The sequence below is a fragment of the Mesoplodon densirostris genome, chromosome X (genome assembly GCF_025265405.1).
Source record: "Mesoplodon densirostris isolate mMesDen1 chromosome X, mMesDen1 primary haplotype, whole genome shotgun sequence".
Taxonomy (NCBI): Eukaryota; Metazoa; Chordata; class Mammalia; order Artiodactyla; family Ziphiidae; genus Mesoplodon; species Mesoplodon densirostris.
Genome location: NC_082681.1, coordinates 84,296,890 through 84,441,068, shown reverse-complemented (window position 1 = coordinate 84,441,068; position 144,179 = coordinate 84,296,890). Strand labels below are relative to the sequence as shown.

At 43.6% G+C, this 144,179-nt stretch overlaps 1 protein-coding gene across 1 annotated transcript; it reads left to right on the top strand.

Moving 5' to 3' along the window:
* Positions 1 to 29,435: 29,435 nt before the first annotated feature.
* Positions 29,436 to 97,046, top strand: MSN (moesin). Its single transcript, XM_060088107.1, has 13 exons — positions 29,436 to 29,642; positions 71,970 to 72,053; positions 81,085 to 81,180; positions 82,326 to 82,600; positions 83,948 to 84,031; positions 84,711 to 84,857; positions 86,194 to 86,290; positions 88,041 to 88,204; positions 90,664 to 90,794; positions 91,055 to 91,215; positions 92,451 to 92,543; positions 93,820 to 94,044; positions 94,873 to 97,046. The coding sequence occupies exons 1-13, from the start codon at positions 29,631 to 29,633 to the stop codon at positions 95,035 to 95,037; spliced, it is 1,734 nt and encodes a 577-aa protein (XP_059944090.1). The 5' UTR covers positions 29,436 to 29,630; the 3' UTR covers positions 95,038 to 97,046.
* Positions 97,047 to 144,179: the final 47,133 nt, after the last annotated feature.

Genomic DNA, 144,179 nt, shown 5'->3' with positions numbered 1-144,179 from the left:
CAATTTATGTCAAAGAATTTTCTGTCTATGTTTTCTTCTAGGAGTTTTATGGCTTCTGGTCTTACACTTAAGTCTTTAATCTATTTTGAGTTTCATTGATTTTTTTCTATTGTTTTTATAGTCTCTAATTAATTTATTTATACTCTGACCTTTATGATTTCTTTCCTTCTAAAACTTTAGGTTTTGTTTGTTCTTCTAGTTCCTTTAGATATAAGGTTATGTTGTTTATTTGAGATTTTTCTTTTCTCCTGAGGTAAGCTTGTATCACTGTAATCTTCCCTCTTAGAATTGCTTTTCCTGCATCCCATAGACTTTTGGATCATTGTGTTTTTCTTTTTCATTTGTCCCCAGGTATTTTTTTAAAATTTCTTTAGTGATCCACTGGTTGTTTAAAGCAATATCTTGTTTAGCATCCATGTGTTTGTTTTTTGTGTTTTTTTTCTTGTAGTTGATTTCCAGTCTCATAGTGTTGCAATCAGAAAAGATGCTTCATATGTATTCAATTTTCTTAAATTTACTGAGGCTTGTTTTGTTGCCTAGCATGTGATCTATAGTGGAGAATGTTCCATGTATGCTTGAAAAGAATATGTATTCTGCTGCTTTTGGATAGAATGTTCTATATATACCTATTAAGTGCACCTGGTCTAATGTGTCATTTAAGGCCAGTTTTTCCTTATTGATTTTCTGTTTGGATGATCCATCCATTGATTTAAGTGGGGTGTTAAAGTTCCCTACTATTATTGTGTTAATGTCAATTTCCTCTTCATGTCTCTTAATACATGCTTTATATATTTAGGTGGTCCTATGTTGGGTGTGTGTGTGTGTGTGTGTGTGTGTGTGTGTATATATATATATATATATATATATATATGTAATTATTATATTTTCTTGGATTGATCCCTTGATCTTTATGTAATGTCCTTTGTCTCTATTCAAATCTTTTGCTCATTTTTAAAATTGGACTTTTTGTATTTTTGTTGTTGACTTGTATGAGTTTTTGATATATTCTGGATATTAAGCCCTTAACACATATATGATTTGCAAATGTTTTCTCTTATTATGTAGGTTGTCTTTTCAGTTTATAGATAATGTCTTTTGATACACAAAAGTTTTTAATTTTCATTAAGTCCAAATTATCTATTTTTTTTCTTTTTTGGTTTTGGTGTCATATCTAAGAATGCCAATGGTGGTAATTCTTATTTAACTATTTGGTAGAATTCATCAATGACGCTACCTGGTCCTGGATTTTCCTTTGGGAGGTTTTTGACTACTGATTTAATCTCTTTATTTGTTATAAGTCTGTTAAGGTTTTCTATTTCTTCTTGAGTCAGGTAATTTGTATGTTTCTAGGAATTTTTCCAATTCATCTAAGTTATCTAATTTGTTGTTATATAATTTTTCATAATATTCTCTTATAATCCTTTTTATTTCTGTAAAGTCAGTAGCAATGTCCCCACTGTCATTTCTGCCTCTGGTTTCATGTGCATTCTCTCTCTTTTTCTTTGTCATTCTAGTTAAGGCTTGTTAGTTTTGTTGATCTTTTCAAAGAACCAACTTCTTGTTTCAGTAATTCTCTCTATTGGTTTTCTTTATTTTTTTTAAATAAATTTTATTTATTTATTTATTAAAAAAATTTGTTTTGCATTACACGGGCCTCTCACTGTTGTGGCCTCTCCCGTTGTGGAGCACAGGCTCTGGATGTGCAGGCTCAGTGGCCATGGCTTACAGGCCCAGCTGCTCCGCAGCACGTCAGATCCTCCCAGACCGGGGTACAAACCTGCGTCCCCTGCATCAGCAGGCGGACTCTCAACCACTGCACCACCAGGAAGTCCTATTTATTTATTTTTGGCTGCATTGGGTCTTCATTGCTACACGTGGGCTTCTCTCTAATTGTGGAGAGTGGAGGCTTCTCATTGTCGTGGCTTCTCTTGTTGTGGAGCACAGGCTCTAGGTATGCAGACTCAGTAGTTGTGGCGCACGGGCTTAGTTGCTCCGTGGCATGTGGAATCTTCCTGGACCAGGGCTCGAACCTGTGTCCCCTGCATTGGCAGGTGGATTCTTAACCACTGTGCCACCAGGGAAGCCCTCTATTGGTTTTCTTTTCTCTATTTTTCTTGTCTCAATTCTAATCTTTCTTGTTCTTTCCTTCTGCTACCTTTGGGTTTTTTTATAGTTCCTCAAGGTGTAAAGTTAGGGTATTGATTATAGATTTCTCTTCTTTTTAATGTAGGTATTGACAGCTATAAATTTCCTTCTGATAATTGTCTTCACTTCATCTCAATAATTTTGGTATGTTGTGCTTTTATTTTAATTTATATTTAAATAGGTTCTAATTTTCCCTGTGATTTATTCTTTGATCCATTTGTCATTTAAGAGTATGATGTTTAATTTCCATATATTTACATCATTTCCATTTTCCTTTTGTTATTGTCTTCTAGCTTCATTCCATTGTGGTTGGAGAAGACACTTTGCATGATTTCAGGTTTTTTTTTTTAATTTATTGGGGCTTGTTTTGTGACTTAACATATGGTTTATCCTGGAGAATGCATCACCATGCACTTGAAAAGAATGCATTCAGCCATTGTTGTGTAGTGTTCTATATATGTCTGTTAGGTCTAGTTGGTTTACAGTGCTACTTAAGTCTTCTGTTTTCTTGTTTATCTTCTGTCTAGATGTGCTATTTATTATTGAAAGTGGGTTATTGAGTTTTCCACTATTTTTGTACAATTATCTATTTCTCCTTCAATTTTGTCAATATTTGTTTTATGTTTTGGGCACTCAATTGTTTGGTGCATATACGTTTCTAATTATTATATATTCTGGTTGCATTGACACTTTACCAATATATAATTTCCTTTTTTGTGTCTTGTAATATTGTGACTTAAATTTTATTTTATCTGGTATTTATATAGCTACCCAGTTACTTTTGGTTACTATTTGCAATGGATAATATTTTTCCATCCTTTCACTTTCAATCTATTTGTATTTTTTGGATACAAAGTGAGTCTCTTGTAGACAGTATATAGTTGGGTCATGTTTTTTAACCACTTCATCAATCTCTGCCTCTTGATTAGTTAGTTTAATCCATTTACATTTAAGGAAATTACTGATAAGTAAGGGCTTACTTACCCTTTTGCTATTTGTATTCTTTTTTTGTCCCTCATTTTCTCCATTACTGCCTACTTTTGTGTTTATTTTTTTTTCATGGGGAACCATTTTGAGTCCCTTCTCTTTTCCTTATGTGTACATACTTTAGATTTTTTTTGTGGTTACCATAGGGATTATGTTTAACATATTTATATGTTAATAACATATTATGTGTTTATAACAATCTAAATTGAATTATTAACAGCTTAACTTCAATAGCATACAAAAACTCTGCTACTATACAGCTCAGTCCTTTTGTGTTACTGTTTCACAAATTACAACTTTATATGTTTTGTGCCCAATAACATATTATAATTATTTTTATAATTATTTTTATATGTCTTTTAAATAATGTAGGAAATAAAAATTGGAGTTAAAAGTATTAGCCTTGATGTTTACCTATCTATGGACCTTTATCAGAGATCTTTATTTCTTCATATGACTTCTAGTTACTGTCTAGTGTCCCTTCATTTCAACCTAAGAGACTTGCTTTAGCATTTATCTTTCAGGGCAGGTCCTGTGTTAACAAATTTCCTCAGCTATTGTTTATCTAGAAATGCCTCAATTTTGCCCTTGTTTTTGAAGAAGAGTTTTGCCAGGTACAGAATTCTTGGTTGAGAGGGCTTTTTTCCTTTCAGCATTCTAAATATATCATCACTATATCTTCTATCCTCAATGGTTTTTGATGACAAATCAGCTGTTAATCTTCTTCAGAATCCCTTGTATTTATTTACATGATGAATCACTTTTCTCTCTTACTGCTTTCAAGATACTGTCTTTTGACAGTTTGATCATGTGTCTCTGTGTGGATATCTTTGAATTTACTCTAGTTGGAATTTGTTAAGGTTCTTGATTTGTAAATTCATGTCTTGCATTAGATTTGGGAAGTTTTTGAATATTATTTCTTCCAGGATTCTTTCTTCCCCTTTGTCTCTCATTTCTCCCTCTGAGATTTCCATAATATGTATGTTACTCCACTTGATTTACTTCAGGTCCCTTAGGTTCTATTCACTTTTCATTATTCTTTTTTCTTTCTACTTGATAAATTTCACACTTCATAAATTTCAATTGTCCTACCTTCAAGTTCACTGATTCTTATTTCTCCCTGATTAAATATGCTGTTAAATTCCTCTGTTGAATTTTTTCAGTTACTATACTTTTTAGCTCCAGAATTTCCATTTGGTTCTTTTTTATAATTTCTATCTCTTTATTGATGTTCAAAACTTTTTGATACATCTTCCTTCTGATTTTCTTTATTTTTTTCTTCATGTTTTCCTCTAGCACTTTGAACATATTTAATACAGTTGTTTTGAAGTCTTTGTCTAGTAAGTCTTATGTCTGAACTTCATTAGGGATAGTTTCTGTCCATTAATTTTATTCCTTTTGAATGGGCCATACTTTCCAATTTCTTTGCATATTTTGTGATTTTTTTTTGTTGAAAACTGAACATTTGAATATTATAATGTTATAACTCTGGAAATCAGATTCTCCTCCTTTCCCAGGGTTTGCTGTTTTGTTGATTGTTGAAAGGCTGGAGTAGTCTGTATGTTTAGTGAGTACTCCAAACTATTTTTGAAAAGATTGTATTCCTTGTCATGAATGGTCTCTGAAGTCTCTATTCCTTTAGCTCACGTTTGGCTAGTGTTTTGATAGAGATTTCCCTGAATGCCAGGAGCTAAAAACAAAATCAAATAACAACAATAAAAGAAAAGCACCCTCCCTCAGAAAAACCTGAAACACCTCTCCCAGTCTTTACAGACTGGTTCTGTGCTGGGGCAATCTAACACTTAGTCAGGTTTGCACTGAGCTGGGGTGAAAGTTAGTGTGGTCTGAATTCTAAGTTAGGCAAAGTAGAGACAAGTTCCTTGCATTAGTCCTTCAAGTAGACCTCATGAAACTTAGAACAAACATATACAATACTTTGCAAATAAGGTCTTCTCTGCTCCCTCTGGAACCAGGGACCAGGGTCCCACACTGGAAGCATGGGCTTTTACCACATTAAGACTGCTACCATACTGAGGAAGGGGTGGAGCAAGGGCATGCAAATGCACCACAAATCTCTCCTACCATTTCCGGTTGCCTTTTTCTTGATTTAGTGTTCACTTGATTGCTAGAAACATTTGACTGCTTTTCAGAGTTCTAACAAAGTTGGTTCTAACAGTTTCTACTTATTTGTTGATGTCTCTGTGGAGAAATGAGAGCTTGGAATTTCCTACTTTGCTATTTTGCTACATGATCTATAATTTTTTAAATAATAGCTTTATTGAGATATAATTCATATATCATAAACTTTACCTTTTAAAGTGTACAATTCAGTGGGCTTTAGTAATCACAGAGTTTTGCAAACACCACCATTATCTTAATTTTGAACATTCTCATCACCATAAAAAGTGACTTTATCAGTCACTTCCCATTTTCCACCTCCTCCAGCTCTAGGCAACCACTAGTCCAATTTCTGTCTCTAGGGATTTGTCTTTTCTTAATATTTCATATAAATAGAACAATGCATTATGTGGTCTCTTGTTACTGACTTCTTTCACTTAGTATAATTTTTACATAGTTCATCCATGTCATGACATGTATCAGTACTCTATTCCTTTTTTAAAAATTAACTCTTAATTTTGAGATAGTAGTAGATTCACATGCAGTTGTAGGAACTAAGACAGGGAGATCCTCTGCAGTTTTTTTTTTTTTCAGTTACCGACAACTATAGTACAATATCACAACCAGGATGTTGACATTGAAACAGTCAAAATACAGAACATTTCCATTACTACAAGGATCCCTCATGTTTTCCTATTATAGCCACATTCACCACTCTCCTACCTCCACCCTCTTCTTTATCCCTGGCAGTCTCTTATCTGTTTTCCATATATATAATTTTTGTCATTTCAGGAATGTTAAGTGACTATAATTTTACAATATGTAGCTTTGGGAATTGACTTTTTTCACTCAGCATAATCTTTTGAGGTCCGTACATATTGTATGTTTTAATTGTTTATTCCCTTTTTACTGCTGAGTGTTATTCCATGTTATGGATGTACCATGTTATGAATGTTTGTTCAAACATTCACCCACTGAAGGACATTTAGGTAGTTTCCGATTTGGGGCTATTATGAATAAAGCTGTTACGAACTCTCATGTGCAGGTTTTTGTGTGAACAGAAATTCCCACTTATCTGGGATAAATGCCCAAGAGTGCAATTGCTGGGTCATATGGTAGTTACATTTTTAGTTTTATAAGAAATTGCCAGAAATTGGGTCATCTGTAGAGACGTGGATGGACCTAGAGACTGTCATACGGAGTGAAGTAAGTCAGAAAGAGAAAAACAAATATCATGTATTAATGCATATATGTGGAATCTAGAAAAATGGTACAGATGAACTGGTTTGCAAGGCAGAAATAGAGACACAGATGTAGAGAATAAATATATGGACACCAATGGGGGAAAGTAGTGGTGGGATGAATTGGGAGATTGGGATTGACATATATATACTAATATGTAGGAAATAGATAACTAATAAGAACCTGCTGTATAAAAAATAAATAAAATAAAATTCAAAAAAAAAAAGAAAAAGAAACTGCCAGGACTCCCCTGGTGGTGTAGTGGTTAAGAATCTGCCTGCCAATGCAGGGGACATGGGTTCGATCCCTGGTCCAGGAAGATCCCACATGCCGTGGAGGAACTAAGCCTGTGTGCCACAACTACTGACCCTGAGCTCTAGAGCCCACAAGCCACAACTACTGAGCCCACGTGCCACAACTACTGAAGCCCACATGCCTAGAGCCCATGCTCCACAACAAAGAGAAGCCACCACAATGAGAAACCCGTGCACCACAATGAAGAATAGCCCCCATTCACCACAACTACAGAAAGCCCACGTGCAGCAATGAAGACCCAATGCAGCCAAAAATAAATAAATAAATAAATAAATAAATAAATAAAAGAAAAGAAACTGCCAAACTGTATTTCAGAGCTACACCATTTTGCATTCCCAGCAGCAAGTGTATGAGTGAATCAGTTTCTTCATATCATTATCAGCATTTGGTGTTGTCACTGTATTTTTTTATTTTAGACATTTTGATGGGTTTATAGTGATATCTCATTGTATGACCTGAGCTATTTTATAGTGTCCACCTCAATGGGGTTCATGTGAGAGTTCTTGTGTGTTAAGTGTCTGGCATAGCTAGGTAAATGCTAGCTATAATTATTATTACAAAAATGTCAATGATATAGTCCCCACCTTCAAAATAGTCATTATATTATGGAAGAAAATGACATGGACACAAATAATGTCAACCCAGATTGCTAAATGGAGGAAGCATGAACCAGAAATTAAGAGATCCCAGACTGGGGATGGAAGATGGTTGGGCAAGATTTCCTAGGAAAGGTGATTGTTAGCTAAGCTTTGAAGAACAAGTTAGTTTAGCTAAGCAAAGGGAGGAGTGACATGGATGCATTTCAGGCAGAGAGTACATATAGGGGATGGTGGCCAGAAGTTTAAAATGGCTGTGTGACAGGGAGATTGGGGTGGAGAAAAGCCTCCCCAACCAAAAGGTTGGAGAGGAGACAGTGAGGGATCGAGCAGGGACTTACTACAAAATGGAGTTTAGAATTAACCTCATAGGTACTGGGGAGCCATGGAATCTCCAGGAGTGACATTTGGCCAGGTTGGAGACTTTTATGGTGCCCCTTATCTCCTGAGGCTTCTTTCTCAGACTCCTGATGTCAAGGAGCTGGCTACTTTCTGGGTCTCCGATGGGCTGGCCATGCTCCTTTTTCAATGGTTTGTTATAAAAAGCTCTCTACATATTAGACATATTTATAATTCCTCCCTAACCCATCACCAAACAAAGCCCAAACATGGCCATAGACATGTAATTAATCACATCTCAGTTCTTATTAAGACAATAAACTCCGATTTCCATTTTTTAACCCCCTGCTCCTGTTTCCCCTGTTTTCCCCCAGGCCTCTTTCAGGCTTTCTTGCTTTCTCTTCCTGTTCCTGCCCTAGTGAAATTCAGAGAGCCTGGGTTGCCTCATTTTTACCAGGAAGTGTGTTTGCTTTAATGGTCTGACATTCCTTAAAGCTATTTGTAATAATAGGAACTCTTCTCACACTTGTAGTTTCTAATAGCTTATTCTCTTGTTAACCTCATGAGAACTCTGGCAAGATAGGTATTCTGTTTTATTAAAAAGGAGGCTGAATTTCAGAAGGATGAAGTCACATGCCCAAGTTTACAGTGTTTCTGAGGCAGAGTTGGGCCTTAAACCTATGTGGTCCAATGCCTTAATAGATTAGACACCGCTTCTTCACCTTCTTGGCCAAATCTCTTTGCTTTCTCCCCACTGGTCCTTACAACCCCCAAAGGACAGGTTTTGGCTTGAAAGTTTCTACTTCTTATCCAAGGACTCTGACAAAATGACTGAGAAGGGGCAGTCAGAGAGGTATCCAAACAGGTCCAGAAGGGAAGCACATCCTTTCATCACTGTACACTAACACCCAGAGCCATGGTGGCACATCAGGTGAAAACCTTTAAAGGTCCCAGATGATGAACAGATTGTGGTGGCCCTGCCAATATGTAATTCAAAATAAAAAAAATAAGCCATTGAAATCAGTGTAAAGAAGTTCATTAATATTCTGATATCTCATGATAACTAATTTGAAGTGTTTTTAAATATCAAATAGGAAAATGTTCTCACTTTAGAGGTCATTTTTTTTGTGCACTGGCTTTGAGGGTGACTATTTATTGGCCCATCTGCAGTACATGGTGGGTGTGAGTGCCTGATGAGGGCTGCTTGTGCTGACGGCCATGCTTGCCTTGGTCTCTCTGTCTGTCATGGTCTCTGGGGGGCCCTCTCAGCTCCCACCCCTGAGGAACTGGGTTTTGTAGGGACTGCCTCAAGGGCTCAGTTCAGGCCTCTAGCTACAAGTTGTTGGCTTGATGAAGGAGTTTAGGACAGGACAAGGAACTGAGGCTCCCTCTTTTCTCTGGCTCCCACTCTCCCTTTTTCTCTGCCTGTCTCTGACTATGTATATCTTTTTCCCTCTTTCTCTTTGCTTTTTTCTTGCCCTCTCTATTCAGTTATATCTCTGAGTCTTTCTCTTTCTTTGCCCTAGTCTCTCAGACTCAGTTTCTCCTTTATTTTATCCTTTCTATTTCTCTCCTTGTCATTCTGTCTTTCCTTCCCTATTTTCCTCATATTCCAGTGTTTCTTCCTTTGCTTCTTGACCTCTGTGGATGTGTGTCTTGGTCTCATCATCTCCCTATCTTTGTCTTATTTTCTTTCCCATCACAGAGCCCACAGGGACTTTTAAAGAGGTTAAGTTGCTATACCCTGGGCTTTTTCTCCAGAGGAGTTAGGGATGGAGACTTAAGGCTAAATTTGAACTTTTCAGGCTTGGGTGGGGCCCTCCAAGGAGAAAACTAAAGCAGGAGGGAAAACTGGTTTACTCAGTAATAGGATGGAGGCTGGGGTGGGAACTTGGCAAAAACTGTGAGTTCCAGTGTTCAGTCAGTGTCCTGGCCCTGTGCTCTCTAACTGAGGCCTTGAGGCTATTTTTGGAAGCTTTCAAAATATCCCAGAAGACTCCTACCCCCTCCATTCAGCCTGGGTTGTCAGAGGATTCATTGATGATAGAAGAACTAAGGCCTGCCTTCTATCCTTCCTGAGCTCTCACCGGGCCTGAGAAAACAATAGTAACACTGCCCCAGAGTGGAGTGTCATGGAGAGAGAGGGGAGTAGTCGCAACACATGATGAGACACTCAGGGAGCACAATGGAGGTGAATAAAGCACCTCAAACCCCAAGATGCCAAAGTATCCTATCTGGAAGGTATCCTAGAAGTCAGCTGGTCTTGCTCCCTCAATATGTATATATGGGGAAGACTGGAGAGGGCACTATTGATATTTCTCAAAAAGGAAGGGAGAAAAAATCTCTTAGATCCATTTCCATCACCTGTGCCCTAGTTTACTATATCTGTCATGGATTGTTGCAATAGCTTGTTTTTGTGGCTTCTAGACTCTCTCTGGGCAATCTAGCCTCCATACTGGCCAGAGAAACCTATCGTAATTTGGGGTTGGGGTGGGATTGCAGGAGTGTGTCACACCTGCTTAAAGCCTTCACTAGCTCCCCAGTACCTATTGGATAAAATCCAAAATCCATTAGTTTGACATGTAAGCCTAAGCCTGTTTGTTAGTCCCCACTTACCTTTCTAAATTATTCTCTTACTTGCCATGTTTCCCTTTGGAATGTTTAAACTCCCTGCCACTCTCCATATTCTCACAACCTGACATTCTCTCTTTCCCCTCTCCCAACATCTGTATCCCCCTCAAAAAAAAAAAACATTAACACATGCCTACAGGTAGAAATTAAAACAGCTTATTGAGCATCTACTATCTGTCAGGTACTGTGCTGGGTGCTGGGAGTGTACAGTGAATGAGACCAGAGGGGGAGGACACAGAGGGCAAACAGGCGATAAACATAAAGAACACATGGTAGTCTTCTCATTTTATGGATGCGGAAACTGGGTCTCAGAGAGAGAATATGATTTGGCCACAACATACAGCTAGTGCTGAGATCCCAAATGCAGATTTGTCTAACTTTAAACTTGGTATTATTTCCACTATTTCCACTACATACCTCCCTGAACCTGCTGCCTTCAAATCATTTCCTTCACCTACCTGTCTTAGTTCTCAAAATTACTCCATTAGCATGGTATTTTTGTGGGGTAGCACTTGCTTCCAAGAATTCCCTATCAACATGTTAGGACAGTATATCTGGGAGCCTGAGAACACATAGGCGGCTATTAGCATTTCTCAGTTTACTAGGTTTAATCTCCAGCAGGAAGCAAAGGAAAGCAGGTGCCAGATGCTGAGTTCTGATGGAAGGCAGAAGAACGGTATAGTAGCCAGAATGAGGGCTTAAATGTATTGGAAGTAAATATGGATTAATATTTTTATAAACTTGGCAGGACAAGACAGAAATAACAAAACAAATATTGATAAGGTTGACAACAGAAAAAAAAATTGCGTTGTGAAAAATTAAAGTCAAAAGACAAAGGAAAAACTGATGACATATTTGAAAGATATTTGACATATAAGGGGGTGATATCCTTAATTATAAGGAAATTTTCTAAATCAATGATAAAAAGAGAACACCTCAGGAAAAATTGAACAAAGGATATGAGTCAATTCACAAAATAAGAAATATATGACTAGCTTAACATGAAAAGATGCTCAACCTCACTAGTAATTATATAAATGAAGATAAAGATGAAGGAATTTTCTTTTTGCCTAGCATATTGGCAAAGATTAAAATGATTGATACCCAGTGTTGGTGGGCATGTGGGGATAAAAGTACTTGCATGCACTGCTCATGGAAATGAAAGTTAGAACAATCTCTCTGAAGATTATTTGGCAACATGTATCAAAATTTAAAATTTGCTTACCCTTTGACTCACTGAGAAATAAATGTGGACCAGTGTGTAGAGATATATGCATAAGTTTATCCATTACAATGTTGTTTGATAATACAAAATTTAAAATAACCCAAGTGTCCTTAGATAGCAGAATGCTTAAATAAACTATGGTACATCCATGCAATGAAACACTATACAGCCACTTAAAATAGTGAAATAGATTTATATTAGTTGACATAAAAGGATGCCCATGAAATACTTTTGAGTGAAAAAAAGCAAATTATAAATCATCATGTAGAGAGTGTAAATTATAGTTGGGGTGTGTGTGTGTGTGTGTGTGTACACACACACACACACACACACACATATATTAGCTTTAAAAGTAGTTTATTTCCTTCTTCAGAAACACATGAGCCTTCTGACCATTGTGCAAGACAACACAAATATATATATATCCTGGACTATATTAAGAGAAATATCGTTTCTAGAAGAAGTTCAGCTACACCTTGGGCAGAGTCCTCCTGGCTCCAGCTTTGGGCATGGTTTGTTAACAGGCACACAGACAAATGACAAATGACAAATTGAGGTCTATCCAGAGGGAAGTAAGTAGGTTAGAAGGGACCCAACTCAGGGAAATAAGTGAAGGTGCTGGAGCCAGAGAGGATAAAAATTCCAGGGAAACTGATTCTGGCTTAAATAAAAGAAACTTTTTAAATGCTCTAATTCTCTTGTGATTGAGTAGGCTGTCCAGCTAGGTATGGGAAGTGAGCTTCTCACCACTGGAGGTAAGTAAGAAGAGGGTCAGGAAGTCAGTTAGATGGTTTCCAAGTCAGTTCCCCTCTAGCTTTTGAGTCTCACACTTGACAAATGTGGACCTGCATTGCCTGCCTGAGACGGATGGGTAAGGCAAGGGCAGGAGCCCCTGGGAATAAAGACTGGTGGGACCTGCGTTGAGTTAGAGCAAAGACCACAGTCAGCCTGGCTTCCCACCCCCAGTCCCTTGGAGAGATCTCCCCTTACCTCTCCTGGTCTCTCTTCCCCATTAGCCCTTTCCTTCTCCTACAGCATCTGACCTGTGGAGACTACAGGGCTTCCAGCAAGGAGATTGGAACTCCTACAGCCCTTCCCTCCTTCTGGGTCAGAGAGTTTAAATTGGTTCCATTGTTAGGCTGAATAGGTAGGCGGTTACCTAGGTGGTGTGATTCCAAGGGCACTAGGCGGATCCCCTTGTTTTAAGAGACCTCCCCAATGTCTGATTTTTCACCATAGTGCTTTGTCCTTTGAATCTTGAATGCTTTCCAAAGTTCCTTTGCAGAAATGCCAATAATTCCGGGAAGGGGATCACCTTAAGCTGCCAGGAAAAGGGGAGGGGTAGGGAAGGGCTTCTGCATTCTGCAGAAAGCCTCTTCTGAGAGTATCTAGAGAAGTTTTGTATGCTGGGAAGCTAAGGCAGAAGAGGGGAGGAGGCCTTTGGGGAGGAATTTTTCTATCCAGGGGCCCAATCTACAGTGCAGTTAAAGCTTAGAACAGCTAGACTCAGTAGCTTCTAGGCCTGGCTGCACATTGGAATCACCCAGAGAGTTTTTAAAAATACTGATGCCCAGATTTCACTCAAGCCAGAAGATTCTGATTTAATTGGTCTAGGGTGGGGTTCAAACATAGTTATTTTTGCAAGTCTTCCCAAGTGATTCTAATGTGCAGCCAGGGCTGTGAACCAAGTTAAGAGAAGCCCAGTCAGATATAATCTAGTTTGGGGGAGAACAGACAGGGCTAGATCAGCCTTCTGGTTCTCAGTAGTGCAGATTCATGTGGAAGGGACAGTACTACCCCTCTGCCCCCCAGCTACAGCCCCTTGCCTCAAGGGTGATTAAAGGCAGGAGGGCTAGTTACTTGTGTAGATGACCAAACTTTCTGGTTTTCCTGGGACTTTTCTGATTTTAAAACTTTTCTGATTTCCCACATCCCCAGCAAATCAGAAAGGGTGGCCACCACAGTGTGACTGCAAGTATTTAAACCTTCAGTCATTTATTTGAGCACAGATTGGGACAACCACTTCTTTTTCTCCCTCAGTTTTCTCTTCTGTGAATCAGGAATAGTCTTTGAATGTTTATGCTGACTCTCTCACTGGCTACTATAAAATGGAATAACATTAGTGAAAGGGCTCAGTGATCTGTAAAGCACTGCATACAGTACTGGATGGAATGTTCTAAATAATAAGCACTACCTGCCAGGCCGTAAAGGTCATAAGATTCTTGCCAGTCAAATCTGTAATGTCCATTGTGGTGATTGGCTGGCTCTCATTTATCCTTTTCTTCTCTCCCATGGTTTTCTTAACCTCTTCTTTCAACATTTAAAAAATTCTAGGATATCAGAGGTGGAAAGGACCACTGACACCTTTCAGTCCTATCCCACCATTAAACAGATGGAGAGACAGAGGCCTAGGGGGTAAAGTAACTGTTGATCAAGATCATACAGCTTATTAATGCCAGAGCTGGGATTCAAACTCAGCACATCTTGATGCCCAGCCCCTTCATTCCAGAGTTACATAACATTGTCCAACCACCTCCCTGACTCTCATAAGCCCATATGTCCTTTATGAGGGCACTGTATTTAATTTTTCCCATAAACATTGTCTGAGTACAAAGAGAAAAGGAAGCTCAAGGGACTATAGGAGTTCAAGGCAGGGGAACCAAATTCAGCTTGGGGAAGTGGCTATGGTCAGGAAGGGCCTCTCAGATGAGATGAGATGAGAATCGAAGAAAAGTAATAGTTCTTCAGGTAAACAGGGGTGTGTGTGTGTGTGTGGGAAGCCATCAGGGAAAGGGCATTTTAGGCAGTGGGAAAAGCAGACCCAATGGCCCAGAAGATTCAGAAAACATGGTTCTTCAGTCCAGTCCAATGGTGGGTGTGACTAGAAAGCAAGGTGATTGGTAGCTGGACAGATGAGGCTGGTCATATAAATTCCTACTAAGAAGTTTGAACTTTAGCCTGTAGATGTCAGAACACCATTGAAGGGTTTTACCCTTGTGTCAGATATTTAACTCTCTTTAACCACTTTTAACTCCAGGGCAAATAGAGAGGGATTAACAAAAACAATGTGATAGTTAGTGTTATCCTCAATCTCAGAACAAGACACTCACTTTCCTGGCCCAAGTTGCTGAGTAATGGAATGACACCTAGCCCTGACTCATCCCTGGGATACTGGACTGGGAGGAGGCCCAGCTCCTTTGTGGAGGTTCAGCCTCACCCTCCCCTGTGTGGGCTGAGTCTAGGCTGAGCCAGATAGACTCTGGGCCCAAGCTGGCTGGCCTTCAGGCTGTCTCTCAAAGAGTGTGCTTCCTAGGTTGCTCCAGGACAAGGGGCCCAGGGGCCCTGGGCCTCTCTACCCCTGGCAATTCTGTTCCCTGGAAATGCATCCCCCAAGATCTCTGCTCTGGTTCTTGTTCCAATCTGCATTGGGGGAGTGTTCCCCATATGTATTCTGGGCTTCATGTAATGATCCCTTCAATTCCGTTCCCTATAGCACAAGGTTCTCTTTCTTTCTCCCCCATGGAGTTTTCCTGAAGCATGTTCATTCACTGACAGTCTAATGAGGAAGGCAGACAAAAGTAATTATAGGACAGTGGGAGAGCTGGGTGTCCAAAGCATAGTGGTAACACAGAGAAGGAAGGCAGTACCTGTGGTGGGGGTGGGCAGCTTCCCAGGGAAAATGACATATGGCTTGAGATGTAAAGGTTGATAGGGGTTGGTCAGGGGGAGAAAGATTATAAAACTGAGGGAACAATAGGCTCGAAGGAACAGAGCTTTGAACTGACCTAGGGATGATTAGGTGCGGCTCCAGCATAGAGGAAATGCATGGTGGGGTTATAGGGAGGACGGAGAATGCGGGAGGAAACATTGAGATAAGGCTGCTCAGCTTCCTCCTGGGCCTCTCCACTTGATGGTTCATGGATACCTCAAACTCACCGTGTCCAAAAACTTCATCTTCTTGCCCCACAAATTGGTCCTCTTCTAGAGCTTCTAATCACTGAGTCCTAGTAATTCTACCTCTTTAATTTCTCTGTAATGTATCCTCTTCTCTCTGTTCCTAAAACTACCATCCTAGTCCAGTACTGAAAAATGAATATGACTTTTCCCATTCCACAAAGAAAATTCTGTGACTGATCACGTCTCCCTTTTCATATGGAGTACAGGATGCTCAGAGCCAAATTCACAGCTCAACTGTGTCAGCCTTAGTGGCTTCCATATCTGTCCTCTATTCTTACTAATTTATCCTCTCTCACGATCAACAAGGTTCCTCAATTTTGTCTTCTGATTCTAATGTCTGTCATCCTGATTTAAAAATTGTATTTATTTATTTTATAATTCTATTGCATTTCTGTGGTGAGTTACCTCAGATCATTTATGGGACAAATTGAGAACTGGATGAGTTGACAGATGGTTGGCCCACAGGAGATAAAATATTTCAGATCCTCATTATTTTCACCTGAACTATTACAATAGCTTCCAAACTGAGTTCTATATCTCACACCCCTATCTCATCCCCTCCAATCTGTCTTCCTCTGGCCTGTAACATTATTCTTTCTAAAAGCAAATCCTGATCAAGTCATCCCCCTGCTTTAAAACCATCAGCAGTTCCTCATTGCCCTGAGGATAACATTAAAGACCCTTAGCGTGTGTTGCAAGCCCCTTTGGAAACTTACCACCTTTCATTTATTTGTACTTATTGAGTACCAATTATACTATGTGCTAAATACTGTTCTAGGCACTGGCATTCAATACTGATCAAAAATATATACTGTTCTTGCCCTCATGGAACTTACAGTCTATTTGCGGAGACAGACATTAATCAACTCAAGGCTCAAATGAATGTATACTTACAAACTGTGGTCAGTTCTCTGGACGAAGGGTGGCTAGTTCTCTGAGGACATATGGCAGGGGGCCTAAGTTTTAGAAAGTTCCACAAGAAGTGGTATTTGGTCTAAAAGAAGGAATAGGTTGGTGTTAACTAGGTAAATTGTGAGTGTGGGGAAGTATGTGACCCCTGCAGAACAAGTAGTATGCAAAGGTCTTTGTAGGGGATAGATTGGAGGAAGCATGATACATTTTAGAAACAGAAAGAGAACTCCACTGTAACTGGGATGCAAATAGCAAGAGGGAGAGTTGGTTGAGAGGCTGTAGAGGCAGGCAGGAACCAGACCATAAAGGGCTTTTAAAGGCCATGACAAAGATTCTGTTCTTCATCATAAGAGCTAAGGGAAGAAGCCACTGAAGGTTTTTAAACTAGAGAGTGACAGGATCCTATTTGCATATTGAAAAGTTTCCTCTGACTGCTTTGTGGAGAATAGATTGGAGCAGAGCCAGAAAGGATGTGGGGAGATCAGTTAGGAACCTGCTACAGTTGTCCATTTGACTCAGCTGGAACCAGGGTAGTAACAGTAGAGATGGGGAGAAGTGGACAGATTTGAGAGCTATTTATGAGGCCCATTGATAGGACTTGGCAATGGGCTGAAATGGTAGGGGTGAAGAAGAAAGAGATGTTAAGAATGACTCTTAGGTTTCTGAAGGAAGACAGGTTTGAGAGGGAAGATAAGAGGAATCCAACTTTTGGAAGTGTTGAGTTAGAGGAATCTGTAACGTGGAGCCTCTTGACACATGACCTAGTGCTCCAGCCTTATCAATCTGCTTGCAGGTTTCTAAATTTCTGCGATCTCTCTTGCTTTCTTCACTTTATAGATCTTGTTCCTTCTGTCTGATGCACTATCATTACTCCCCCACCCCATCCCCACTTTCCAGGAGGAAGGAGTAGCTAGAAGAATGTCTCTAAGGTGTGAATATACAGGGTGTGTATGTGTGTGTGAATATAGAATAACCAAGTGAGTGCAGTAGTTAAAAGTGTGTGTCCTGCGTCAGAGCATCTGGGCTTATATCCTCTCATCTTCAGGTGCCAATGACCTTGGGCAACTTACTTAAACCTCTCTCAGCTTCAGCTTCCTCATCTATAACACAAAGATAATAATATTAATGATTTGAGGTGGTTTTGAGGACTAAATGAGATAATAATGCATATCTAGTACTTAGCAAGGTATCTGATACATAATAAACACTCAATTTAGATTGTATTTACTGTTGTTGGGCATTTGTGTGTGTGTGTGTGTGTGTGTGTGTGTGTTTATGTGTGTGTGTGTAGTGGGGGTTGGGGTGGGCATGGGCAAAGAAGACACCAGCCTGATAGAGAAATCCAGCTGCATTTAAAGGGAGAGATGAGTCTGGAAATGAAAGGTATAGGGCCTGGCTGTGGACAGAGAGAAAGTGCCAAAAATCACACTGTTCATAAGTCACCAAAGGAGCACTCACACCTAGGCCAGGATGCCAAATCCTATGACATTTCTACTTAACTCTTTTCTTTCACTAGAGGGAAAATGAAGAAAAAGTGCTTGCTAAAAGGCAGGGTGTATCACTTCAGCAGGGAGATGGTGGAATGTTCAGGATGTAGTCTAAGGGAAGAAATAAGGTAGGTCCAGCATATGGGATATTGTGTACAAAGGAATGGTGGAGGTAGGCAGTAGTTAAAAAAATAAAATTATTACTGGGTCTAGTGTCTGGTGAGCTGGACTCTAGTTTCAGCTCTTATACTCTGGCTGTGTGGTTTTGGGCAGGGCTCATACCTTCTCTGAGCCTTTTCATAGTAGGGCTGGGAATCTCTACCTTGTCAAAACAAGGAATAAATGAGATAATAATATAATAATAATAAATGAGATAACATGTGGGAAAACAGACTATAACCACCACCATCCACAAATAACATATGAGCATCATTGCTAACATTGCACATGGCAGATAGCAGGAGCTCCAGAAAAGGTTCTTGGATGAAAATCAGCATCTGTGTATAAGAAAGTGTGAAAAAGAACATCTGTACATTCCTGTGTGGATAGACAGGTGGCTGATATAAAGTTCACAGGCTTCCTTTTCTGAGAAATAAAAGATATAAGTGTTTCCGGGCTTCTAGCTTCTTTCTCCTACCAAACACTGGCTGGGAAGTTATTGGCCTTTCTTTGGGCTCAGCCCCTTGAAGAGAAGGCCACCCCACACTGAGGGGCATTATGGAGGGAGGGTTTGTAGGGCATAAGGCATGCCCAGGCTCCATTCATTATCAAAACTAACCAATATTAATTGAGATCCTACTCTGTGCCAGACACTATACTGCATGCTGGGGCTACGATGGTAAGCAGAACCTAGTTCCTGCCCTCATCAAAATTATGGTCTAACGGGGAGTTTAATAGTTTTCTATGGCTACTATAACAAATTAGTACAAACTTAAAGACTTAAAGCAACACTAGCTTATTCTCTTACAGTCTGGAGGTCAGAAATCTAAAATGGGTCAGCAGGGTCACATTCCTTTCTGAGACTCTGGAGGAGAATCCGTTTTCTTGTCTTTTCCAGTTTCTTGAGACTGTCTGCATTCCTTGACTTGTGATCCCTTCCTCCATCTTCAAAGTCAGCAATGGCAGGTTGAATCCTCATCACATCACTCTGACATCTTTTCGTGCCTTCCTCTTCCACTCTTCCACTTATAAGGACCCTTGTGATGACATTGGGCTCACCTGGATAATCCAGGATAATCTCCCCATCTCAATGTCAGCTGATTAGCAGCCTTAATTCTATCTGCAACCTTAATTCATCTTTGTCATAAAATATAACATATTCACAGGTTCTGGTGATTAGGATGTGGACATCTTTGGGGGGGCATTATTCTGTTATTCTGCCTGCTGCAGAGAGGTAGACATTAAATAAGTAAATACATAGTTAAAGTACATTATTGCAAACTATAGTAAGTGCTGAGGAAACAAATCTCTGAGAATAAAGGGTTTTTTGGGGGGGGAGGTGGGGACAGAAGGCATTCTACTTTAGAAAGGATGGACAAAGAAAGGAATTATATTTAAGCTGAGACCTAAAGGAAAGGTAGGAGCCAGCTATGCAGATAGCTAGAGGAAGAGTGTTCCAGGAAGAGTGTTTCAGGCAGAAGGAAAGGCATCTGCAAAGACCCCAAAGTTGAAAAAGTATGACACTGAATGGTAAGTGGAAGTAGCCCAAGTCCAGCCTTTCCTAAAGAGTGGAAGAGCTCAAGTAGGAGAAGAATACCTCACAGAAGTAAATCAAATAAATGCGATCAGGTGAAGGGGTTTCATTACCTCCACCTCCACTCTCCATGTAGTCTATGAGGTCAGAGCCATAAGGATGAGAAGCAGCCCCCCTAGACCAGCAGGCAACCCCATGAGCCCTGCAGTGTACTGTGCTGATTCAACTCCCTAGAAGATGGGGACAATCAGAATGTGGAGCACCAAAGGGCTGGTGTACTTGCAGCTCAAGGACACATCCAGCCAGTGGGTAGATCCAGACAGAGGCTTTTGCCCAGGAAGCCAGGATGATCTCATCTCAATGGCAAGCATCATCAATCAGGCGGCCTGAAGTTGGACAAGTTCTGGGAGACGAGGAGAGAATGCAAGCCACAATCCTTGACGTCAGGAGCTTTGGCTGGAGATCTGGAATTTATGTCACAGGAGGAATAAGACCTACTCAGTTTCCAGATCAGCTGCTAGACAAGAGAGCCCACATTTTTCCTGGGTGTCAGATACTCCGCTGAGCCATGGTAGGTAATTTGTCCAGGTTTGTTCTTGGCAGAGAGACTCACCAGCATGCTTCTGTACCTTTATTCCCCTCCCCAAGAACCACTCAGCTTCTATTTCCAGGAGATATCCCAAAAGCAACAGTACTAACTTGCTTGATCCTTATTGCTCTTGAGTTCGGAGATCCAGCAGAAAGAGCACTGGCCTGGGACTCAGGAGAACTAAGATTTTCCCTGAGCAAGTTCATTTGCTTCTCTTTGTCTTTATGTCCTCACATATAAAATGGGGACATGTACCCTAGATGACGTTAAAGGTGTGATATTTCAGGATTCTGATTTCTGTTTTCATCCTTTCACAAGGATGTGAGAGAGGTGGGATTAGGAAGTGATGAAGGACCGGGCCAGTTCTAAGATTCAGTGTTTCTATGAGTTAAACACAGGGCTCTCTCTTTTCTCCCAAACATTCTGACACTCAGAATAATTGACCAGAGGTCTTGGGACATCTGGCAGTACATTTGAGGCTTTGTTGATCTGAGGAAAGTAGAGCCAGACTTCTCAAGCCCCCAATTTCAAAGCCTTGGAGAAGGGGAGGCTGAAAGGGTTGGGGAGTGGTATTTGTGTGAGGGGAAGTGGAGAACAGCTCCTCTTTTTCCCCTGAGGCATTACATCCACCAGCAGCACATCATCTAGAGCCACTGGGGAGGTTCAGGAGCACATGATGTGTCTGGTTCTGAAAGGCATGTCCAACCCAGGGGAAGGCCCTGCATTTTCCCCATTGAGAAACATCCACATATGAGCTCTCATCTGCATGTATACACATGGCTGGGTTGAACATACCCAGTGCATTGGGGGGCGGTGGGAAGAAGGGGAAGGGCTCTCAAAATATAGTTAGGGATGTTTGAGACCTACATTTCTCAGGTAAAAGAATGTTAGAATGTTTTCTGGTCTGCGACTAGGGATTAAGGAAAGTAAAAGTATTTCAGGAGGATGAACCTACATGTCACTGACTTGGAAATACACACACATACATGCAAACGCATAAACAGGCAAGTATGGGAGCATATAGACAATACACATATGACCAAACAGAGGCACATCTGGACCCAGGAAAACCCTGGAACATGCATTTCTACCCCAAATAAACACAGCTATGATCATCCTTTTTCCACTGCAAGTACCTTATGGTTTGCAAAATACTTCTCATGTTCAACCTTATATATCTTCTTGACAACAATCCTGGAAGGTATCAATTATTATTACCTCAATTTTTACAGATGAGGAAACTGAGGCTTGGGGTTAATCAATTGATTTGCCTAAATTTATCGAACTAGTAAATGGCAAAACTGAAGCTAAAACCTGGTCTTCTGGCTTCAAATTCAGTGCTCTTTTATACTATCTCAGGCTGCATTCTAAGTGGCACTTTCTTTCTCTCTCCCATACACATACAAAAATTCATGCTGCTATCTTGCTGCATATATGCCTATCTCTATATGCTACAAATATGCATTCACATTTTCTGAATGAATAAAATGGATGGATGAATAATAACGTCAAATGGCTTAATACATATATAGATGCATAAAGCCACCAGCAGAAGGTGCTGAGCAGCACTTTTATGGAGGCCTCAGTAATGAGGGGAAGAGTCTGTTCAAACCCACGAGTTATCCTTCCTTCTGTTCCTTTTCCACTCACCTATGGCCTCCTTTTACAGAGCATAGGAGCTTTCCATGACGGGCCAATGATTTCAATTGACCCTGATGAGATGAAACCTTTGATCCCCATACCTCAACACTTAGGATGTGGGGAGTAGTGGAAAGAACACATTATTTCTATGTTTCTTCTCTGTCTCTCCCACCGGGCAATGAGCTCTGTGAGAGTGGGGATTTCTTCCATCTTTTCATGTCTATATCCCTGGGGCTTAGTACAGTGCCTTGCGTATAGTAAGCACACACACACACACACACACACACACACACATTTTCTGAATGAATTTAAAAAATGGATGGATGAATAATAAAGTCAAATGGCTTAATTTCAAGTCCTTACTTGTAGTGTGATCATGGCCAAGTGCCCTAACTTTTTTGAATTTCAGTTACCTTACCTGTCAAATAAGGATTGATACCTACTCTGTCTACCTAAGTCTACCTAAGCTTTTCTTAGGAGTAAATGAAATAATGATTTGAAAATAGCCCTGTTTTCACTTGAAGGTTTTTAACATGCTGGTTTCATAGACTCTCAGAGTATAGCAATCTCCTCTTCAACCACCTACAGTGTGTAGTCATCCAACCTTTGCTCACACACTTCTAATTATCACTTCAGTATTCACTGAGTGGCCATTTCCAGTTTTAGACAGATATGACCATAAGGACCTTCTTCCTTGCATCCATCATAGCTTTCTCTGAGCTCTGCCCTTTGGGGTCATATGGAGCCCGTCTGTTCCTTCTTTCTTAAGGTGGACATTTAGCAGTCCAAAGACATAGACAACATCCCCTTGAATCTTCCCAAGGTCAAGCAACCTCAGATCCTCCAACTATTCATGTGTCCTGGGCCCAGCTCCCTCCCCAGCTAGCTCACATGGACATATACCCCAGTGTGTGTGTCTCCCCCTTAAAGAGGGGTGCACAGCAGGATACAGTCATCAGATGGGCTCAGACCAGGCAAGCAAAAGGCAGGACTGTCCCCTTCCCCCTAAAATTTAGCCTTCTGAGTTTGAATTAACTCTCCTGGCAGCCACAGCTCACTGCTAACATTCACATAGTTTATTAACAAGTAAAACCTCAGAGGTCTTTTTAGCCATACTGCTGCTAAGTCACATCTTTCCCATCTTTTCCTCACAAGGTTGATTATTTGGACCCAAGCACAACCTTTACATCTGTTATCCTTTTAAGCTTTAACCATCATTTGGGTTTGTCATAAACTTTTTGGATCCTGACTCTGTTGCCCAACCTATCCACATTCCCTCCCAGATTTTTTTCTTCCTTCTCTTCTTCCTCCTCCTACTCACCTTTCTTTCTTTCTTTCTTTCTTTCTTTCTTTCTTTCTTTCTTTCAGGCTCACTGAAAAAATCAAATAGTATAGAAATGTATATATTAAGAAGGAAAAATTCTCACTTTACTCTCCTCTAAAATCCCAGTCCCCGTTCCAGAGGTAACAACTAGTATCAATTTCATGTGCATCTTTCCCCTTTTCTGGGGACTTACAAACATATTTATAAAAACATAGATATTTTAATTCATAAATGGTATCATACTATTCACACTGTTCTGTGATTTCAGAATAGATTTTAAAAGAAGTCTTTTCATAGTAGTTCATACTTTTAAAAGGCTGAATAACATCCTGTTGTATGGCTATACCATGTATATAATCAGTCCCATAGTGATGAACATTTAGGTTGTTTCTTTTTATTATTATAGTATTGTAGTAAATGTCCATGTAGATGCCTCTTTGTGAAAAATAGAGTGTTTCCCTAAGATAGACTGGTAGTAGAGCTGGCACATGCACACACACACACCCCAACCCACCCACCCAAATAGAGCTGTGAATGGGGGGAGGAGTAATGAGATAGGAATAGAAGGCTCTATTCATTGGTCTTGTGTCCTAACAGGAGAATTTGAGGCAGTATAAGGGGGAACTTGGGCCTTCAGAGAATCTGGACATAATACCAGTTGATAGGCCTCTAGGGTTGGACATGAGAATAGTAGATCCCTCTCTTTAGTTGAGCAATCTATCCTGAGCTCTAAAGATATGCCTGGAAGTGTGCTGTGCTCCTTCTGCATGGAACACAAAGTGTGATCCCTTCTGGGGGACAACTACAGCCCAGCCTGGAATGGAGGAAAAGAAAAAAAAAAGCAGCAGCTGACAAGACAAAGCAGAATGTGGGCGGGAGGCCAGATGAGCACTGCAGACCTGGGCACTACAGGAGCTGGGGGGAGGCAGAGAGCACAAGGAGGGCAGGAGAGATCAAGGGAAGGCTTTGTGCAGAGACAAGAGCGAGCACACTGGGCTGTGTGCATGCGGTGAGAGTAGCCTGGCTCAAGCGGAAAGGCTGTGCTGAGGAGCTGTGGGAGCAAGAGAAGCCTGCAAAGGTTAAGTGTGTGTGTGTTGGGTGGAGGGGGTCATCTGACATGTTTGAGCACAGGTGAAGGCTGCATTTCTGAAGATCACCATGGTGACCATGTGGAGGATGGCCTGGGTGGGGCAGCCTGGAGTCAGGGAGACCAGGGAGAGCCGCTGAGGGCTGACCTAGGGCACTGGCAGCAGAGATGGGAGGGAGAGAAGCTGTGAAGGACAGACAGACAGAGAGCAGGGCCTGGTGATCCGATGGTAGGGGGGAAGGCAGAGGAGAGAAAGATGATGACATCATGCATACAAAGGACGGTGCTAACAGCAAAACCACCAACAAACACAGAGCGGTTGGGAAGGAGAGCTCCTGTGGAGGAAGAGGGTGAGTACCCCTTGCAGAGCCTCACATAGAACCGGGCACCCAGCAGGCATCTGGTCACTGCTGGAGGCATGGGTAGGATGGACAGATGGATAGTTTCCTTCTAAGTGTATCGAGTTTGAATTGTGGGTTGTTCACAGAAGGAAGGGCCGTGTGCTCAGCGGGCTGTTTTCTCTCTGGGCCCCATAGGCAGACAGGACACATAGTTGTGGTTGCTGGTCACTGGCTGCTGGGGGTAGGGCTGGGAGCTAGTGACTCCACTGGGAGACCCTCTCTGCAGGGCTAATTTCACATTCCAAGATGGCACTGGCTCAAACTGAATTGATAATGGCTGGCTGGGGGAAGCTCTCAAAAAGCTTCCAGCCTTACTACTAAGAGGAAAAGCCAGAGAGAAACTCTCTTCCCTCTCACTGTGGTCCATTTGTCTGATTAATAATAAATATTCCCAGGCACTTTATATTGGCAAGATGCCATATTACCACTGTTTATTATTACACACCCACTCTCTCAAGCTGTCTAGTCTGACCACTGAGGTGCAGGGGTGATATGAATCTTAAAATCCATCTCCTTCCTCGGGTTTGCCTGGTCACAGCTAGGGACTGAGAAGGTTACAGGTCAGGCTGGTGGAAAGAAGGTGGACCTTGGACTCACAGGACCGGGGCACAAATCCCAGTCCCACCATCAACAAATTGTGTGACTTTTAGATAACTCCTTAGACCCTAAATTTCCTCATTGCTACCCTTAAAAGTTCTTGTTAGGTATTGAAATGTCCTCCCCACTGCTCAGCACACGATAAGTGCCTCATTAATGTATCTTCTCTTCTTTAAACCAAACCCTAGCTTTTGTTTCCAAGAAGTAGGTAGAAGATTGAGGATGGTTAAAAGCAAGTCTTCTCTACTGCTGCAGTTTCTACTCTCAGCCATATTATACCAAGAGGACCTCTTCCCCTTGGGGAGACAAGAGTATATTCTTCTGTTTATTTTCTTGTTTGTGTAAAGAACACAGCTAGCCTAGTGCTTGGGCTGCTGATCCAGGGGAATTAAGAGAGAGAGAGAGAAGGACTCTGAGTGCATAGCCTTAAGCTTATGTTTGTCCTCACCTCTCTGTTACATTTCTCTTCTATGAATGAAGGAGAGGAGCAACTTAGAGGCTTAGTTAATTCCTTACCCAAGCATCAGCCAAGAGCAATTTTGTGGAGTGAAGCAGAAGAGATCTAATTTAGATGTAAAGGATTTTCTAACAATGACGAAAATGAAAAGCAGCCCTCAGAAAGTTCTGAGTGAAGGGGAACTTTTAACTGTTACCATCCAATGGATTGGGGAGGAATGCTTCTTTAGTCAAAGTAGTCTTGGGATTCAGGACTGCGCCCTACCCAGTTCCTCGCTGATATTGCCTCTCCTGCACTATTGTGTCCTCTGAAAGAGGAATACCATTTAGAATGCAGAAGCTTCTTTACTGCAGTGAGCTTATATCTTGAGTGGGAAGTGATTACAAGTCCAATCTCATTTCTCTTTTGAGCTTGGCATAAGCTTTCACATAAATCAGCCTTACTCAGTTCCTGCTTGCCATTTCCTTGACTCTGACATCCAGATGTGGGGCAGCTCTGGAACAGTCCCAGCCTCCGAGGAATCCTGAGCCTTTCCACTTGACCCCATGTATGGCCATAAAGCACAGGTCAGATTTCTCCTTTTGTATCTCCTACCCCCTGATTCAGATCCCTCCCTCCACCCCAGCTTCTTTGGACTCCAGCTTCAGAATGTCCTTGTACTGCCCCTCACCTAGCTCTACTGCTTGAAAAATAGTTGCCTGTTCCTCCTTGAACTTTGAATTCAGCTCTTCTAAAAACCCAAGTATCTGGGCTTCACTGGTGGCGCAGTGGTTGAGAATCTGCCTGCTAATGCAGGGGACATGGGTTCGAGCCCTGGTCTGGGAGGATCCCACATGCCGCGAAGCAACTAGGCCCGTGAGCCACAACCACTGAGCCTGCGTGTCTGGAGCCTGTGCTCCGCAACAAGAGAGGCCACGATAGTGAGAGGCCCGCGCACCGCGATGAAGAGTGGCCCCTGCTTGCCACAACTAGAGAAAGCCCTCGCACAGAAACGAAGACCCAACACAGCAAAAATAAATAAATAAAATTAATAAAAGGCAGAATAGGTGATAGTGTGCCCTGAGCACACTACTAAAAAAAAAAAAAAAAAAAAAAAACAAAAAAAAGCAAGTATCTTCATACCTCTTACTTCCCTCACCCGGCCAACATATGTGGGGATGTTTAGCCCTTACTCCCATGTCTTCTCTCTACAAACACTGGCATAAACCTCATCATATCTAAAGCTAACTATCGGGATTACTCTGGCCCCAAGAAGATTGAGCTAACTCAATTCACATGGGATCATGGTAGGGTGTGGGGTGGGTGGGGGAGATTAGTTCTGGCCATATAGGCATGAAGTGTTTTACAAAGAGGTGAAAACAAAGGTGTGTTTCCCTGGCCATCTTGAAGAACAAGAGAGCACCTCAGCTGCCTCTGCTCTGCTTTGGAGACATGGAGATATCAAATATGGGTCCCTCCTAGCCAGGAGGTTTCAAGTCTAAGCTTCAAGCAATGTCCAGCTGCTTGACTATAATCACCATAACAAACTTCTGTCTGGTGAAGTGGCGGCAGCACTACTCCTCTGATTCTAGCCTTCAAAAATTCTTGCTTGTATTATGGAAACAGCTTAACTGAGCTCTTTGTCTTCTTTATTACCCCTGAATCCATTCTCCACACTAGTTGCCTGATCTTGAGTAATTTCTTTCCTCTTTTGGATCCTCAGTTCCCTTGACCTGAATGGGGGCTAGACTAAACAGTCTCCTCCCATTTCCCCACCCTTCTCCCCAGGGGGCTAACCACCTCCTCTCTCAGCCTCTCTTTCCATCAACCTCCTTGCTTCCCTACCCTTTGACTTCCCTTCCCTCACTTGAACTCCTGTGTCTCTTTTCCCTTTTAATACTGTGTTCAGATGCTTGACACTCCCTAATCAGGTCTCTTATGTGTGTGTGTTTGGAGCAGGGGGTGTGTTGGCATGGGATGTGGGGAATGACACACAGGGGGTTTCCACTTTCCAGGATGGACAATGAAATTTGGAGTTTCCAATCAATTTCTCCTCCCGATTTAGGCACTTAGCCTAGTTCCAGGCCCCTGTGAGCTCTAGAATATGAATGAGGGAATCAGTGAGTTCCTTGAACTCCTGGGAGAAAAGGGCCATGACAATGTCAAGGAATGTGATTGATGCCATTGCTACCCATGCTGCTGAGGCTTTCTGGGGAGTGCTGCTCTTCCTTGGGTCAACTGCTCAGCTCCAGAAAATGGTTTGGGCAGGGGACTTTGTTTTCCCTAGCACATATCAATGGATTTTGACAGCAGTGAGAGAAGCTGAGGCACATTGATGCATGGACCCTGTTGAGCTGGGAAAGCAGAGTAGAGAATAGGACTGCTGATTCCTGAGAGCAAATGCAAGGCCAGTCTTTATGCAGCCCTGCTAGACTCATCTATTATCCTAGGAAGTCTACTTCCTTTGTTATCCTTTTATAATGTCAGAGTGGGAAAGGACCTTGGAAGCCCAGGAGTTCAGCCCTTTCTTGTTACAGAAAGGGAAACTCAAGCCCAGAGAGGGGAAGGGACTTACCCAAGGCTACACAGTGATCAGAGAGTGAGTTAATGGCAAAGCTATGACTAAAATCCAGGTGTCCCGACCATCCCTCTCAAATATCCTTTTCACTGCCCCAAGCTGGCTCATTATCCCTGAGGTATGTGTTACCCTACCTCACAAAGAATACTCAGACCATGCCTCCACACAATTACCAGTGGATAGTAGAAAAAAGAACTATGGACCGTCACTTTCAAACTAAAGCTCAGACTTAACTAGATGATCGTTACAGTCTAGAACACCTCTATCCTGGGATTCTGTGAACTTAACAAGAAGCAGAAAGGGTTCTGGCAGACATATCTCAAAGGAGTGGACTGGGGATGCATCTAACCTGGGGGAATTATCAGACAGTGAATCAGGTATCAGTGAATGTGTTGTGGGGGCTATAGAATCAGGATTTGAAGAAGTTGGAGACTGGGATTTGTAGGAAGGAAAGTGAATAGAGACAGATATGGGAAAAAGGAGCCCAATTCTGATAAAAATGAGGGTTGAGCAAGGATGGGGATGAAAAATGATGGGAAAAGCGCTATAGAATCCTACAGAAGAGAATCAATGAAGTGCTGGAGAAGCTGAGGCAGTTTAGCCAAGAGAAAAGAAGTTTCAGGGGGATATGGGATCTTCAGACTTCTGAGGAGTTAGGGACAGCAGGGGATTTGTGTTGTCTCAGGGGGCAGAGCTGAGATCCATAGGCGGAGCCACAGAGGAGTTCAAATACACATGGGAAGAACTTTCTGAGAGTCAGAGCCGTCTTGAGTAGGAACGGAGAGTTTTGACAGGTAGTGAGCTCCCCATTAGTGGAAAGTTGCAGTCAGGGCTGTAAGCCTCTTTCCAGGGTGCGGCCTAGGGCCCAGCCCGACTTGGGGGTGGGGCCGAATGGCCCGGATGCTGAGGGCCAGAGGCCGTGAAGGGGGTGGGAGAGGGGCAGGCAGGCCCAGATGAGGGGTGGGAGCCCCCACTGGGGCGCCCAGGCCCAGCCTGGCCGCCCCCGAGTAGCTGGTGTGGCCAGGCAGGGCAGGGCTGGGCTGGGCGGGGCGAGGCCAGCGGCCGGCTAGAAGGCGGGCGCGAGGGCGGGGAGCGGTGCGGAAGCCGGGCCACATAAAGGAGCGGGCGGTGCGACGGGGGCGGCTCTTTCCTGGGTGGGGTTTGTGAAGTCGTGGCCCGTTAGCAGGAAGCGGAGCAGTCGCCCCGACGCTGGCGAGAGACCCAGTCCGAACCCCCAGTCCCCGGAGTCCGAGCCTTGTGTACTGCGTTCTCAGCGCCGTCCGACAGCTCCCAGCCAAACTTCACCAACTCCGCCGCCTTTTCCGCCACCATGCCCAAGACGGTGAGTGCCGGGGATGGGCGCTTCCGACCCCGGGGGCTCTTGCGGACCCTCATAGCCCCTCGCCGATGGCCGGGGGCTTGGGCAGCCGCGCGTCCGCTCGCGATGCCGCGCCTTCCGCCGAGGCCAGGCGTGGGGAGGGGCGGCAGTGGAGTCCGGGTCTGGCGCGCCCTCGCGGGTAAAGGGGTCCAGGGATAGAAGTGTGGGCCGGGCGGGCCGTTTTCTTTCGCAGATTCTAGTTCCGTGTGTTTGGATTGCCACAGTAGGGAAGGCTTCCTTGGGGGCCCAAGGTCTCCTTTTACCCCTGACGGGCCCTGGGCGCAGGGGAGAGGACTCTGGTTCGGAGGAGGACACTTACCCCAGTCCAGGAATTGGCGCTTTTATGGGGCGAGGATGCCACTGACCAGGACGGGCCATGGGAACCAAGAAGCAAGGAGGAGGGTGGGAGCTGCTCAGGGCGGATCCCGTACCCCCACTCACCTTTCCCACAGTCTCCCCAGGCGGCTTCAGCTGTTTCCCACTAGGAGGGGAGGAGAGAGTTGTGGACAGACTCATCGAGGCCGCCTGCTCTTAACCGGGAGCGCTAACACTTCACTAGGCACCAGTCTGAAGGGAGGCAAGAAGACTTTGCGGGCGGGGCGGGCTGGACGCGCGCGGTGGGGGGGGGCGGGTCGGGGAGAAGAAGACTGGTGTCTTCCTCCTCTCCACTCGCCAAATCACTGCCTTTCCCATTACTTACTGGCTCTCTATTTCCTCCTATCCACTCCATACTATTCTGTGAGGTGTGGACTCTCCTGTGGGGCCACACCTTTCTAGGGTGGTGGTAGCTTCTAAGGATCTGGTCTCCACCCTACTGGCTGTTTTGAGAAGAGAAGAAGCCTCCTGGGAGTGGGGCCTAGGGGGGGCCGGATGCCCAGGAGGGAGGGGGGAGGGGTGTGCCTGAATAATGAGCCCTGCTTGCTTTTGTGCAAGTCATGCCAAATGGCTGCTGAGGCTCTTCCCTTGCTCAGGAAAGCTGGGTGACCACCCTGGCTTGAGTCCCTTAGGCCAGGCAACTTGTTGCACTGGCTTAGGCTATGCAGTTATCCCAGATTCCTCTCCCTAGGACTGCCTGAGCCTTGTAGAGCTGGGATGGTGACTAGTAGCCTTGAGAAGGACTGAGGGTCCCTGAAAGAGAGGAGTGGGGGGCCCAGTTCTTTTGGTGTGTGCTGAGCTTTAGTTGCCACGTTGCTGTGTTCCAGCCTTACTGCAAAGTCATTGTTGCCTTTCCAGAACCTGTCCTTCAAAAACACCAAGTTTTCAACAAGTGTGTACTTCTACCATCTCTTTCTTTTCAGTTGCTAATGGTTTTATGACATGGGGCTTTTCCACACACACCCCCCACCCCACATACACACAAAGTGAGACAGAATGGTTTTGAAAAGGGGGGAGGACAGTCTCTGCTATCACAGAGGATTATAAAAATCCTTCCAGGAGCCTCTCTGGTTTTATCTCTCTGTGGTTTACTCTTTGACTCCTCTTCAGATGTGGCTTTGCCTAAATAGGTGGGTGGATCTCTGGGAATAGACTGTGCCCCACAACCGCTTTTCTTTAGTGACATGTCTCATGTTCAATCCTGAGATATCTCTCATTTATGTGCAACTTAGTGGGCCTGGACATTATTTCAAAGTTATCTAAACCATCCTATCTCAGTCAAAGGTGACAAAGAAGACAGCATGGTGATCTTTTTCCTGCTGTGGAGAGATTGGAGTATGAGCTGTTTGAGGTCAGGCCTAGGGTACTGAAAGTACCTGAATACTGAAAGTAGTTTTATGCAGATTGACTGAAACTTGAATCATGTTGGAAGGAGAGGACTGAATTTTGATAGACTGGCAGATTTGGAGAATTTCCTATGCTGTTTGGCTCGAGGAATTGTGGTGCTCCAAGGACAATGGTGCTTCAAGGACAAAGGACGACCCTGCCTGAGAAAGTTTCAGCGTTACACCCCCTACCCGACTCTTAATCGCCCTCCCCACCATGTTGCGATGGTTACGAAATTCCTGAGCCCACCTGGGCGACGCCCACCTGGGCAATGGGACCTGTCCCAAGTAAGGAATGGTCAACTTTTAGGAGAAAAAACTATATCATGCCTGTTAAGACCATAGAATCTTAACCTGAAAGGGATCTCAGACACTATCTAGTATCTCTCTCTCTCTCTCAACTAATGAGCATATTTAGGCCTAACAGGAAAGAACTTACCACCTAAGGGCACATGGTGACAGAACCAAGATCGGGGTGCGTGCTTTTTTCTTTTTCTTTTTTTTTTTTCTTTTTGCGGTACGCGGACCTCTCACTGTTGTGGCCTCTCCCATTGTGGAGCACAGGCTCCGGACGTGCAGGCTCAGCGGCCATGGCTCACGGGCCCAGCCGCTCCACGGCATGTGGGATCTTCCCGGACCGGGGCACGAACCCGTGTCCCCTGCATCGGCAGGCGGACTCTCAACCACTGCGCCATCAGGGAAGCCCGGGGTCTGTGCTTTTTGATGCTCATCCCATTGACCCTCTATTCTCACTCTGTGAAGGATTTTTGAAGTTGAGCCCCCTCTCTTGCTCAAAGCAAATTGCCCCCTATTCTCAGGACTTTCTGGTCCTCAGATAAAAGGAAGTGGATGATTTGGACAAAGTAACCAAGGTTGGCATTTGTGTGGTCTCCTGGTGAGAGTTCGAGGTATCACAAAGTGCCTCATGTTACTTTTCTCATTCCTTATCCCAATGCTGAGGCATCCAGGGGCACACTAGTTCACTGCATACCAGCTAGTAACTTTAATGAAGAGAAAAAATTCCTTATTCTCTATTCCTTCTTCACTAGTGTGCTTTAGGCTATTTCTGGAGTATGACAGATAGGGAAGGTAGTGGAAAAATCAAATCCATTCATTCATGTGAACGATGTCTACAGACTGTCTAGGGTTAGTTTCACTTTTACAGCCAAATTTCTCCCTTAGTCACCCAGCTACCTTTAAATCTGTTAAAACATGCCCCTCTACACGCCTGTCCCCCCAACCAATTCTTGGATTCTGTGCTTCGTCTTGCCAGTTTCCTGAGTCTGCTTTAGTAGCCAGAATGAAGAAGTTTATTAACTACTGTCTATACTTTGTGGTGATGATAAGACAGTTGTAAAAAAAAAAAAAAGGGGGTTTTCCCCTCCCTACCCTCTTTAACTTTTTTAGATCACAAAGTCTTTGGGATTCTTGGATTCCCTAAAAAGTGATTGTTTTGAATTTTCAAGGTGTTCTTGAATTTTTGGTTTACTAGAGTCGAAAAGGCTCTTCACAATTGTCAAGTCCAATTGTTCTCATTGTATAGATGGCGAAACTGAGACCCACAGATAGGAGGGACTGACCTAGAATGATGCAGCAAGTCAGTAGTGAAGCTAGGATTTGAATCTGGGACTTAGTTAGAGGATCAGTCTTGGTAAAACCTCTTCAGTTTGCTGAGTTTTAGCTCTAGCTCAACAGGTCAGGGGAAAGGTGATCAAATGGTCATTGATGGGACCATCCATGTGAGCAGATGTAAGGAGTCCAGCTCCTTGAAGTATTTGAAGGCTTCTGGGTCTGCATTCAGCTAAACTTTAACAGGGGCTATGTGGACTGTTTATTCTCTCTGCCATTCCTAGCATTACTTGAGGCACTCGAGTGGCACTAAAGTGGTACTTGCTGAATAGGAGGCAGAATATCAGTCTCTTAACCCTTCCCTTCCTGTAGACTTCAGGGGTGGACAAAGGATCAGGAATGGAGGTTATGTGAGAGAGACTGACTCTTTGGATCCTGCATTTGTCCACTTCGTCGGTTCTCCAGTTCACTTGGCCCTCTGAAAGTTTAGATGATAGAGCAGGAACCATCTTGGGGATTTCCTTTAGGCTTCTTCTTGAATAGCTCTCTGGTCCGAGAGGGGCTAGTGTGGCAAGAGAGCCTTTATGGGACCCTCAAAGGTACCAACTAATCTATATTCTATCATGTTAGGCTTGGAGAAGGGAAGGTTGCTGTATGAGTGGGTGACAGAGATGGTATTGATCACAAGTCTGCTAACTCTTCATTATTATCTAGCTGCCTGTAATAATAGCTTGTTTTAAGGGTGTTCTTTTTTATTTTAAACTTTTTAAAAAATTTTATTTAGTTTTGGCTGCGTTGGGTCTTCGTTGCTGCATGCAGGCTTTCTCTAGTTGTGGCGAGCAGGGGCTATTCTTCGTTGCCGTGTGCAGGCTTCTCATTGTGGGGTCTTCTCCTGTTGCAGAGCACGGGCTCTAGGCTCACGGGCTTTAGTAGTTGTGGTGCGTGGGCCCAGTAGTTGTGGCTCACGGGCTCTAGAGCACAGGCTCCGTAGTTGTGGCCCATGGACTTAGTTGCTCCGCGGCATGTGGGATCTTCCCGGACCAGGGATGGAACCCGTGTCCCCAGCATTGGCAGGTGGACTACCAAGCACTGTGCCACCAGGCAAGCTCTTGAGGGTGTTCTTCTTTTCTCTTTTTTCCTTCTCTTAGGAGATTGCTTTACTGAATGGTGGAGCTGGAAGGGACATTTAGAGGTCATCTGGTATAGTTCCCTGACTCCAATTCCAATTCTGTCTAGAGGGATGAGATGAGTTGACAGCTAACTTTATTCTGAAATCTTTTCTAACAGTGTTACTTGGCAACAGGATATCTAGGTCCCTTTGTATCTTCCTGGGAATCCCCGTCACTGGAATTTCAAAACTCAAGGTCCCCAGAAGGGAGAATATCTGGCTACCAACACTACTAGGATTGGGTCTTTCATGGCTAGAGTTGCTGAAAATTGGCATCATTACAGGTTGGGAACAGTCTGTTTCTGATCTTTCAAAGATAGAACTGAGTTTATCATGTATATCTTTCCTAACTCATGATATTTTCTCCCTGCTACCTCACTCTACTCTTCTTCCCCCAAAGAAAAAAACAGTACAAAGGTGATCTCTTTGGGGGCAGTCTGTTGGTCAAGTGAAGGAGGTGGTCTTGTTATGATTGACTGGTTTTGCTGTTCATCCCTCCTCCTATTTAATGCTTGATAGAGCTGAAAAACTTTTCAATTCCAGGTTCTGATTTGTGGTGCAGGAGCAGTCACTTGGAGGGTTAGCTCAGGACTCCATTGATTTGGTAGGTGGGTGTTGGGAAATGGCAGGTAACACTGACCTGATAATTTTTCTTCTTCTCTTTCCATGTAAGAAGAACATCTTCCCTGTCCTCAGTAAAGTGATCCAAATGAAGTGGGCCTTTAGGCAAGGTCCTTCTTCAGGCCCTCAGTCTCTCCAGCTTGTCATGAGAGAACTGTACTAGTAATAGATACATTCTAGGGACCCTTCCAGTACTGATGTTCTTGAAAGCCTTGATGGTACAGCCTCAAGCCTCCCATTGGTACATCTATTCCTTCAGACATCCTTTCCTTAACATTTGAGTGCCTTCTTTGTACCAGGCAGTGTGCTAGGCTATGCTGAGAATACAAAGTTTAACAGCACTTGCTAAAATATATCTTCTTGTCCCCCTACACCTCTGGAGTGCTGTTTCTTCCTGGGTACTGGGTTCAGAATATAGAGAGTTTCTAGCCTGGGAATTGGTTTGTCTCATTAGTAGCTCTGACACGAACCCTGGCATGAGTGTTCTTGGCTGTTTCCTCTTGAGGCTATGGACTATGGCCTATGTCTATGGGCTATGTCTGAGGAACAAGAAAGAAACCAACTGAGACTATATTGTGAAGGCTGTGGGTTGACTGAAGAGCCTCAGACAAGCACTCAGAAAACCTTATGGGTTTCCCCCCATTTCTTCTCCTTGCCTGTCACTGAGAGGCCAAGAAGCTACTGAGTTATATTTCAAGTTTACTTTTAACCTGTTGAGTGTGGTAGTTAGATATACTGGTAGACAGTGAGGAGCTGGTGGGCATAAACCGACCTCCTAAGGTATCTATCACCAATGAGCTGAAGGCTGGCTGTTGTGGGGTGCAGCATTTCAATTGCATCTGTATTTACGATGACCAAGAGCTTCCTTAGCCTTAAGCTTCCCTTTTAGCTGATTGTTCTAAGTGGTCTGGGTTTCTCACAGGAGTGTTTTGAATCACAGAGCAAAGGAGCTGGCCTTAAACTTTGTAGTTTAAGTTTAGTTTATATTTTAGATGGGGTTACCAAAGCCTAAGAAACAGAAGTGATTTGAATGAACTGGTAATAAGGCTATGACTAAAATCCAACTTGCCTGGTCCCAGATTAGGGGAGGAATTTTGAATGTCTGCCTTTTAAATGGCACTTGATGCAGTGTGCTCAGTGTTTTCTCCCTTTGTGCTGTGGGTGACTTGACCATAGTGTTAAAATGGTCCTGGGAAGAGCAGTGGTTCTGAGTATGTAGAGCTCATCTCAAAGGTTACTTTGTATGGAGATAATTGAGATGGTTCAGGCTCTGACCTTGCTTTTGGGATTCTTTGTAGCACTTCCCAGGAAGGTAAGTGTTTTGCTTTGGCTGTAAAGTGTGGTGAAAAGTAGATATGTGCACTGAAGGGAGGTAAGGAGAGGAGACTAGCTATGTTTTCCTGCCTGAGGCTAGACTTCACAGTTTTAAGAATCTTTATTTTAAATATATATATATATATATATATATATATATATATTTATTTATTTATTTATTGGCTGCGTCGGCTCTTAGTTGCAGCATGCAGGATCTTTTGTTGCAGCGCATGAGCTCCTCGTTGCAGAGTGTGGGCTTCTCTCTAGTTTTGGCACACGGACTCCAGAGCGCTCAGGCTCAGTAGTTGTGGTGTGGGGGCTTAGTTGCCCTGCAACATGTGGCATCTTAATTCCCCGACCAGGGATCAAACACACGTTCCCTGCATTGGAAGGCGGATTCCTAACCACTGGACCACCAGGGAAGCCCCAGTAAGAGTCTTTACTGAGAAGAGTTATTTCTTTTCCATATTCATACCTGGAAAGGTTAGCCAGCTTGTTCAGGATCACATGAAGTTGGTAACAGTTTTTTTTTTTATGATAGCTATGATTATCCTTACCAATTAATTAATTAATTAATTAATTTATGGCTGTGTTGGGTTTTTATTGCTGCATGCGGGCTTTCTCTAGTTGTGGCGAGAGGGGACTACTCTTCATTGCGGTGCGCGGGCTTCTCATTGCCGTGGCTTCTCTTGTGGAGCACGGGCTCTAGGCACGTGGGCTTCGTTAGTTGTAGCACACGTGCTCAGTAGTTGTGGCTCGTGGGCTCTAGAGCGCAGGCTCAGTAGTTGTGGTGCACGGGCTTAGTTGCTCCATGGCATGTGGGATCTTCTAGGACCAGGGCTCGAAGCCGTGTGCCCTGCATTGGCAGGTGGATTCTTAACCACTGCGCCACAAGGGAAGTCCCTTGGTAACAGTTTTGAAAGGAGAACTTGGCTTTGCTGATTCCCAAGTTAGTGGTCTCTCACTGGACTTGCCTGACTTGGAAGGATGACTCTTTCACCCATGGGACACAGACGTCCAGAGAATTGGCTCTGTGGTGATTACATTAACAATATGGCCACAGTGGAGTTCCCCTAAATAGCTTCTGCTGTAGGAAGTTTCAGTCAGTGGGTGACTCACTTCTTCTGGGGCCTCAAAATGACTTTTTTCTCTTCCTGCCTGCCCCTCACCCAAGTTCCCCACTTTCTCTTTGCCATTTAAAATTTTGAGCTCTGACCTCTTTGTGTTCTGACTCAGTGCTCCAGCTTGTCTTGTTCCTTGAGTTAGGTGAATATTATGGTACTTTCTTCCACTTTGGCAACAGTATTTTCTGCTTTGAAACCATTTGAATACAGACTGGAGTGTCCTGGCCTCAACCCTCACTACTCACCTTTAGGTTTTGTAGGCCAAGGCTGATGAAGGTAGCTAGCCAAAGAAAGGACTTTTTAGGCCTTTATAGAAAGGGAACATAGAGTACTGGTGAAAAGCACAAACTCTAGAGCCAGACTGCTTGGATTCAAATACTAGCTCTGTGATCAGCTAGTTTTGTAGCCTTGGGCAAGTTACTTAACTTATGTGCTTCATTTTCCTCAACTGTAAAGTGAAGATAATGGTAGTAGTATCTCATAGGGTTGTTGTAAGGATTAAACAGGGCAGTTCCTATAAAGTGCTTAGAACTGTGCCTAGCATCTATCTAATCAGTGCTATGCAAAAGTTAGTTATTATTATTTATGGAACTACTATATGCCCAACCCTGTGCTAGGTAGGATGGTAAGAATGAAGGCAGGCAGCTGCATTCTCACTGTTATTTGAGTGGTTACTAGGTACTATTTACTATAAGGGATACAAATAAATGAATGGAGGATACAATTGCTGCCTTCATAGATCTCCTGTTTAACTGGAGATTTAGGGCTAACTCACTTAAAAACGGTTTGACAAAAGTGTGTACATGATATTTCCTATAGATTTTGAGAAGAAGGGAGTTTATTGGGACATGAACAGGGCCTTAGAGGATGTGTACACTTGGGGGCAGTGGCTTTTATGGGTGGGACAGTGATGTAGTTTTGGTATGTGGGTGTAAACCAAGTGGCCCTAGGCCAGTGTTCTCTTGAAAATGAGTTTGTCTGAAATGAAGGAAGGCTTGATGTGCTGATTGTTTGAAGGGATTGTGGATTGTACAAGCCACAGAGTACATGTCAGCATAGACCAAGTTTCTTTTTATAGGGTCAGTTGGAGCCAACAGTCCTGTCTCAACTGGCAAACCCCTTCTGAAGGGATTTGTTGGGGGAGACTCTACCTTGGGTTTTCCAGAATCTGGTGAATTAACTAAAACAAATTTTGTTGTCTTTGTTGCCCAAGTTGGTATGTGAGCAGCTCCTTCCTTCATGTTTCCATGTGAGCTAAACCAAGGAATAGGGCTTAGTGATTACTCTCTTTAGGTCAGCAGCCTAAAACCAGCTTTTAGTTCTCTCTCAGTGGCTTTGCTATGAGATGGGTATTTGAGAAAGGATGGACATGAGGGGAGGATTTCTTCGTGTGTGATTGTGATAGGTTGAAGAGTGTGGCATTTTCTGGCCAGGACCCAGCTGGAGCATCTGGGCCTTAAACTTGAAGAAAGAACTTTTGGGTAACTTTCAAAGCACAGCTCTTTGGCTGTGCCTGATGACAGAACCAGATTTGGTGCTCCTTTCAGTGGGCTCATTGTGGCATAAGGTAAGTGTTGAGTTAGCTCCTAGGCCACTGGTATGGTGACCTACCACTGTGTTTGCTTAGTAGTAATGCTTTGCCAGGTAGCTCCTGTGATAGGTGACTTCAAAGGTTGAAGTTTCTTCCTGCCCCTGGTGACCCTTCTGTGTGGGAATTTGGTAGATATTTTGTGTGGCCAGGGTATCAATCTGGGTCTAATGAGAGAAAAGTTGAGATGTGGGCATTTGGTCATACGTAACAAAGTATAATCCTGAGAAATCCTTTCCTGGATATTTATTTGGCAGATAAGAGGGGGAATAAGGCATACCTATCAGGCTTGGTCAGCATTTCCTTCCCTATCTTTAGTCCTGGCCTCCCTTAAATACCTGGGAAAGGTCAAGGCTCGTTTTTCTCCACTGAAGTATATTTGGTTCCTGATCTTACTGTCTTGGTCTAATCTGCCCCTCGCCCCTCCCACACCCCTGTCCTTTTTCAGAAATCTCAGCCTGAAGGTTAGATGAAGTATACCAAGAGTATATCTGTATACCTGTTGTATACCTGTTGTAATCTTTAACTGGGGTTGACTAATCTGTGGTATGCAGTTGGAGGGTGGGGGTCAAGGTAATAGCCAATTTGGTTGTCTTTAGTTAAGGTGTACAAATCTTTGCTATCTTCAGGGGTTTTAAGTGAGCGAAACCTCTCTCCAATTATCCTTGCAGATATTCCTGGGAGATTGACTAACCCATAGAAGTTCCCTTGTTGAGAGCAAAAGTCACTTAACATTTTATGTTTGAATTTTTCTTTTCTCTAACTTGAAAATATCAACAATATCAGAAATATATAACTGGAGTAGAGCCCTTTTCCTCAGGTTCCTTACTCTTCTTGGCACCTGGGCCTTGGCCGATCTAGCGTATGCTTGGTGAGGACATCTGCCACTTTGCTTCAGGGTTATACTATACCTCTCTGCTGGTACTTGGAGAGGTGCTCCAGCAGGACCTGAAGAGGGCCTGGGGAAAATTTAGCCTTAGTTGCCTTTCTTTCTACCATAGCCTGGGCATTTTCCTAAGGTTGGGAGTTTGCCGCCTGGCCTTAGGCCAGTTGCCAGAGGAAACCAATGACTAAAGGCTTCCTCCCTGCGACGTCAGCTTCTGGAACCTTTCCTGATGATTCCTTACCAGTCAAGTATGCCTTATTTGGCTACGTTTTCCCCCCTCAAATGCCTTTGCCACCTCAACTAGTGCCTTGTTCTTCTTTGGTACAGGGAACACCTTCCTCATGTTTATATAGTGCCATCTGCAAACTTTTATTTTCTCCTTTTTTAGGGCTTGTTTGGAGCAGGAGGTGAGGCTCTTTGTTGGGGCCAGGGTGGGGGCCAGTGAGAAAGGAGAGAGGAAGATGAGAGAGCTTTGGAATGACTGTGATTTCTCCACCCTGCTTTCTTATCTCTCCTTGCCCTCCTTGCCCTGCCTGGTCACCTCCCTCTAGCTTCTTACTTAGATCTCTGATAGCCTAAGAGTAGTTTTGCTCGGCCTGGAAAGGCTCAGAGAGTGGGGGTGGGGTGGGGCGCGGTTGGGCTCTCAGCATCTGAAACTACTCCTTTGGAGTAAGTAAAGCCTTCCAGTTGCTGAGTTCTTTACGTATGCCTAGGCTTCTCACTTGACTTTCCTGAGCGGGCTGCGTCCAGCATTCTTCTGCCTCTTATCTCCAGTCCTGAGCTGTCTAGCCCTAGCTTCGAAGAGCTCAGCTTTTGACACAGCTCAGCTTGGAACACTTGTCTGGAATTTTTTTTTTAAATGCTTTTGAGTAGAAATGGTACAACAAAAAGAATAACAGACCGAATCAGGATATTTGGTTTATAGTCTCTGCCTGTGTGACCTTGGGCAGGTCACTTTTATGGGCCTTAGTTTTCATATCTGTAAAATGAGAACATTGGCTTTTTCTGACATTCTGATTATTTGTGCCTAGTCTTTTTTTTTTTTTTTTTTTTTGCGGTATGCAGGCCTCTCACTGTTGTGGCCTCTCCCGTTGCGGAGCACAGGCTCCGGTTGTGCAGGCCCAGCGGCCATGGCTCACGGGCCCAGTCGCTCCGCGGCATTTGGGATCCTCCCGGACCGGGGCACGAACCCGTGTCCCCTGCATTGGCAGGCGGACTCCCAACCACTGCGCCACCAGGGAAGCCCTGTGCCTAGTCTTTAAGAAGATAGTAAGAGGTTCTTGGAAAGAGTGTAACAGAACAGAGAACAGTGACTATTTGGAGAAGTTGCTCTTTCCTCTTTAGAATGGTATTGGGAGTGTCATTTCCCCCCCAGCTATCAATGTGTAAGTAGCCCTCTCTATTTCAGTGAGTTCTCCTTAGGCGTATTAGATCCACCTACCACAGAGCTTGCCATGAGTATCCTGGCTTGGAGAGACAACTGTTAACTGAGTGCCTTGGGGGTGGGGCCTTGGAGTTCAGCCTGCAGAGTACAGTTGCTGGCTATTTTGGGTCATTGGTGACTCCAGGAAGAATAGAAGACCCTTGAATTGGTCATTGTTCCAGTAGGAAAGGAGAAGACCAAGAAACAAACCAAAACTGAAATGCAAATGAGATTTGACTTCCTCTACTCCCTTCCCCCACAACATCCCTCTCCTTAGGGTTATGAAATTGCTTTTGGCTGAGTCTTAAATTGCTAAGCTCCCCTTCCCCTTCTTCTGTTGGAGTCACCGGTGCCTTTGTTGCCCCTGGATCGGGAGAGCTAGGTGATGTGGTCTTGGGTGGAGTGGAGGGGAGAAATTTCTAGTGAGGGAGATTGACATAGGCCTAGTGTTCAGCCTTCAACTTATCCTGCATTTTGTGAATATGGCTTCCTGTGGTGATAGACCTGTAGATGAAAGGGGAGGGATTTCTGAATTTCCCATGAGGGAGTGATAGGTTGATGAGGCATAAGCTAGTTCCTGGAGATGGTGTGCCCTTGGCTGGATCTGTTTTCACCCTTCTTCTTCCTCCTCACTGACATTTTGTACAGTGCTTGCTTGTAAATCAAGAATCCCAGGCTGTATATCAACCACCTAGCAGTTGGCCATGAACATGATCTTCACCTGCCCTGAGCCTCCTGGAGTGAGGGCAAGGTAGAAGTCTTCTTGGCGTCTGTCTTCTTTCCTTTGGGAATAAGTTTCTAGGGCAGTTTAATCAGAGAAGACTTAGTTGGGTAAAGCTGGACAATGCTTTTGGGTGGAAGATTCTTCTCCAGCATTGAGCTGGAACGGCCTCTGGAGCATGCAGGAGCTTGCTGCTTGGAGTAGCCACCTTGCTGTTAGCCTTTCCTTCCTAGGGGCCTCACATGTGTTGTTAGGGATTCCAGTCACAGTTGGTAGATTAGAAATGCTGTTGGTGAGGGAGAGTAGGGAAACCGGTAGAGGAGAGAGAAGGGGAGAAGGAAAGAGGAGTCAAATAGAAGAAGAGGGGTTATTTTTATACTTCTCCTTTTTATAAAACCCAACATGGCATATGACAGAGTTTAGCAAATAGAGGGAGACATGTTCCATAAGTCCACCATTTTAACATAGCAGTTATTGTTTATGTGTATTTCTCATCACATCTCATATATATACCTTAGTTTTCCATGGTATAATCGTATTGTACATAAAAAAATCATACTTCTTTATCCCTATTTAACATATCACTAAAAACTTAGGTAAATGCTATTTAGTTTTTAAAAATGAACATTTTAATGCCTTTACAAAATTGCATCCAATGACTGTCATAATTTACTAACCATTCCCCTTTTGCCGGTCATTTAGATTACTCCCAGCATTTGCCAGTATTTATAACACTGTGGTGAACGTGAACAAGAGAAAATCTAAACCTCTTAGCATGCTATATATGGAGAGCCCTTTGATACCTGGCTCCATCCTAGCTCTCTCTCCGGACTCAGGTCCCACTTGGCCCCACATGTACACTATGCTGTAGCTTTGTGGGATTAAGTTTCCCCAAGTAAGCCATACCTCTTATATCTTTCACCTTTAGCATGTGTTTTTTCTTTCAACTTGAAATGTCAAGTGTCTCTTCCTCACCTCGTCCCACTCCATGACACCTCCACTGGATACTTTCTTTAATACTCCCAGGTAGTATTAGTTGTACTATCTTCCGTGTGCCCACTGTACCTTGTAAGAATTTCTGTTATGATACTTACCATGTGGTATTGAAGCCACCTGGGCTCCCATACTTTTTCCTTTAGTAAACTTGTGGATTTGAAAGTTTCAAACTCCTCCTGCCTCAAGAAGGGACTGTTGTTCAGGTGGAGATGGTTAGGGATGGGCAGGCCTTTGAAGAATGCATAGTCAGTGAGAGACATGGAGAAGGGGAAGCAGCAGTAATGTATGCAAGGGATCCAACAGTTTTGGATGAGCACCTGGTAGGACATACTAGGTACTGATAATAGAGAAAATACACGGTGGAGAAGGGAAGATGCATTAGCACCTATAGGGTGGAGAGCCCTGAGAGAGAGTCTTGCTGGCCTTGACACACCAGAGTAGACTTCTCAAACCATTCCAGATCTCGATTTCCCATCTGTAAAATGGAAAGAGTAATAGCACCCTACTTCTTAGGGTTATGATGAAGATTCGGGCACTAATACACCTGGAAGTGCTCTGTGAGGTGTGGGGCACAGGGGAGAGAGGGTAGGTCCATGACACCCCATAATTTTTGTTCCAGTTGGCCTTTTAAAGTTCTGTTCTATGTGTGTTGCTCATCAAGCTTCTGAGCCCATAACGTCAGATTATAGAGTTTCCCCGAGCAAGCATTCCCATAGGTGCCCCACAACCTGATGCTTTTAGTGGGAGGTATGCAGGGAAGTCCCTATCTCCCCACTTACCTGGGCAACATGGCTCCAACTGGCCCCAGCACAGCCCTACTAAAAAATGGCCACAAGTGGCCGGGGAGGGAGGTACCACCTTCTCTTCAGCTCTTTAGCAACAAATGAGTGGTACTAGAGTAGAGGGTTTCCTAACATCTCTTCAGCTGGAGGTGGAAGTATTTATAGAAGCTTCAGTGAAACTGGGCACCTTTCAGGCCTTCTGGCCTCAAACCAGCCATGTACTGTTAGAAGGACAGGACTCTGTATCTGTCACCGACTATATGCTCTTCAAAGGCCTGCCCATCCCACCTGTCTTGGGCAAATAGCTCATGGGGAACATTCAAGGTTTTGGATAGAGATTCTCCTCCATCTAGTGTGACTTTTATTTTCTCCACATACTACCCATGGCTTCTTGCTGCTGTCCTGGCCATTTGAAAACCCCAAATCCACCTCAGAATTTTATGTTTTATAAAGGAAGCAAATTACCTGAATCTATGGAAGATCTGTTTGTCAACTATAAAACACAACAAGGGGAAGAGACTTGCTCAAGGTCATGTAGAGAGTCAGGGGCAGAAGCAAGTCTTTAAGCCAAGACTCTCAGGAGTGTGTTGTTTTCATTCTATCAGCTTAGCCCACTGAGAATGTAAGCTTCTTGAGAACAGGGACAGTTTCCCATTTTATCCCCAGTACCTAGCACAGTGCTTGGCATAGAGGAGGTGCTTGACAAATATTTGTTGAATAAATACATTAATAGCTACTATTGTCAAGTTGGAATTGTCTTGCACAGACTCCTTTGGTTAGGTCTACTAGAAAGCCAAACAACAATTTCAGGGACCCACTGGAAATTACCTAATGTGGACCCAGCTGGGCCCTGGCAGAGTGGAGCTAAGTAGTGCCAAGAAATGGGGAGGAGTTTTCCCTCTTGTTCACCTTGAAGAACCTGTTTACCTGTGTGTGAGTGACCAGCTTGTTCATAGCTAATTTCCATTCCCGTTTCCCATGTCTTCACACAATGCAGTAGTGTTCACACCAAGGGAGAATATTCAAATCAAAGTTTTTAGTGGATTTTAACAGGTAGCCGTGCAAGCATTTCTATCTGCGTTTGTGAAGCAACCCAGAGTTTGGCCCTAGAGTACATATTTGAAGCATTACCCAGCTTTTAAATTTTTTTACTTTTTTGTATGTGTGCTGCTCATTGTGGCATGGCCAGCATTGCAGGACTGCATTGTGTAATCTAATCCTGAGAGGTTTGTACTCCCAAAGTTTAAGGATTGAGTTGGCTCCTCTGCTTAGAGATGGGTAGGGCCAGACACAGATCAGGAAGGACAGCAGGGAAATGCTGTAGATCATCATGTTGGGGGACCCAGCAGCCATGTTCTGCTGTTGCTGCTGTTGTCACCACCACTGTCACCACCATCACCCAGGCTGCCTTAGGTCCCAGACTGCATATCTTTGCAGATTTCAGCCTGTTTTAGTCAAGGTAGGCTAATTTGGGGAGCAATAGGAGGTATTCTTCCTCCCACACATTCCCTTGAGAGAGGGGTATGGCCAGCATTTGAGAGGTATAGGTTTAGGCTTACTAGATAGGGTTGGGTGGCCTAAAATAGCAAGCCTCTGAAGGTTATCTAGTCTTTAAAGGACTTTTTCCATCTGTTCTTATAGTGCTGAGCTAGACACCGTACGAAGAATAGAAACCGACATAGTCTGTGCTTTTTGGTAGGGCAGACTTAAATAAAACCAGACTTTATTTATTTTACAATTTTTGATTTGTGTTTTTTCATTGTGAAACTAATACGTATTTGCTGTGAGAAATAAAACAACACTGAAAAATACAAAATCCCCTGTTTTCTGCCCTGACTCTATTCTCCAGAGAGAACCAACATTTATGTGACCTAGTTAGTTATATGAACTTAGACTCCTTTTTAAATGCATTTATACACATATAACTTTAAATACACACATAATACAAATCCATACTCTTCTGCAACTTGTTTTTTTAAACTTACTATGTGGTGGCCATCTTTTCATATCAAATCAGATTTTAACATCTGTATGGGCTCATTAATAATCAAATTATCAAGTGGGTGGAACACTTAAAAGCACTTAAAAGCGTTTCACAAATGAAAAGGGCTCATATTCTTCATTGAATGGAAAATAAAGAGAACATTGTAAGGGCTGCCTGCCTGAGAGAGAAGGCTTTCTGGAGGAGGGAGTTGTGGACCCTTCTGTTGGGATGAAGGATAGGGTGATGAAAGCTGTTCCCCTTTTCAAGCTCAGTAGGCCCCACTTTTAGAGATTGCTGTGATTTCACCCATGCCTAAGTGATCTGAGTGGAGTGATTGGTGGTAGGGTAAACCACTTTTCTGTGCTTAACGTGGCCCTCTCCCTCTTCTGTGGTTTTGCCAGTTTGGGGTAGTTTGATTCCAAACAGTACCTGACTGAGAACCCTGTTCCTCAGAAGACCTCTGGCTGCTATAGCTATCTGAGGTTGAGGAAAGAAGCTGTGTGTGTATGTGTGTTTTGTTGGTGTGCACATGCCTTTCCAGTCTTCCCCAGAGAAGAGCAGTGAAGCTGGATTAGAATCCCCTCACCCTGTACTTACCAGGGATCTTGTCCAAGTGGCAGAAAAGTGGAATTTTTCAGAGTGCTCAGCTATAGCTGAGACATCCAGTTGAAGAGCTGAGATAGGTAGTGATTTTTGAAATGCAAATAAATACAGTTGACCCTTGAACAATAGGGAGGTCATAGGCTCCCCCCCCACCACCGTGTTCTGCCAGTCGAAATTGCATATAATTTTACAGTTGGCCTTCCATATCCCTGGTTCTACATCCGCATATTCAACCAACCAACCACAGATTCAGCCAACTGCAGATTGTGTGGTACTGTGGTACGTTTTTATTGAAAAATACTCGCTTATAAGTGGACCAGCACAGTTGAAAGCCATGTTGTTCAAGGGTCAGCTGTACACAGTATATTAAAAAAAATCTAGCCCAGTGGCCACTCCTACTCTTAGAAGCTTTCTAGCTTGAGGGTACTGATCGAAGCCAGGCCAGGCAAGGAGAAGCAGGATTACCAGAAATGCAGGCTCTCTTCTGCTCACTCATGGCATGCCCCACCCTTCTCTTGTCTTCTTAGTTCCCAGACTTTCACAGTGGGTGGAGCAGAGCTTATGCTGGCCCAGCCTTTAATCCTAGAGCCTCTGCCACCAGAGGTTGACCTTGATTAGGCCAGGCCTACTACAGGCCACTGCAGGCATTATTCCTTCCCCTTTAGACAAACAGGAAGCTGCCTGCAAATTGGGTGATTGGAGCTTTCTGAATCCTTGTGGGGCAGGGAGAGCAAGGCTCTGAGGTCAGACTCTAAAAAGGGAAAGGGAATGACATTTTAAAGAATTTCTTGCGCTACTTGAGAAGGCTTGGATCCAAAGTATCTTCAGGAATTTACTGTAGGTCAGGCTTGTAGGAAGATATGGGTTTCAACACTTATTAGCTGTGTGACCTTTTGGAAGTCCCTTAACCTCCCATTCTTCATCAGTAAAGTGGGGATGATAATCCTCAGTGTTGGTGGGAAACTTGGATAAGAATACATTAAAAAGCCCTCGAATGTTAGTTCTATAGAAAATCAAGCATATAGGATTCAGGTGCTCAGAGAAGCATAAGTCATATTTTCACACCCTCTGTTGACAAAAGCAGTAAAATGTGTTCAGTGGATGAAAGACTTTCACCTCACCATTAAGAATGGTTATGATCCTTAAAAGGGTAAGCCTCAGTTATCAGGAAAAGTTCACTTCTGTGGAACAGATCATTTATAGACCATTTGGGACGAATGATGCATTGAAATATAATCGGCTCTCAGCTATCCATAACAAAACGTTCTTCTCCTAGCTATGTGTGGACTGCCTGTCCTAAGCCATATGAGCCCAGGGAATGCAAACTCCCTTGGCTCTTCTGATAGTCCAAACAAGACATAGTTAGTTACATAAATATTTCCAAAAAAAACTCGAAGTAAAGTGGTTAGATTGCTACTGCTGAGTTATCCACAGGGTATTATTCTTACGTTGATGTGGATGACTGACCTTAACCAAAAGAATAATGGTGAACTTTGGCTTCTGGAGCAAGGAAAGTGATGGGCTTCTACTTCGCAGATCATTTATGCCCTCTGTGACCATCCCTCCAGCCTATGAACTCAGGTAGGTGTGACAAATTTATAAGACTGGGATTGGGAGAGAGGCAACCATTCAAAGGATGGAGCTAGGAAAGACCATGTGTGAGATTGCTCTATATGGACTGTTATTCCAGGGAGGATTGGAACAGTTCTCAACCCCGCCCCCCGCCCCCCCCCCCCCCCGCTGGGATCTAGCCTTTGTCAGAAAGAGGCAAGACTGAAAAAATCTTGAAAGAACTACTAGAGACCTCTCTGGGCAAGTTCCGCTGGAACCTCTAGCTGTTGAGCAGCCCAGAAAAGGGAAGTTTTTGGTTAGGAATCTGGGAGGGAGTTATAAGTTTAGGGGGTAGCTGCCTGTTGTCCAAGTAGTTCCCTGTTTAAAATGGCCCTGTCAGATGTGAATTGAAGGAATCCCTTTATAGGTTGGCTGGCATTGCCCTGCAATTATTTTCCAGTGTTCCTAGCTGTACTCACCCCATGTCTGGACCAAAAAGAAAGTCCCCAACACAAATGCTGATAATCTTTACATTTGCGATATGCATTGTAGTTGTCAAAACCCTTTTTACCACTATTATTATTATGTCATTTGATATTCATTAACTCTCTCCAGTTGGCAGGTTAGGAACTATTAACCCCGCTTTTTCATATGGGGAAACTGAGGCTCAGAGAGGTTAAGTGACTGCAGAAATCACTCAGCTAATGAATAAGGAACACAAGAGTTCAGTGGCAAACATTAGACTTTAGTTTTAGACTTTGCATGGGGTAGGGGGTGTAGAAAGGGGAGATGAGTGTTGCTTCATAAAGGCCTGGACTTAAGCTCTAGTCATGATTAGGCCAGAGTTTTGAGACTAGAAAAGAAGTTTCAGCTTTAAACATCAGGTCCTCCCCCTGTTCTAATAGTTGCTCAACCTCCCTTTAGTCTCTCCTAAAATATCATGAGTGAAGAATAAAGTTTAGAGAGAATTGTAGTAGTTGGGATCTGTGTGTGGATGTCCACCTGTCATGTTTGTGTTCTGCCTGCTTGGGGCCTGGCCTGACACTTGTTTTGTAGCTAGCTTCGTATGTTACCCTTCTTGCTAATGTCAGACCACTGCCTTCAAGGCTGGTTGAGCTTTCCACCTGGTTGGGCCAATAACTTACTTGGCTTTACCTTGCTCTTGGACACATAGATGCTGCTTGTTAAGAAGTGAGAATTGTTTGGGGATTGCTTCGGCCTAGCTAATGTAGAGTCTTGTTTGGACCTTGGCGGGAGCATTAGTGGAAGAGGTACTGGGGAATTGTGGAGAGAGCACTCTTCTGGAGTTGAAGAGCTGGAGGTTAGTCTGAGCTCTGCTGCCAGCTTCCCAGGGCAATCTTGACCAGGCCCTTGCCCCTTTTGGGACCACAGTCTGTTCTATGAGGAGTTGGTTTGGCTAATCTCTGAGCACCATTCCTGCTCCTCAAGTCTGTGATTTATTCAGAGATGTTACATTCCCTCAACAATGGAGGCTGGTCTGCCCCACCTTGGGTAGGGGGATTGTGGCACACATCTCAGAAATGTTCTCATTCTGTGGGATACTGGGCCAAATGGCAACTCTACCAGCTCTGAGAGGTTGGGAGTGATCAGCTACACCTGGCCTTAGAGGAGAACCCTTCATAGAAAGGCCTTGGGAATGTTATGGAGCATAATTGGGTAGACGGTTGGGCAGGCAAGGGTGGCAAGAGTCAGACCTGGCCTGATCTAGGTAAGGAAGGAAGAGGTGCTCTGGAAAGGTAGTACTTGGGCAGCCCCCCAGAAACAGGCAATAGGATGACATCATGAGGTGTAGACAGTTTAGTGTAGTCTCTGGCCAGATGGTTCCTGGTCACAAGTAGTTGGTAAGCCCTCAGGAATGTGACACTGTCACTAAGCAATGTGTCACTAGAGCAGTCAAAGGCTGTGGAAGCCGGAGGAACAGCTCTCCCTTGTCACCATTCCCGTTGTGTAGAGTGTGAGGTCCTTAAAGTTGGGCCATGGAGACCAGATGTGGCAATGGAGAAACCCAGTTTCTAATGGCAGATAGGCCTGGTCTTTTAGAAGAAGGAAAAATCATAATGCTTGCTTAATGTCAAAGCATGTGAGGTTGAATTTACTAGTGCTGATGCATTTGAATCCTTTTCTTGTGGATTTGAAGCAAGGTTGGGAGAAGGGGGAAATTTGAACTCATGACCCTAGTGGCCCTAAGGGCTAGAATGAAGGTGGAGTTTAACTGTTAGGGCTGCCCTTATAGTAGGGTGTTGAGTTCTGCATGGGAACAGCCTTCTGATCCATTGGGGAAGTCCAGCTTGCCTATACAGTTAGTTGGTCTTGGCCAGCTTGTGGAAGAATGTTGGAGACTCTGATTCATGTTTTGGCTTAGGGCTTTGGGCATCAGTATTTTTTAAGAGCTCCCGTAGGATATTCTAATTTTGGGCCAGGGTTGATAACTACATCCCTAACTGAAGCCTCTCCATGTTACATCTGAGAAAACTGAGCCTAAGAAATGGAGCCCATGTCCATGCCAGCACAGCATGAATATAGCTAAGCTGAGCTGAGACTTTGTCTAGGGCTGTTTCCACTCCATTCATAGCTGGAAGTAAAGGTGGCCCAGACAGCTCAATTGGGCATCCTCTAAACTTGGTTATTGGGCCTGGATGAGATGGGAGTTATGCACCACTCCCCACCTCAAGTACTAGAGGAAGGGGTGAGGTTCACAGAAACTAACTGGACCCCAGGGAGGTAAGCAGCTCTCTTTAGAGCTCGAGTTCACTGGCTAGGCATGTGCATACCAGTGGTGGTGGGAGAGAAAGGATAGGACAGGATGGAAAGTGAGTAATGCTGTGGACACCAAGGCATTCAGTTAGTGGGAACATTACAGGGAGTTGGTGAGTAAGAGCCCAAGGACCTGGTGACTTCATTCCTCAGTTCCATATAGAAGTGCTGGGCTGGGACCCTGCCTTGTGTCCAAGGCAAGGTGCTTTGGAACTGAAGACTGCTGATTCTCCACTTCCTGCTTCAGCTGATTGGCCTTTACATCTGACCAGGTCCCAGCCCTTGCTGCTCCTGTACTTTCAGAGTACACCAAGCTCTCTCATAAGCCCTGGCACCATATCACAGTGTGGTCTTTTATTATTTCCCACTGTTTTGTATGTGGCACCCCAATTAGAGAATAAATTCCTTTTATGATTGGAAAGGAGGCTTTGCTCCCAGTCTTCCCAGGAGCACAAGAAGGTGCTTAGTTTGGAGAACCAGACAGTGCTAAGAGGGTATCTTGGTTTCTTTTCTCCTACAAGCCTCCAAAGGAAATTTTTATTTGAAGAGAAAGGTGACTGGGAGCTTCAGGGTGGATATAGCACACACTGCATTCTTTGGGATCCAATAATTACATCTTTTCACTACTAGATGGGGAACCCTTTGAAGTAGGGGCTTGTCATAATCTCTGTATTCTCAGTGCCCAGCACCCTGCCCCACACTTTGCAGGTGCTCAATAGCTGCTGAATTGATTTGAAGGCATCTCTTCTCCTGTTCCCTCCCTTGAGTCAGGCTAGATTCCCTAGAAGCCTTCTGTCTCCTGGGGGAAGAATCTGGAAGCTAGGGAGGAGGAAAGGGCTGCATCTGAGCATTAGCTGTTGGTGTATCCCTTGTATCCAGAAGCCCACAGTTCTTAGCAATAGTTGACTTTTAGAATACACATACTTTCACACATATGTTTTTGTTTTTATTTTTTTTCTACAGGAGGGGCAAGTATGAGGAGCCAGGGCATGAAGTGGGAGGTTAGAAGGTGGGCACTCCTGAATGATTGTTTCTTTTCACCACTTCCTTGTGAGATAAGTGCTAACTGGACCCTGAAGATCCTAGACCTCGTCCAGAGGAGAAAGGCTTGTGTGCAGTGTTGGCCACTAATGGAGGTCTTTAGCCTTGGAGCTTTGTGGTTGGCATTAGTTTCATTCTTAGCTGTCCCTCCCGATGAGTTTGGCCGCTCCAACTTGATTTTCTTTTATTTTCCAAATGTTTTCTAAGGGGATAGGGAGGGAAACAAGCCACATATGTCCCTTTGTTTCTTTAGCCCTTAATAGGCCCGCTAGGAAGGTCCCCTTCAACTTCTTCATGCATGCCTCTTGCTCTTCAAGGCCAGGGGTTTGAGCCAGAGGCCTAGGGGCCCGGCAATCCTTGATTCAGCCTTTGGTCTGGGGCCTACTATTGAGGGGGGTCAGCTTGGCCCAGGGCCTTTCTGGTATCTGAATGAGCCTTTGGGGAATAGATGGTTAGTGGTCTAAGCTTATTACCCTTTTTTTCCCCCACTGCCTTTACTTAGGAAGGGAATAGACTACTGTGTATGATGGTCTGGTCCAGTTTTCTTTGGTTAACTTTCAGATAAGACTCTTGCTGCCCATCTTCTGTGGAAAGTAGAATGTGAAGAGTGCTATTGGTCCAGGTTTGAGACCTTGCAGATAGTGAATGGAGTTACTAGCCTAGTCTAGCAATTAGCAAACTTGCCCATGAGGCCTGATTTTGTATGTAATGTAAGAATAGGTTTCATATTTTAAAAGCATTGGTAAAAAGAAAAAAAAGAGGAATATGCAACAGAGACCATATGTGGCCCATAGAAACAGTTTGCCAACCCCTGGTAATCTATGCTTTACACTACCAAGTTATTATATACCAATTTCTATTTTTTTTTAAGATTCCAAAATCCTTTATTTATTTATTTATTTATTTATTTATTTATTTATTTATTTATTTGGCTGTGTTGGGTCTTAGTTTATGCATGCGGAATCTTTCATTGTAGCATGCGGGCTCTTCGTTGCGGCACGCGGGCTTCTCTAGTTGTGGCACATGGGCTCTTGAGCGCGCAGGCTTAGTTGCCCTGCGGCATGTGGGATCTTAGTTCCCTGACCAGGGATCAAACCCACGTCCCCTACATTGGAAGGTGGATTCTTAACCACTGGACCACCAGGAAAGTCCCTATTATATACCAATTTCTTATAAACTCATGGTTCCTCTTTCCTGAGCCAGGCACATGGTAGGCCTTTGACTCCTGATTTATGATTGGGATGTGTGTAGCTAGTCCCTTCTGTGTTGGTTACTAACTAACCAAACCACTTTGTCTCCTTCTGGTGTGTACTTGGTGTCATAGTCACTGGGGGTTAGAATTAGAATTGTATCCTTGGAGGGGAAAGAACCCGATAGATGATGCTCTCCTCCAGCTCACTGTTCCTGTGTAAGACTTAGCTTTTCATCTCAGATGGCCCCAAATCTGATAAGTAAGCAGCTCCTGGTGATGGTAATTAGGGAGATTTGAAAACAAAATCACAGAAGTCCAAAGCTGTGTTCAACAGGGGATTCTGGAGCAGGGGCTGACTCTTCCTGCTCCTCCCCGCACACTTCATCCCTGGCTTTGATGAGCCTCCTAAAATCAATCCTGGCTTTTTGAGAAGGTGCCTCCTTTGTGCTCTTTCCAGACTATGCTTGAACAGAAGGAATCCTGGGTACTTTTGGAGTAAGATACTGAGACCGTTTGTTGTAGGGGTGATATTAGAGCCTAGCTTTTACCCAGACAGGGAGGCATTCCCAGCTCTATCTGGAGCCCTTACATCCAGTGTTCTGGAGGTTTGCATTTTGTTAACTGTTGTGTGTTTATGTGGGTATATGCCTATTTGGTCACCCATGCCCATTCTTGCCGAGTTCCTGGGAATCCTGTAATGGAGAGAGTATGGTGCCAAGGCTGAGTCATTCTCCTGGAAAAGCCAGGATTATAAGAGGTGTTGTACCAGATCTGCTTTGGAATGCTTTCTCTTTTCTCCTCTGCTGTCCCCACCCTTCCCCAAACACACCTAGGATTGTAGATACCCACCCAACTCTAGGCTACTAGGCCTGGGAGACTCAACCACTGAGCTTCCTGAGGGGTGACCAGGGCTGCTCCTCCTCTCCCCTTCCTTTCTGTCCCCAAAGCCCTATACCTCTACGCCCAACAGTATAGAAGACTTGTGGAATGTGTAAAGATGTTCCTACCCTTAGGGACTGAAGCATGTTTGTGAATAGTCTGTGAGCGAGGCTAGCTTAAATGGTTTTAAGGCGACAATTAATGGTGAGCATTGCAAGTAGAGTTGCCTCAGGTTTTTCTCCTGACTTCTTTGGGCCAGTGTCTGGTCGGCATTGTTCAAGGTGACTTGAGAGAAAGGAAGATGGTAGCCATAAGATAAATTAAGTGGGCCAATTATGTAAAATTATTTTCTTTTTTTAAAAAAATATTTATTTTTGGCTGAGTTGGGTCTTCGTTGCTGCACGTGAGCTTTCTCTAGTTGTGGTGAGCAGGGGTTACTCTTTGTTGTGGTGCGTGGGCTTCTCATTGCAGTGACTTCTCTTGTTGCGGAGCACAGGCTCTAGGCACGTGGGCTTCAGTAGTTGTGGCACACGAGCTCAGTAGTTGTGGCATGCAGGCTCAGTAGTTGTGGCTCGTGGGCTCTAGAGTGCAGGCTCAGTAGTTGTGGCGCACAGGCTTAGTTGCTCCGCGGCATGTGGGATCTTCCTGGACCAGGGCTTGAACCTGTGTCCCCTGTGTTGGCAGGCAGATTCTTAACCACTGTGACACCAGGGAAGCCCCTGTAGAATTATTTTCAACCATTATTTATAGCTGCATGACCTTGGGTAAGGTATTTAACCTTCTGAATCTTAGTTTTCCATCTTTAAAATAGAGATAAAAAATGACACCCACTTCCTTGGAATTTATGAGAGAGAAAAGAGCACATGAACATGAAAGTATACCTAGAAGGGTGCCTGGCATATTGAAGATGCTTGATAAAAGCCCCTTTTCTCTTAATTTCTTTCATTGTATTTTGCCGTCTTTAAGTATTTGAGATCAAAGAATTTTAGGACCCTAGTTAGGCTTTTCCTCTAATTTGTAAATGGGCTCCCTGCACTGCACTACCTTCCACTGCAGCCCGTTGAGGGGAAACAGTCCAAGAATTTGTGTGGGTGAATCTGTTGCTCTGTGAAGGAGAACCCCAGCTCAGGAGAGCCTTGAAAGTCCCAAGATGAGGGAGTTGGGTATTATGAGACCCAGGTTAGACAGGATGGTTTTGGGATGGGAAGAAGAGAGAGTGTGCAGAGGAGACAATGGTTAGAGGAACCCTTACTCAAGAAAGCAAAACAGTTTGTGAAATCATTGGGTCCCCACCCCTTTGCAGAAGCTAGACAGCCATAGCTGAGGCCCACCCCAAGCCCTTGCTGTGCTGGTAGCTTTCACTTCCTCTGTGTGTGTGTGTGTGTGTGTGTGTGTGTGTGTGTGTGTGTGTGTGTGTGTGTGTGGTAGGATAGGGTGCAGGGGGATCTTAGTCTGGTCATCCTTCCAGGTCTATCTGTGGGTAGACAGGTTTTCCATATGGACTGAAAGTGGGTTGTAGTAGGATCTCTCAAGATCTGGAGAGTGGTTCCCCCAAGGTTTGTGGAAGCTAGGGTAGGGAGTGCTCTAAGCTAAGCTGGTACCTCAGTGAGGCTGTGCGGAATAGAACCAGCTTCCTACCTGTATCTTGTATACTAGGCCACCTTGTCTGGCTTTGTCTTCAGGGATTTCTGTCTCTGCCTGTGGCATGCCTCTCCCCCACATCTGATGAGCTGGTGTTTAATACTGTGGTGGTGGAAAGCTCTCTAATGTATTTTCTTCTGATAGTTTCTGGCAAGAGGATCAGAGAGCTGGGAAAGCAGGACTTGATACTTAACTTTGTACTTTTGGGAGGGATTTCACATATTGTATATTTTCCTGTGGCATTTGAAGGGCCTACACTCTGTGTCCTTGTACAGGCTATTTGTCTACCTGAAATACCATGAGCTTCCCTTTCCCTTTAACATCTTTTTCCTGTGAAAATATTATTTGTCATTCAGGACAGGTCTGCTCTTTCTCTAGAAACCTGGCCTCGTGCCTTCTCCATTATGGCCTGGGTGCCCCTTTATGTTTCCACAATTCCCTCTGATTATCTCTATCACTGCTCTTGCTGTACAGCACGGTAATTCCCCATGAACTTGCAACCCCTCCCCAACAAAACCACTCTCACACGCTTGCTCACTCACTTTCACAATGCACATTTGCAAGCATTAGAATCATCTCAAGGCCTGGTCCATAGTGGTGTGTGAAGCAAGCATGTGTATATATGTGACTGTGTCAGGGGTAGAGGTCCTTTCTGAAACACCTGAGGTAGGTAAGAGGTGGCCCTGTTTGCTTTTCTAGGTGTTATTAGAATTGTAGGTACAATTTTAGGACTCACTTTGGGTTGTGGAACAATATCTATTGCCTGGGCCATAAGAGAGGCTGCCGGGTAATTTCTATAGAGATTCTGGTGGGCCTCTTTCCTGCTGCTATGGAAAGAAACTAAACCAGAGTTAGGGTGTGGGTGCTTCTTACCCTACCCGAAGAACTCTGATGTGTGTATGTGTTGGGAGTGAGTGGTTTCATGCATGCTCAACCTTACCATTAGGGGATACAAAGATTGTAAGTTTCTGGTGGTAGGGGTGCTAAAAACCCTGGTATTGTTGGTTGGATAGGTTAAATAGTTTTTACCGGTCTCAGTAAATTAGTATCTGAGCTTGTGGTTTGGAGGGCAAGATGTGGCTTTATCAACTCAGAAAATACAGAGCCAGCATTTAAAGAAGTTATGTTAATCTACATAGGGACCAAAATTAATAAGCTGGATGTCATGTCCCTGTTCTCTTACTGACTGCCCCCCTCACCCTGCCCTAGGACTTTTCCAAAACAATCATAGATCCACAGAGCTCAAGGGCATTATTTGGGCTCTCTATACCTCTGCTTCCAGGAAGGTTACCATGACAAAAATGAAGACTGTGGCTACAAACAGAGATACCTAGGGCAGGTGTGATGCCAGACGCCACTCTTCAGCCTTCAGCACATCCACTGGAGGCAGGTGCTAAGAGTTGGTATTTTCTTGAGGCCTATATGACAAACCCTGTTCCTTGATGGGGGCAAGAGTTAGATTGGGCTGCAAGATTAGGTGTCGGAGAGCAGTAGACTGGTTGGGACTGGGGACGACTTGTTTAGGGGTAGTCAGTCAAGGTCTCCCATATAAATCTAGCCTGGGATTATGCTGCACTGAAGGTCTGCACTTAGTGAGGCAGTGCTGTGGAATGGCATCTGCCTTCTGGTTTCTCACCCTGGATGAATGAGGAGGCCCTCCCTGAATATTCAGAAGGAATGTTCAACCGAATTCTTTGCTACTTATAGTCTGGGAAGGGAAGACAAGGGGGGATCCAGGGCATCAGCTGGTCAGAGAGGAGTGAAGGGAAATTGAACAATGAGTGGGCTCAGACTGTGGTACCCCCTCATCATCCCTTCCTCTGATCTTGTTGGGGGAGCTGTTCCTATTGGTCTGAAGTCATTTTCTTTTATCCAGTGGCCAAAGCCACTCTAGGCCCACTAAGACCCTGTGCAAATCATGTTGCTTTAGCAGAAATGCTGATACTGGCATCTAAAACCCATGTGTAGTGAGACTTCAGTGATGTTTGGGAGCCTTTAAAAAAATATGTTTACTGTATTTTTGCATCTCATGGTTCATTAATCAAGGAAGAGCATTGGCATGTTTTCTTTCAGTTTCCAAATATAGAAGTTGCCAATTTGTGTTTTCTCAGAAAATTCATTTTTCCAGAAGTACTTTGGACCATCACCATCTTTCTCTAGGCATGGGTCCTCCAGTGTGGAAGGTGCTCCCGTGGTTAGCTGGTCACCCTTCCTGTCCCTGTCTGTGAAACTGGGAGATTACTGCAGATTTTTCAGCTTGATCAACCAGGTTACTCCAGCTCCCTCCCCAGTCAACGAAAGCCTCCTCCAGGGAGGGGAAGTGTGGTAATGACATTATCTTTCCCCAGGCAGCCACGTGTTCTCTGAGAACAGGATGTGGGGAGGGCTGGGGCCCAGTCACAAGGTATGGGGGAGGGCGCGGGAAAGTGGGCTGGTAGTGTGGCCATGCGGGTTGGTGCCTGCCTCCTTGGCTTTGAGAGGCGTGAAGAGCCCCTCTATTCTCGAGTGTTAACTCGTGTACACCCACCCACCCATGGCATGTCTGTGTTCTTACTCTAAGAAAGAACCGTAAACACCTGTGAATGAGACCCAACTCTTCAGGTTGGAGAAACTCCGTGGCAAGGAGTGGGTGGGCCCAGGCTGCCCGCTGTATCAGCCCATGCCTTGTGACTCCTGCAGCCATAGGCCATTTTGGCAAGGTTTTGTCCGGGGAGCTGTACCCCAGTAGAGAATGGGGTTGTTTTGTTGCTTTACCCCAGGCCCCAGTCACTCCCCTCTGAACAGATGGCTGCCTAGAACACTAAGGTGATTTGCATGTTCAGTTTCCTTTCAGGCCCCATCCTCTTCTTTTCCCCGCCCCCACTACTTCTAATGGGGACCTTTGGAGATGTGCTGCCTGGGGTGGGGAAAAGAGGATGTAGCTAGCTTCCTGTGCAAGGGAGGGTGGGGCGCCCGCCTTCCTGCCTGTCTGCCCACCCGCCCAGCTGCCAGCGCTTGAGGAACTGACTGTAGAGTTAAGTTCAGAGTCATCAGAGGCAGAGGGGCTTTCTGGGCGTAGGGATGAGGCTTTGCTCTTGTTGGTCTCTCATCACAGTTCTCCACCACGGGGATTGCTGGGCTCCCTTTTCCTAGAATCACAAGGCAAAAAAGGGCTTTTAGAGACTAACTGGTCCAATCACCTCATACCATAGATGGGTAAACTGAGCCCCAGGGAGTCTTTAAGTCCTCTAAAGAATCAGCAGAGTTAAGATGAGTAGAATTTTACAAGGTTAGAACTGGGGCTGCCTCCCTTCCCCCAAGCTGCTAGTCCAGTGGTTTGCAAACTGTATTTGGCCAAGCTGCCTGGGGAGCTGTAGCCATCCTTCTACCAGAACAATTCTACTTTTATGTACTTTATATCCTGAAATTTCATGAGATTTTCTGTTTGGGAGAATGAAGAGGCAGGAAGCTGCTAAAAAAAGTAATAAAACTGAAAACCACTGATCAAGACCTACCCAGTACAGTTAGGGACACTCCAACCTAGAGGGGGAAGGGACTATCTCAAGGTTACTGGTCCACTGTTTTTGGCTGGTTGCTTCCAACTAATGGTGTGGCTCCCTCCACTACAAGAAAGACTGTTCCCATCCTGTGCTACCTTGATCTTCTCCCATCCCAAGGAGAACCCCTCTTGTAGCACCCTGAGACAGAGCTAGAGGCCAGAGGCCACTAGATTTCTTGGATGAAATAAATGATAGCAAGTAAGCCTTTGGAAGGACTCTCTTGCAACCTTAAATAAGAGAAACTTGGAAGGGCAAAGAACAGTGTGCTTGCTAGTAGTTGAGGAGACCTGGGTTCTAGTCCTGTCTCCTTCACACTTGAGCAAATTGGCCGTTTACCTCACTGAGCTTCCATTTTTCCTGTCTATAAAATGGTGCTCATCTCTGCTCTGCCTTTCATACAGAGTTGAGTTCAGTGAGAGAATGCATGTGGACAGTGTCTTTTAAAGTGTAAAGCACTGTGCACATGGGGTTAGGATTTTTATTGTATAAGGGTGAGCCAGAGGTCCTGGATTGGATAATGAGGTTGCAGGAGAAAGGAACTAAAATGTATCAAACATCTAATACATGCTAGGTGCCAAGCCAGGTCCTTTCCTATGAGTAAAGGAGATAATGCTGTCCTCACAACAATCTGTGAGGTAGGCATTGTTACTCCCATTTTACTTTCAGGAAAACTGATGCTTCAAGAGATCTAGGGACTTGCAGCGCCCCCAGGGCTTCCTTCCAGGACCCACACTCTCTGTCATGTATTTGTAAAGAGACCTTAAGAAAGTGCTGTGGTTTCCTTTGGGGATTTCCAACCCATTCCCTGCTCCACTCCAGCCTCTCTCCTCTGGTGGGGATGAAACTGTCTCTTGTTGCCTTCATGTCTCAGTCCTGGGCTCTTTACCTCTTGGTAGTACACCAGGTGCACTTAGGTGCCCTTTGGCTGTTAGTTGATGGAGGAGCCCTTGGGTCAGCTCCCTTTTTTTTTTTTTTTTTTTTTTGCGGTACACGGGCCTCTCACTGTTGTGGCCTCTCCTGTTGCAGAGCACAGGCTTCAGACACGCAGGCCCAGTATCCATGGCTCACGGGCCCAGCCGCTCCGTGGCATGTGGGATCTTCCCAGACCGGGGCACGAACCCGTGTACCCTGCATCGGCAGGCAGACTCTCAACCACTGCGCCACCAGGGAAGCCCGGTCAGCTCCCTTTTTGTTGACAAGGGCTTCCTACTGCCCTGGGGTGCTGGTAGGAAGAGCCTGGGATTTGTTGCTAGTTGGACAGACCTGGCTCTTGGCCAAGATCATGCAACTAAAAGATGGCAGTTGCTTCCCTTCATTGAGATCAGTTTCCTCATTTGTAAAATGGGCCTAAAGGTGGCTTACTTCACGTGTGTTTCATGTGCTGGTAAATGTTTCACAACAAACTCTCTGGTGAAGCCATGATTTGAACTGTTTACTAATCCCTGTGGTGGAAATACTCTCACCATTGCCAATTTCAAACTACCAATACAAGGTCTTTGAAGGAGGAGTTGTACAGAGTGGCCCATGATCAGCTCTAGTACGAGCTGGTTCCAGTGCACTGTTATTCATCACACCTATCTTAGAGTCCCAGGCTCACTCCCACCCTCAGTCTATTCACATCTATATGCAAATGCAAGACCCTCTCACCATGTCTTTTCTGTTCCCCAAGTTCCCAGGGCATCCAGGAAAGAGAGAGTATCATTTAAGGTCTGCTCCTTGCCTGAAAGTTCTCCTAAGAGAAAATGCTTAAGGGGCAGAGAACTTGACAAGATTTTGATTGGGGCCCTAATTAGAGTTTTTTTTTTTTTTTGTGGTACGCGGGCCTCTCACTGTTTTGGCCTCTCCCGTTGCGGAGCACAGGCTCTGGACGCACAGGCTCAGCGGCCATGGCTCACGGGCCTAGCCGCTTTGTGGCATGTGGGATCTTCCCGGACCGGGGCACGAACCCGTATCCCCTGCATTGGCAGGTGGACTCTCAACCACTGCGCCACCAGGGAAGCCCCTAATTAGAGTTTTTGATCAATGTGTTTTGGCTGCTGAGGTATTTGCACCAGTTGTTTCCTCCCACTGGCTAATTCTTAACTAGATGGGAAGATAATGGAAGGCTCAGGACAGTGACCTGAGGGTATGGTCATTCCAGAAAGCACTTAGCTGTCTTCCTTTTTTTTTTTTTTTTTTTTTTTTTTGGCTGCGCTGGGTCTTCGAAGTGGGCTTTTCTGTAGTTGCAGCCTGCAGGTTTAGTTGCCCGGGGGCATGTGGGATGTTAGTTCCCCGACCAGGAATGGAATCCCACGTCCCCTGCATTGGAAGGCGGATTCTTAACCACTGGACCACCAGGGAAGTCCTGCACTTAGCTTTCTGATTGGAATTCCAAAGCTTTCTCCTCCCTCTTCTGCCTGCAGAGCATCCTCTGCTGAGTTCTAACCTAAAGGTTCCTGCTATGAGGATCTCTGGGCCAGGAAGCATTTTGGAGGACCCAAGCTCTGGTCTGACCTCTCATTTTATCTCAACAGCATCTGTGTCAGGTGATGTTTCTTTAAATTTCTCGGAGGGTAAGAATCACTTGGGACAAAGCTACTACTTCCCAAGCTCCTCCTCTGGAGAGTCTGTTTCAGTAAGCTTGGAGTGGAGTCCAGGAATCTGGGTTTTTAAACTAGTGCCCCAAATGATTCCCAACAGTTAAGTTTGGGAAACACCACATTACCACTGCACAACCGTCTGCCAGGTGGATGTCATTATGCCCATTTTACAGATAGGATGATTGAGAGATCATGGCTTGTTATTGGCAGAGCTGGATGCTGCCCTCAGGTTTTTAGAGTACAAAGCTATGTTCCTTCTACAAGAGAGAAATTGCTTTAGTACATAATAGTGTCTGTGGTGGTGGGAAGTGATGATACTAGGTAGGGAGGGGCAAGGATAATTCCTGCCCTACTTTACAAATAAAGAGACCAGGTTGCAGAGGGCTTTGGGGGCAGTAGCAGGACTGACTGCATTCCTGATCTTTTGTGGAGGTGAGCTGCATTCAACTCTGGAGAGCCACTCACTAGGCTCACTGGCCTAGATGTCCCTGTAGTTACTGCTCTCTACTTGGCTTTGTTTCCCTTCCATCAAGCATCCCTCTGGCCGTATTAATACCAGCACATGAGAGGCTGTATTCCATGCCAGAGGTTCCCAAACCTGGCTGGCCTTGGAATCACCTGAAGCCCTTAACTTCTAATGCCCAGGCCCTGCTTCTTACATAATAATAAATCATGATCTCTGTGGGTGAAGCCAGGGAATCTGTATTTTTAAAAGTTTGTGATTTTTCTGGATAACAGCTGAAGGACTTTGGACGTCTTAGTGTGTTATGTTGAAGGGTTGGGAACTTGTATATATTGATGGGACATGTTTGGAGAAAATGGCAAGGCAGAGCCTAGAACGAGGAAAGAAGATCAGGCAGCCTTTAAAAGGACAAGGTAGCATAGGCGCTCTGTTGTATTCTGACTCCCCTCAGGGCTTTGCTTCTTGGGGGAAATCCCCATCCCTCCCAAGAGAGAAGACATTTAAAATAATTGAAGGATGTGTGTGTGTCTACCTGATGTGCATGGCTTCAAACTGTCTAGCCAAGTAGAAATCTAATCACATTTTTAGAGTTTGACCCCACAGTCAAAGAGTCCTTTATGCTAGAAGGGCTCTCTGGAGGTCTCCTTGGGCAGTCCACAGCCCTTAGGTGCAGTCGAACAGGTTTTTGTTTTAAATGATTTCAGAGAGGTAGTAGAATATTTGTAATAATATGGCTAAAAAAGGAGGGGTTAGTAATCATCACATTCTACTTATGATATACCAAGTACTTTCATGTCTGTTATTTTAACTTAAATCTCCCAGTAACCCTGTTGTGAGGTTGATGTTATTAGACCCATTTTATAGATTAGAAAACTGAGTTTCAGAAAGAGGAAGGTCAGAGAGACTCCAAAGCCTCTTTCTGCTGTACCATGATTTGTTCCTCAAAGAACTGAGCCCATTATTTCTGGGACGAGGGCTGCAGTTTTGTGAGTTCCTCAGATACCAGGTTTGGCTGTTGGCTTACCAGCAACGTTGGCAGGAAGCTGACCTTAGCTTAGCTCTGGGGTTGAAAACAGAGCTGCTTTTTTTTTTTTTCAATTTTTATTGGAGTATAGTTGAGTTACAGTGTTATGTTAGTTTCAGGTGTACAGCAAAGTGAATCAGTCATACATATACATATATCCACTCTTTTTTAGATTCTTTTCCCATATAGGTCACTATAGAGTATTGAGTAGAGTTCCCTGTACTATACAGTAGGGCCTTATTCGTTATCTATTTTATATATAGTAGTGTATATATGCCAATCCCAATCTCCCAATTTATCCCTTCCTCCCTTTCCCCGCTGCTAACCATAAGTTTAGAAAACAGCTTTTTGATTTACCCTGGAAGCCTCCCCTTGGTCCTGCATAGTTGACTGATCCTGGCTTCAGCAATTTTAATACTGAGGAGCACAGGACAGGGCAGAAATCCCATGAGTAATGGATGGAACTCAAGCTGAGACTTAGATCAGCTCCAGTGCCTTTCAGAGCTGGGATGCTGGAGGTCGCTGTGATGTGTTCTTGAGCACAGAAAGTAGAGCCCTCTTCTGGTGCTCTGGGCAGAACTGGTGTCTCCAGGCAGCTGCAAACGGTCTGTGTTTCCAGTCTATAAATACTTCCTGTGAAACTTGTAGGCAGGAAGCTGGGTCAAGCAGGAAACTGAATCTAGAGACTGAAGCCCAGTTGGGTGGGGCCCCAGAGAGGGGCTTAACCCATTTGAGAGACTTATTTTATTAATGATGGGCCCTCTTTCCTTTTATTTCGGCAGCTTCAAAGTTTTATGAGAATTGAAGAATCTGTTGTTCTTGGCTATCTAGATATAAATCCGTTCCTCAAATTCCCTGCCTCTTTCCCTGCTGTGTCGTCTCCACCCTCTCTGTACCTCCCCACCCTGTCCCAACCTCCAGCTTGGGTCTTGGCTGTGACTGTTGCCAGGGACCTTCCCAATCAGTTGCTATCCAAGTTTTTGCAAAAAAAACTGTCCTAGAAACAAGGGATCTTTGAGTTTCCTTCCATGCTGTTATAAAAGGTTTAGTCTCCCTAGAATGGGTGATGGTGAATGTATCAGAGCCTGAAAGTTAGGCTTGCCCTCTGTCATAAACTAGACTTCCATTCGGTGTCAGCTTGGAGTTTTTCATGGAAGCAAGCTGGTCCTGCCTCCTCCACATAGGCTTTCCAGCTCAACAGCCTGACGTGTCTACTGTTTTCCAAGTGCTAGGATGTTTCTATTGCTTATTATGGCCAGTGGTTCAAGAGCCAGATTTTTTTTTTATTAGAGTATAATTGCTTTACAATGGTGTGTTAGTTTCTGCTTTATAACAAAGTGAATCAGTTATACATACACATATGTTCCCATATCTCTTCCCTCTTGCATCTCCCTCCCTCCCACCCTCCCTATCCCACCCCTCTAGGCAGTCACAAAGCACCGAGCTGATCTCCCTGTGCTATGCGGCTGCTTCCCACTATCTATCTACCTTACGTTTCATAGAGTATATATGTCCATGCCTCTCTCTCACTTTGTCACAGCTTACCCTTCCCCCTCCCCATATCCTCAAGTCCATTCTCTAGTAGGTCTGTGTCTTTATTCCTGTCTTACCCCTAGGTTCTTCATGACATTTTTTCCCTTAAATTCCATATATATGTGTTAGCATACGGTATTTGTCTTTCTCTTCCAGAGCCAGATTTTTAATCCTTGCTCCCACACTGTCCAGCAGCTGTGTGACCCTGGGCCAGTGCTTCCCCTTCCTTGGACCTCAGTTTCCCGAGCTGTATATTGCAGAGTTTGAATCAAGTGATCTCTAAGGTTCCTTTCAGGTCTGATAGTTGGGGATTCTGGATTATTTATTCTTTTGGAAAATAGGGATGAGAAGTTCAGAAGGGTTTATTCTGGAGGTGCCAGATGAGATTCTAGGATGAGTGGATTGAAATCTTGAGGAATTTAAAGAGGAGGAATGGCTATGCTAAGGAGCTTGTGGGGCAGCCCCCTGTGCCCTGGAAGGAGAGATGTGCTGGGGTGGGGGGTAGGGGAGTGGGTGGTGTTTGCTCCTGGGATATGGTTTGGCTGACCTGATTTTGAAAATAAGACCTGGAGTTAGGTATAAATGGTGAGAAGCTAGTTTCCTTCCTGACCTTCATGTGTTGAGAAGAAGAGGGGGACTCGACCTCAGTCTGAGTTTGAGCAAAAGGCTGTGCAATTAAGGCTGGATTAATGGGGAAGCTGTAGCTTACTAAGGTAACCTCACTGTTTCTGACCTTTGACCTTTTCAGCTTTGTTCTCTGTCCTGAGCTCTCCTCCTATAGTGACAATGTAGTTATATTCTCATTGCTATGAGGGGTTAGTTTTGTTTGGGGTTACTCCTCTAAGTATATGATAACTGGAGGAGTAACACCCAGTGTCCAGTATGCCCTTGTCTCCCAGTTGAAATGCTTCTCAGGGAGCTTTTGGAAGGCAGGACTGGGCCAAAGCAAGTGAAAGGGGACCCTTGTCTCCCGTGCCTTTTGCAGCAGTTGGAGTGATTAAAGAATTACTGCTGACCCATTAAAGGTATGGGTGTGCATGGGGTTGGGTGTGGTCTCCTTTCTAGAACCTACTGGAAAAAAGCACAGGCATAGGAAGGGTTAACCCTAGGCAGGTCTTGCCAGCTGTATTAAGGGTCTGGAAATGGGCAGGAAGAGGTCAAAACAGATAACTGTACCAGGTACCACTTCCAAGTCCACAGGGAAGAGACTGGGTTGCCGGGAAGTGAGTGAGTCAGTGGAGGAGGAGGAGGGGAAGGGGGAGGGGGAGAATGCCTCCTAGGCTAGAGATTCAAAGCAACCCTTGTTTTACCCCTTATGGAAAACAGCTGCTTGAGGCAGTGCTGTCATCCCAAGAGGCAAGACAGACCAGGCCCTGCCCTGCCCTGCCCTGCCCTGCCCTGGCCCCAGTTCTGGAAGCAGGAAGTGGTGGGCGCTAGAGCCTAAATAATGGGGATAGGCAGTTTGAGTGACACTGTGGTGACTGCTGTCTGTCCAGGGAAGATACTGAAGTTCTGGGGTTGCCCTGGTAGGGCTTGTCCTGCCTCTGGCCACCCTCCTACACTTACCTTTGCCTTCTCCATAGCAGCAGGGACACTGAAAGCCCAGAGGAGTTGGGCCTTTGAAGAGAATGGCGAGGTGGCAGGTGAGGGGTGATGTCATTGAGCTCAGCCCCAACTGGGCTGACTCATAAGCTCTGCCCTGGCAAGGGGGCCTTCCCAAGCAGTGCTTCCCAGATGTGCCCAGGCTTCCTATGCTAAAGTGTTTGGGCCTTAGCCAAAATAGTTGCCAAGGCGGTGTCTGAAGTCAGCAGTGAAATCAGTGTTACTGGAGAGGTAGGTGGAGTCAAGGATGGTGCTCTGGGAATGTCCAGAAAACTTGTCTTCACCACTTGCTGGCTGAGTAAATGTGGTTTCAGTGATGTTAAGTGAGACTGTGAGTGAAGGGGCTTGGCACATAGTTGCTATACAGTAAGTGTTCATTTCCATCCTTCTGTTACCTGCCGCTATGCTCGTCAGCTTCCTTATCCATGGCGTGGGGCTGGTAATGCCATTTGCCTTCTGTGTACAGGTCAATGCTTCAGGCAAGCCACTTGTGATTATTCGACTCTCTCTGCTTTGTCCTCTATCTCCCCCAAATTCCCTTCCAGGAAAAGAGCCATCTTATAGTTCAGTGACATGGGTGAGTAAGATGAAACTTTGCCCTGATCTCCTCACTGTGGCCCAGGTACTGTTCATCTGGGTGCTCCTGGCCCTAGGGAAAGAGAGGGTCCCTTATCTGAAGCTGGCCAGGTTCAGAGAGCAAAGTACCCCAGCTGTTGCAGCCAAGGCAGAGGTAGCATGTGGCCTGGTTATTTTGTTTCTTAGGCCAGCCAACTGGGGACACAGGAGAGATCCCAGTTTGTTGAGGGCTTTGGATGACAGTCCACTGACATGGGCTTGTTAGTGTCCAATGAAAGGCTTGGTGTGGGAAGTGTCTGTGTTCAATTGTTCAACAAATAACAGTGGATTTATTGTTCTTGGGCTAGGGGTGGGAGGGCTAGGGTGTATGAGAGGGTGTCACCCCCCCACCACCACACCCAGACTTTTTTTTGTTCCTTAAACTCTAAATGTTCTCCAGAGACACCGTTTTCAAGGACAGGCTTAGACAGGGCGTTAGTTCTCTGTTGGGGACCACATCTTGAAATGCTACTCCACCCAGGCCAGCTCCTCCACTCCTGCTGAGCTGAGGGGCTGCCTGGGAACTTTCTGCTGACTTTGGAGGCTTTATTTTCAAGTTCTTGCCTCTCAAACTAGACTGCCCTCTTCTCCTCATTGAGATTGAAGAGGCCAGACCCAAAAGGAAGGCAGTGGGTGCCCACTAGGATGAGCATCCAGTGGGCCCCATGTGGCAGCGTGGCAGTGGATCTGGGCCTGAAGCTCCTTGTACACATTTGGGTCTCAGATTCCTCTTAAGGAAAACAAGGGATATTCTTTGATCAACACTCCTGCCCTATACCTATCACCTTCAGCCCCAGTCATGCTATTACCCTTACTACCCGCTACCCCTGACACACAGAAGAAAAGGAGAACGCAGACCCATGACCCTGTCTTCATGACTCACATTTTCTTCTGAGTTAAGTGATGGCAAGAAGAGAAGTCTCTTTGTGTTTGCTTTTCTTTCTAATTTTTTTAAACCTAAGAATATTTGACTCCACAGTGAAGTTCAGGAAACCACAGGCTGCTTTCCCTCGAGAAGCAGCCACAGTGGAATGACAGAAACTCGCAGCGGAGATTCTAGAGAAGTAGGTTCCAGTTTGGTTTCAGCTGGACAGCTTCAGATTTGAGGAGAGCCCTTGTTCTGGGGCGATGCTCTATTAGGAGGGAGGAAGCTGTACAGTACTAGCCTCTCTGACATGCTTATTCCTAACCCAGGCTGAGTTCTTTTCTACCAGTTGATTTATTTAAGAAACATTTATTTACCAAATCTTTAAGTTAAATATTTGGACTTGTGGGCCAGCGCCTGAAGATGATAGATTGGTATGACCTGTGATTGACATGATCTGTAAGAGACACTGAATTTCCTTTGAAAATTCTTCCCAATAGTGTGAATTAAAGGGAACTCCTGGGACTTCCTTGGTGGTCCAGTGGTAAAGAATCCGCCTTCCAATGCAGGGGACACGGGTTCGATCCCTGCTCAAGGAACTAAGATCCCACGTGCCGCGGGGTAACTGAGCCCATGTGCCACAACTACTGAGCTCCCTCACCTCAACTAGAGAGACTGTGTGCCGCAAACTACAGAGCTCATGCACTCTGGAACCCACACGCCACAACTACAGAGCCCACATGCCCTGGAGCCCTGCGCACCACAACTAGGGATAGAAAATCCACATGCCACAACTAGAGAAAAGCCCGTGCACCACAATGAAAGACCCCGCATGCCCCAACGAAGATCCCGCGTGCCGCAACTAAGACCCAACACAGCCATAAATAAATAAATAAATAAATAAATAAATAAATAAATAAATAAATAATCTTATAAATAAAGGGAACTTCTAGCTGTGGAATGTTCCCTAGAGCCCCACCCCTTTCCTTGGTGTCCTCCCTGGGTGCTTTCTTCTAAAAAGCCCTATTCTGATTCTGCCCCACCCTGCTTAGAACCTTCAGGGTGGCTGGCCACTCTCAACAGGATTAAGGCCCAGCTTTCTAGCATATTCTTCAAGGCCTTCCACCTACCTTCCTGGTCTCTCTGCCCACTCTTCACCTTGCAGACCTCATTTACCCTGGAGGAGACCTGCATGCTTTTTTGTTTTTAAATTACAAATGTGTTTTTTTTAAATTCAAACAGAAAGTCACAAAAATTATAATCATCCTCATCAGTTCACTCAGTCCCATGTAATTAATTTTTTTTCATCTTGATCCTTTGTTAGCACTTTTATGAATTAATCAGTTTTCCATTAGAGTTCTGAAAATGCTTATTCATTCAGTTCAGCAGTATAGACCTGCAGGCTTTTATCTCTGTCTCCTTTTAGGCCGTTGCACATATTTCTTTCTCTACCTAGGGCATTTGTGTGCTCTTCCCCCCAATTCCCACACTCTCCCCTTTTCAAAATCCAGGTTATCCTTAGAGACCAGTGCAAATACCACTTTGAACTGTGGTTCCATATTTCCACAAAAGGTTTCTTCTGTTCTGGTATGGCACTTCTCAGGGTTTCCCTTGTATATTATAATTTTCCTGTTATTCAGTGAGAACCTTGGGGTCAGGGACAGGTCCTATAGCTCTACTGCAACCATAGTTCTTTAAACATACTATTCCATTAATATTGGGTAAACTGAAATAAATTTATAGGAAGCTCCTTAACCTGGAGTCCTTGAGCCTCCTTGAAGTCCATGGGTATAATTTGAAGTGGGAAGGATCTATGAAGTTGGATGGAGGAAAATTACATATTTGTTTTCACTAACCTCTCACTGAAATTTAGCCCCTCTTTCAATTATGAATGTAGGCCAAAAAAAAAAAAAAGTACCTATGACTTTGTCACCAGTGGAAATCTAAGATACTTTTGTATCACAATTTACTTATTATAGATTTCTCAAAATATCATTTCCCAAAGACAAAGTTGAAATTACAGTAGTAATAATTAATAAGACCCAGTGTTAGGTAAATATATAATATAATATAATAAAGAAGTACATATTAAACTTTGGTAACTATTTCAGTATAATTGGTCTCTTTGTATCTACTTTATTTCATGCATTTACAAATATTCTGAGAAGGAGGTCCATAGACTGCACTAAACTGCTTGGAAAGGTCCATGGCACAAAAATGTCAAGATGTAAAATGTTCCTACCTCTGATTCTGTATACTGTGTTATATCTACCTCTTATATCCCCTTGCTTAGTACTGTTCATTTAGCCAATATCTTGTGAGTACCCACTGAGTCTTGGATACTAGAGAGGTAACTCTAATTAAGACAGAAACCTTGAGGTGAGAATGAAATATTTCAGTGCACTAAAAGGGCCACTGTCCCTTTTCTACTCTTTCCTATCCCTATCAAGTCATTGGTGTTTTGAGGGCTCCCCTGACTCAGCTCAAGGGTGATTTAAGGCTAGATGTTGAGGCCAAATTCCAGCCCTTTGGGCCTCATTCTCCCTACCTTATGAGGGCCTATTCTATGGAGGTCACTGTATTGGCAGGAAGCCTAGGTAACACTGAGTCAAAGTGGCTAACCCTGCCCGTTGTCTCCCACTGGGGTACTTGCCTTAGTTGTTCCTGCCTTCATGGCCTTTCCTGTCCCATTGTCAATCCTGAAATAGATTTCCTCCTTGGCTCCCTGGTGAGATTTATTTACAAAATTGTTCCCCAGGCCTGGTCCTCATCAGAATTGTTTAGCTGGCAAAATTGCTGTCTGGCCCTCTCTTCCCTGCTAGCTGACCCCTGTGCTCAGGAAGGGCCCATAGGTGTCAAAGACTGATAAGGCCTAATGTCTTACCCACTCCGTGGGGATTTGCATCTTTGACAATTCTATTTTTAGTTCCCTCCCAATAGTATAAGTAATATGTGAGCATCTTAGAAAATGTAAATTAGTTTTTTTTTCATTTAAAGAATGGAGAATGCACTCATAAGATCACTACCCAGAAACCAGGACTGACTAGCACTTGGGTATGGTTCCAATAACCTCTGTATGCATACTTTTTACAAAGTTGAGCTCATGAAATCTTGTCGCTTAGTCTTCCTTACTTAATATTACTGAATTATTTGCCTTGGGCATGAAATAGTCTTTATGAATATTTTATATGACCATGTAACAAGCCATCTTGTAGCTATACCATATAGGTTACTTAAGCAAAATGTCCAACAACAAAAGAAAACACTTAATCTTTGATTTATTTTAATGGAGACATTTTACACTTCGGTGTAAGAAGAGTTTGGTGTATTGGTTTAAATTGTGAGGCTTGGACTTAGATCTGAATTCAAACCCTGTCTTCCCCACTTACTAGTGATGTGACTTTAGGCAAATATCTAAGTCTTCATCCCCACTGTGGAGATAATACTCTACTTCACAGGGTGATTGTTGATATTAAATGGGGTAGTGCATATAAAGTGCCTAGTGAGTAATAAGTCTGGATACATGAAAGCTGCTGCTTATTATTGCTATTAATACTATTACCACCACCACCAAGCTTTCAGCCAAAGGAACATATCTCTATTGATGAAATTTCAGCTATCATTGACTTTAGCTAGGGGATCTCTTCTTAAAGGTAGAGGGTACTTTTTCTAGTGCCTGTGAAATACTGTGTGTTTCCATCTGGGCCTGTCCCTGTTCCTTTTCTCTCTGCTGACTTGGCTTTGGGAAGTCAAGCACCTCTGTGCTGCCCACACCTATCTCTGTTGAGGCCCCTTTCCTCTCTTGAGCCTGGGGAGACCAGTGAGACATAACTACAGGAAGTGTTAACAATGTAAGTCAGTATATAGAACCATAGACGTCAGCACTGAAATGGTTGTTGGAGATTGCCTAGTGTAATTGACAACCTCCACCCCCTGCACTCCTGCCCTTGCACATATGAGGGTAACTAAGGCCCAGGAAGGGGATAAGACTTATCCAAGGTTGTAGAGTGAACAAGTTATGATGCTAGGCTTAGAATGCAGTGTTCTTTATCCTGCCCTTAACTTGCCTCTGCAAAGATCAGTGCTGTAGATAATCCAGGCTATAGATCAGAGGTGGGGAGAGAACGCTGTGGGCTTGGAGCTGGCTGGTGTAGGTGGAAGAAGTACAGTCAACACTTGTTTCCTCTTGATAGTAGGTTGATTTGCATTCATTTGTTTGCCCCTTGGTAAGCATTGCCCTGTATCTATGGGGTTTTTTGTCTTCAGTAAACTGGTTGGGAGCAGGGGCTAGGTTATTGTTTGTTTCAATAGTCTCCCTTCCTTCACACCAGTATCTAAATGTCTTAGGTTCTTGCATCTTAGTTCCCTCTCCTGTGGTTGAACAGAGACTTGTCCCAGGCTCTGCTGAGCATAGAGCCAGACAACTAACTTGCCTCCTTTGATCTCATCCTAGATCAATGTGCGTGTGACCACCATGGACGCAGAGCTGGAATTTGCCATTCAGCCCAACACCACTGGCAAGCAGCTGTTTGACCAGGTAAGGGAGGGACTTGTTGCTCCTTAGCCCCCCACTTCTCCCAATAGCTTCCACCATAATACCCACTTTTGGGGAATCTCTTCTAATCACTCCTCCAGGATAGGTCGAAACAAAGGCTGGCCTCAGCCTTAATAAGGAAGGAGGCAAAGTTTAACTTCGGCAGCCTACGCCTTGATGGCCCCGATTAATCCTATCCTTGGTGCTGAACATGGGAGAAAAGAGAAGCAAGTGGGATATGACTGTGTTAGATACTTTTAAAATGTCAGCATGCAGAGCCTTTCTCTCATCTGAAAGATGTAAGTGATCTCTATTTTGATGATGACTCTCAGAAATTAAATAACTTAATTGCACTCAGCTGGTATCTGGCTGGTATTTGAACCCCATGTTCTTGTCACTACAACATGGCCTCTGTCACGTTGTTTTTTCTTCCTAGTAGAAGGAAACCAACATATTCTCCCTGAAGTAGTGTGCTCTATGTACATTTCCCTCAAGGAATATTGGGACTTAGGATACCACTGGGGGTGATGAATGCAATAGGAGGATACCTCAGCTCCTGTAATCATGCCATGGAGATAATTCTGAAGTGGTCATTCCCATCTCCAATCCAAGGGTTGTTCCTTTGCTGTGAACCACCATTGTCAAAAGGGATGTGCTATATAATAGGCAGGTGGGGGCCACGCAATCTGTTAGCATTCAAAGACCCTCCAGGGGCCAAAGGAGTGTGCCATCTGTGACCAGACTTCTAGGAGTAAAAATGGGATTCCCATTTCCAGAGATTGGAATCCCTCCAGGTGGGCCATTATCCTATTTCTACACCCGCCTCTGGTGAGGTGGGAATCTAACATTGTCCTGGATGTTGGGACCGCATGTCCCCTTAATGGATTTTCCAGGCCCTCTTGCTTCCCTTTCTCCTTTGCTCTCTGAGTACCTCTGCTGTCTGAGAGCTTACTCAGAGTTGGGAAGGGAAAGAAAGAAGGAGATTATATTCAAATGAGATCATTCTGTTACTATGAATACTCCTGACTGGTGAGGGGAGAGGATGGAGATGGGGATGGTGCAAGGCTGTTTTCCATTCAGATCTCTACGTAAAAGGAAGGAAAATATGCCTAGAAATGTGAGGACAGTTTGGGCATGTCTCCTGAGTCCCTGATGTCATGTGATAGAGTGGAAAAATTGTTGTCTATGGCTATTACAGATGAAAGTTAACATTTGTCCAGGGCTTACAGTATGTCAGGTACTGTGACAGACATTTTGTGTACCATATCATTTGACTATCACAAGGCCCAATGAATGCAGGAATTAGTACTGGCCCCATTTTACAGATGGGGAAATAAAATCTTCATATTCGTAGCTAGGCCTTGGAAAAATTATTGAACCTTTCTGGGTTGGTAGTCTCATTCCTCTCCTGGCCCTGCCCCCCAAAAGTGGGTCTAATACCTACCTCACAGGCTTTTTGTGAGGTTATGAAAGAGTATGTCATTTGTATCTCACTTGCTACTCAGAAAACTTGTTACAGTGGTTTATAATTATACGAAAGGATAAATTAGAAATAGGAGAGAAAGGCAATAAGAAAATACAAATAGAGAAGTGAGTGTTATGTGAAGCATCTGGCATGTAGTAGAGATGTAATAAATGATAGCTTCCAAATGCTGCAACACTTCTTGTCTCATTAATCAGCTAGAGTTGGGAGATGGGCTTGAAGATCTTCAGCATAGTTAACTTTGGGTCTAGCTAGAACTTGCTTCTTCTCTGGAGTTTGTTTTGTATCGAATGGTGAAAGGTAGTAATTGATATTTAATTTAAAAAAGGCAAATTAGTCAGAGGAACATTTAAACACACATTTACTACAATTAATGTGCTGACATTCACATAGTTCACAAGTGATTACAATGCTCGTCTGGAATGACTGAATGCAGTTTGATTACATTAAGGTTTTGCATTCTCCCTTTGCATGCAGGTTTTATATTGGAAAGCTTTTCAAGGGACAGCCTGGTGAAGTCGAAAGGGCACTGGATAGAAAGTTGGAAATTTGGGGCCTTAGGCCTGGCTCTACCACTAACTCTCCTGATACCTTACACAAAACTTTCCCCTCTTTGGGCCTCAGTTTCCCCATCTGTACACTGTCTAACTGATATCTCAAATCTGGTTATCTCTCAGATTTTTATCTGTGGCATTTATTTCTGTATTCCATATCTTTTCTTTCCCATTTCTAACCCCACTATTTGTGTTTCAGATGACCCCTTTCCGTAAAAAGGAGGGAAATGCTTCACTTGAGTATGATCTGTAATTGGCATATGTCAGGGGGTGGGGAGGGGAAGGATACCTGGAGGGGGGACAACTCTTCCTAGATAGGCTTCTACTGTCTCTAGGACAAAAGGGAGAAGGTGTCCATATCATAGGTAGGCTGTTGGGCCCTTTGCTTCAGACAGCAGTATCATTCTGGGCAGCAGCTGTAGAGAGGAGAGTATCAGCCAATGTGGATTTTATAGTCCAGCTGGGTGCCAGAGACTCCCTTGGCCTCTACCCAGGCGCCTTCCCAGAGCCCTGTTTCTATACCCCACCTCTCTCAAACAAATGACACCGTTCCCTGCCTTCAACACTGGGGGCTTTGTCCATTTGCATTGGAGGGCGTTGCTGTGGAGGGTGAGGAAGGCATAATTTAGAGCCTAGAGCAGAAAAATACTTGAACAAAGGGGTTTATTAACTTTGAAAATCCACAGGGCCAGATAGTTCTTTGTTAGTGTTGGTTTGGTTTGCGTACTGTGGGTGTGGTTCTGAGGGAAGCCCAGTTGGTAGGGAGCCCTGGCCAGATTGGTGTGCTAGTTCTGAAAGCTACTGCTTCCCCAAAAAAGCCCTTGAGAGACTTGAATCTTTCATACTGGTTGGGGAGAGGAAAGGGAGGAAACCAGGAAATTCATGATTTCCCACCAGGAAGTTCAGTGTTGTTTTGAGAAGTATGATTTAGTGAGCACCTACTATGGACTAACCTTGTTTTAATCCTTGTAGTGACCCTGCCTATGAGAGGTGAAAAAACACACTCTAGATTATGTAGTTAGTAAATTGTGATACAGAGTTTCAAATATAGCTCTGACTGTAAAATGATACTTTTCCCTACTGTGCTACTCTGTTTGGGGTGAATGAGCCTGTTTGGCTTGGAGAAGACTCAAGAGAAGATGTATTCTCTGTCTTGAGATCACTGAGGGACTGTTGTAGGAAGGAGGGAGCAATCCTGTTCTGTGAGGTCAGAAGGAGCAGAGCTGGGATCCCATAGGTGAAAACTACAGGAAAAAAACATTTCAACTCTGACACAGAATTGAGCATCTGGCACTCTCGGGGCCAAGGCCGGTCTGGATGGAAATCCTCAGAGGTTCATGTTCACAGGCCATTGGGGGATTTGATCTCTTCCCTTCTTCCCTCTCTCTAAGTTGATGAGGCATAAGGAAGGAAGTCCACTCTGTCTGACCTCTGAGATCCATCATTCAGGGAGATCAGGGGCCTAGGAGGAAGGAGCTGGACTCCTTGGGAGGAATTGACAGAAGCTCTGGGGCCATCCTGGAATCCAGCAGTTGTCTGGCTGATGACCAGAGAGGAAGCTGACTGGAGAGGAAGCACCCTCCTTGGCACCAGCGATAAATAACAGGCAACAATGGGAAGCCATAGCTTGAGGAGTTACAAGGCCTGGTGGGAAAGGGAAGTGGGGCCCATAGTTCTTCCCGTTTGCCTTTGTTCCTTCTTGTGAGTGTGTTCACAGCTAGGGAGGAGAGAGAACACATTTTGTTACAGCGATTTTGTCACTTAGCCCCATTTCTAAAGCATGAGGTTCTTCCGAGGGCTCTTGATTACCTAGGTGCCACTAGGGGGCAGTGCTGCCATAATAAGTTCCACTTTAAGAACCCTCTGCCTGGCTCCTCCTCAGCCGTGGTCTCTATTCTAGCTCTATTCTAGCTCTACCTGCCCCCTCCACTTAAGGTTTTGAGCTCTAGAAGAGAGATGAAATCTCAGAGCATCCATCCATTCATTCATCTGTTCATTGACTGATTCAGTATTGACTGAAGGTCTACTGTGTCTCCAGGAGAATCTCTAGACCTATCAAACACCATCTCTGTCCTTAAGGAACTTGGAGTTACTCACCTATGGAAACAGAGAAAAGTACATGCAACTCTCCTCTCACATTGAATGAAACAAACACCCTTGAGGCTCAGGTTGTGTATAGAGGTGGTATATAGAGCATGGGATTTGGTGTCAGCCGTGGGTTCAAAGTCTGTCCTGCTATTCAGCCGTGTGACCTTGGATGGCTTGTTTAGCTTCTTAGGACTTTACTTTCCTCAGTAAAATAGTAATCACACTAATCTCAGAGATTTTATAGTCTTATTTAATCCTCGAGTAAGTAAAGTGCCTGGTGCATAGCAGGCATTCTAATGTTGCTTATTCTTATTAAGGGCTAAATAAGTGGGTGGAATTTCCCCTGGGAGTTCAGATAAGGGAGCCATGGAATCAGGATGCTTTTCTGGCTCAGTGAAGGCCTTAGGATTTGTCGACTCTGCATTGAAGGCAGTAATCCCTTCTTCTCTTTTTTTTTTACCATTTTTGTTTTATAAAATAACTAATATCTATTATTATAATAATAGTATCCCCATCTTATAGATGATGAACTGAGGCTTAGAGAGGGGAAAATACCTGTTTAAGGTCAGATAGCTAAGAAGTAGTATAGTGGCTTGAACCAAAGCTTATAGCATTTGCAATTTTCCCAGTGCCTTTTGTCAGCTGTGTCCTCTGTGACCTCCTCTTTATTTGCCTGTTTCCATTCTAAGAACAAAGTTTGGTCCCTAAACTTAGAACCCTAGCTGAATGGGTTCTGTGTTACTGAGCAGGTGGCCACTTGGGCACAGGCAGTGTGGGGTAGCAGAAGCAGTGATGGTGGCAGCCCTCCTGGAATTTTCCAGTTGTGCACTGATTTGCTTTCAGGTGGGTGGCTGATGCAGCTGCTGCCAAGCCTGTAATGGGATCTCAGTGGGGCTCAGGTGTTTGGGCATTGGTGCAGTTTTGCACATAATTTCTCATGCAGTTTTCCTCTGAGGCTCAAGCCTTGCTTCCCAGTCCTGCTCTGGGCTTCTGAAGTGACTGCTTATGTCACTAGTTTATTTACTCAGATAGATGCATAAGGGATATGAGGAGGGGGGCTTTGGTTTCCAGAATTGACCTAATCTCCCCTCCCCTCCCCAGACCTCAGACGTAAGTAGCCTTCACATGCAAAAGAGAGGCAAAAGGGAGTTCTTGCTTACATCCAGATGCTCCTGGTAATTAGTGAGGATTTTCTCAGAGGCAAATCTCTTTCCCTCACTGGACCCCAGTTTTCTAGTCTATGCTGCTTGGATCCTGCAATGCTCCAGTCTGTTTGGGGGGTTTCTATTGTGTGGCTGAATAGAATCCACAGCCAGTGTCTTACAAACTGAAGTCCTAGCCCCTCTAGGTGAATGTGGCAGGTTCCAGGAGGTACACAGAGCCGTGGGGTGGATGTGATTTAGTATCTTGGCGCATCAGTTTTACTTGTAGATAATATCTATTTCATTATTAAAGCATGGATATTTAAGGAGTAGAAAGTAAAATTTGCACAAATGATTAAGGTTAAACCTTCAGGCTTCAAAAAAATTGCGGCTTGCAGCCATCTTCTTGTATCTCACACTGCCACCCCCACCCCACCCCACTCCCGTCCCCTGGGTATATGCATTCATTATCTTCTGCTGCTTAAGGATTTCTTCCAAGGCAGCTTTGAGAAATACTAGCTCAGGCCAGATGAGCTGGCTCTCTGGAATCAAAGGGAGCAAAGAAAGACATTTTTTCTCAGGGATGCAGCCATTTCTCAGAGTGGAATGGTAAGGACCCGTCACTGGAGCCACAGATGTTGTTCCTGGAACCGGGACCTAGACACTCTTTCCCACTAGAAAACAAGGTTTCTGTTTCCTCTGGAGTAAGGTCTCAGCTGGAGGCAAAGCTGGAAGCAAGCTAAGCTTGGCCTCATTTCCATATTTCAGGACTTTGAAATGGGGCCAAGAGTTGCCTGATCAAATGATTCCCAGCGCCCTGTGGACCTTAATTGGAGTTTTCCTTATAGCCTGGGGTCCAGGGGTCATCTGTTTTATCCTTTGTTCTTTTTCAGTCTTGATTCTGACTTCAGACCATATTTCCTTCCCCCCACACCCTCACTTCCTCACTTTAGGACTTCAGTGGAGGCTAAGAGACATTGCTCATCTCTCCAAGCCCTACAGCCTAAGGAAGTGGAAAATTTATATGCATCTGATTTCTCTGTATTCATAAGGGAAGAGGCAGTGCTCAGAGAGACTAAAATGCCTTGCTGATCCTGAAATCTTTCTTTAGATATCGCTTTAGCTATTACTTTATCCTCAGAGATACTCTAGATCCTGGAACTGTTTTGGCTCCCATGATCCTCTTCTCATCACACCCCTAGCCATCCCACTAGTGAAACAGACAACATGGTGCAAGAAGAGGCTAAGGAACTTAGTCCTGGGACCTGTGGGACTGGCTGTGTCGTCCGTGCCTTCCTCACTCCCTTTTAGTTCTGGGGTCTCTGAGCCTCTACAGCTGTGCCGTTGGTACAGACAAAAACCAGTTGCTGCCCTACTAGTTTTGTTCCCAGTCTGCCCTGCCGTGACCTAGCATCCTGGCCCTAATGGCCCATTTTCAACATCTTCAGTGGGTCCCTTTCATTCTTGGGGCTGAATTGTTTCTTGGAACTTATTTCTTTCCACCAATTGTACCTTGGCACATTATTATTTTTCAGCCTGGTGAAAAACCATTAGAATTGTTAATTAAGCCCTATCTTAGATATAGGATAAGAGGTGCTTTAAAAAAATCTTTCCTGTCCACATCCTCTTCCTCTATCCTCTGCAAAAAAGCCAAAATCACATTTCAACATGACTACTTTGTTGTCATCTAAAACCTGGTCATTCCTACTGCCTATTGACTTACAGCCAAGGACTCACCTTGCCATTGAATCCTGGAAGTCTTTTGATCTTTCCTCATACCCTGCACCTTCCTTCATTTATTTTTTCTAAGCATGTTCCTAGTTACCCAAGTTGGCAAGAGGTAGGTGGGAAATTGGGTTGTATTTCTTGGTAATTTACAAATAACCTAATTAGTTGAACGGTAGAACTTGAAAGCAGAAAGAGGTCATTTAAGCCACACCGTTCGTAGTAGATGGGGAAGCTGGATAGATGAGGAAGCTGAGGCCCAGAGAGGGAAATATGCTACCTTAAGATCACACAGCAAGTTGGAGACAGAATTGAGACTTCCACTGAGGTTTTCTGATACCTGATTCAAGCTAGAAAGGGAAGGGTGATCACCATGCATACCCTGGTGAGCAATGAAGGTTAATGACCTCGGGATATGGCTTCTCTCCAAAGCTGTTGTTGACTGAGTCTAGTGGGAAAGCCAGGAACTATATCTAGATGCAGAGGTAGTCAAAGTTCATTGTCTGGCTGGGATATCTGGGCCAAAAGAGAGACAAGGGAGTTAGTCACTTGGGAACCCCAGAGCTTCTAAGATCCTTTGAGCCCTTGGCATTATGATATAGCATGCAAGAGAAAAGCGTATAGGTTTTGGAGTCATACAATTAGGATTCTAGTCTAGGCTCTACAGTTTTAGACAGGTTGCCTCTCTAAGCCTTATTTTCCTCATTTATAAAATGGAGATAATAGCTATCTCATGGTTGTTCAGTGTTTGGTACCTGGCACATAACAGGTACTTTAATAAGCATGATCCACTTTTTCCTTGGGACCTCTGAAGCTCTAGATTGTAAGCTCTGGGAGTGACTATGGGGCCTGGCCTTGGATGTGTAGTGCAGACTTTGGATACAGTGCAGTGTGTGTGTGTGTGTGTGTGTGTGTGTGAGCGTGCGTGTATGCGTTTTGAGGGGAGATACTGATTTATTCACAGGGAAGACATAAGCAACCCTGGGTCCTTGTTACCTGTTTCTAAGTCCAGGTAAATTTCTTCACCTCAACCACCCCCCCCAGCACCCCCCCACAATAGAAGAAAATATAAAGAAGACTCTGATGCCAGCATGACCTCATTAGGATGTGGCTCAGCTTTATTGCCTCTATCCCCAATGGTGGGCATGCTGGGTTTGAGCCACCAGCCAGAACTATTTACATGCTAATGTCGGGGACTAGAAAACAGACCCCATCTGTCTTCTCCTGGCTGGCCTCCCTTTCCTGCCCACTGCTCAGCCAAGATGCCCAGAACACCACGGGGCCCCTCAGCTACTACACTGAGGTACTCACCCTGTTTCCACCCTCATTCCCACTCTCAACCTGTGTGAGTGGTAAAGGGGAATCATGACTGAACTCTAATCAGGATTGGAAAGAAACATCTCAGCCCCTAGGCACAGCACAGCTTTGGGGTGTATAGATACCACAGTCCCTGCTCTGTCTCCTCAAACATTCTTTATTTGGACATTGTAAATAGGACTCAGTCTGAAGGGTGTGGGCGTTATTCCTAGTTGCTAAACATAAAAAAGTAATCCAGGAGAACAAGATTCAGGATTTAAACCAACAGTTTTTACCTTCAGCTTTTAATCCATCCTGGGTGTGTGAAGCTGCATGGCATAATTGAGGGGGCGTGGGGGGGGTGGCAGAAAGTACTGGATTTGAATGGGTTTGGAGTCAAACAGACCTGACTCTGCTACTTACTAACTGAACCTTCACTTCTGAACCTTACTTTTATTATCTATAAAATGGGCCCAATTGTAATTATATCATAGTGCTATTGTGAAAATTCAAGGAGATAATGGCTATCAAGTTATTGGTGTGTGGTCATGCTCATAAGTAATCGATCCAGTCCCTACCTCAGCGAAAGTACTTTGTTCAGAGAGATGTTGACATCGTTTCTTAGCTCCTGCCCAAGTATATTTTCTTGCCAGACCCTGGGACCATGTGAGCTCCACATTTCTGTCCTCTGTGCCTAGCACAAGGTAGGCACTCAACTAGTGGTTGTTTTGTGTTTTGTCTTTCAGGTGGTGAAAACTATCGGCCTGAGGGAAGTTTGGTTTTTTGGTCTGCAGTACCAGGACACTAAGGGTTTCTCTACTTGGCTAAAACTCAATAAGAAGGTAATTGCTTATCCCATTGTCAGGTTTGGAATTCACTCCTCTACCAGATCTTTCTCAGGGGTGTAAAATATGTTCGCTGGCAAATGCAGGGCATCTAGGGCTCAGTTTTTCATGAGTGAAAAATTCTGATCGACCAGTAGATCAGAATAAGGGCAGACCTCTTGCTGTCTCCACTTGGACTCCTAACAGTGAGAATGGCCAGTCTCCAAGGAGGATGGGACCCACTTATGGACCATAGCCATTAGTAGTTCTTCAGGAGGGGATTGGTATCCTTTTTTCCTTTCCAAACTGAAGGGCTTTAGGAAATTTGTTAAACAGAGAGTCATAGACTATTAAACTGGAAAGAATCTTGAAAGTCTCATAATCTTATCTTGTCCCCTTTCTTGCCTGTCAACTGATGCCTGAGCCCCATACAGATGTGTCCTTCTTTCTTGATTTTCTATCTCAGTTGAACTCCAAGTGGGATGGTTTAAGTATATGTCCATTCAAACTCTCCACCTCCAAGCAACATCTCTGCAGGGACATGGCAGTTCTCCATCTCATTATCCTCAGACTGGCTGACTTTGTCCTTGGAGGTCTCCATACTGTCCTATGGCTTATTTTCCTGACAGTGTCTAGGGGCTGGGTGCCCCACCTTCTGCTGGCAGAGTCTTCTTTTCACAAAGAGTGGAGACTTCTGTTGGAAAAATGTGGAGCCGCTAATAGCCAATTTCAGGCTTTAAAAGACAGTCTGATTTGTGCTTTTGCCTATAGCGAATTCCCAGACCTCAGTCATACATCCTAGTCTTTATTTTGCTGATTTATGGAGTTGGGGGAGCCTTAAAAGAGGAGTTTCTTAAGCCTACTTTCAGAACGTGGGGGCAGCTGGATATATTGTCAGATGATGATGGCTTAAGGGCTTATGACTATCAGTGGGTGTTAGGTTATTTCAGGAAGAAATTCCCAACAGGAAGCAATTATGGATATGGGATTGGGTCCCCAATGAAAGTAATGTGTCTCTTTTCTGAATTACCAGGAGAATTGCCACCCAACTCTTTGGGATTATCCAAATTGATGACTTTTCAGTGTCTTCTCCCCACCCTACAGCCACTCCCCCACCCCTAAAGTCTATTTTATGAGAGACCATAACCCCATGCTGCTCCCAGGTGACTGCCCAGGATGTGCGGAAGGAAAGCCCCCTGCTTTTCAAGTTCCGGGCTAAGTTCTACCCTGAGGATGTATCCGAGGAATTGATCCAGGACATCACACAGCGACTATTCTTCCTGCAAGTGAAGGAGGGCATTCTCAATGATGATATTTACTGCCCACCTGAGACTGCTGTGTTGCTGGCCTCCTATGCTGTCCAGTCCAAGTATGGTGACTTCAATAAGGAAGTCCACAAGTCTGGCTACTTGGCCGGGGACAAGTTGCTGCCACAGAGGTGAGGTGATGTACTGGCCCTCTGCCCTGGTCAGAGTGGGCTGCAGCCCAAAGCTGGCTGATCCCTATTATACAGAGGTTGCCAGATCTGTCCTTCTCCACTGGGGTCTGTCTGAAGACCGTGTTATGCTGCTCAGACAGACACATTTGCATATGGCACCATACCCTGTTGTTATTTCTCTGGTTCTCAAAATAAAAAGCTTTTTTTCCTCCTCTGTTTGTCTAATTACAGGACTTCATTGCCCTGGAAACAGGTGCTTATATAGAGAACCAGAGATGGATTAATTCTCCTTGCCCCGGTTCCATTTTCTCAATCCTTTTCACTGATTTAGACCTCTTATATCAGAGGTTCATAGGAGTGAGAAATACTTAAGCCAGGGATGTGGGGAGCTCAAACAGTCTTTTAATATTGATAACCAGTGTACAGAGATTTCTGCTTTTGTAAGCTTCAAAATTGAACATTCTCAAACACTCATTATTCTTGTTTTAGCATCACAACAACACACAAAATGAATAAGGCAGCACAATCCTTATTAGCTCAGGAAATAGATGTTCAGAGGTGCTCACTCTGACCTGCTCAATCTCCCACAGCTCATTTAAGGTGACCTAGAACCCTAGTCTCTTGATTTTTTTAACCCCACTGCATCCATTCGCTATTTTCATAGGCTTTTGGATTGGAAGGAAAAGTTCTGCTTCATTCTGGTAGCCTCAGTCCCAGTGGAGCTGTGGCAAATGTACAACTCACCTGAAGGTATTAGGGATAGTGGCTGTGGCCTGGGACTCTACCTAAGTCACTGCCATAATGTCTGAGATAGCTTATTTAAAGCAAGCCTTGTTTATGATCTAGTAGATCTGGGAGGTTGAGCCCATTATCAATAGTTTCTCCCAGAGCCATTTGGGCTCAGTTCTTTGTTCTGTAGCCACAGGCTATAATCTTATCCCTGAGCAATAATCTCACAAATGCAAACTGTTGGTACCACAGAGATCTAGGAGAGCGCGTGCATGCCTCCACGAGGCCCGCTCCTACTCTTAGCCCCACAAGCCAGCACAGACTGTTGACATGTTATTGCTCTGCTTAGAGACCACAGCACATTATTGGATTTTCTGGTTAAAGGTACAAAGGAAGGTGTTCCTATTGTCTTTCTTGGTCACCCATTCTGTATCTCTCATACCCCTCAGGCAGTTCCCTATGTCTAACTAATACCTCCTGCTGTAATTTCAGTCTGCTTCTGGTGTAATGACCCCACATTCTTTTTGCATCAACCACTTAGGGAGCTAAGTAGACTTCCCTTTACCCCTGCTTTTGGACTTTGTGCTTTAAACTACTCACCATGCACTGTCTTTCCAGAGTCCTGGAACAGCACAAACTTAACAAGGACCAGTGGGAGGAACGGATCCAGGTGTGGCATGAGGAGCACCGGGGCATGCTCAGGTAAGCCGGCCCTAGCAACTGTGGGCTCTACTGCCCCTGCAGGGAGAATGAGAGTTGGTTCTGGAGAGAGAAGAGGCAAAGGGCTAGGAACACTGGAGGACGTTGGAGAGAGAGAAACAGGAAATTAGAAATGGAAGGCAAATCAGGTCCATTATAAAGCTGTACTTTTTGTGAATGATGGCAACAGATAGCCCAGAGAGTTTTGACCATAAAGAAACGGAGGGGATCTCAGGATCCCTAGGGAGCTTCTGCGCCACCAGGGTCTCCTCCCCAGGAATGAAATGAAGAAGGAACTCTATAAACATGGCATGCCATTTGGAAGTTGTCTAGTTGAAGAACAAATCTTACCATTTTGCCATCACCACCTCATCTGGGCTCTGCTAATAATGTGCCTGCGTACGAGGCTTCTGTGATAGCTAACATGCCAGAGGCCAGCAAGGGTCAGCCTGCCTTTATTCCCCTTGGGAACCTCAGACCTGAGGCTCCTGTGAGCATGTTTTGGCAAAAGTCATGTTGTGCTCTGTTCGCCATCATCTGTTCGCCTTCCAACCTCTTTCCCACCCCTTATAGCAAGATTCTTGTCAGAAGTGCAGTACAAGTAGGCTTTCTGTCTTCCTGGGTCTGATTCACAGGGTCCCCTATATTCCCTACCCCCACCGCACCCTGCTCTCTTGCTTAGGGAGGATGCTGTCCTGGAGTATCTGAAGATTGCTCAGGATCTGGAGATGTATGGTGTGAACTACTTCAGCATCAAGAACAAGAAAGGCTCAGAGCTGTGGCTGGGAGTGGATGCCCTGGGTCTCAATATCTATGAGCAGAATGACAGGTATAGTTCAGAGCTTACTTAGTTTTTTGGGCCACTTTGACACCTAGGATTTGACAGAGTAGGATTATACTTCCTGGGTCCCACCTATATCATTCTTCTTCTACCTAGTTTAGACCAGTCCAGATGATTGTACAACCTCCCTCAGGCCTCTAAATCTTGCATTGACTAGACTTGCACTGTCCACTATGGTAGCTTTTGGCCACATATATCTGTTGAGCACTTGAAATGTGGCTGCTCTGAATTGAGATGTGCTATAACTATAAACTCCATACTGGACTTTGAAGTCTTAGTGTGAATAACAGAATACAAAATGTCTCACTGATATTTTTAAAAATATTGATTTACATGTTCAACTGATAGTATTTTACATATACTGGGTTAAATGAACTGCTGTTATAGTTAATTCCACCTATTTCTTTTTACTTATTTTCATGTGGCTGCTAGTAAATTTAAAATTACATGTGTTGTTCTCATTATATTTCTGTTGGACAACACTGGTCTAAAACCTACCTTGTCACGATTTGTAATTAATCTCCTTTGCATATTAAGATTAAGTGCCTTTTGGCCTATAATCCCTCTTGCTACAGCCTTATCTCACTAGCTTATTTTTTTCCTTGGATTGCTCTTTTCTTATATATATATATATATATATATATATATATATATATATATATATATATATAATTTATTTATTTCCATGTCGGGTCCTAGTTGTGGCACATGGGCTCTTTGTTGCGGTGCACGGGCTTCTCTCTAGTTGTGGCATGTGGGCTCCAGAGCACATGGGCTCAGTAGTTGCAACATGTGGGCTCAGTTGCCCCGCAGCATGTGGGATCTTAGTTCCCCGACCAGGGATCGAACCCGTGTCCTCTGCATTGGAAGGTGGATTCTCAACTGGACCACCAGGGAAGTCCCTTCTTGGCTTGCTCTTGATGAGGATGGAGATCAGTATATTATTGTTTTGTGTAACTTCTGAGTCTTGGAACTCATTATTTACCTTCTCCCCAACTTTTACAACCTTGGGTAGAAGAGTTCCAGTTAAGTAGGGCTGGGGATTCTTGTGAGAGATTGTTACAAGGTCCATGCCTCAACAAAAAATAAAATAAAACAAACCTCAGATATTGGGACAAGGGATATGTTGATTGTGGTATCAGGAGGTCCTTTGTGCACCCTCAATGCTGGCAACTGACCTGGCGGCATGTGATGACACTGACTGAGCTGGCAATGAATCTACCTCCTTAAGGGAGAAGTTGGTGGTGGGGAGGGCAAGGCACCAACCCTCTAAGTCCTTCTTGTCTTGCCTTTATCCTAATGTTCTTGGCATTCATTTTTACAGACTGACTCCTAAGATAGGCTTCCCCTGGAGTGAAATCAGGAACATCTCTTTTAATGACAAGAAATTTGTCATCAAGCCCATTGACAAAAAAGCCCCGGTAAGTGACTCCTCCCACTGGCCAACACAGGTACTTGCCAAGGCCTGGATAATGCTAAAAGCAAATGTATCATTCTATATTTCTCTCCCTTTTTTGGCTTTTTTTGTGTATGTGGGTGGGAATAGGAGGCACAAAAGGCGATTGGCAGTGAAAGGGGATGCTGATGCCAAGAACTGGTCAGGAGGCATCCTATAACTGGTGCCACACTGCTACCTGTGTCTCAGGAGAAGCATGGATTGTGGAGAGCCACAGGCAGTCTAATTACTGCCTCTTAGCCACTGTCTTTTACTTCCCTGAGGCTCTGGGGTAGAAACAGAGAGTACATCTTATCTTTTAAAGCCTCTAGGCCCTAGAAAGTGGAAACTGTTAATGTACTCGATTTATATTTAATTGCGGAGAAAGGACAGAGACAGGAGAAGTCCAGATCCAAAGATGATTCTCCAGGTGTTCTTTTTGTTATAACTTTGCTGCTGTCCTCTCAAGGCTTCTCTCCAGAGCAATCCAAAATCAAGGAAGTGCTTTCAGTCCAGTCATTCCTCTAACATGCTTGCCACACCTGTCACCTACTCAGTTGCCTGTGGCTGACGAGACTGGAAAGCTGGTGCTTGGGAATAGGATAGAAAACTGAGATGAGAGTCTCCTCTTTTGATGTACCTCACGTCCAACAAGGGCCAATGGCCATGCTGAACCAGACCTTTCTCATGAGGCCTCAACCGTTCCTCTCCAGCTCCAAGGTCTCTGAACTTGCCCTGCTAGGAACTTTATATATGTTGTCTCTTTAAACCCTCAACAACATTGTCAGGTAGGTAGTAGCATACCTATTTTATAAGTGATGAAATTGACTTTCAGAGGGATGGAGTGATTTGCCCAAGATCACACAGCTAAAAATGATAGAGCTGGGATTTACACCTAGGTTGTTTGACCTCTGGTTCTTGTGCTTCTTCTACTGCACCCCAAGCTATGTGAGACGGTAGTAGTTTGGGTTCAGTGGCAGAGGAGCTGGTGGTTAGCCCATCAGCTGGTGACCTTGGTCCAGTGGTATTTGTAGTAACAAACTCAAACTCACTGGATTTTCTTGTGTGTGTTTTTTTTTGTTTTGTTTTCTTTGTTTTTTGTTTTTTTGTTTTGTTTTGTTTTTTTAATACTGCTGCTGTGCTCAACTTTCATCAGAAAAAGGTAAGTAACAAAGCCAGCTGAGATCAAGGGCATATTTAAAAAGCAACAAACAGGATAATTGATGTTCAGGAGATTTATATATTCATGTATGCGTTTACAAACTGCCTTATTCCAAACAGGATTTAAGGGACTCGGTCTAGGATATGCTTTTAGGAGATTATAGAACCAGCACAGCCCACCCATACTACACTCACCACGGTATTATGCAGGGATTATTGGGCCTCTAAGAGAGGCCCCTGAGACCCAGCAGGATATCTAATTAGCAGATAAAGTCAGTTTCTATCTTTCAACTGCATTGAGGGTATTTTAGGATGCTTTTCATAAGCAAAGGTTGAAAGAAATTGTGGCTCGGTGGAAAGAGCACTGGTTTTGGAGTCAAGAAGCCTGGGTTCTAGTCCTGGGTCTGCCACTAACCTGCCATCTGACCCTGGGCAAGTCACTTCACCACTCTGATAATTGGTCTTCCCATCTGTAACATGATCTTTCCAGTGCTTTTGGACTTAGCTTTTCAGAAGGCAGAAGCCCACCTTCATCTGTCCCTCTAAACTCTTTCTGACTGCTGGTTTTCCACCAGGACTTCGTCTTCTATGCTCCTCGGCTGCGGATTAACAAGCGGATCTTGGCTCTGTGTATGGGGAACCATGAGCTATACATGCGCCGCCGCAAGCCCGACACAATCGAGGTGCAGCAGATGAAGGCACAGGCCCGGGAGGAGAAGCACCAGAAACAGATGGAGCGGTAGGTGACGTGGAACTGAAGTAGGGGCCAGGGCTGTGGCAAGGAAGCTTCTCAGAGGTGCCAAGCCTGCTAAAGGCAAGGCATGAAGCCATCCTGGTACTGGGGGAGAGAGAGCTGTACAGGGATACACCCCTTCCATTAAGTCTCAGGCATCCCCATCCCCAGGAGGCAGGCATTTAGAACCCTAGGATTTCAGAGGCTCATAGGAGGGAGGGGCATTTCATAGTTCCCCATTATCTATGACCCTCATGCCATTGCTCTTCTAGGTGGACTCTGGGTTGCTCTGGGCTATCTGACCAGTATAGCAGCAGTAGCAGAAGGCTTCATGCACATTTAAACCTGGACTCTAGGGTTTTTGGAGTGGAATTGGGCAGAGCCACCAGAATTTTCCCTACCAAGCCCTTTTGCACTGCGGCCCCTTGCTACTCAAAGTGCATCGAAGCTCAGCAGCATCAGCATCAACTTTGGAACTTTAGAAAGGCAGTATTCTGAGACCTACCCTGAAGCTGCTGATTCAAAATCTGCAACTTAAGATCCTAGTTGAACATTTCTTCAAAGAAGATATGCAAATGGCCAGCAGGCACATGAAAACACCCTTAGTCATTAGGGAAATGCAAGTCAAAACAACAGTGAGGAACCACCTCACACTCACTAATATGGATATAATAAATGAAAACAGAAAATAACAGTTGTTGGCAAGGGTGTGGAGAAATTGGAACTCATGCTCATTGCTAGTGGGAATGTAAAATGGTTCAGCTGCTGTAGAAAACAATTTGATGGTTCCTCAAAAAGTTAAGTGTAGAATTACTATACAATTCCACAATTCCACTCCTAGGTATATACTGAAAAAAATTGAAAACAGGTGTTCAAACAGGTACGTGCACATACCTGTTCATAGCGGTGCAATTCACAATAACCAAAAATTGGAAACAGCCCAAATGTCCATCGGTGAATGAATGGATAAACAAATTGTACAGCCATCCAATGAAATATTATTCAGCCATTAAAAATTTTAGAACAAAGTATTGATGCATACTACAATGTAGATGAATCTCTAAAGGATTATGCTAAGTGAAAGAAACCAGACACAAAAGGTCACATATTATATTATTCCACTTATATGAAATATCCAGAATAGATAAACAGAAGGCAGATTGGTGGTTGTCAGGGGCTGGAGAGAGGGGAGATGTGGAGAAACTGCTTAATACCAGGTATGAGGTTTTCCTTTGGAGTGATGAAATGTTTTGGAACTAATAGAGGTAGTGGTCATACAACATTGTGAATGTATTGAAATGCCACTGAATTATTCGCTTTAAAATGGTTAATTTTATATTATGTGAATTTCACCTCAGTAAGTTATTTGAAAAATAAGATCCCTGGTGATTCCTGTGCATGTTAATGTTTGAGAGCACTGTTTTAGTAGATACTCTGTCATAAAGGGTTTGGAACCTCAGGAGGCTTCTAATCTAGTAGGCTGTAAAATGACTCCGTGTATGAGAGGTTAGACACCGAAGTTCACATTTATTCCGAAAAAATGATATTAGGGGCAGTTTACAGAACTGGATCTGGCAGGAACCTGCCCTCAAGGACCTCACAGTATAGTAGAAGAAAGGGAAAAAACAGTATATATATAACGGTTCAAGGTACAAATGCTGTGTCATTCATTCACTCAATATATATTTATTGAGCAGTGAAAAAAAAAGACAGAATTCTCTGCTCTGCTCCCATGAAGCTGTCATTCTAGTGGGAAGAGACAGACAGATCAAATAAGCATATTATATGGTATGTGACATGATAAGAAGTACTATGGAGAAAAATAACAGGGAGGAGGGAGGTGGAGAAGGATGGGCCAAGTATTCTGAGGGGTCAGAAAGAGAAAAGACATCTAGCCAAGGGAGAAAAGAAGGCCTCCTGGAAGAGGTGCTGGGGCAAGAAAAAGCAAATACTTATTTTAGATTTACAACAAATTATGGGGAAAAGGAGCCTAGAGCTGAGCTTCAGAGGGCGGGCAGAGAACTGATGCCCTAGCCATAGGGATCACCAGACTTGAACCACAGTATATCAGCACAGATCCAAAACTTTTCTCCCTGTAACTTTATAAGGTAGATAGGGCAGGACTTATTTGGCCATTTTACAGATAAGGTTGCTGAGAGCAAGAGCAAAGAAATGATGTAGCTAAGGTCACCCACTGATTACCCACTGGGTAGTGGACAAGCTGAGAGTCCAGGTTGGGTCTCCTGATTCTGGGACAAACTGACAGGGCCCTGAGCATACCGGCCCACGTAGGGCTGTGATGTAAGGACAAGAATGTAGAGAGAAGGGAGAGTGGTCTTGCCTCACAAGCCCTGAGTGTGTTGGATGGGTGGGGACTGAGGGGCCAGGGCCAGGGAGCCTTGGGAATTCCAAGGCTTCCATGTGGCCTTGCTATCCTGTTCCATCCCTTCTTTCCCCTTTCCTAGTGCTCTGCTGGAAAATGAGAAGAAGAAACGTGAGATGGCAGAAAAGGAGAAGGAGAAGATTGAACGGGAAAAGGAGGAACTGATGGAGAGGCTGAAGCAGATCGAGGAACAGACTAAGAAGGCTCAACAAGGTGAGGCTTGGAGTCACCTTGGAGACTGGGTTTTCCCACAGTCTGACTCTATGAGCTGGAAACGCTTCTGTCTGAGCTGCAGACTCAGGCCATATGTTCCAGATATGGCTAAAGAATAGAGGAGTGATGGAGCAAGAGGAAGAGTGCTTAGAACTTTCTGCCAGCTGTGTCATGGGGTGAAGCATTTCCAAGAAGGAAGTTAGGTGTCCCTTCTTGATCTCTGCACTTTTCACCACCTTTCCCCTACCTTCTCTTCCCAGAACTGGAAGAACAGACCCGCAGGGCTCTGGAACTTGAACAGGAGCGGAAGCGTGCCCAGAGCGAGGCTGAAAAACTGGCCAAAGAGCGTCAAGAAGCTGAAGAGGCCAAGGAGGCCCTGTTGCAGGCCTCCCGGGACCAGAAGAAGACCCAGGAACAACTGGTAAAGCTACAAAATGGGCTGGGATTATGGGACCTGAGTTTTCTCTTCTGTCTGCCTACCTGTTCACAGCTACCTCGCTTGCAGGACTGGTTCTTTCCAGCAGGGTAACTGTCAGCAGGCTTCCAGCAGATAGCTCCTTCAGAAGCAAGCTGAGAAGTCATTTTGCACATACTCTTCCCTAACCCTTACTTTTATTCTCTTTCTTAGCAGTTGGGGATTTGAGCTGATGACCTGACAAAGGAGAGAGGGAGGAAGGAAGTAAAGGGATTCACACTTGATTGACTAGCTACGTGTGTTACAAGCTATACTAGCAACTTTTCCCTTGTCCTTACTTCCTTATTTCCTCTTCCTAATAACCCTATGAGATTAATCCTTGTGGGATAATATGCCCAGATAAGGAAATTAGGGCCCAGAGAGGCTGAAGAGACTCATCAGAGGTCACACGGTTGTGAATGAGTAAGAATGAGAAGTCATTTCTGCCTCTCTTTTAAAGGTTTGCTCCCTAAAATCACGTGTAAAACTGTGTCTATACATTTTTTAGGGGAGAAGTGTGAGCATCTATACTTTCATCACAATTTCCAAGGGTTCTGTGACTCAGAAATTAAGAACCTGTGTCCCAAATTCCTTGACGTATGCTCTTCCCCTGTACTGTTTGGAGTGGGAGTGCAGGAACCTAAAACCTAATTCTCAAGGGGAAATGTCCTCTGGGAAATTTGCCCAAAGTGTGAGGGCATGCATAAGCTTTATTCCCTTCTTCAGATCACTTTGTGACACTTGAGTGTCATTCCTATACTTGTCCTGGGAAGAGTCTTAGTGGAGCCCTGAGCATGGTAGGATAACAGGGAAGGGTCTGCCACTTCAGGCAGTGACACAGTGATCTCCAGAACTTTACTGAGGCCCTAACTGTGCAATTGGCAATACCAAGAGGGAGAGAGGGAGAGAGAGAGATGAGGAAGAGCCAGAGAGGGCACGTTGTTTGTCCTCAGGTCTATAGTCTAGGCAGGGAGCTCTGACTTATAAGGAAATAGTTTGGAGTTAATAGGGTGCTGTAGTAGATCTGAGAAATGAGTGTTCCTCTGGGCTTCCTGGAGGAAGTGTGGTAAAAAGAGCCTCCAGAGCAGCAAGCAAGTGGAGCGGCAAGTTCCCTGTTAGTTCTCAGGGGATCTGGGGTTGAAGACACCTGGGGCCTGAGGACCAGAAGGCCCACCTCTCATAAGCTTCCAATTGATCCACAGGCCTTGGAAATGGCAGAGCTGACAGCTCGGATCTCCCAGCTGGAGATGGCCCGACAGAAAAAGGAGAGTGAGGCTGTGGAATGGCAGCAGAAGGTAAGGTTCAGTCCCTAGGACAAAGCAGTGTGGGATGGGGTATCATATGCAAAGGCTCCAGTTCCTTAGATTCTTTTATTTATTTATTTATTTATTTTTAAAGATAATACCTGGAAGTACCTTTTATTTTATTTTTTATTTAAAAAATTATTTTATTTTTTTAACATCTTCATTGGCGTGTAATTGCTTTACAATGGTGTGTTACTTTCTGCTCTACAACAAAAGTGAATCAGCTATACATATACGTATATCCCCATAACTCCTCCCCATTGCGTCTCCCTCCCACCCTCCCTATCCCACCCCTCTAGGTGGTCACAAAGCACCGAGCTGTTCTCCCTGTGCTATGCGGCTGCTTCCCACTAGCTATCTATTTTACATTTGGTCATGTATATATGTCCACACCACTCTCTCACTTCTTCTCAGCTTACCCTTCCCCCTCCCCGTGTCCTCAAGTCCATTCTCTACGTCTGTGTCTTTATTCCTATTCTGCCCCTAGGTTCTTCAGAACCATTTTTTTTTATTCCATATATATGTGTTAGCATACAGTATTTGTCTTTCTCTTTCTGACTTACTTCACTCTGTATGACAGACTCTAGGTCCATCCACCTCACTGCAAATAACTCAATTTCATTTCTTTTTATGGCTGAGTAATATTCCATTGTATATATGTGCCGCACCTTCTTTATCCATTCATTGGTCAGTGGACACTTAGGTTGTTTCCATTAACTGGCTATTGTAAATAGTGCTGCAGTGAACATTGTGGTACATGACTCTTTTTGAGTTATGGTTTTCTCAGGGTATATACCCAGTAGTGGGATTGCTGGGTCGTATGGTAGTTCTATTTAGTTTTTTAAGGAACTTCCATACTGTTCTCCATAGTGGCTGTATCAGTTTACATTCCCACCAACAGTGCAAGAGGGTTCCCTTTTCTCCACACCCTCTTCAACATTTATTGTTTGCAGATGTTTTGATGATGGCCATTCTGACCGATGTGAGGATTTGGGTTTCTTCATGCTTCCATCCTTCCTTGACAGTGGGTATCATGGGAGAAGGAGCTCAAGGCTTTCTCAAATACTTCCCAGAATTCTCCAGTACCCCCAGGGAATTTGGTACAATTACTCCTATTATACAGCTGAAGGAACTCAGGATCAGTCAGACAAAGTGACTTGGCCTACCTGGTGCCTGCTTTCTGCTGGGCCATTCTAGGCACACATAGGAATGCTGCAAGTTAGCCTGGTCTGACTGCCAGTCCTTCTCTTCCTCTGTTACTGGACAGGCTCAGATGGTACAAGAAGACTTGGAGAAGACCCGTGCAGAGCTGAAGACTGCCATGAGCACTCCTCATGTGGCAGAGCCTGCCGAGAATGAGCAGGATGAGCAGGATGAGAACGGTGCAGAGGCCAGCGCCGAACTGCGGGCTGATGCCATGGCCAAGGATCGCAGCGAGGAGGAACGTACCACCGAGGCAGAGAAGAATGAACGTGTGCAGAAGCACCTGAAGGTATCGAGGCGGACCCAAAGGGTCATGGAGACCACGTGTATTGACTTAGTAGCCCATGGCCTTCCCTAGATCATCGGGGCACGGGAGCAGTAGAGGAGCCTGTCTCAGTGCTGTGTGGGAGCTTGAGCATTTCTCAATGAGAGTTTTAAGGGAGGGCACCTCTCACTTATTTTTCTTTTATTATTTATTATTTTTTTATAAATTTATTTATCTTTGGCTGTGTTGGGTCTCCATTGCTACGTGTGGGCTTTCTCTAGCTGTGGCACGCGGGCTTAGTTGTTCCACGGCATGTGGGATCTTCCCGGACCAGGGCTCAAACCCGTGTCCCCTGCATTGTCAGGTGGATTCTTAACCACTGCGCCACCAGGGAAGTCCCACCTCTCACTTATTAATCAGAGCCTGGACCGCCTCTTCCTTTTTTTTTTTTTTTTTTTTTGTTTTTTTGCTCCGTCCTCCACCCATATTCCATTTACCTCATATTCAGAAAATACTTAGTTGTCACAATTCCTACTTGAATCTCTTTGGTGTATTGTTCTACTCTCAGGATTCTGTCATCAGTTGATCTGCTAAGTTGGTGTTCTGTTTTTTTTTAATTATTATTCTTGCCCCACTGCAGTTCTAACAGGGCTGGAAATGGCTCTGAAAAAATGTGTGTGTCTGTGTTTTTGTGTATAAAGAGGGGGGCAGGGGTGGGGGAGTGAGAGAGAAAGGTGGTGGAGAGGGTGGGAGGAAGGTAAGAAGGAAATAAATCAGGAAATACATCTGGTTAACGAGGGGAGGTAAAATGAGAGGAAGCCATTAACCCCTTATCCCCTTGCACCCTCACAGGCCCTCACTTCAGAGCTGGCCAATGCCCGTGATGAGTCCAAGAAGACTGCTAATGACATGATCCATGCTGAGAACATGCGACTGGGTCGAGACAAATACAAGACCCTGCGCCAGATCCGGCAGGGCAATACTAAGCAGCGCATTGATGAGTTTGAGTCCATGTAATGGGCACCCAGCCTCTAGGGACCCCTCCTCCCTTCTTCCCTGCCCCCACACTCCTACACTCTTGCCTAACTCACACTGTGCTGGAGCCACTAACTAGAGCAGCCCAGGAGTCATGCCAAACATTCAGTACAGCCATGGGACCAAACCTAGCCCCTCAGCCCTCACTCACTTCCCTAGGCAGAGAGATGGCCCACTATGGTGATGATGGGACCCTCTTTTTCTTCTATCCCAGGTGATCTAGCTTTCTAGAAGAGGTCACTTTCTCAGCTCAGAGGCACTTCCCACTTGATTTGGGAAATACCCCCATATTTACTGTTGCTCTGCAGGAGTCAAGTGTAGTACATTGAAAACTGGCCCCCACCACTGCCTTACTCTTCATGGTCCTGTGATTTGCAGAATTGGAACATCACAGGGTTTAGAGAAGGAGGCGGAGCCCTGGCTATATGCTCTAGGATGTCAACTGCCCTAGGATTAGGCCTCCCAGTGTCCATTCCTTCTAGAGTTATTTAGGCTTTGTAATGATTGGAGGCTAAAAAGATGTTCACTCATTCTTCTCTCTACCTCCCAGATTGGGCCTGTTACAAACTCGGTCCCAGTAAACCTTGTCCCTGAGTTCAGGGACTTAGTTTCTCTTCAGGGTGATATGGGGGAGACAGTGCCTGCAAGAGGCTTCACCAACATCCTGGAAGGCCGTTGGCCATTCTGTTCAGACAAGATTAGGTAGAGGATCTGCCCCTATGCCTTATGGGAGCCTAGACTTGTTTCAAGTGAGCTTTATGGGCAGAGATATCCCTTACTTATCATTCTGTGTTCCTCTTCCCCTCTTGGGATCTGCCCCTCCCCACTCCAATCCCCAACCCCCCTCCAGGTAGAACAGTAGGGATGGTTACCCCCAAACCCAGCCAGGCCCATCCAGGACTCTTGCTAAAGGGAGGAACTGTTCACACATGCCTTCAGTATTTTACCTGCCAGGGGTCCCAGACCACTTCTCTCTTCAGAGTTACCTGGACCACAGCTCCTGCTTCAGGGCCATTAAGGCCTTGGTTTGGTGAGCCCTGGATCTTGATGTCAGTTGGCTCAACTGGTGAGTGGGTGGAAGAAGCTGAGTATGGTGAGAGAAGCTTGTGGCCCAGATCCTACAGTTTACACCTCTCCAAGGTGGTGATTGGGTCCTGCCTCTGTTTAATAAACCTCTAACCCAGGTCTTGCCACCAGCTGTGCTATCCCTTGGAGCTGTTAAACCAGAGAGCTGTTAGGGGCTCTGGCCTGGTCCTTTTCACACTCCCACCTCTTTCTTTCCACCCAGAAGCAGCCTCCTCCTCCTCTGTCTCATGTGTGCTCCTTTTCTTTCCACCAGTATTATATATTTTAGTGGCATCTAACTCAATATTGATTTCTGCGTTTCTTGCTAATGCACCCTTAGAAGATATTAGTGTTGGGACAGGATCATTTTGGCCTCATTCCCTTACCACCCCTACACCTAGGAAGCATATACTATATTGTAAAAGAATATTTTGCCAGGAAAATTAATGTAGGAAGCTTTCAGTATTAGTGATATCACCTGTCACTATAGGTCATACAGTCCTTTTTTAAGGTTCTTGGTATTTGGTTTTATTGTTCCTATTTTTGCCTTCTCCTCAAAGTTCATTCCCCAAGGGGCCCTACTGTCCTTCCATGCAGTGCCCCTAGCCCAGAGCCCATGGCTTTGATCCCTCCCTCCCCTTGCCTCCTGCTTGACCTTGCGGAGTCTTATGTGCATTGCTGTGAATTATATTGACACTCTCTTGGTGATACGCCCTATATTGGCTAAATTCAAACCTGGAATTGTGGAGCAATCTAGCTGCCTTAAAGGTAGTACCCCCCGCCCCAGGGAAGCTGGGGAAAAAGGTTAGATTTTATATTCAGTTTTTGTGTGTGTGTATTTTTGGGGTTTTTAAAATTTGTTTTTGGAGGGGTTTATGCTTAACCAATGTTCTATTTCAGTGCCAATAAAATCTAGGAAGACTTCACTGTGACTTGATCTTTCTTTATGGCATGAGTGGTGGCTGTAAGATACTTCACTGTAATTTGCACCCTGTGAACCACTTTCCTATCCCTGGTCTCATTTCATTCTCACTTCAGTCCTATGGAGAGTGGATATGACTATCCTCATTTTATAGAGGAGGGAATGGACTTGAAAAAGTAGAATAACTGCCCAAGGGCCCAGGACTGTATGACTTAATAGCCTGTGCCCTTTCCATAGCCCTAGGCCAATTTTTTCTGGTGTAGATGGGCCCTGCATTGACCATATGATGCTCCTGGGCTTGTTTGGCATTGGAGCTTTGGGGCTGCTTGTGGGGGGCGGTTTATATCTCTGGACTCCCCCTGGGGTGGTCAGGCCCTATCCTGTCTCTTTTCAGGAAGGCCTCCAGGCTTGCTCACCTACTACCCTCACTTATTGCAGTGCCAGTGAAGGTCAGAGAAATTACCTTGAGCACTGTTGCAAAAGGTAGTAGAGAGTGGAGTATGAAGTAAGAATGGAGAGTAGTATATGTATGTACAAAAGATGTTGTACTTTATGGTTTAGAAAACATGGCAATTTTGTAGCCTAGATATGGTTATCCCAGTTTTACAGACGAGGAAACTTGAGACCCAGATCAGCCTTCCAGGCCGTCTTGGACCTGGCATACTCTTATTTACCAGCTCCCTTCTTGATGAGCCAATACTTGCAAGGAAAAGTAAGTATGTATTCTGTGAGCTTTAAATCCTTACGACAACCCTTTGAGGCAGTGGCTCTCAAACTTGTCTGCATATTAGAATCTTAAAGATTCCAAAGCCTAGACCACATCCTCAGATCAAATTATAATCTCTAGTAGTGGGACACAGGTATCAATGTATTTAATGATTCCAAAGTGTAGGTTTCCAGCCGTTAAGGAAGTGGGCGGAAGCCATCTGAGAAGTAGATCTAGATATATAAGAGAGCAACATGAGAGATCCTTGCAGTGATACTCTATCTTGACTGTGTCAATATTAATATATTGGTTGTGATGTTATACCATAGCTTACAAGGTATTACCATTGGTGGAAAGTGAATAAAGTGTGCATGAGATCTCTTTGTATTATTTATCTTATAACTGCATGTGAATCTACAGTGATCTCAAAAGAAGAAGATTTAATTTTTAAAAGGCGTGGTGGTACTCCTGGGTATATATCCAAGAGTAATGAGTGCTTCTGTCCACCAAAAGACGTAGCAGTACTATTTGCAAAAGCTCCAAATCTGAAAACAACACAAATATTCATCAACTAGAGAATGGACAAAACTATAGTATATTCATACAATGGTATATTGCTCAGCAGTAGAAATTAAAGAAAAATCAGCTACTGACACAACAATATGAATGAATCTCACAGGTAATATCTTGTATAGAAAAAGAGCGTAGACACGAAAGAGAACATATAATTCCATTTATGTCAAGTTCTAGAGCAGGCATGGTTGTCTGGAGCTGGGGTGGTAGGGATTGACTGGAAAGTGGCACAAGGAAACCTGAGGTCATGGAAATACAATTGGTTTGGGTGGTGGTTACAGGGTACAAACATGTAAAAATTCATCAAGATGTATGTAAATTACAAATCCATAAAAAAGAAGAGATAAAGGGGGGGGGGCTCCCTTGCTGCAAAAGTTTGAAAATATCTAGAATAATGGTTCTCAAATTTTACTGTCTATTGGAATCACTTTGTGGGCTGCCTAAAACAGATTACTAGACTCCACCTCAGAGTCTCTGATTCAGTGGGTCTAGAGTGGAACCTGAGAATTTGCATTGATGCTGCTGTGCCAGAGGCCACACTTTGAGAGCCACTGGAGTCCAGACTAGACAAATACTTTCCTGAGAGAGAAGAGACTTGTCTAAGGTCACACAAGCAGTCAGACAGATAGGGGCCTAGAACTTGCTTCCTGACTCTTCGGTGGGCCTTCAAGGCCTAGGTCAGGCCTTCTCTGTCATCCAGGAGTAGTGCTCCATTGTTTGCTTTACTATATCCCTTAATTATAATATCTGATCAGGAAGGGACCAGAGAGATAGCTGGATCTAATCCCTTCTCCCCATTCTGTAGAGTGGGAAACTGAAGCTCAAGGATCAAAGGTACTTGTCCACTGTCACAATGGCAGGACTTAGCCTTGAACTATCTCCTGTATCTGCGCCAGACCTGTACACAGTCTACCATGGGACACCCTTACTGTCTTACCTGCTTTGTTTCCAATCCTCTTCCTAAAGAGATCTCCCCATCCCACATTTACATATCTGCATAGGTGGTGTTTCTTGAAGCCTTTAGTCAAGATCTTAAGGAAATAGGCCACACTACTTCTAGATCCTTTTCTAGAGCTGAAATGGAGGGCTCCAAGCCTGTTGCTCTTTGAGAACATCCATTACCTTGCTTAGATTAGGGAGCATTCATGACTCTTCAGAATTTGACTTGTCTTTTCTTCCACTATTCATCATCGTCTATCTCCCCCCCACCCAGCACTTTACATTCTAGACACAGTAGGACCTTCCCAGCCCCTCAACATCTCAGATTTGCTCATGGCTTTGTAATAATAATTGTAATTATAATTAATGTTTACTAAGTGCTTACTGTATGTCGGACACTCTTCAATGTGCTTTATAGTTCTTCATGTTATTTTCACATCTCTGAGTCAAGGCCAATTATTACAGATGAGGAAACGAACGCACAGAGAAAATAAATAAATTGTCAAAGGTCACACAGCATGGAGTGACAGAGACAAGATGTAAATATTTCTTGGAGCCTCACATTCAGAATGTCTAATAAGCAAATATATTCTCTATATTGTCACCCTACTCTGCTTATCCTCATCTGTTCCCCTCTCACTTGGTGGCACCACTATCTCCTCATTTTTCCAAAATAAGAACCTGGATATTTTCCTTGACAATTCCCTCTCGTCTTACCATGTCCCTGTTCCCAGTCCTCCTGCCTTTAATACTGCTCCCTAAATAACTTTTTAATGCCACATCTCCTTACTCCTCTTCTGGTGCTGGGACGATTGTCATGGCTTCCTCACTAGATCTCCTGTCTACCTTTCCACCCTCTGCTGCCAGCCACCTGCTAGAAACCCCTATACCCTTCTCATCTTCTTTGCTCAGATTCTCCTACCAGGTTGGTCCTGGTCCTTATTTTTGTTCCTTTAATATTCTAAGCTCATTCCAGTATCAAGGCCTTTAACTGTCCCACTATCTGCAGTGCTCTTCCAATGCCTGGCTCCTAATTGTTCAGGTCCCAATTCATGGAGTCCTTCCTTTCCTACCCTATCTAAATTAGTCCCCTACTCCCAACACATACACACCTACAATAAATAAAACATATGACTTCTTATATGACAGATACTGTTCTAAGCACTTTATATATATTAAATCATACTCATTATGCTTCCATGAGGTAAATACTTTTATTACCTCATTATAGATGAGGAAGGAAACTAAGGCACAGAGAAATTAAACAGCTATAGAAGGTGTGGCCAAGATGGTGGAGTAGAACGACCCTGAGCTCACCTCCTCCAATGGACACACCAAAAACCAAAACTATTTACAGAGCAACTATCTGTGAGGATGATCTGAAGACTAGCAGAAAAGATTTTCCACAACTGAAGATTTTTAAAAGGAACAAAAACAAGATGAGTGGGAGGGGCAGGGACATGGTATAGTCAAGACCCACACCTCCAGGTGTGCAACCCACAAATGGGAAGATAATGACAATTGCATAGGTTCTCCCCAAGGAGCAAGGGGTCTGAACTCCACGTCAGACTTCCCAGCCCAGGAGTCTTGCCCCAGGAAAGCAAACCTTCAGAACATCTGGCTTTGAGGCCAGCAGGGCTTGCATATCGGAGAGCCAGAGGAAACAGAGACTCTGCTATTAACAATTTTACATGCTCCAAGTCCCAGTGCAGAGGCAGTAATTTGAAAGGAGCCTGGGTCAGACAGACTGATGATCTTAGAGAGCCTCCCAGAGAGAGGGGCAGCAATTGAGAATCTCCCTGGGGATGGAGATGCTGGAGGTAGCCATTTTGGGGAACTCATTTTACTGTGAGGACACTCATGCTGGCAAGCACTATTTTGGAGTCCTCCCTCTAACCTACAAGTGCCGGAGGCTTACTCACCACCAGTGGGCCAGCGCCAACCCTGAGTCCCCTGGGCCCTGCAACCAGCTGCACCAGGACCAGCCCTGCCTGCCAGTGAGCCAGTGGGCCAGTGACCATCACGTGAGGTAGGGCCTGGCAGTCAACTTGGCTGGTGGCCATCTTCACCTACCAGCACAACCACAGTAGCAGGCCTTGCCACAGAGAAGGACCCATGCAACCAACATGGAAGTTACCGCTAGAGCATATAGCTCTGGTGACCAGAGGAGAGTATGCTTCTGGGCCTCATAGGATGTCTCCTACATAAGGCCACTTCTCCAAGATCAGAAAATGTAACAGACCTACATAATACATAGAAATAAACAGAGAAAATTAGGCAAAATGAAGAGACAGAGTACTATCTTCCAAATGAAAGAACAAGACCTAACCTCAGAAAAAGAAAATAAATGGAGATAAGTAACCTACCCAAAAAGGAGTTCAAGGTAACAATCATAAATGCTTAATGAACTTGGGAGAAGAATGAATGAACAGACAGAGAATTTTAACAAATAGAAAATATAGAGGAAGAACCAAACATAGCTGAAGAATAAAATAATTGAAATAAAAAATACACTAGATTAGAGGATACAGAAGAATGAATCAGCAAACTGGAAGGCAAAGTAGTTGAAATTACCGAAGCTGAACAGAAAAAAGAAAAATGGATTTAAAAAAATCAGGATAGTTTAACACACCTCAGGGACAAAATCAAGCATACTAATTTTGCATTATAGGGGTCGCAGAAGGAGAGAGAGAGAGAGAGAGAGAGAGAGAGAGAGAGAGAGAGAGAGAGAGAGAGAGAGAGAGAGGGAGAGAGGAATGTACAGGGAACATATTGGAGACATCACAGCTGAAAACTTACCTAACTTGGGAAAGGAAACAGGCACCCAGGTCTAGAAAGCACAGAGTCCAAAACAGGATCAACCCAAAGAGGAAAACACCAAGGCACATTGTAATTAAAATGGCAAAGAGGGAGGTCAAGATGGTGGAGGAGTAGGAGGATATGGAGTTCATCTCTCCCCACAAATGCAGCAAGAATAAATCTACAAATGGAACTGTTCTCACAGAACACCTGCTGACCACTAGCAGAGGACCTCAGACACCTAAAAGGACAAGAAATATCCCCACATAACCAGGTAGGCCAAAAGAAAGAATAAGGGAAAAGGAAGAGGAAAGGAAGTGGGACAGGACCTGCACCCCTGGTTGGGGGAGAGCTAAAGAATGGGAGAAGTTTCCGCAACTGGGAAGACCCCTCACTGGTGAGGAGATCAGATGGGACAGAAGGGGAGCTTTGGGGGCTTGGAGGAGAGCACAGCAACAGGTATGTGGCAGGCAGGACAGAGTGAGACCTACACAGATGGTCTGTGCCACAGCTCTGCACACCCAGGCTGAGATGGGTGTCTGCCAGTGCACAAGGGGGAGGGATGCTGGAACGTGGGGTTTGGAGAGCAGACGTGGGGAGGGGACTGCTGTTGGCTGTGAAGAGACAACCTGGGGGGATGAGAGTAAGGAAATCTGTAAACAGGAGTGCTCATGGAGGAAGCCCAGACCACCATAGAAGCAAAGCACCATTGTTGTGTGAGGTGCAAAGGGTGGGGCCCCCATTCCAGCTTCTGCCCTCAGGTGCTGACCCCTGCCTCCATGGGCACTAGGGAGGGGTCCCGCCGGAGTAGGCTTACACGACCGCAGCCAACGCCTCCTCTGCCCCTCCCCACCTGGGCAACATGCTAGCCCCGATTTCTGCCTCTGCTCCCTCCTTCCTGGGCAGCCTGCTTGCCCCATCGCCTTCGCAGCTCCCACCCACCTGACAAGCTGTGTGCTCTGGCAGACTTTGGAGCAGATGCCAGTGGGTGGCCCACATGCAGAGGTGAGACTGAAACTACAGCTGAGTCCCAGAGGTGGTGTGACTAAGGAAGGATAGCTGAAATCTCTCCTCCCACCAGTGTGAATGGTAGAGTTATAACTCTGCTAAAGGCTTCCTAAATTCAGTGCCTGCACAACATCCAAACAGACAAGTGCTTCTGCAGCTGAGATGGGTCTGGCTTTAGCAGATGTGGGATTTGTGGACATGTACACATGGGGGTTGGGCCAGGCCAGAATTTGAGCTACTTCTATAACTCCCATAGCAGGTCCAGGTACATGATTACTGCAGTCCTGGGACCTGACCACAGTGATTCTGCACCGGTGGCCTGGTGAAAGAGTGCCTGAGAGACACCAGAGCCAATTGCCAGCATACCCATGGTGAAAGGACTGAGACCAGTCCCAACAACAGTGTACTTTGTGAGCCAGCACAATGGGTGAAAGGAGACACAACAGAGCACATGCACAGTTGAACAGCTCCAGAGGAAGAATTCTCAGTGCCTTCTCTCCCAGTGGGAGTGCTCCAATCCCACCTACCTGGCAACACAGATCAGAAACATAGTAAAGAAACAGAACTGGGGGCCACTACTCCAAAAACTAAGGAGCAGACACTGTCCCTGATAGGGCAGTGACAACCACACAGCAAAAGGGAGGCCCCGCTCAATATCCAGGGTAGGCTGTGGACACCAAGACACCAGTCAAACACCCTATCAAGGGAATAATGACCAGCACACACTGAGGAAAGAGGTGGCAGTCATCCATACTAAAAAGAGCTCTTGACCAAAAAAAATAAATAAATAACCCCATGCAGATGCAGGCTACACAGGGACATTTCCTCTTGGAGAGCACACACAAGGCCTCATGTACAGTGGAACCCAGCAAAAAAGCAGTACTTCCATAGGAACACAGGTCTAGACCTACATAGGGGTCTTGGAGCATCTCCTGGAGAGGCGGGGTTAGCTGTAGCTCACTGTGGTGGCAAGGGGATAGGTAGTGGAGGCCCCAGGGAATATTAATCACTGTGAGCTCTCCCAGAGGTACCTATCTCTACACCAAGAGCTGGCCCCACCCAACAGACAGCAGGCTCCAGTGCTGGAACATCTCAGGCCAAACAACCAGCAAGACAGGAACACAGCCCCACCCATCAGCAGACAGGCTGCCTAAAGTTGTACTAAGCTCACAGACACCCCAAAACACAACCTTTGACATTGCCCTGCCAACCACAGGGACAAGACCCAGCTCCACTCACAGGAGGGGAGGCACCAGACCATCCCACCAGGAAGCCTGCACAAGCCCCTAGACAAATCTCACCCACCAGGGGGCAGACAACAGAAGAAAGAGGAACTACGATTCTGCAGCCTGTGGAAAGGAGACCACAAACACAGTAAGCTAGACAAAATGAGAAGACAGAGAAATATGTTGCAGATGAAGGAGCAAGATAAAAACCTACAAGAACAACTAAATGAAGAAGAGATAGGCAAACTACCTGAAAAATAATTCAAAGTAATGATAGTAAAGATGATCCAAGATCTCAGAAAAAGAATGGAGGCACAGATTGAGAAGATAATACAAGAAATGTTTAACAAAGACCTAGAAGGACAAACAAACAGAGATGAACAATAAAATAACTAAAATGAAAAATAAACTAGAAGGAATCAATAGCAGAATAACTGAGGCAGAAGAATGGATAAGTGAGCTGGAAGATGGAATGGTGGAAATCACTGCCACAGAAAAGAATAAAAAAAAAAAGAATGACAAGGAATGAGAACAGTCTCAGAGACCTCTGGGACAACATTTAACACACCAACATTCGAATTATAGAGATCCCAGAAGAAGAGAAAGAGAAAGTGTCTGAGAAAATATTTGAAGAGATTGTAGTCTAAAACTTCCCTAATATGGAAATAGTCACCCAGATCCAGGAAAAACAGAGAGTCCCATACAGGATAAACCCAAGGAGGAACATGCTGAGACACATATTAATCAAACGAACAAAAATTAAATACAAAGAAAAAATATTAAAAGCAACAAGGGAAAAGCAACAAACACAATATAAGGGAATCTCCATAAGGCTATCAGCTGATTTTTCAGCTGAAACTCTGAAGACCAGAAGGGAGTGGCATGATATGTTTAAAGTGATGAAAGAGAAAAATGTACAAACAAGAATACTCTACCCAGCAAGGCTCTCATTCAGATTCGATGGAGAAGTCAGAAGCTTTACAGACAAAAAAAAGCTAAGAGAATTCTGCACATCCAATCCAGCTTTACAACAAATGCTAAAGGAACCTCTCTAGCAAAGGGGAAAAAAGCGGTCACAACTGTAAATGAGAAAATCACAAGTGGGAAAGCTCACTGGTAAAAGCAAACATACAGTAAAAGCAGGAAATCATCCATACACAAGTATGATATCAAAATGAGCAACCATGAGAAGAGGAGAGTACAAATGCAGAAAATGGGAATTGCATTTGAAATTGAGACCAGCAACTTAAAACAACCTTGTATATGTATAGACTGCTATATCAAAACTTCATGGGAAATGCAATCCCAAAACTACAATAGATACACACACAAAAAAGGAAAAGCAACCCAAATACAAAAAGATGGTCATTAAGCCACAAGAGAAGAGAACAAAAGAGGAAGGGGAGAAAAAAAACCTACAGGGCTTCCCTGGTGGTGCAGTGGTTGAGAGTCTGCCTGCCAATGCAGGAGACGCGGGGTCGTGCCCCGGTACGGGAAGGTCCCACATGCCGCGGAGCGGCTGAGCCCGTGAGCCATGGCTGCTGAGCCTGTGCTCCGCAACGGGAGAGGCCACAACAGTGAGAGGCCCGCGTACCACAAACAAACAAACAAAAAAACCTACAAAAATAAAGCCAAAACAATTAGAAAATGGAAATACGAACATACATATTGATAATTACCTTAAATGTAAATGGATTAAATGCTCCAAACAAAAGACACAGACTAGTTGAATGGATACAAAAACAAGACCCATATATATGCTGTCTACAAGAGACCCGCATCAGACCTAGGGACACATACAGACTGAAAGTGAGTGGATGGAAAAAGATATTCCATGCAAATAGAAGTCAAAAGAAAGCTGGAGTAGCAATACTCGTATTAGACAAAATAAACTTTAAAATAAAGACCGTTACAAGAGACAAGGAAGGACACTACATAATGATCAAGGGGTCAATCCAAGAAGAAGATATAACAACTGTAAATATATATGTACACAACGTGGGAGCACCTCAATATATAAGGCAAATGCTAACAGCCATAAAAGGGGAAATCAAAAGTAACACAATAATAGTGGGGGAATTTAACACCCCACTGACACAAATGGACAGATCATCCAGACTGAAAATTAAAGAGGAAACACAAGCCTTAAGTGGCATATTAGACCAGATAGACTTAATTGATATTTATAGCACATTCCATTGAAAGCACAGAATACACTTTCATCTCAAGTGCACACAGAACATTCTTCAGGATAGATCACATATTGGGTAACAAATCAAGTCTCGGTAAATTTAAAAAAAATTGAGATCATATCAAGCATCTTTTCTGACCACAATATTATGAGATTAGAAATCAATTACAGGGAAAAACATGGTAAAGAACACAAACACATGGAGGCTAAATAATATGCTACTGAACAACTAATGGGTCACGGAAGAAATCAAAGAGGAAATAAAAACAATACCCAGAGACAAGTGACAACAAAAAACACAATGAATGAAAATGTATGGGAAACAGTAAAAGCAGTTCTAAGAGGGAAGTTTATAGCAGTACAGTCTTACCTCAGGAAATAAGAAAAATCTCAAATAAACAAGTTAACCTTACACGTAGAGCAACTGGAGAAAGAAGAACAAACCTAAAGTTAGTAGAAGAAAAACATCATCAAGATCAGAGAAGAAATAAACAAAACAGAGATGAAGAAAACAGTAGCAAAGATCAATGACTAAAAGGTGGTTCTTTGTGATGATAAACAAAATTGATAAGCCTTAGCTAGACTCATGAAGAAAAAAAGGGAGAGGACTCAAATGAATAAAATTAGAAATGAAAAAGGAGAAGTGACAACTGTCACCACAGAAATACAGAGGATCATGAGAGACTACTACAAGCAACTGTATGACAATAAAATGGACAACATAGAAGAAAGGACAAATTCTTAGAAAGGTCCTACCTTCCAAGACTGAACTAGGAAGAAATTGAATATATGAACACACCAATCACATATACTGAAATTGAAACTGTGATTAAAAATTTCCAACAAACAAAAGTCCAGGACCAGATGGCTTCACAGTTGAATTCTACCAAGCATTTAGAGTAGGGTTAACCCGTATCCTTCTGAAAGTCTTCTAAAAAATTTCAGAGTAAAGAACACTCCCAAGCTCATTATACAAGGCCACCATCACCCTGATACCAAAACCAGACAAAGATATCACACAAAAAAGAAAATTACACGCCAATATGACTGATGAACATTGATGCAAAAATCCTAGCAAACCAAATCCAACAACATATTAAAAGGATTATACACCATGATCAGCTGGGAAATATCTGAGGGATGCAAGGATTCTTTAATATGTGCAAATCAATCAATGTATACTATACTTAAGAAACTTGGCTGTTCTTTTCCTATTCATGATTTCTGTACTTATTTCCTTTCTATTCTTTAGGATTTGTTACTATCACTTTTGATGGATGCTAGTCTCAGCTGAGGACTCTTTGGAAAAAGGTCTGTGCCACGTATGAGGGACCATCCAACTTTGGAGGAATCAATCCCACCCCAAATATGTTGGTTCAGAATATTCAAGGGAGATGCCTGGCAATTTGTAATTGAAAGAACTCCCACTCCAAGCGATTGCAAATATTAGATAAGTTTTGGAAATGATGCCTAAAAGAAGATATTTTGAGAGGGAAAGTGTACACAAGTTGTCTGCCCCATGATCTATGTCCCTAATTGTGCAGTTCCCCAGTCAGCACCTAGCCCAGAGCCCCGTATCCACTTCCTGGTCTGACTGATGCCCTGCTCTCAGCCTGTATGTCTGGAAGGAAAGAAATCTCTGTCTTCCTGGCCAATGACCTTTTTTATTACCCATCTCATTCAATACCAAGCATCCCAAAGGAGCATGACCATGAGGAACATATTTATAACACCTGAGACATAGAAAATGTCAGTGGTCTATAAGATCTTTGATATCATGTGGCCCAACACCTTTGCTTCCACTTTCCCCAACCCAACCCAACTCAACCCCCATTATACAGATGAGGAAGATGAAGCTGAGAGGAGAAGTGACTTGACCAAAGTCACATCCTAAATTACTTGCTTCTACTCAACTTTGCTAATTATTAGAGAAACGAAAATCAAAACTACAATGAGGTATCACCTCACACCAGTCAGAATGGCCATCATTAAAAAGTCTACAAATAATAAATGCTGGAGAGGGTGTGGAGAAAAGGGAGCCCTCCTACACTGTTGGTGGGAATGTAAATTGATACAGCCACTATGGAAAACAGTATGGAAGTTCCTTAAAAAACTGAAAAGTTGCCTTGATTCAGCAATCCCACTCCTGGGCATATATCTAGAGAAAACTCTAATTCAAAAAGATACATGTACCCCAATGCTCATAGCAGCACAATTTACAAAAGCCAAGACATGGAAGCAACCTAAATGTCCATCAACAGATGAATGGATAAAGAAGATGTGATATATATATATATATATATATATATATATATATATATATATATATATATATATATATATAATACACACACACACAATGGAATACTACTCAGCCATAAGCAAAAAATGAAATAATGCCATTTGCTGCAACATGGAAGGACCTAGAGATCATCATGCTGGTGAAGTAAGTCAGACAGAGAAAGACAAATACCACATGATATCACTTATATGTGGAATCTAAAATATGATACAAATAAACTTATTTGCAAAATAGAAACAGACTCACAGACACCGAAAACAAATTTATGGTTACCAAGGGGGAAAGAGTGTGGGGGAGGGATAAATTGGGAGTTTGAGATTAGCAGATAAAAACTACTATATATAAAATAGATAAACAACAAGGTCCTACTGTATAGCACAGGGAACTATATTAAATATCTTGTAATAAACTATAATGGAAATGAATATGAAAAATAATATTATATACACATATGTATACAGATATATATGTATACATATATATGTAACTAAATCACTTTAGTTACACCAGAAACTAACACAGCATTGTAAATCAACTATACTTCAAAAAAAATAATTGCATCTAGTGGTCAGAGCATCCACTTTTTATACCAGTTTCTAATTGACCATTGCCTGTTTGGGATGGAAAAATCAGGCAGTTCTGGGTATCAATTCCAGCACTTGTACCTACTAACTGTGTACTCTTGGAGAGGTTATTTAATCTCTCAGAGCCTCCATTTCCTCCTCTGTAAGATGGAGGACCAATAATAATCCTAACCACACGAACTACTCAGTATATAGTAGGTGCTCAGAAAGCATTATTATTACTCTTTTTGGTCCCTTTCCCTTCCCTAAAACACACAAGATGGTGAATGTCCATTAAAGACCATTAATGGTGATGGCCACTAAAGGCCCACATCTTCATAGTCCCTCTCACACTCAAATTCCCAACTTTCCTCCCTTTGCCCTTTGAAATTTGAGAATGTCAGCCTTACTGAAGCCCAAGCAAGCTGTTCGGAGCTAGAGGGCTGAGAGTGATGTTCGCCTATCCCCTGGGTAGATTCAGTAAAACTTCAAATCTGATACTACCACTACAGTTTAATTCATCTTCCCAAGACAGGGACCTAGGTAATGGTATGAAGGGATGTGGAAGGAGTGTTGGGACAGGGCAGGAAGGAGTGGCTAAGGAAGAGAACAGGTGATTGGCAATTACAGTTCCCCACACGGGACTACAGTAGTTGATGTATGTCAGGGAATAATTTTTACAAAGAAAGGAAGGGAGAGAGGGAAGGAGAAAGGAAGGAAGATGGAAGGAAGGAAAGAAAGAAGGAAGATGGAAGATAGGAAGGAAGGAAAGGGGGAAACTGAATGCAAAGAGAAGCTGGGTATGATACTCACAGTGTTAGGCTGTCCAGCAACCAAAGAGAGCTGGGATCTTCAGTGAGGAAGGGATCATCAGAAATTAGACCTTTCTCCTGTTGGGAGAAAAGATTATACTAGTGCCAAGCCAGGCAGAGCAGATGGCTTCTGATTATCAAGGATGTCACTGACTCTTTCTTCTTCCCTCTCCCTAACACATTGCAATAATAGAAAACCCTGAGTTACCAGGAAGTTCTTCCTTAAGTACGGTTTAAATTCTTCTTGTGGCAGGAGCAGTTAGTTTCTGTCTGCATTAAGACCTTATGTTTGGAGCATGTATTATAGTTGAAAAGTGTCTTCACCTCTGTTATATCCATGATAGTCTCCACAACCCAATAAAGTTAGTACCATTATTCTATATGGTAGCTGAGGAAACTGAAGCCCAAAGAGATTAGGGTCCCACTTTATCATGGGTGGCATCAGGGTCAAGTCTGGTGTTTTTTGTTTGTTTTGTTTTGTGTTTTGTTTTGATATATTTGTTTTGCTCTCCTCCCCTCTCTAGGCAGGTATGGGTCATTTGCTCCTGAGGAAAGGTGGTAGATGCTCCAAAAAGAGGCTATTGATTTTTTTCTTGTGGGATGATATTTTGTCACTCCTAAGGCTTGGAAAAATTTCTCTTTCTCCTGGGTTGAGGGGCATACCTTCCTTAAAGTAACATTCCATCCTCAGATATGCCTTGAGTCTCAAAACTTACCTTGGACTCATTAAATACCACTTGTTATAATATTGATGATAGTAGTAATGCACTAGTAAATGCACTAGGCACTTACTTAGATTAACTCATGTCACCCTCTCCTCAGCCCTGTGAAGTCGTATCATTATTATTTCCATTTTACAGCTAAGGACACCGAGTCACAGAAAGGTCAAGTAGCTGGAGTGGAGTGTAGGGAAGTAGGACTGGCCTTGATCTTAGGTTCTTATAGAAAGGGCTAAGAAAGGGCATGATGTGGGAGAAAGGAAGCAAACCTTGGCTGAATGTTGATATGATTAGTTCCTTGTTCTCAGCAAGCCACTGAGGCTTAGGGCATTGTGCTCATTGATAGTAGTGAGAACCCTACATTGGGCTACATCTATAGTTCTTTCTCTGACCACACTCCTCCCTATCACCCACCATCCCTATAACGGTGAATCTGAGATTATAATAGGGTTTTAAGGCTACTGAGCTCTGCTCTTGGTTTGGGGATACCAGACTAGGAATGCTCCCTGTAGACTTAGAGTTCTCTGGCCACCTTCAGTCCTTGCACCCTTGAATATTTCCAGGAAACCTATTCTTAAATGAGATACTGCCCCTCATCAGCACTTCCCATTCTGAAGTAAGGAAACAGTGACAGAATTAAGACTAGGACCAAGGCCTTTCTTTCAGAGGCTCCTTAAGAACAGAGACATACTTTGTTATTAGCCTGTTTCTCTGAAACTTGGGAATCTCTAGAGAATGCAGAGCTGCCCATCTAAAACTCTAACTTTTTGCAAAGATTTTACCAGGCAGTCCAACACCATGCCTGGCACAGGTGTTCACCTAAGTCTGCTGAATAGTACCAAGCTGAATTTGGAACAGGGCACCAAGGGCAATGGGGCATTTGCCCATGGTAGGTGAAGGTAGACCTTAGACCCTCTTTCCCATGGTCTGATCCCTTGGGAGTTGTGGAAATGAAGATGTATTAGTTGGTTGGTTTAGAAAGTAACATTAGAGGGAAGAATGAATCATTGAAGATGTGGCCCAAAGTCACTGAACAAACAGGTGGTATCATTGAAGGTTTGAACAGCTGAGGAAGTGTTAATAGGAATGTTTAGGTGTCTGCAGGCAGGCATAGGGACCAACACGCAGGTTCCTCAGTAGGGCCTATGGAGAATAAAGCGTGCCAACAGGCCTTATGTAATCTGAGGAAGTAGGGGATACTTTTGAAGATTTCACATGATGAAAACAAGAAGACTTTTATTTTAAAGCTTAGAATAAACAGAGCAGGATTTTTTCTCTGTTTTGTTTGCTGCTATATCCCCAGCACCTAGAACTTGACTCACAGTAGGTGCTCAGTAAACATTTTTAAAATCAATTAATGAATTTACAAATACGGCAACTGAAACAGATTTATCCAAAGTCACACAGTGGCAGAATTGGCGGGTTGGTGGTTAGGAGACCCCAGGCCTCCACTATACTAACCTATAGGTCCTTTCAAGTCCACCTGGATAACCTGACACAATTCATCTTCCCTCAAGAAAAAATAAAATATACCTTTTTTGTTTCTCTGGTATAAAAATGATGCATGCTTATTTTGAAAAATACAAAAAAGAAGGAAATTACTTAGTATACCAGTTCTCAAACACAATCACGGTAAATACATTGCTGGATTCTCTTTCTGGTGATTTCTTTTCTACATATAGGTCTTTGTTTCACACGTCAATCTTATATTTCCCTATTCCAAAAATCCCATGCTCCAATCAAACTGCAACACTTGTTTCTTCACTGTGTCTTCTATTTTCCCATTTCTACCCTTTCACCTGTGGGATTCCTTCAATCTGGTACATTTCTGTATGTCTTTATTCTACCTATCTTTCAAGATCCTTATTAAATGCTAAATTTTCCATGTCACAACTTGATTTTTTCTTGCTTATGGTATTGATTAAATACATTTTTTTCATACTCTGTAATGAGCCTTCCTCACTTCGCCCTACCCCACAAAGTGTGAGCAATTTAAAGATTAATCCCATATCTTACTCCACTCTTTCTCCCCCAACAGCGTAGCCTGTCACTATGTCTTCCATAGAGTATGTGCTCTGTAAAGACTGAATTGATTCAACCATGGTTTAATAAATTTATTGGACACAGATTATGTGTCAGGCACTGTGTTAAGCACTTTACAGGCACTAACTCATTGCGAAAACACAATATTCCTATGGGTAAGTGCTATTATTAGTTCTGTTTTAGAGATGTGAAAACAGAATGACAGAGGCTAAGTAATTTTTCCAAGGACATATCACAGTACAATATGATTCAAACCCAGGCTATTTGACATCAGGATGAATACGCTTAACTGTTATGCTCTGTTGCCTCTGAAAATCAGAGACAGAAAATGATGGGATGGAAGCAAGGAAGTAGTTCAGGCACCGAAGGATACATGAAGTGGCAGGGTAAACACAAAACACCTTCATGCAACATCAGTTTTACCTACAGATTTGGTGGGGGGGGGAGTAAACAATTTAAATAGTGTTGCTTTTATCTTAAAACAAACATGACTATATCAAAGAAAACAAAACTTGCATAAATATTTGATACACAACATAACATTTCAAAGAAAATTTGGCTTGTAGTTAGCTGTTTTTGGTTGCATCTCTAGCACACCCCAGAAGGACAGAGTATTCCCCCCAACTTCCTGGAGTATATGAGAAACACTGGCTCAGAGGGCCATGCCAAGAGTGATGGTGGATGTCAGTGGTGAAGAGCATGGGTGAAGTAATAGTTGGAATGCTAGTGGGCTGGAATGGTAGCAATTATGTTGACACTTCGGGTAGCAGCGAAGACAGTCCTGACAATGGTGATGATGCCAGTGGTGACACATGAGATGAGAGCAGTGAAGATGAACAGTGCTGATCATAGTAGCCATGCTGATTACTTAATCACGGCCCAGCTTCTTGCCAAACTCTGGGTCACCTCCAGAATCAAGTTGAATTAGAAGTGGTTATTTGCTTTCTCACCACCACCCCCCCATCCAAATTTCAGGACCCCATTTAGAAAGCCTTAGCCATTTTGCAAACTCCTGCTATTTCCCATGAATGCATGTTCAGGACTCCATGAAGTTCCCTCTATCTGAGCTACCTGCCCCCTCCTCCCACCTCATTTATACATGCAGCTTCTTTATCTTTCAGGACTCAGCTCCAGAATGTCCTCACACAGCCTCTCCTAGTCAGGTGGACTCAAGTACTCCTGAACCTGTGCTCCCATAGCACCCTCTATTTGAGCATTTGTCACACATTGGATTTGAGAGTCATTTTCCACTTAAGATGTTGCCTTCCATCAGCCTTGGGATGTGGAAGAGGATGAGGGTAAATCAATAAGAGATTAGCTTTCTCACTGTAAGATTGCAGTTTGGCCCAAAGTCACTGAACAGCCAGGTGTTTATTTTGAAGACTCAGAATCTTATGGGATGGCTTAGAGTTCTTTGAGAGGTAGGTTGATAGATTTGGATGACTTTTAATGGACCATTTCAACTCAAGAGATTGTAGCAGTCATGCCTACCCTGGGATGTTCATTCATTCATTTTTTTCAAATTTATTTTTTATTGAAGTATAGTTGATTAACAAGTTGTATATTCTTTTTTTCTGCTTTATAACAAATTTAATCAGTTATACATATACATATGTTCCCATATCCCCTCCCTTTTGCATCTCCCTCCCACCCTCCCTATCCCACCCCTCCAGGCGGTCACAAAGCACCGAGCTGATCTCCCTGTGCTATGCGGCTGCTTCCCACTAGCTATCTACCTTAAGTTTGGTAGTGTATATATGTCTATGCCGCTCTTTCGCTTTGTCACAGCTTACCCTTCCCCCTCCCCATATCCTCAAGTCCGTTCTCTAGTAGGTCTGTGTCTTTATTCCTGTCTTACCCCTATGTTCTTCACGACATTTTTTTTCTTAAATTCCACATATATGTTCAACACATATTTATTGAACCTTCTGTAAAATATAAGGCTGTGCTGACTGGCTCCTGAAGGCACAAAAGGAGATAGTCTACTCCTCCCTAACACCTGCCTATATGTCAGTCAACAGACACTTATTGAATGCTCACATGATGTCAAGGCATTAGCTTTTTTCTATGTGGCACCAAGGGATAGAATTTAAAGCTGCAGGAAACAGCTTAATACAAGGAAATACTCTCTAACCATTAGAACTGGTTATAATTAGAACAAGCTGCCTCAGGGAGAAAACAGTCACCCATCATTTGAGGTGTTGCAAACAGGAGCTGGGGCCTTGAAGTAAATATCTAAGATCCATTTGAACTCTGTTCTTCTGTCCCTAGAAAGAGCTCTAAGTCACTCCTCTCTGTATCCTCATTGCCGCTCTCAAATACAAGTTGGTCACTGGAGAATCATCTGCCTTTAAGTTCTTCTTTTATTTGTTGTTCTCTTATTCCTTTATTTCCTATTTCAAACTTCTCCTCTCCTCTCCATTTCCTTCCCATGCCCCAGTCTTAAGTGAGGGGTGAGAATGAGTGGCAAAAATCACTTCCTTTATGTGACTGCAAAACAGTGTCCTGACTCTCTCTACCATTTGGTATGGAGCTTTATAGTTTGCAAAGCACCATCACATGTATGGATCTGTTCAAGAGACATTTATTGAGTTCTTTACTGTGTTGGGCACATGATCTTATGACAACCTCACAACAACCCTGTGAGGTAGTTTGAAGGGGCCCAGGACCCAGCTGTGGACTCTGGACTCTGGTCATTTGGCTTGTGAGCAGCATCTCAGAGAGGATTGGACTTGCATCTCATGGATCCTTTCAGTCTCATTGGCTGGCTCTCAGATCTATCCCTAAGGAGGAGACAGTGCTTCTCCTAAAGGGAATGGAGAAAAGTTTAGACAGGCTTAGAGGCAAACTGGTTCACAACCAGCCCCAGCTGTTCTATGTCCCTAGAAAGAACGCTGGATCTCTCCAACCTGTACCCTTACTTCACCACCCTCAAATGCCTCATGGCCCCTGGGGAGTCACCTGGATCTAGATCTTTCTTGCTGGAGGTAGGATGGCTTTTGCCAAAACAGACAGCAGCCAAGCAGCCTGTGTGGCCAGCTTCCAGCTTTGTGGCCTGGACAAAGAGGGTGATTTTGGAGTCTCTTGTCCATGGGCACAGAGTCAGAGGCCAGAATGATTCCGGGCTAGCAATGTTGCAGGCCCTCAAACCACTTGTACCACAAGAGAAGTCTCCTCCAGAAATGTAAGGGGGTCAGCCCTTACACTGTGGTTGAAAAAAAGGAACTGCCCACTATCTGTTAGGGCCTTGCCCTAGCTACCCTTACCTCTTACCCTACTGTCTTAGTGCCCATATATCCCATGCAGAAATCACCTGAAAAGAAAAGAAAACCAAAAATGAAAATTCAAAATATGCAGAACAGGTCAGGTGGCTGAATTTCAGGAGGTGATCAAACTAAGGGGAGAAAGTTAGACATCTTCTACTGCTATCCATACTTCCATCCCTCTATTCCATCTCTCCTCTTGCTATTCTTAGTGGCAAAAGAAATGGTACTTGGGCTAAATTTATATTTGAATTATGCCCTTGTCCGTAGCCCTGCCTCTCATTTGTATTGATTTATTTTTATTTCTTAGACTTGTGAATAAATATTTGATGGATATTTAGCCTGGTGTCTTTTTGTTTGTTTGGTATTTTTTGGTATCCACATTATTTGGCCTGTGTTTTTTGGTTCACAAAGACCGTGATTTGTCTTGTTGGATCCTTGGGAGACCTTGTAAGACAATCAAGGTGGGACAGATCAGCCCCATTTTGCAGATGAATAAAGTAAGGGAGAGAGGAGAAGCAATCTGCTTAAGGGCATAGCCATGCTCTTTTCTCCCATAGCAAGGTCATTTCCACTGAAGTGTCTAGGACTCATAAGATTAAGATAGCAACAGTATCCAGGAGGATAATTTTTTAGGTCACAGTACCTTACTTGGCAACCCTGAAAATGAAAAGAGGCAGTGACCACTTCACTCCCATGGAGGGTTTACTATTGGCCCTTTTGTACATCCAGTGAAGTGACTTTAAAAAATCTATGAGGGACTTCCCTGGTGGTCCAGTGGTTAAGACTCCACACTTCCAATGCAGGGGGCGTGGGTTTGATCCCTGGTCGGGGAACTAAGATCTCACATGATGCTGGAACGCCTCCAAAAAAAAAAAAAAAGAAAAAAGAAAAAAATCTGTGAGCAGGTGAATGGGTAGGGTTGGAAGAAGGTGGAGGGAATAGAAGTTCTGGAGGGATAGTCCTGAAGAAGGGTCCTCACCACCATAAGGAAGCAAGCAGAAAGGAGTAACACCACTCCATTGCGCTTGGGCAGAGGTCCAAGCGCAAATGGGCTGATGCCAGTACTTCCTGCTCTAAACTTGGTGGAGATAGGGCTTTCTGGGCTCAACATGATTTTACTAAGTAGTCTACTTACCTATCATTCACCCTGATCACTTTGAGAAGTGCTTCACTGAAGCCAAGGAGTTGACCCCCATCCAGGGAAGAAGCTGGACAGGGGATGCGGAGGAAGTAGAGAGTACAGCCTTTGCCCTTTGCTATTTAGTAAGCCCCTACTCTCTGTCAGGCATTGTGTTGGGTACTTTGCCTCTTCAACTTCCAAAACTGTTAGAAAAGGAAGGCTAAGGTCATAAGCCCAAGTTTACAGATGAGGAAAACAGACCTGGAGAGTTGAAGAGACCTGCCCAAGGTCATATAGTGAGTTGTTCTAAGAACCAAAGCAAGAACTAAGCTTCCTAGGCTTCTAGTCGGCCCCAGGCATTTTCAATGATATAGTCTCTAAAATTAGAATTTGTTTCTACTCTAAGAGCCAAGTAAACAGCAATAGTGTCCCTACAAAGATAATCCTCTCCAGTGATGTGTGTGTGTGTCTGCCAAGACTGATGTACACACAGGCCTCTTCTGTAGTATTTAGGGAAATTAGAATATATGGATTTTGTTCCATATAATTTTAGTGCTTGGAAGTTTGTTTTCATTCATGCCAAAGTTAACCAGAAATATTAACTGTATTAATTTTAGCTGAAATATGAACACACAAACTTGTAAAACTGACCTGTGCAACCGACCATACTCACAAATATAATCATGAACACACACAACACCACTCACTCACATAATTTACATAGAAGTCACACTATAGTAAGAAAAGTAAGTATTCACCCTCTTATTTCTGTTCCCAGGGTAGATGATTGCCAAGATGATGTGTAAAATGGACCAGAATTCTGGGCCTAGAGGAGTCTTTGAAAAACCAATATCTATAAATAGATCCCCTCCACACATACCACCTCTCTTCCCTTAAAAAAAAAAAACAGAAATTTCAAAGCTTCATTGCTCATTTCTTTGTCTAGCTACTAAGCCGTATCTGGTGAAGAAGTCTATGTGGGCAGCCCATGGTATCATAATACCAGAGGCAAAGGAATTAGTTTTTAGGGATAAAAAAATGCAGTCCAGAGCCCAAGGTATGTAATAATATGGGGGCTTCTTGAAAACTCCACTTTCCATAACAAAACTTCAGGTAACCAAGGTTGGTCTAGGGCCACTGAGTGGTAGGTAAGGAATAAAACAGTATGAGTGTTTACCTTGGCCTTTTATCTTTTCACTCCTGTCTGAGATACCTGTCTTAGGGCTGGCTTCAGGAGGACAGTTTAGCAAGGTAGTGGGGTAGGGGGTGCAGAGTTAACTGCCTGTGATGGAGAAGGGTCATGCATGAGCTGAGTGGGCTTTATAAATCTAAGTCAAAATGAAGACATTGTCCACGTTCCTTCTCCTTGGGTCCCCTCCTAGCCTGTTCCACTCCAATCTCTCCCAGTCTATTATTGATACCAGATACCAGATACTTTAGAAGGTATCTGGTAGGACATTCATTTGGTTAAGGGTAAATCTGCCCTGAGGTCCTCTTTTCAGAGGTAATCCACCTGTGAAGGGAAATACAATAGATGGCTAGCATTTCATTGTAAATGAATAGGTCCAGTCCTGAAGAAGCCTCAGAGCTGTGTGTGAGAGTGGGTGGGAGGGGTGGTGCTGAGAGGGAAATGGTAATGCAGGTTTTATATCCTATTCTGCCACTAACAGTTTTACTGAGAAAATCTTTTCTTTCTGGGTCTCAGTTTACCACCTGTAAAGTGGAGAGGACAGTCTGGTTCCCTTCCAGTTTTGACTTACATGAAAGTGTTGTATTTGGACTCACTTTAGCTAAATGTAGGGTGGGTAGGGGGATTAGGTAAGGAGAGATTTAAGACTAACTATTAATTATTCTTTCCAGTCAGGAAGGCTGGGTATGCTCTATCCTAGGAGTGTTTTCCTTGGGAGGGAAAGGTGGGCAGAGGAATGGTTTATTTTTTCCCCTCCCATGGATCTTTGTGTAGAGCAGGCACCCTTCATTTCAGCTGAAGGGATGGGAAGGAGAAAGATACCTGGGACACAGGGTGTTTGTGTTTGACCCTGGTTAGAGCTGAGGAGACATAGAGGACATGTTCATGGGACATATGTGCATACTTGGCTTTTAGTGGCTAAAGAGTATGCCCAGGGACCAGTCAAGCTCGGTATATTCATAATTTGACACAGGGTACTTATGATAAGCTAAATAGTAGTGCTAGTTTTAAAATATTACTCACATAATTCCTAGACTTTTAGGTCCCCAATAAAATCCATCAACAAACCTTGGTCTTTCTGGGTCTTTCTCCTTGGGTTTGTGGCAGCAGCAGCAATGCAGTACCACACAGAGGTTCTTAATCTTTGGCAGCTACCAACAAATGCAGAGGTTCTGGGTAGGGCAGAGAGAGAACAAGGAGAAAAGGAATTTAACCAGCATTCTCTGGAAACAATTCAGACTGAGACGACTGATTTAATAAATTAGGATTCCTGTGGGAGGGGAGCAATTGAGAGGGCATTGCACTCTGTGGGAGCAGTATAATCCTTCAGATATCTTTTCTTGGTATGTTGATTGAAGATATTTGGGATTCTCCTGGTGCCCCACCTAAAGGCACTTGGGTATGAGCTCAGGATTGGAGATAACAGGGTGCCCAAGCCCCCTTAGAGTCTAATAATCTTTCTTCTGCATGGTGATCAGCAGGCATAAGCAATCAGTCTCTTGTCTCACTCACTGACAGGGTAGAAGCATCAGTGATTGTCAGACCACCAAGCCCGACACGGAAGTAGAATCTTACTGCACCTGCACCAAAAATTGGATTCCCAGGGTTCCCTGGTAGCCCAGCCAGGACCACTAGAGTAATTTGGCAGTGAGACTACCTGGAGAGCTCTTGAGACTCTACTAGGGGGAATAGGCTGCCCTGAGTGCCAGCCGTTACCTCAACTCCCTTAACTGACTACCCTGAGGTTGATGAGTAAATGTGCCATCCAGAAATTGGTTTATAGAATCACAGAATCACATAGAGAATTTCAGATGAAGAAACTGAGGCTCAGCTGAAAATTGAATTACTCCAGCACTCCCAATTTCAATACAGAACTAGGTAATACAGTGTTTTTGACTGTCTTATTACATGATGTCACTTCTCCTTGGTAGGTTTATATTTTAGCTTTATTCTGACAACAGTGATTGTAATGATAATAATAATGATATATTAATGAAATAACTAAAACGGAAATAAAATGAGCATTAAATGAGAAGGGGAGGGGAAACCTCAGGCAAATAGGTAAGCAGCTGAAATCTGAAAAAGACAAGAAGGCCCCTCTGTTCAAATATCACTTAAAATATAATGGTCAATAAGCCGTTTAAGATTAAGGCCAGAGTGGGTGCCAGAGGTAAGGAAAGAAAGGAGGTAGGGGTAGGGAATGTTTTAATTAAGACCCTGAAGCTGGGGGTTGTGGCCTAGCCCAATCCCCTCCTTGAGGATCTCCTTAACCTATCACAGTTTTAAACTACAGTCATCTCAGCCCAGCTGGCTGGGGGAACAAAAAAGTAAAAGATAGTGGCCGGGCTGGGATTTCAGCCCTCTCCTGGGATAAAACTCTTTCCCCAAAGCCCCTTCAACATTGATCACACTGTTCTCCTGGGGTCTTTATCCTTAAATTCTGGGTGTTTACCTGGCTTGCTGAATTGCTCTTCTCTCCCAGGGATTCACCTTTTTTCTGGGTATCGATCTCTTTTCTTGAAATTTTTTCTTCCCCAACTCCCTGAAATCCCTGATAGTCTAAAATTTTATGAGGTACTCCTTCTTGTCCTGAGTCTCTTTTATTTGTATTACCACCCCCACCTTTTTAACAATACATTTAACCAATCTCTAATGCTGTGGCCATTTTCTGAAGTTCTATAACTACCTTAGAATCATGGTCTTCAAGCCTCTGGGGTTCAGCCTCTCCCCCTGGAGTTCCATTCCCAAATCACTGGGGTTTCAACTTGGATTGCCAATTCTCTCTCTCTTAGAGCTCTCTCCTTGCAGCCCTGGGACTCCCCAACCTTAGGCAGTTTTATTTCTTGCCTAGAAGCCCCTCCTTACATCTTTGTGACTTTATCCCTTTTCTGAAGTCTCTTCTTCAACTTACTTGCCCCAAATTACTGGAGTTACCCCGCTTTTGCATGCCACCAGTTTTGCAGGGCACATTTTTTCTGGGGTCCTCTATTGCTCCTGGTGTCTCCTCACTCTATATCTAGGGCCATCCATTTGGGAGTCCAAATTCTCTCTGGGGCTCTCCTTCCTATATCGGCAAGTCAGCTTTCCTTTCTCCTTCCCTCCCTACTTTATTTCCTTTCCTCCTTCCTTCCTTCTCTCTCTCTCCCTCTATCTATCTCTCTCTCTCCCTCTATCTATCTATCTAGATATATCTAGATAGATATTCAGGTACCATATAATTCAACCATTTAAAGTGTACACTTCAATACTTTTTATTATAGTCAGGGAATTGTGTAACCATCACCATAATAATTAGTTGGAGAACATTCTCGTCATCCCCCAAATAAACCCCATATTTGTTAGCAGTCATCTTTCTTTTTAATAGAGTCCTAACTTTCTCCTTTGGTTTACTCTCTATGTCTCTGGGCCTTGCCTTTTTTGAGGGGGTGTCTTATGTCTCTCCTGGGGACTCATCCTTACATCTCTGAAGCTGTACTCCCTTTAGGGGCCTTTTATTTCTCAGGGTCTCCCCACATCTTAGGGCTATACCACTTTTCTGGTGTGCCCTTTCTGCATCTCTGCAATTCTACCCCTTTTCTTCATTCTTTCTTCTGGTATCACTACCCCAAATCCCTGGACCTATTTCCCTTTTCTGATGTCCCTCCAATATACAGGCCAGTCTTTTGAAAGTTCTATCACATTTCTAAAATACCCTCCCTTTAGATATAGAGTCCTACCCCTCTTTGGGTCTAAATTTTATTTAGGCCCCCATTCCATCTTTCCCTGGGGCTTCACCTTTTTTTCTGGAATTTTACCTTTCCTGGGGAACCCCTATGCTTGCATTTCTTATCTTTTTTTCTGTTTTCTTATCCCTAAATCCCTGGCACTACAGGGCAGTTTTTTTTTAAAATTTATTTTTATTTTTGGCTGCCTTGGGTCCCCACCACCTCGCCCGGGCCTTCTCTAGCTGTGGTGAGTGGGGGCCACTCTTCGCTGTGGTGCACGGGCTTCTCACTGCGGCAGCCTCTCCTGTTGTAGAGCACTGACTCTAGGAGCGTGGGCTTCAGTAGTTGTGGCATGCGGGCTCAGTAGTCGTGGCACTCAGGCTCAGCACTTGTGGCCCACAGGCTCAACGGCCGTAGCGCATGGGCCTAGTTGCTCCGCAGCACGTGGGACCCTCTCCAACAGGGGCTCGAACCCATGTCCCCTGCATTGGCAAGGCGGACTCCCAACCACTGTGCCACCAGGCAAGCCCGGCAGGGCAGTTTTTATCTCTCTCAGGAAACCTTCTCTCCCTCCTCCCGATTCCACCCCTTTTCTGGAGTACTGTTTTTTAGAGATTCTTCCTTGTACCACTGGGACCCCACTCATTTTCTGCAGTCCCATCTCTATCCTGTTATTTCCTTTGGGCATCCTTGGGACTCCACCACTTTTCTGCAATCTTCTTCTCCTGGGTTTCTAGCTCTCATGGGATTCACTGTCCCCCATGTCTCTGGGGCACCACCTTTTCTTCTTCAGTATCCTTTCTAAATCCGAGGCTTCAATCTTTTTTATTTTGGGGGTTTAATTTTTCTCCTGGGGCTACCCTGTTCAAATCCCTGGGACTCTACCTCTTTCTCAGATTCTACTTCCCTGCTGGCATCTCCTCCTACTTTCCAGGGCTCTTCCTCTCCTTGGGATTCTTTAGTCACCAGAGTTTCTCCTTTCATTAGCAGGTTCCTCGTTTCTTCTGGACTTTTCCTGCCCACCCCTACTTGTCTCTTGAGTCTCTGTCCCTGAGGTAGCTAATTCAGCATGATTTGTGCCTGTGAGGTCAAGAATATCACCCCATAGGAAATGTGCCAGGTTTCTATCATTCAAAGGTTGTAGGGTCAAGAGCAAAGAAAAGTAAAAGTGAGTGACCTGGGCTTCCCTGGTGGCGCAGTGGTTGAGAGTCCTCCTGCCGATGCGGGGGACGCGGGTTTGTGCCCTGGTCCGGGAGGATCCCACATGCCACGGGGTGGCTGGGCCCGTGGGCCATGGCCGCTGAGCCTGCGCGTCTGGAGCCTGTGCTCCACAGCAGGAGAGGCCACAGCAGTGAGAGGCCCACATACCAAAAAAAAAAAAAAAAAAAAAAAAAGTGAGTGACCCCTGTGTGTCAAGAGCTGTGCACATACATTACCTCCAGTAATCTTCACAGCAGCCCTCTGAGTGGACTTCGGTAGCCTCATTTAACAGATGAATAAACTGTGGCTTAGTGGAGAAAAGCTTCTGGGGCTGGATGGAGCAAAGTGGAACCCCCACCCCCTCTGAATGCTGAGTGGGAGTAGGGAATCATCATGCCCGGTCTGGGGAGGGGGCTTGCCTCTGGCTATGCTACATTTCTCTGACTGGGAAGAACACAGCCTTGCAGAGCCCCTGGCACTCTAGGATTTGACTCTCCAGCTCGCACTCCAGGCAGGTCAGGGAAGAAGGAAGTGATTTCGCACCTCGGAAGTGAGGTCATATATATACTTTCAAGTTTGGGGTGGGAGACGGGGCTTTGAAGCTACGGGAGGTGGAGTCGGTGTTGGAGGACTCTCCCTCAGCCCTGATTCTCCTCACCGCTTTTCCCACGTGCATCTTCTCGTGCGGAACCTGGCCACGTTGTAGAGCACAACTGCCTCCTGTTCCGTCCCCTCTGCCCCAACTACATACCTTGCTCTGATCTTCTTTACGGGGCCCAGGCACTGAAGTTGGCCAGATCTGGCTAGTGGAGAGCGATCGGCGGGGCTTGTCCAGCATTTCGCCCAAAGGATAGGGGAGACATGATCTGCGAGGTCGCAGTGGTAGCCTGTCAGAAACCCTCAGCGCTGTCATGGGCCAGCAGCAGTAGCCGGGATGGTGGCGGGGTTGCCGCAGGAGTAAAGCTCTCTTCAGCAATCGGCTGTCTTCTCCCCGTCCCCGCCCTGGGGCCCCAGACCCGTGGCGGCGCCCAGCGGGCTAGCGAGTGAGGCTGCCCTAAGTGCCTGGAGACTGAGAGAGAAGAAGGTGAACTGGGTTGCAGCGAGGACTGACCCTGAAGGCGCGGAACAGCCTCTGACCAGAAACTCCTGGTTCCCACCGGAAGGTTTCAGAACCTCCCTTTAGCCTGCCAGCCGCCGATCACCCCCCCGCCCTCGCTTGTTAAATACGTACGTGAGTCATCTGGCGGGGGCTGGGGGCGGTTTGGACTGGACTAGGACCGATTGGATGGAATTGAGCTGGAAAGAGCCTCTGACCTTAAGACCGCCCTGGGGAGGGGCTACTGGAGAGCTGTGAATGGGAGGGGAGGGAATCTGGTGCAGATCTGACAGCGCAGTGTTTGGGGCGTGGGCTGCAGAAGACTCCATAAGAATAGGGCTTCACCCTCCCTCCCACCGAAAGAGGGAAGAGATAATGGGAACATATGTATATGTATAACTGCTTCACTTTGTTATAAAGCAGAAGCTAACACACCATTGTAAAGCAATTATACTCCAATAAAGATGTAAAAAAGAAAAAGAATAGGGCTTCAGAGTAAGGGGCTGGGGGTATAGCGGACCATGTCTCCCCTATGCTTCGGGAGGCCAGGAAAGAGAGGGCAGGATTGGGGCCACTGTAGAGAGAGGCGGGGCTAGGGTGCCCAGGGAAGACAGGGGTTGGGGATCCTGAGCAGAGAGGAAAGTACAAGGCAAGAAAAGACCTCTAGCTGAGTGATTCTGAAGGGAGTGGGGGATGAAAGGAGGGAGCACTAAGAGATGAAGGCATAGGAGAATGTTTGTGAGAATGTCTGGCTAATCTGTAGTGACAGGAATTATACCCCAAGGACATAGGAAAGGGCAAGAAGAAACGATTTGGGTTTAGAGCTCAATCCTGCTCTCACTGGATCTTTCCAGTCTTCAAGACCTTGTGGTGAGTGCTTCCCTCCCTTGTTATGAGGGAGCTAAAGGAAGTAGCACACCACACCACACACACACACACACACACACACACACACACACACACACACACAGTATGAGCCAGCAAGGCTGAGGGGCTTCAGCCAAGAGGCAGTATTTGGGGATGAGAGAGTAAAAGCAAAGAATTTGGGGGTGCTCTGGATATGTACAGTGCCAAATGTTGATGTGGCCTGGAAAAGAATGTGTAGAGACTAGATGTTTCCTTGGGAAAAGCACAAGCAATTTCAGGGAAGCACAGGGTGGAGATGAGGAGGTTCTGGAGATGCTGATTGGGAGGTAGGCAGAACTAACTGATGGTAGAGCTTAGTGCGACGAGGACTGGAGCCAACCCTGACTGTAGCCCTAGGGAATAGTGCAAGGCACATGAGCTAGGCTGACTGCTCAAGTGGGGCCAGAAGGAGCTGGCTCCTGAATGATAGTCTTGCTCTGACAGATCCCTGGACACTGTTATTGGGCTATCATACTGTTGCCAAGAAACAAGCCCTCATTTGGACAGCTCCCCTGCCCAGTCTGAATCCTGTCTGAGATAGCTGTACAGTCCTCTCCCCACCCCCACTTCCTACAAAAGGGGCATGGGTTTCTTCCTGGTTTGGCTGAGCCCTATCCCATGCCTTACTTGTTTTCTTCTGTGTTTTAACCATTCAGACTGCTCAACAGTCCTGGTGTAACCACCTTATATCATCATGCATGTCCTTCCTCTGCTTACAGAGCTTTTCTCCTGCTTTTCCTCCAGGTTGACTATTTAGCCTTTAAGATCATACTCAAGTGTCACCCCCTCTGTGAAGCTGTCCTTTCAAATATTTTCCCCCAACAAGCACAAAAGTTTCTATAGCATTTTCATTCACGCTTCCAATGTAATACTTGCAAAAATATTTTTGCATTGATTTTTCACCTGTATTCCTTAACCAGATGGTGAGGTTCTTAAGGGCAATGTTTTTATTATATGTATCCCCACAACTAGTTCAGTGTAGAGGCCATTATAAGGCCTCAGTAAATAGATGGGTGTTTGGTGCAGTATATATCACAGGAGTAAGAAAGAGGAGGCAGGAATAATACATATTACAATAATCTGTATCAGTGATAATGAGAGCTTTAATTTGGGCAGTGCAGAGGAAAAGGCCCACACTGATGTCAGCTCTGCTGCAGTGCAAGAATTGATAGGGCTCTGTGATTGATTTGATGTGGGAGGTCAGAGAGAGGAAGAAGTCTGGGATACTCCAGGACTTAACTCATAGGGATGGGAGAATGGAGAGACTGTCTATAGAACCTAGAAAATCAAGGAGGTTGAATCAAGGGCAGGTTTTTTTTTTTTTTTTTACATCTTTATTGGAGTATAATTGCTTTACAATGGTGTGTTAGTTTCTGCTTTATAAGAAAGTGAATCAGTTATACATATACATATGTTCCTATATCTCTTCCCTCTTGCGTCTTCCTCCCTCCCACCCTCCCTATCCCACCCCTCTAGGTGGTCACAAACAACCGAGCTGATCTCACTGTGCTATGCAGCTGCTTCACACTAGCTATCTATTTTACGTTTGGTAGTGTATATATGTCCATGCCACTCTCTAGCTTTGTCACAGCTTACCCTTCCCCCTCCCCATATCCTCAAGTCCATTCTCTAGTAGGTCTGTGTCTTTATTCCTGTCTTACCCCTAGGTTCTTCATGACATTTTTTTTCTTAAATTCCATATGTATGTGTTAGCCTATGGTATTTGTCTTTTTCTTTCTGACTTACTCCACTCTGTATGACAGACTCTAGGTCCATCCACCTCATTACAAATAGCTCAATTTTAAACATGCTAAATTTGGGCTTCCCTGGTGGCACAGTGGTTGAGAGTCCGCCTGCTGATGCAGGGGACATGGGTTAGTGCCCTGGTCCGGGAAGATTCCACATGCCGCAGAGCGGCTGGGCCAGTGAGCCATGGCTGCTGAGCCTGTGCATCCGGAGCCTGTGCTCCACAACAGGAGAGGCCACAACAGTGAGAGACCTGCGTACCACACACACACACACAAAAGATAAACATGCTAAATTTGAGATGTGGGTATAAGTGTGTATTTAGAAGATAGGATGGAGCTGGACATGCTAGGGAGCATCCTCGCTTAGATTATGCAGAACCAAAATTCTGCAGGAGATCCTGCCAATTCCTCTTTTGCCCAGATGTACCCATTGCAGAAATGAAAGCAAATGGAATTTTGAGGGGCTGTGGAGCAGGATTTATGGCAAGCACATGGATTCATTTGGAGCTACCAATGAATACCCACATTTGAGAGAAGTTCCATATTGAGGGAGGAGTAGACAGGAATATGGGATATATATATAGGCTGGGATTCTTCTAGAAACTAGCTAGCGTCACAGATGCAGGATAGCAATCTGGACAGCACCTTTCTTTAGAGCACACATTTGTTTATCTTTTCCTACATCAAAGCTCATGTGTCCACTGTCCTAGGGATCCTGCTGTTTCCAGCTAATCCAATGGAAATATCTCCCACTTCTCCTTTCCTTTCCATTCCCACCAGCAGTTTCCTAGTATGAGTTTTATTCCAACTAACCTATTGAAATAGCCTTCCATCTGATGCCCTCCACCCTCAATCTTTTCTTCAATTCATTCTGCGTATACCACCAACCATCTTCTCTATTCAACTAATAAATATAAATTGCTTGGCTCAGAGATTGGTAAAGAATAAGTGTTCCATAAATTGCAGCCATTCTTCTTCTTCTACAGGTTCTGAAAGAGAATAGTATGGGAGAAAGAGCACTGAAATAGAAATTATGGCATCTCTGACACTGGCAATGTGTGACAAATGACCCAATTTCGTTCCTTTTTATGGCTGAGTAATATTCCTTTGTATATATGTACCACATCTTCTTTATCCATTCGTCTGTCAATGGGCATTTAGGTTGCTTCAATGACCTGGGTATTGTAAATAGTGCTGCAATGAACATTGAGGTGCATGTGTCTTTTTGAATTATAGTTTTCTCTGGTTATATTCCCAACAGTGGGATTGCTGGGTCATATGGTAGTTCTATTTTTAGGTTTTTAAGGAACCTCCATAATGTTCTCCATAGTTGATGTATCAATTTACTTTCCCACCAACAATGCAACAGGGTTCCCTTTTCTCCACACCCTCTCCAGCATTTGTTGTTTGTAGATTTTCTGATGATGCCCATTCTGACTGGTGTGAGGAGATACCTCATTGTCGTTCTGATTTGCATTTCTCTAATAACTAGTGATGTTGAGCAGATTTTCATGTGCTTCTTGGCCATCTGTATGCCTTCTTTGGAGAAATGTCTATTTAGGTCTTCTGACCATTTTTGGATTGGGTTCTTTGTTTCTTTAATATTGAGCTGCATGACCTGTTTATATATTTTGGAGATTAATCCTTTGCCCGTTGATTCATTTGAAAATATTTTCTCCCATTTTGAGGGCTGTCTTTTTGTCTTATTTATGGTTTCCTTTGCTGTGCAAAAGCATTTAAGTTTCATTGGGTCCCATTTGTTTATTTTTGTTTTTATTTCCATTACTCTAGGAGGTGGATCAAAAAAGTTCTTGATGTGATTTATGTCAAAGAGTGTTCTTCCTATGTTTTCCTCTAAGAGTTTTATAGTGTCTGGTTTTACATTTAGGTCTCTAATCTATTTTGAGTTTATTTTTGTGTATCATGTTAGGGAGTGTTCTAATTTCATTCTTTTACATGTGGATGTCCAGTTATCCCAGCACCACTTCTTGAAGAGACTGTCTTTTCTCCATTGTAAATCCTTGCTACCTTTGTCATAGATTAGTTGACCATAGGTGCATGGGTTTATCTCTGGGCTTTCTATCTTGTTCCATTGATCTATGTTTCTGTTTTTGGGCCAGTACTATATTGTCTTGATTACTGTAGCTTTGTAGTATAGTCTGAAGTCAGGGAGTCTGATTTCTTCAGCTCCGTTTTGTTCCCCCAAGACTGTTTGGCTATTCGGGGTCTTTTGTGTCTCCATAAAATTTTAAGATTTTTTTGTTCTAGTTCCATAAAAAATGCCATTGGTAATTTGATAGGGATTGCACTGAATCTCTGGATTGCTTTGGATAGTATATTGATGTTCACATTATTGATTCTTCCAATACAAGAACATGGTATATATCTCCATCTATTTTAATATCTTTGTTTTTATTTTTTTAACATATTTATTGGAGTATAATTGCTTTACAAATGTGTGCTAGTTTCTGCTTTATAACAAAGTGAATCAGTTATACATATACATATGTTCCCATAACTCTTCCCTCTTGTGTATCCCTCCCTCCCATCCTCCCTATCCCACCCCTCTAGGTGGTAACAAACCACCTAGCTGATCTCCCGGTGCTATGCGGCTGCTTCCCACTAGCTATCTATTTTACGTTTGGCAGTGTATATATGTCCATTCAACTGTCTCACTTTGTCACAGCTTACCCTTCCCCCTCCCCATATTCTCAAGTCCATGCCCTAGTAGGTCTGTGTCTTTATTCCCGTCTTACCCCTAGATGCTTCATGACTTTTTTTTCCCCTTAGATTCCATATATATGTGTTAGCATATGGTATTTGTTTTTCTATTTCTGACATACTTCACTCTGTATGAAAGACTCCAGGTCCATCCACCTCACTACAAATAACTCAATTTCGTTTCTTTTTATGGCTGATTAATATTCCATTGTATATATGTGCCACATCTTCTTTATCCATTCATCTGTTGATGGACACTTAGGTTGCTTCCATGTCCTGGCTATTGTAAATAGAGCTGCAAAGAATAGTTTGGTACATCACATTTTTTGAATTATGGTTTTCTCAGGGTATATGCCCAGTAGTGGGATTGCTGTGTCATATGGTAGTTCTATTTTTAGTTTTTTAAGGAACCTCCATACTGTTCTACATAGTGGCTGTATCAATTTACATTCCCAACAAAAGCGCAAGAGTGTTCCCTTTTCTCCACACCCTCTCCAGCATTTATCGTTTCTAGATTTTTTTTTTTTTTTTTTTTTGCGGTATGCGGGCCTCTCACTGTTGTGGCCTCCCCCGTTGCGGAGCACAGGCTCCAGACACGCAGGCTCCGGACGCGCAGGCTCAGCGGCCATGGCTCACGGGCCCAGCCGCTCCGCGGCATATGGGATCCTCCCAGACCGGGGCACGAACCCGTATCCCCTGCATCGGCAGGCGGACTCTCAACCAATTGCGCCACCAGGGAGGCCCCCGTTTCTAGATTTTTTGATGATGGCCATTCTGACTGGCGTGAGATGATATCTCATTGTAGTTTTGATTTGCATTTCTCTAATGATTAATGATGTTGAGCATTCTTTCATGTGTTTGCTGGCAGTCTGTATATCTTCTTTGGAGAAATGTCTATTTAGGTCTACTGCCCATTTTTGGATTGGGTTGTTTGTTTTTTTGCTATTGAGCTGCATGAGCTGCTAATAAATTTTGGAGATTAATCCTTTGTCAGTTGCTTCATTTGCAAATATTTTCTCCCATTCTGAGGGTTGTTTTTTAGTCTTATTTATGGTTTCCTTTGCTGTGCAAAAGCTTTGAAGTTTCATTAGGTCCCATTTGTTTATTTTTATTTTTATTTCCATTTCTCTAGGAGGTGGGTCCAAAAGGATCTTGCTGTGATTTATGTCATAGAGTGTTCTGCCTATGTTTTCCTCTAAGAGTTTGATAGTTTCTGGCCTTACATTTAGGTCTTTAATCCATTTTGAGCTTATTTTTGTGTATGGTGTTATGGAGTGATCTAATCTCATACTTTTACATGTCCCTGTCCAGTTTTCCCAGCACCACTTACTGAAGAAGCTGTCCTTTCTCCACTGTACATTCCTGCCTCCTTTATCAAAGATAAGGTGACCATGTGTGCTTGGGATTATCTCTTGACTTTCTATCCTGTTCCACTGATCTCTATTTCTGTTTTTGTGTGAGTACCGTACTGTCTGATTACTGTAGCTTTGTAGTATAGCCTGAAGTCAGGGAACCTGATTCCTACAGCTCAATTTTTCGTTCTCAAGATTGCTTTGGCACTTTGGGGTCTTCTGTGTTTCCATACAAATTGTGAAATTTTTTGTTTTAGTTCTGTGAAAAATGCCAGTGGTAGTTTGATAAGGATTGCATTGAATCTGTAGATTGCCTTCGGTATTAGAGTCATTTTCACAATATTTATTCTTCCAATCCAAGAACATGGTATATCTCTTCATCTATTTGTATCCCTTTTAATTTCTTTCATCAGTGTCTTATAATTTTCTGCGTATAAGTCTTTTGTCTCTTTACCTAGGGTTATACCTAGATGTTTTTTCCTTTTCATTGCAATCGTTAATGAGAGTGTTTTCTTCATTTCACTTTCAGATTTTTCATCATCAGTGTATAGGAATGCCAGAGATTTCTGTGCATTAATTTTGTATCCTGCTACTTTACCAAATTCATTGATTAGCTCTAATAGTTTTCTGGTCGCATCTTTAGGATTCTCTATGTAGAGTATCATGTCATCTGCAAACAGTGACAGCTTTTCTTCTTCTTTTCTGATTTGGATACTTTTTATTTCTTTTTCTTCTCTGATTGCTGTGGCTAAAATTTCCAAAACTATGTTGCATAATATTGGTGAGGGTGGACAACCTTGTCTTGTTCCTGATCTTTGTGAAAATGGTTTCAATTTTTCACCATTGAAGACGATTTTGGCTGTGGGTATGTCATATATGAGCTTTATTATGTTGAGGAATGTTCCCTAAATGCCTACTTTCTGGAGGGTTTTTTTTTATCATAAATGGATGTTGAATTTTGTCAAAAGCTTTCTCTGGATCTATTGAGAGGGTCATATTTTTTTCCTTCAATTTTTTAATATGGTGTATCACATTGATTGATTTGCATATATTGAAGAATTCTTGCATCTCTGGGATAAATCCCATGTGTTCATGGTGTATGATCCTTTTAATGTGTTGTTGGATTCTGTTTGCTAGTATTTTGTTGAGGATTTTTGCATCTATATTCATCAGTGATGTTGTTCTGTAATTTTCTTTTTTTTGTAGTATCTTTCTCTGGCTTTGGTAGCAGGGTGATTGTGGTCTCATAGAATGAGTTTCGGAGTGTTCCTTTCTCTGCAATTTTTTTGGAAGAGTTTGAGAAGGATGGGTGTTAGCTCTTCTCTAAATTTTTGATAGAATTCACCTATGAAGCCATCTGGTCCTGGACTTTTGTTTGTTGGAAGATTTTTAATCACAGTTTCAATTTCATTTCTTGTGATTTGTCTGTTCATATTTTCTATTTCTTCCTGGTTTAGTCTTGGGAGGTTATACCTTTCTAAGTATTTGTCAATTTCTTCCAGTTTGTCCATTTTATTGGCATAGAGTTGATTGTAGTAGTCTCTCAGGATGCTTTGTATTTCTGTGGTGTCTGTTGTAAGTTATCCTTTTTCATGTGTAATTTTATTGATTTCAGTCCTCTCCCTCTTTTTCTTGATGAGTCTGGCTAATGGTTTATCAATTTTATTTATCTTCTCAAAGAACCAGCTTTTAATTTTATTGATCTTAGCTATTGTTTTCCTTCTTTCTATTTCATTTAGTTCTGCTCTGATCATTATAATTTCTTTCCTTCTGCTAACTTTGGGTTGTGTCTATTCTTCTTTCTCTAGTTCCTTTAGGTGTAAGGTTACATTGTTTATTTGAGATTTTTCTTTCTTCTTCAGGTAGGCTTCTATAGCTGTAAAATTCCCTCTTAGAACTGCTTTTGCTGCATCCCATAGGTTTTTGGTTGTTGTGTTTTCATTGCCATCTATCTTTACATATTTTTTGATTTCCTCTTTGATTTCTTTGGTGATCTCTTGGTTATTTAGTAACGTATTGTTTAGCCTCCATGTGTTTATGTTTTTTTCCCCATAATTCATTTCTAATCTTATAACATTGTGGTCAGAAAAGATGCTTGATATGATTTCAATTTTTAAATTTACTGAGGCTTGATTTGTGACCCAAGATATGATCTATCCTGGAGAATGTTCCATGCGCTCTTGAGAAGAAAGTGTAAACTGTGGTTTTGGACAGAATATCCTGTAAATATCAATTAAATTTATCTTGTCTATTGTGTCATTTAAAGCTTCTGTTTCCTTATTTATTTTTATTTTGGATGATCTGTCCATTGGTGTAGGTGAGGTGCTAAAGTCCCCCACTATTGTGTTACTGTCGATTTCCTCTTTTAGAGCTGTTAGCAGTTGCCTTATGTATTGAGGTGCTCCTACGTTGGGTCCATGTATATTTATAATTGTTATATCTTCTTCTTGTATTGATCCCTTGATCATTATGGAGAGTCCTTCTTTGTCTCTTGTAACATTCTTTTTTTAAAGTCTATTTTATCTGATATGAGTATTGCTACTCCAGCTTTCTTTTGATTTCCATTTGCATGGAATATCTTTTTCCATCCCCACACGTTCAGTCTGTATGTGTCCCTAGGTCTGAAGTGGGTCCCTTGTAGACAGCACATATATGGCTCTTGTTTTTGTGTCCATTCAACAAGCCTGTGTCTTTTGGTTGGAACATTTAATCCATTCACGTTTAAGGTAATTATCAATATGTATGCTCCTATGACCATTTTTTAAATTGTTTTGGGTTTGTTATTGTAGGTCCTTTTCTTCTCTTGTGTTTCCCACTTGGAGAACTTCCTTTAGTATTTGTTGTAGAGCTGGTTTGGTGGTGCTGAATTCTCTTAGCTTTTGCTTGTCTGTAAAGCTTTTGATTTCTCCATCGAATCTGAATGAGATCCTTGCTGTGTAGAGTAATCTTGGTTGTCGGTTTTTCCCCTTCATCACTTTAAGTATATCATGCCCCTCCCTTCCAGCTTGTAGAGTTTCTGCTGAGAAATCAGCTGTTAACCTTATGGGAGTTCCCTTGTACATTATTTGTCATTTTTCCCTTGCTGCTTTCAATAATTTTTCTTTGTCTTTAATATTTGTCAATTTGATTACTATGTGTCTCAGCCTGTGTCTCCTTGGGTTTATCCTGTATGGGACTCTCTGCACTTCCTGGACTTGGGTGGCTATTTCCTTTCCCATGTTAGGGAAGTTTTCAACTATAATCTCTTGAAATATGTTCTCGGGTCCTTTCTCTCTCTTCACCTTCTGGGATCCCTATAATGCAAATATTGTTGCATTTAATGTTGTCCCAGAGGTCTCTTAGGCTGTCTTCATTTTTTTTCATTCTTTTTTCTTTATTCTGCTCTGCAGCAGTGAATTCCACCATTCTGTCTTCCAGGTCACTTAACCGTTCTTCTGCCTCAGTTATTCTGCTATTGATTCCTTCTAGTGTAGTTTTCATTTCAATTATTGTATTGTTCATCTCTGTTTGTTTGTTCTTTAATGCTCCTAGATCTTTGTTAAAGATTCCTTGTATCTTCTCAACCTTTGCCTCCATTCTTTTTCTGAAGTCCTGGATCATCTTCACTATCATTAGTCTGAATTCTTTTTTCTGGAAGGTTGTCTATCTCTGCTTCATTTAGTTGCTTTTCTGGGGTTTTATCTTGTTCCTTCATCTGGTACATAGCCCTCTGCTTCTCATCTTGCCTATGTTTCTATGAATGTGGTTTCTGTTCCACAGGCTGCAGGATTGTACTTCCTCTTACTTCTACTGTCTGCCCTCTGGCGGATGAGGCTATCTAAGAGGCTTGTTCAGGTTTCCTGATGGGAGGGACTGGTGGTGGGTAGAGTTGGCTGTTGCTCTGATTGGCAGAGCTCAGTAAAACTTTAATCTGCTTGCCTGCTGATAGGTGGTGTTGGGTCCCCTCCCTGTTGGTTGTTCGGCCTGAGGTCACTGAGCACTGGAGCCTACCCAGGCTCTTTGGTGGGGCTAATGGCGGACTCTGGGAGAGCTCATGCCAAGGAGTACTTCCCAGAACTTCTGCTGCCACAGTCCTTGTTGTCACAGTGAGACAGAGCCACCCCCCACCTCTGAAGGAGACCCCCAACACTAGGAGATAGGTCTGGTTCAGTCTCTATGGGGTCCCTGCTCCTTTCCCTGGGCCCCGATGCCCACACTAATTTTTGTGTGCCAACCAAGAGTGGAGTCTCCATTTCCCCCAGTCCTGTCAAAGTCCTGCAATCAAATCCCTCTAACCTTCAAAGTCTGATTCTCTAGGAATTTCTACTCCCGTTGCCAGACCCTCAGGTTTGGAAGCCTGACACGGGGCTCAGAACCTTCACTGTAGTGGGTGGACTACTGTGGTATAAATGTTCTCCAGTTTGTGGGTTTCCCACCCAACAGTTATGGAATTTGATTTTATCGTGATTGTGCCCCTTCTACCATCTCACTGTGGCTTCTCCTTTGTCTTTGGATGTGGGGTATCTTTTCTGTTGAGTTCCAGTGTCTTCCTGTCAATGATTGTTCAGCAGTTCATTGTGATTCCAGTGTTCTCGCAACAGGGAGTGAAAGTATGTCCTTCTACTCCGCCATCTTGAACCAATCATCCCTAGGTTCTTCATGACAGTTTTTTTTTTTTTAGATTCCATATATATGTGCTAGCATATGGTATTTGTTTTTCTCTTTCTGACTTACTTCACTCTGTATGACAGACTCTAGGTCCATCCAACTCACTACAAATAACTCAATTTCGTTTCTTTTTATGGCTGAGTAATATTCCATGGTATATATGTGCCACTTCTTCTTTATCTATTCATTTGTCGATGGACACTTAGGTTGCTTCCATGTCCTGGGTATTGTAAATAGAGCTGCAATGAACTTTGTGGTACATGCTTTTTTTTTTTTTTTTTTTTTTTTTTTTTTTTTTTTTTTTTGCAGTATGCAGGCCTCTCACTGTTATGGCCTCTCCCCTTGTGGAGCACAGGCTCCGGACGCGCAGCCTCAGCAGCCATGGCTCATGGGCCCAGCCGCTCTGCGGCATGTGGGATCTTCCTGGACCAGGGCACGAACCCGTGTCCCCTGCATCGGCAGGTGGACTCTCAACCACTGCACCACCAGGGAAGCCCACATGTCTATTTTTGAATTATGGTTTTCTCAGGGTATATGCCCAGTAGTGGGATTGTTGGCTCATATGGTAGTTCTATTTTTAGTTTTTTAGGGAACCTCCATACTGTTCTACATAGTGGCTGTATCAATTTACATTCCCACCAACAGTGCAAGAGGGTTCCATTTTCTCCACACACTCTTCAGCATTTATTTGTAGATTTTTTGATAATGGCCATTGTGACTGGTGTGAACTGATACCTCATTGTAGTTTTGATTTTCATTTCTCTAATGATTAGTGATGTTGAGCATCCTTTCATGTGTTTGTTGGCAATCTGTATATCTTCTTTAGAGAAATGTCTATTTAGGTCTTCTGCCCATTTTTGGATTTTTTTTTTATATCGAGTTGCATGAGCTGCTTGTAAATTTTGGTGATTGATCCTTTGTCAGTTGCTTCATTTGCAAATATTTTCTCCCATTCTGAGTGTTGTCTGTTTGTCTTGTTTATGGTTTCCTTTGCTGTGCAAAAGCTTTTAAGTTTCATTAGGTCCCTTTTGTTTATTTTTGTTTTTTTTTTTCCATTTCTCTAGGAGGTGGGCCAAAAAGGATCTTGCTGTGATTTATCATGAAAGCTTTATTAATGTGGGTCAATTTTGCAAATATTTTTGCATAGAAGCAAATGGGGTAATTTACATGATTCCAGTCACTTTTCTATTTTGAAATGTCTACTTTTTAGTGGTTTGATTAATTTATTCAATATTTTCTGAGCACTTACTCTGCACTAGGCTGTGTGCTGAGTGCTGGGGATAAGATAGTAAAGAAGGTCAAAAAATGTCAACGTGTTCTGTCCTCAAAAAGCTCACAGTTCAGTGAGAGATGTAATCACAAGCAAATGCATAATTTGTGATGAGTGCTGTGATGAAGAGCAAGATGTTAAAGAAACAAGATATTGAATACATCCAAATTTTATTGACTTTAATTTTTTAAAGTGCATCTAAAATTTGATGAAATATGGTAGAACTTTCCTCATAGATTTGTTGTTGTGAGGATTAAATGAGTTAATATATGCAAAGCTTAGAGAACAGAGCTAGAAACATAGCAAATACTCATTGAACATTAGTTACTATTACCCTCATTCTCTAGCGTTGTTTGGAGGAGTTAATGCAATAAGTTTTCTGAGTGTACCTGGTATAAAATTTAGTACCAGGTAGGAAGCCTGTGCATATGGAAGGCATTAAGTTTGTGTAGTTCATGACTCTTTGTCAGTGAGGGCTTTATGGCTTATGTCAGATGAGTTGGCCAGGGCCAGAGGAAAAATTTGATGAGGGCCCTGTTTTGCCATGAGTTTATTTCATTGTGAGGAAAAACAATTTAGCTCTTGCCACCTTACTGGGCCCTTCCCACTCCTTCCTTTTGCTTTTTGTTGTGGGTAAGTTCATGACACTGAGATACCACTGGCCAAAGGCCCAGGAGCTGGACTTTGTTTCATGGAGTCTGAGGCAGGTTGGGGGGGCTCCAGGGAACTTCTTGGTTTCCTTTCTCTTCCAAGAAGAAGTAGGCAAGGGCCAGAGAAGTCAAGGACATTTTAATGACCCAGAAATTGGGATGACTGAGGGAGTGGACTAGAGCTTACTTTGACTGAACTGATGTCTCACCAGTCTCACAGTGTGGTTTTCTTTAAATGGAAATATTAATTCAGCAGGTCTCTAAGCTACTTTGCTGATTTTGGTACTTTTTTCAGCCCCTAAATGTGAGAGGATCTCCCTATCTGAAGCATCTTCTGAGAAACAGAGCTCCCAATTTTGCTGGCCCATTCAGTGTTCCTGAGGTTTACCCCTGTTCTGCTATTCTTAGTCCCCAAGAATGGAGGGGTCTAAGTAGCACCTATAAGGAACAGTATAGATAAGACTGGACATGGTATTAGAGTCTTAGGTTCCAATTCCAGATCTGACATTTGCTAGTGTGTGTCCTTGGGTAAGCCATTTCAGTTTGTGGAACATACGTTTCAATCATCTGTCTTACCTGAGGGCAAGAGATCAGGACCTCATGAAGCGGATAAGAAGATTAAATATGACAACAAAGATTCCAGCAGGAGCAGCTACTCTTAAGTCATTTGAGGAATAATGGTCCTCTTCTTTGTAAAGCATCCTCTTCAAGGAAGAGTGACACACAGGGGATGACAAGGGTTAAAGAGGGGTCAAAGTTGGAGGTCAGGGCTTCCCTGGTGGTGCAGTGGTTGAGGGTCCACCTGCCGATGCAGGGGACACGGGTTTGTGCCCCAGTCCGGGAAGATCCCACATGCCGCGGAGCGGCTGAGCCCGTAAGCCATGGCCACTGAGCCTGCGCGTCCGGATCCTGTGCTGCACAATGGGAAATGTCACAACAGTGAGAGGACCACGTACCACACACACACACACAAAAAGTTGGAAGTCAATAAGGTGACAAATATGTATCTTTAACCCCCCTCATAGCAGAATGAGGTAGTGCATGAAAAGGTGTACAATAAACACAGGGACTGACATAATAGGTTTTTACGAAGTGCTAGTTTCCTTCCTTCCACCCTTCCTTTTTCAGGGGAAAAATAACTATTTTGGAACCTCTTTGTTCCTGGTATCTTCCCTTGGGAAGCTCAGATAAGGCCATTAAGCTGCTTTATTAGTGTATAGCAGATTAGCTCAGTTAATTAGCACACCTCATTATTGAAGCCAACAGGCCCAATTCAACTCCTCTGTGGGTCATTTACCTTTGCTCTTCTCATTCACCATGGACCATACAAACAACAGCATGTCAACTTGTTTGAAGGGTAGGGATGCATATCAGAGATGAAAATGTCCACACTGTCGATGTGAGGGAGGGGCTGGTTTGGTGTTCTCCTTTCTTATTGCTATTAGAACACCAAAGCTAACCTCAGGGTGGAGGAGTAATAATGAGACAGTATTGACTCAGAAAACATCAGAATTCAAAAGAACTTCAGGAATCACCCAGTTCAATTCTCTCTCCTCTCATTTGTCAGATGGAAAGACTCAGGCCCAAAGAGAGTCTGGATCAAGAGTCTTACAAATTGTCAAAGTCAGAGTTGAGACGACTGACTCCTATAGTTAACTGTTCTTCCCACAAGCCAATGGTGCCTCTCTGAAAGGGCAGCAATCATGTGGTAAGACTCTCTAATTAGCCTGGAGGAGCCTCAAATTGTCCAAAGTCATGGTGTCTTTCTGAAAAAAATTGGCTATTTATTCCTTTTTTTTCTCTGAAACTGGAAAAAGTAGGTTTATTGTGGCCTGAGCCCCATGTCCTGTCCTCCTAGGGACTAGCTGTCAGCTTAGTGCAAGGCCCTCTTCCTTCAACTATAAAGTTGATACTGCATGAGACCTTTATCAATAGAGGGTGTTTCCTTGGCAACCAATGAGGGGATTGTTTGCTTTGGGTAACTCTTCTATCTCCTTGGATCCTTTTGGGACCCTGGTAGCTCCTGAGGAATAAAAATTTCCAAAATGTAACAGAAAAAAAATTTGTTTTATCCTATTAAAAACTACATTAAATAAAATGAAAGATAGTGGAGTTTTCTGGGCAACTTCCCAGGTTTGGACCTCCCATTGTCACTTGGGGAATACCTCTTGTTTGCCCTTTCTTTCTCTATTACTCTTTATGTGGAGAAGAGGGAGGTGGCAATAATCAGGAGGAATAAACTCCACACTGTGACAACAGAAACAAACATTTCAGTATGAAAAAGTCTAAAGGGTACAGGGTTATCCTACGTATTATTGTTCTTTTTTCCAATTTTATTGAGAAATAATTGACATATCATGTACTATTCTTATTCTTACAACTTTTCATACATTTGAAATTATTTCCAAATAAAAAGTAATTAATATGTTAAAAATCTAGGATCTTATTTATGAGCTGTCTTGGGCCCTGTCAGATAGAGGTAACTGTGCAGATAGATGGCAGATAGAACCCAGACCAGGACAAGGCATCCAGGGGCAGATTAATGGGAGATAGGATCTTCTTTTCTAGGATTAGGTGGAACAGATTATAACCTGGGCATTTTTTGATTCATCTAGTCTGAAAAATTTGTACCAGCATGAGTGGATCTGGCTAATAATTGGAGTTTCTTCTGCTAACTCCAGACCAGTGTTCTTTTCACTTCATTATGTTTAGTGTCTAATTTACTTCTGCTTTATGCTCATGCACTGTTATATCACTGAATAACAATAGTATACAGCTATTAATGTTCATGAAGGGCTATGTTCAAAGGTCCTAGTACACACACTATCTCACTTAACATTCACAACATTCTAAAGAGATATGTGCTATTTCCCAGATGAGGAAACAGGCTCAGACAGGTTAAATAATTTGCCCAAGATTTCACAGACAGCGAGTTGTGGAAACAAAACTCAGATACAGATGTCTGTCTGACTTCAGAACCTATGCTCATAATTACTACTTTATGATGTCTGTCTTGAAGGATTCTTTTGACCCACCATGGGTAGAGCATATAATTTGACTTTCATCCCAAGGAAGAGGAATGGTCTTTATATGCAGCAGTGCATTATGACTGATGGCAAACATCTTTGAAATAAATGAATGGAGAGAAGAAGTGCAATCTGTGTTTGGGGAACCAAATTCTGTCTGTTGGGTTCTACCTGCTTCCTAGGGAAATATAACCCATTCTCTGGTCTCACTTGTCTGTGTTCTACTCCTCATCCAGACCATATGCTTCAGGAAAATTTGTGGAATTAGTGGACAGCTGCTAAGGAGGCTATATGTTTTAAGTAGTGAGGGAAGGTGGAAAGAGGAACACTATAGATCCCCAATTACAGAAAGTTCTATCATTTCACCATTGTATTGGTGGGTTCTAATTGTTTCATTGATGCACAATTAATGGTATGGCTATATCAAATCTGAATTTATAGAATTCTGTAATGAGAAGGTGACCTAGAAGGCTTTGTCCAGCTCTGGCACTAAGTCTTTTAGGAGGATATTAACAGAACTTTTTCAGAAGACAAAAAGTCAATTTATGAAGGAGCTGGATACCATAACACATGTAGAGTTTTAGAACCAGGGCTGTTTGGTGAGAAGTGATAACTTAGAGAAATCCAAATTGATATCCTTATCCCTGACTCTTCCCTCTACCTAATGTTCCACATCCAGCCACCAGTCATGTGGTTCTAACTCTTGAATATCTCTCAAAATCCAAGAGCAAAAATGGAAAATTATAGAATAAAATAATTCACAAAAAGACAAACCTGAATGGCTCGTTAGTATATGAATATATATTCAATTTATCTGGAGAAAAGATAAAATAATGAATGGCCACTTTATACAGATAAAAGTGACAAAATTAGTAAGGAGGAAAATATCCAGTGTTGATGAGCATATGGGAAATAGTAATACTCAGGCACTACTGATGGGAGTGCAAACTGAAGGAAAATCTGGCAATACTTTATCAAATTACATGCATGTTATCCCTACTTTCTACTCTCTTTGGGTTCATTCAACTTTTCCTTTTCTAACTTCTTGAGTGCTTAAATTATTAATTTTGAGCCTTTCTTCTTTTCTAATATAAATATTCATAGGTAAATATGTTCTTACAAGTACCACTTTAGTTTTTCTATGTAGTATCTTCATTATTTTTCAGTTCTAAGTACTTTCAAATTTTTCATTGATTTCTTCTTTGATTCATGAGTTGTTTAGTAAGGTGCTTTTCATTTCTAAATATCTCTTTAATTTTCTTTTTATAATTGGTTTCTAAATTGATTGTATTTTTTTGAGCTGTAGGATGCCATTCGTTTGAAATTTGTTAAGGTTAGTTTTAGGGCCTAGCACATGGTCAATTTTCACAAATATTCATGTGCGCTTAAAAATAATATGTATCCTCCAAATTCTGGGTATGAAATTCTGTATATAATTTTTTGAACTCCAGCAGTTCAAATTTGATTGTTATTTTGTTCGCGTCTTCTATAACTTTACTGACTCTGTCTGCTTGATCAATACTGAGAAGGATGTATTAAACTTCACATGGTAATGGTATAAGCTGTCTATTTCTCCTTATCATGCTGTTAATTTTTTTCTTTATAAATTTTGAGCCTAAATTGTTAGATACATATAAATTTATATTTGTTATATCTTAGTGATTAATTGATAATTTTGTCACTGTATAGTGACCACTTTTATCTTTACTAATGCTTTTTGCTTCATGGTCTATTTTGACTGATATTAACATATCCACAGCAACCTTTTTTCCATTATTAGTATTTACCTGTTATATATTTTTCCATACTTTGACATTCACACTTGCTGTGCCATTCTATTTTACGTGTATCTCTTTTGAACTGTTTACAGCAGGATTTAAAAAATATTCTGATGACCTCTGTCATTTAACATAGTAAATTTACTGTGATTGCTGATAATTTTTGTTTATTTGTATGCACTTATTATTTGTCCCATTTATTCTATTTCCCCTTCTTTCCCCTTAACTTTTTACCATATTTTGGAATGATTAGAGCTTTTCCTCCTTACCCTTTATTTTTCTCCTTCTATCATTTGGAAGTTATATGCTCTGTTTAGTCTTTTAGTGTTTACTCTAGCTGTATTAACATGCATATTTAACTAACAAAATTCTAATTTTAGCTCATGTTTTGACCTTCCTCCTAAACAATAAAAGGATTTTAGAATACTTTAACTCTAATCATCCAGTCCTAAAGTATATACTATTTCTATCAAGTATTTTAGTACTATCCTTTTTTTTTTTTACTTTGTGCTGTGTATGGTTTTAGTATTAGGGTGATGCTGGCCTTTTACAATGAGTTCAAAAGCAATCCTTTCACTTTAAATTTTTGAAATGGTTTGAGAAGGATAGGTGTTAACTCTTCTTTAAGTGTTTGGTAGAATTCACCTGTGAAACGATCTGGTCCTGCACTTTGCTTTTTTGGATTTTTTAAATTACTAATTCAATTTTATTACTGGTATTCAGTCTGATCATAGTTTTTATTTCATCTTGATTTAGCCTTGGGAGATTGTATATTTCTAGGCATTTATCCATTTCTTCTAGGTTGTACATTTTATTAGTATACAAATATTTGTTGCAATCTCTTATGATACTGTGTATTTCTGTGGTGTCAGTTGTAACTTCTCTTTTTCATTTCTGATGTTATTCATTTGGTCTCTCTCTCTTTTTTTCTTGAAGATACTGACTAGAGATTTTTCAAATTTGTTTATCTTTTCTTAGAACCAGCTCTTAATGACATTGATCTTTTGTATATATTTTTTATCCTCTATTTCATTTATCTCTGCTCTGATTTTTATTATTTATTTCTTTCTACTAAATTTGGGTTTTGTTTTTTCTTCTTTTTCTAGTCCTTTAGGTGTAAGGTTAGATTATTTATTTGAGATATTTCTTGTTTCCTGATGTAGGCTTGTATTGCTCTAAACTTTCCTTTTTGTACAGCTCTTGCTGTGTCCCATAGAATTTGGATTGTTGTGTTTCCATTTTTATTTGCCTCCAGGTATTTTTAGATTTGCTCTTTGATTTCTGCAGTGATCCATTGGTTATTTAGTAGCATATTGTTTAGCCTTCACATGTTCATGTTTTTGCAGTTTTTTTTCTGGTTGTTGATTTCTAGTCATAGCATTGTGGTTGGAAAATATGCTTGATATGATTTCAATCTTCTTAAATTTATTGAGACTTGTTTCTTGGCCTAGCATGTGATCTATCCTGGAGACTGTTCTATGTACACTTGAAAATAATGTGTATTCTGCTTCTTTTGGATGGATATATATAGATCCCATCTGGTGTATAGTGTCATTTAAGGCCGGTTTTTCCTTATTTTTTTT

Bases quoted from the DNA above. Each gene is read 5' to 3' on its own strand.
- MSN (XM_060088107.1), top strand. The intron at 84,032-84,710 runs GTAAGCCGGCCC...TCTCTTGCTTAG, and splicing joins GAGCACCGGGGCATGCTCAG to GGAGGATGCTGTCCTGGAGT. The intron at 92,544-93,819 runs GTAAGGTTCAGT...GTTACTGGACAG, and splicing joins CTGTGGAATGGCAGCAGAAG to GCTCAGATGGTACAAGAAGA.